The 131,481-nt window shown below is 34.2% G+C and overlaps 12 protein-coding genes across 17 annotated transcripts; 7 read left to right on the plus strand and 5 right to left on the minus strand.

The window, feature by feature from the left end:
- Positions 1-7,178: 7,178 nt before the first annotated feature.
- On the minus strand, positions 7,179-8,965 carry LOC113780721 (beta-amyrin 28-monooxygenase-like). Its single transcript, XM_027326500.1, has 2 exons — positions 8,843-8,965; positions 7,179-7,472 (listed from the first exon to the last, which is right to left on the minus strand). Exons 1-2 carry the CDS (start codon positions 8,963-8,965, stop codon positions 7,179-7,181), a joined length of 417 nt encoding a protein of 138 aa, XP_027182301.1.
- Positions 8,966-18,542: 9,577 nt separating this feature from the next.
- Positions 18,543-24,637, plus strand: LOC113781317 (pentatricopeptide repeat-containing protein At5g25630). Of its 2 annotated transcripts, XM_027327234.1 has the most exons (4): positions 18,543-18,657; positions 20,240-20,394; positions 21,331-22,221; positions 23,454-24,637. In XM_027327234.1, exons 2-4 carry the CDS (start codon positions 20,329-20,331, stop codon positions 24,342-24,344), a joined length of 1,848 nt encoding a protein of 615 aa, XP_027183035.1. In that variant the 5' UTR covers positions 18,543-18,657; positions 20,240-20,328; the 3' UTR covers positions 24,345-24,637. The 2 variants fall into 2 exon arrangements, with proteins under 2 accessions (XP_027183035.1, XP_027183036.1); XM_027327235.1 differs by lacking the exon at positions 18,543-18,657 and having other exon boundaries at positions 20,221-20,394.
- Positions 24,638-25,153: 516 nt separating this feature from the next.
- Positions 25,154-30,651, minus strand: LOC113781319 (rhomboid-like protein 11, chloroplastic). The gene is made up of 7 exons (XM_027327236.1): positions 30,283-30,651; positions 27,825-27,949; positions 27,426-27,511; positions 27,225-27,265; positions 26,960-27,126; positions 26,761-26,823; positions 25,154-25,496 (listed from the first exon to the last, which is right to left on the minus strand). Exons 1-7 carry the CDS (start codon positions 30,506-30,508, stop codon positions 25,305-25,307), a joined length of 900 nt encoding a protein of 299 aa, XP_027183037.1. The 5' UTR covers positions 30,509-30,651; the 3' UTR covers positions 25,154-25,304.
- A 19,183-nt stretch (positions 30,652-49,834) lies between these two features.
- On the plus strand, positions 49,835-54,919 carry LOC113779058 (sulfite exporter TauE/SafE family protein 3). Its single transcript, XM_027324475.1, has 12 exons — positions 49,835-50,622; positions 51,071-51,230; positions 51,755-51,955; positions 52,035-52,099; positions 52,343-52,370; positions 52,497-52,585; positions 52,654-52,740; positions 52,899-52,949; positions 53,088-53,309; positions 54,045-54,138; positions 54,271-54,411; positions 54,519-54,919. The coding sequence occupies exons 1-12, from the start codon at positions 50,398-50,400 to the stop codon at positions 54,602-54,604; spliced, it is 1,449 nt and encodes a 482-aa protein (XP_027180276.1). The 5' UTR covers positions 49,835-50,397; the 3' UTR covers positions 54,605-54,919.
- Positions 54,920-58,627: 3,708 nt separating this feature from the next.
- Positions 58,628-59,170, plus strand: LOC113780722. The gene has a single exon (XM_027326501.1). The coding sequence runs from the start codon at positions 58,628-58,630 to the stop codon at positions 59,168-59,170; it is 543 nt and encodes a 180-aa protein (XP_027182302.1).
- Positions 59,171-72,658: 13,488 nt separating this feature from the next.
- On the plus strand, positions 72,659-76,267 carry LOC113781744 (pentatricopeptide repeat-containing protein At4g38150). 3 transcript variants are annotated; one of them, XM_027327734.1, is made up of 3 exons: positions 72,805-72,925; positions 73,646-73,700; positions 74,192-76,267. In XM_027327734.1, the coding sequence occupies exons 1-3, from the start codon at positions 72,898-72,900 to the stop codon at positions 75,324-75,326; spliced, it is 1,218 nt and encodes a 405-aa protein (XP_027183535.1). In that variant the 5' UTR covers positions 72,805-72,897; the 3' UTR covers positions 75,327-76,267. The 3 variants fall into 3 exon arrangements, with proteins under 3 accessions (XP_027183534.1, XP_027183535.1, XP_027183533.1); XM_027327733.1 differs by lacking the exon at positions 73,646-73,700 and having other exon boundaries at positions 72,659-72,925; XM_027327732.1 differs by lacking the exon at positions 72,805-72,925 and having other exon boundaries at positions 72,950-73,700.
- A 1,830-nt stretch (positions 76,268-78,097) lies between these two features.
- On the plus strand, positions 78,098-81,316 carry LOC113779647 (coiled-coil domain-containing protein 25). Its single transcript, XM_027325312.1, has 6 exons — positions 78,098-78,372; positions 79,460-79,587; positions 79,819-79,922; positions 80,052-80,139; positions 80,255-80,316; positions 80,856-81,316. Exons 1-6 carry the CDS (start codon positions 78,260-78,262, stop codon positions 81,006-81,008), a joined length of 648 nt encoding a protein of 215 aa, XP_027181113.1. The 5' UTR covers positions 78,098-78,259; the 3' UTR covers positions 81,009-81,316.
- Positions 81,317-83,143: 1,827 nt separating this feature from the next.
- Positions 83,144-89,206, plus strand: LOC113779208 (la protein 1). The gene is made up of 10 exons (XM_027324723.1): positions 83,144-83,293; positions 83,399-83,477; positions 83,939-84,088; positions 84,196-84,338; positions 85,304-85,452; positions 86,637-86,735; positions 86,814-87,207; positions 88,115-88,262; positions 88,680-88,761; positions 88,878-89,206. The coding sequence occupies exons 1-10, from the start codon at positions 83,240-83,242 to the stop codon at positions 88,972-88,974; spliced, it is 1,395 nt and encodes a 464-aa protein (XP_027180524.1). The 5' UTR covers positions 83,144-83,239; the 3' UTR covers positions 88,975-89,206.
- Positions 89,207-90,398: 1,192 nt separating this feature from the next.
- On the plus strand, positions 90,399-98,852 carry LOC113779207 (transcription factor MYB3R-1-like). 3 transcript variants are annotated; one of them, XM_027324722.1, is made up of 13 exons: positions 90,399-90,638; positions 91,302-91,498; positions 91,982-92,036; positions 93,076-93,133; positions 93,501-93,595; positions 93,725-93,828; positions 94,561-94,689; positions 94,900-95,747; positions 95,823-96,532; positions 97,006-97,343; positions 97,460-97,574; positions 97,683-97,916; positions 98,242-98,852. In XM_027324722.1, exons 2-13 carry the CDS (start codon positions 91,422-91,424, stop codon positions 98,365-98,367), a joined length of 2,889 nt encoding a protein of 962 aa, XP_027180523.1. In that variant the 5' UTR covers positions 90,399-90,638; positions 91,302-91,421; the 3' UTR covers positions 98,368-98,852. The 3 variants fall into 3 exon arrangements, with proteins under 3 accessions (XP_027180523.1, XP_027180521.1, XP_027180522.1); XM_027324720.1 differs by having other exon boundaries at positions 94,900-96,532; XM_027324721.1 differs by having other exon boundaries at positions 90,399-90,614; positions 94,900-96,532.
- Positions 98,853-100,814: 1,962 nt separating this feature from the next.
- On the minus strand, positions 100,815-106,850 carry LOC113779533 (aspartate aminotransferase, cytoplasmic). The gene is made up of 12 exons (XM_027325126.1): positions 106,561-106,850; positions 105,641-105,712; positions 105,231-105,292; positions 105,070-105,153; positions 104,225-104,324; positions 104,009-104,129; positions 102,908-103,071; positions 102,639-102,776; positions 102,345-102,466; positions 101,929-102,023; positions 101,528-101,648; positions 100,815-101,124 (listed from the first exon to the last, which is right to left on the minus strand). The coding sequence occupies exons 1-12, from the start codon at positions 106,759-106,761 to the stop codon at positions 101,040-101,042; spliced, it is 1,365 nt and encodes a 454-aa protein (XP_027180927.1). The 5' UTR covers positions 106,762-106,850; the 3' UTR covers positions 100,815-101,039.
- A 7,979-nt stretch (positions 106,851-114,829) lies between these two features.
- LOC113780723 (B3 domain-containing protein Os01g0234100-like) lies at positions 114,830-116,598 on the minus strand. The gene is made up of 6 exons (XM_027326502.1): positions 116,456-116,598; positions 116,245-116,328; positions 115,970-116,141; positions 115,664-115,876; positions 115,475-115,571; positions 114,830-115,359 (listed from the first exon to the last, which is right to left on the minus strand). The coding sequence occupies exons 1-6, from the start codon at positions 116,596-116,598 to the stop codon at positions 114,830-114,832; spliced, it is 1,239 nt and encodes a 412-aa protein (XP_027182303.1).
- A 2,759-nt stretch (positions 116,599-119,357) lies between these two features.
- On the minus strand, positions 119,358-122,015 carry LOC113779788 (alcohol dehydrogenase class-3-like). Its single transcript, XM_027325506.1, has 7 exons — positions 121,864-122,015; positions 121,537-121,679; positions 121,396-121,433; positions 120,772-121,174; positions 120,314-120,550; positions 120,046-120,204; positions 119,358-119,799 (listed from the first exon to the last, which is right to left on the minus strand). The coding sequence occupies exons 1-7, from the start codon at positions 121,898-121,900 to the stop codon at positions 119,689-119,691; spliced, it is 1,128 nt and encodes a 375-aa protein (XP_027181307.1). The 5' UTR covers positions 121,901-122,015; the 3' UTR covers positions 119,358-119,688.
- Positions 122,016-131,481: the final 9,466 nt, after the last annotated feature.

A 131,481-nucleotide genomic window follows, 5' to 3' on the forward strand; every position in this document is an offset into this window, starting at 1 on the left:
AATTGCTCAAACTAAAAAAAACTAAAAATTTTTGAAAAACAAATATACAGTTAAACACATAAAAAATTAATTGCTACTAAACATTACTAATTAACATGTTATATTAAATTCAATGATCCTATACCATTAATTAATTTAAATTCAATTATCAATAGCTTCGATTATGTGCCAACTACCATATTTTTGACCAGCCCAATGTTATTATTTGTAATTCCTACCCAATTCCTACACGGATGTGCACTACTTTTGCAAAAATTTCATCCTTAATTAATCGAATAAAAATAAAACAAAAATGAGGGAAACATATGAAAATTGAGGGGAAAAAGAAGAAAATGCAAAAAATCAACTAAAGATAATAATATAGAAAAAAAAACCTTGAAAAGAAAAAAATTAAACTTACTAAGATGTTGGAAAACAAGAAAAGTTGAAATTTTCAACTTGTTTACAATTTGCTAAAGATAATAACCTGATAATAATGGTGAAGACTTGAGAAAATCTTGTTGTGGATATTTGGGTTAAAAATGGTTAAGAAGAAAAAATTGAAAAAAAAATAAGAGAAGAACTTGATGTTTTAATATATTTTTTAGTCAAGTAGAATTCTCAACAAACTTAACTATAGTCTAACGGTGAGATTGTCATATCCAAACTTGGAGACCCAGGTTCGAATCGTAGCTACACCATTCTTGATATTTTGTTGAAAAATTTAAAAAATCGCCGGTTCACGGTTCTTAACGGTTCGTCCGGTTCGTCCGAGTTTCAACGGTTCTCCATGAACTTCCGGCTTTAGCATTAGACCGGACCGGTGACATGGCCGGTTCGCGGTCCAACCGGTCGAACCGGCCGGTCCGGCCCGATTCTGAAAACATTGATTGATAGTAGGACTCCAAGTATGAGTCTTCTCTTTATCAGCAAAAAGGTATGAAATTAGTTTTATTATCTTCTTGTGGGCCACATTGACGGAGCATTTTAGCAGTCTCCCACGTGTGAAGTAATTTGCTCCAAAAAGTACCTCATTTTTATAGTTTTCTGTTTCATTCCCTGAAATTAAGTTCAAATACCAAATATAAGTAAATATTAATAATTAAAACAATATTTGGCAAGAACAAAGGAAAAATTAATAATAAAATAATCAATAATTAACACCCTATCAGATTTATTTAATTTTTTAAGACCACTTTAATTCATTTAATGTAGTTGTTGGCAGAGGGTAATCCACGTCATCCATTTATATCCGTATTGAGTAAGTAAAACTTAAAAAAAAAAGAAAAAAGAAAAAGAAACACACATAAACAGAACTAGGGTCTCTGTGATAGCAAATGCAACTATAGACGGCTGTTCATAGTCCGAATCAAACCAGCATAACTCTTTAAATCAACGGCCAAGATCAGGCCAATTTGAGTTGGCCTAATCTAAGTCATGAATAGCTTGGTGTGGTTGCACCTGCACCATCCCTTCATTCACTTATAAACCCTAGCAATCTGAGCTATTATGTAGTAATAGGATTGTAAATGAGCCGAAGCCTTAACGAACAATTTGGCCTCGACTTGTTAAGGCTTCAATTCGAGTTTGATTTGCGACGAACTCGAATTTGAATTCGAATAAAATTTAGAATTCATTTATAGTATCGGATCAAGTTTGAATTTGTAGATATTCTGCTCGTTAAGATTTGATTCAATTCAATTAATTTTTAATTTTTTTGTTTAAAATATTTGTTAATATTTTAGATAAAATTATATTTTTATTATTTTATTAAATATATTATATGCACTAGTAATAATTTAATATTAAAATGAAAGGATTAAATAAATTTTAGAGCTCTTGAATCGAGCTTGAACTCATTGAATATGAAATCGAATCAAGCTCAAGTTTAGATTTTGAGTTCATATAAGATTTGAGTTCAAATTCAAGTTCGAGTCCAAAACTTTAAATTGAGATTTGATTCATTTATAGCCCTATAATTTAGGCACTAGATATGAAAGTTTCTGTGACGCATCTTTTTCTTGTTTGTAATTTGTATCCAATATTACTTGTCAGCTAATCCAGGTCTATATTTTAAACTTGCAACTTTATACACAGATAGGCATTATGTTCCTTTTTTTGGAGGATGTACGCTGATTGAAATAAAAAAATACTAGTACGAACTTATTAAGAACATGAAATTCTTGTTTAAAATAACAAAAGGAAAAAGGAATAGAATCCACATTTCCAAAAATAGATAAAGCTCAAGAAAACTAAATATAAAGAAGGATTTGTTAATTGAATGTCGTTACATTTTCGCAACTAGTCTTTTTTTCCGCGGATAATCTTGTCTATGGCCAGTAATTGGATATAGGCCAGACTAAAATTTATTTTAGCTCTGGTATGTACCATGTAGCCCCAACTTTATAAACTTAAAAATTAAATTCTCTTTTGTTCATGGTTTAATTCAATATTTTTTTATTAGAATTTTCTTGCCAAGAATTGGTAAATAAGTATTATCATGCTGCCAATGAGGCCTTCATCAAGTAGTTAAGGTTGAGGTTTAGGAGTTTTTTAAGTTAAATCTCACCAAGTTCTGAATCTTATTGTCCAAATTCAATCAATTGTAATCTTATTGAATTACATATACGTCGATGTGTAATATATTTTAATTCTCATTCATGCTTTTGAGAAATTGCATATTCAGTTTCATGAGACTTGTGTCTTTCATTCTTGTATTTATTTTTAATTTGGAAGCAATCATTTTTTAGTGAGGACATCATTAATTGAAATTTATCACTCTCAATCTAAATTATGTTTTAATACTTGAACAGGAAAGTGGCTCGATCTAGTTAGACCAATAATAAAAATTGCATGATGTCATAGATTTAGTAATTATTATCAAATAACTAAATAACATGCAAAAAAAAGTACAAAAAATAGTATTCAAAAAACAAAGAAATTAGAAAACACATTTTTTTTTCCAAAATTTTTTGATCAAACTGTTATGCCAAGTTCTCTGCGTCAATGAATGTTCGATTTTTGTCAACTCGAACTGAATAACCATCCAATTTTTTTCAACCAGTTGAATTAGCCGGTCTGATCCCATTCTAGTTTAGAAATACTGGATTTAAAAAGAACATATATAATATGATGTTTATAGCTATCCAACTTCGTTATACAAGTTGCATCTGCTTTACATTAGCGAATTTTACAAACTCGGCCTTCACTTAATAGTTGTTACTAATTAGCGGCGGATATCGTATAATAGTGACCTTTGTTTCAAGCTAGTTAACAAATAACCAAAATTTTCTTTCCTATTGGTTCCTTAAATTGCCATGGAACCTATTCTCTTTTCTTCATGGAACCATTATGTTTCATTTTATTGCTCCAATTTCTTTAAGAACTAAAGGAAATTTTGAATGTGTTTGTGAAGTAATTTATATTAGTAATAAAAAGGGATAATTAAATACTAGAAATAAAAGATCTGCAATTTCTTCACATATGTTTTGCTCATCATAATTTTCTTATTGAAGAAGAGGAAATATTTACGTTACCAATACTTCATTTTTGTCAATCTATCTAGAGATGGATTCGTTACACTAGCAAAAGAGAAACCATCTCCTTTGACTGACCAATAACATGTGTTAGTTAGTCTTATAGTTACTACCACAGTGAGTATAAGCTGTCTTTATTAAAACCCTCGAAACCAGTACTCTTCGGCGGCCATGAAAATCCACAATTGTACAAAGTGGTTTCCCACAAATTCATGTGAAATTTGAAATGGAACCCATTATTCATACCAACTCACCAAGCTGATGAATTCCAGGACCATCATTTTTCGATTTACAATGGACGGTTAAGAGGACTAGTATCACTGGGAAGGTTATTGACTATATAAAACTCTATATGGTTCTAAACCCGCAAATACATGCATGGTTTGAACCAAGTAAATAGTTAGGACAAATAAGGAAAAAGGGATTTTAATTGAAAGAAAACTCATTTTATTTGCTATGATCTTGCTTTTGAAATGCTTAATTTGCCATAAGTTATACATATATACATATATATATATATATATGCACACATATGTGTGTGTACGCGCGCACGTGCTGAGGGGGGATATTGTTCCCTTTTTTTTATTGAGGAAAGACCACGATTGAGATAAGATGAACACGAAACTTCATGCATTAGAATAACAAAAGGAAAAAGGAATAGCATCCACTATTCCAAAATGTAGATGGTGAAAAGCTTTTCTTTTTTTTTGACTTATTTATTTGTTTTTTTGGGAAAAAATTATGTTTAGAAACATAACAAATTACTCTCATCTTAAGAAATCCTCTTGCCAGCAGGCTTTCGCAAGATCCTTCTTTCAAACCCTGTTTATGCAATGTTTTTGTGTCTCCAAGGATAATACCGGTATCTAGGCTGTCTTAACCTTCAAACTTGGATTGAAAATAAAATAAGACCCTTGATGTAGTAGAATTCTAGGTAGATACAAAATAAAAACTGTTTACGAAAAGATTTTCTACCTTGTTTAGGATTAAAAATTGATCAAAAGGAACTAGAAATAGAAACAACCTGCCTAAATTGTTGCTATAGAATAGAAAATTAACTTGATTAGAGTTTCTGATGAATGTGCTTGTCCTTTCTCAGTTCATTCTCCTTTCCTTTGTGCAGAAAATACCAAAAACTCCAATTGAAACTCTACCTCTTGTGATAAAATTTCCATCTCAACCCATCCCATCTTTGATCTTCCTTTCATACAACTTCCTCCCTTAAGCTTTGTTTTCTTGCTGATAAACTATTGGGCTCATTTCCTTTGAACCTCTCATCTAAAATACATATTTTTAGGGCCCAACAAAAACAATCAAGGAAAAAAAAAAAGCATACGATTTCTTTAATATATGTGAACATGGAGTAGTTATATATTCTACATCAGATTATGCAGTTCATCTATCCTTTAGAGAGAATAAATTGGATGGTGATTGAGAAATTTTATGTCGGTTCGAAACAATTATTTTACATGCCTAATAGTCAAATTATTAAGCGATCGTTAAAATATGAACTATCAAAATATATGACAAACGAATTATGCATACATCCATCGAGGTTGTATTTTTCCTGGTCTTAAGAAAACACAAATTTTACAAAATATTGGCATGAATTTGTTAGCTTCCCTTAATGCTTATGGTACTACCAAAGATCTTGATAAAGGATGGCCTCCTATCATCACCATATATTGGACCAAGAATGCAAAGAAACAAAACTGATACAAATTCCAAAAAAAGAAAAAAAAAAAGCCCAACAAAGAAGAAAAGTAAAGAATGAAAGAGATTTTACTTATTAACAGCATTGAATGACAATTTTCTCACTTATCACCAAGTCTGCTTTTTCTTCAAACTACCTGCAGGTGGATTAAGTATATTAGCAATATAAAAACCATCACTTTGTACTGACCAATAGCATATGTTGTCCTTAGCCTTGCGACCACATTCATGATCAGCCAAGCCTGAATCAAAAACTGTGAAAGTAATATTCTTCTGAGCCCACAAAAAACCACAATAGTACAAAGTGCTGTCCCAGAAATTCATGCGAAAATGCCAATGGAAACCGCCATTCTGAAAAAGATGTTGAATTGCCAGGTCATTATTCTTTGATTTGCAATGAATGATTAAAGGGCTAGTATTATCAGGAAGATTGTTAACTACATAGACATCATATGGTTCCAAAGTTGCGGAAACATATATCACTGGGGAAATATAAAGTGTCAGAATTACGAAGGAGAAATGGGTTTTTGCTGAAATATAACACATTTTACCAGCTGGTGATCTTGCTTTCGATATGCTAAATTGCCACAAATTATAGACGCCAATGTTTCAGCATAATAAAGTTGGAGGTATTAATAATGAAGAATATCTGTCTTAATAAAGAAAAAAAAATCGCGATTATTGTGCAGTAAATATATGTTACCAGTAATGAATGTTACCCTTAACCATTGTGACCACATCCATCATATATAAGGCAAGCCATCATATATGGAACAATTATCTACTTTTATCATTTCCTTTTCAAACAAATTTGTTTCTTTCCGTAACATTTTGACAGTCAATTGACATCTTGCGGTTACAAGTTATGAGAAATTAGACATATCGTAATTGATATTATTACTGAACCAACATTTAGACTTTTAAATTGTCAGCTTAAAGAGCAAAAAATTCCCATTTCTTCCATATGCCAGCTTAATATTTTTCTCATCCATCTCAGCATTTTAGAATAAGGTGCCAATATTATATAGGAAATACCGTTTATTACCAGAAAACTCCAAGTTACCACCTCCCAAAAAAGACAAAGAAAGGGAAAAAAAATCTCAGCATTAGACTGTGATCGTTGAATTTTAGTGACTTTATATGCGGATTAAATGCCAATTTTTCACCTCGGATTAGTAACAAAATAATTAAAACCTCTTCTCTGTTGGGTGATTTCCACGAAATCCATTAGCTTCTTCATGGAATTTCATCATTTTTTTTCATTATCTTTCAATTTTTTGTCCCTGCATTTTGATTCATAAACTGGTGGAAAACTTCTTACCAATGTACTCTCTTGAAGTAATTTAGTATTTGAAGTATGATCTCGTGTGTTTAGCATATGTATGAATATAAGTGGAAGAACGCAATCGCAAAAAAGCAATCAAAAGTCAAAAGACAAGCCCATAAATCAATCACGTTTAAAAATAAATAATTGGCGAAGGAAGCTAAAGAAATCATTCTTCCCAACCCATATCTTGTTCAAACTAGCAGAAGCTGGTGGGTTCTTTAGTTGGCAAAATAAAAACCATCTTTTCCTAGTCCTAACAGAAGATTAGTTTTATCAATTGTGATTCTCAACCCAAAAATGAAAACAAAGCGAAGAGTGCAACAAATTTCAGCAAGACTAGTGAATTCAAAGAGATCCGATTGTGGTTATAATGCATAAGCATTTACATTCTCAGTTTTATCAAGACGTCTCAAATCACCAGATTATTTACAATTTTTAATGTTAAGTGGACAACAATATGCATTGGCATGTTGCAACAATTTTCCTTCTTCTCATGTCTAATTGCATGATAAACCTTTGTAATCTCTTTAATTATGATAGAAAAAATAAATAAAACAACCCTCTCTCCTTGTACAATTGTGCATTACTTCCATTGCCATTATAGACTCAATGGGAATTCAAGTTCAATGGGGATAGAGGCGAATGGGAAGTCCTTTCGCAGGCAAAGGGACAGGTACCACCACAGTATTCTCATCAGGAATGGGTTTTTCCCATCTAAACTTCCCCACTACATTGTAAATAAAGACCAGTATAACCAATCGAGCAATATCTTTTCCGGGACATATCCGAGGTCCTCCGCCAAAAGGGACATATGCATAAGGTATTGATCCAGTTCCTTCAGACCTGGAGGGATCAAACTTTTCTGGTTGAGGGAAATACTCCGGGTTCTTGTGCGTTGTATTGGGGGTCCAATATATCTGTACAAAATACCAGGGAGTTAGATACAAAGAGAATTTGAGGGTATCACATTTGTACACTACATGACCATTGCAAAGTAAGAGTAACCGTTTTTTCAAAGGATTTCAGTAGCATAACAGATACTGCATGTAAAATAGAAAATGAATACCTCTACAGAAGGGTTTTGTTTGGCTTGAGAAATTTGAATAAAGATTTAAAATCCATCTAAATCGCTCTAGTTGTTTGGATTACTTAAAAAGTATCTAGATTTGTAATTTATTACTTATTTAAATACATTTTCAACACTAAATTAATTGTTAGTTTATAAATCCAAATATCTCTTGAGTAATTTGAACAATTAAAAAGATTTGAAAGGATTCAAATTCTTCATCAAATCTCTCAATCTAAACACAACTTGGAAAGTTATTACTTGTCATTACTTGAGATTTTCAAGATTCGTGAGTGTCTAGAAAATAGGGATGGGCATACTTATAATTTAAGGATATGGAAATAGATTAGCAATACGTTTGAGAGAAATAATTTGTGAGTTTCTCAATTTTTAAGAGTGAGTTTTTCATACGTACACTGTCAGTGTACAAAATTTTTTATTCTAACAAATTTAGATTATACCACATAAGATAAAGTCAAATTTAAAATTTAACTCAGCCACATGTGATAGTCATTCATTATTGCTAACATAAAAATATCACTACATTGTCAGTACATAAATCGTCTCTTCTTCTAAAATTCTTTTCCTTTTCTAACTCAATCAAAATCTCCTTCATCTCTCTTCCACATTAGAGGAAGTGCTCTCTCTGGTTCTTAGCTTCTCTTGTTTGAATAAATTCTTTTCTAGGATTTCCCAATGAGAGATTCTTCTCTCTTAAGATTTCTTAGTGAGAGTTTTTCTTTTCTCTCCTAAATTGTTCTAGCGCAGTTTCCTGAGTTTTTCTTTGTAAAAGTTATTTTTGTTTATCTTTTTTGTAAAATTTGAGATTTTGTAGATTTAAGATCTATTTTTTCAGATATGCAATTTTTCTATTATTGTCAAATTTAAAATTTTCTTTGGACTTAAATCAGTTTTAATCAAGTGTGACTATCAAAAGACATACACAAATATGTTAAGCTACAATGATTCATTCGAATGGAAGATGTGTAAAAATATCAATATTATCTTTATTTGTATTGATTTATTAAATATGTTATATCTATAGATTTCATATCTATATGTATATGGATCATGTTTGATATATTTCTGCCATTATTGCAAATTTATTAAATAAAATGATCTTTTTTATCAAAAAGAATATTTAATTCATTTTATAAACTGCTTAAAGAAATTTACCATGCTCTCAAATAAAGGTTAACTCAAGATCAAAAGGTTCCATACCTTCCATCCTTTCGGAATGAAGAAGGTGGAAAATGTGAAGTCAGTTAAGGCCTCGCGGAAGTTCCCTTGAATTGGAGGTACAAGTCTCAGTGCTTCACAAGCCACATTCCAGGCATACTTCATGTTCTGTAGGTCTTTCCAATTTAGCGGCTCCCCAGGAATTTTCTTTCCAATAGATATCGGGAAATTCAGCAAGATATTTCATAACAAAAGTGATGGCTGTGGTAGTTGAGTCTTGGCTACCGATAATCAAGCCCCATATTTTATCAGCAGTTTCCAGCTCAGACATGAATTTGCCTCCATCATCTGGCACGGTTAGCAGATATGATGAAAGATCATCAGCATGACATGATTTCTTTTCCACGAGATCCATTTTTCTTTGCCTTATAATTCCTAATAATTTCTTTCTTATAGAATGTGCGGCTTTGAATATTCCACGATAAAATGAAGTCCCTGGTAAGTTTATAGGAAGGGAGAAAATCCCAGCAGCCATTACATCAAATGGCTCGGGAAAATGTTGGATTTGGTTAGGATCATCAATGCTCAAAAAAACTCTACAGGCTTCCGTGAAGGCAAACTTCTTGACAAGTGATAAAACATTGACTTCTTTTTGGAAATCCCAGTGAGTTTGAAAGTGTTTCTTCGCGACAGAATCGACAACCTCAACAAGATTATGCAGAACATCAGGTTTGAAAAATCCTAACAGCATGACACGGAGTTCAAGGAAGAATCAGCTATTGTTGTTGTTGTTGGCGTTGCAGAATATGGGAAGATTTTCCTGATATTTCTTGGACAAGCAAGAGAAACAAGCTTATTCTCATTTGAGAACAGAAATTTGTTTGCTGCAGCCCCACAAAAAACAGCAGTTGGTTCTGAAAGTAGTGAGGTTTTGAACACTTCCTTGGAGTATTTTTTCATTCTATCCATGAAAAATTTTTCAGGGATTCCCTTCTGCACCATGTTGAATAATTGGAAGGTTTCTCCAACAATTGGCCAAAACCAGTTGTGCCAGGGGGGAGTTGAGAATTGAATATGGCTTTGGATTTTGGTGGGAAAAAGATTACTGTTAGGCAAGAAATAGAAGCAAGAGCTCCATATATAATATCTCTTGGCTGCCTAGTAGCTACTTTTGGTAAGTGGGACTTGGATAAATTCATCTCTCAAATAGGCTCTTATGTATGAGAAGGAGGTATGTAGCTTACATCAGTTTTCCATTCATGGCCTCCACTCCAGCATCGCCACATGGGCATTTGTAAAATATGGCCACGATTCCTGAAATCAATTGCTCAACCTTATTTCTTAGGCCAAATCTAATGTCAGCAATTCTGGATTTTTTAAACTTTTCTAAAGCGATAGACCTGGCCAAAATCATTGATGAATCTTCTAAGCACTTGAAGAAAACATTTATGAAGGTTGTAAATTTCTCATTTGAAAAAAAAATTAATCGGAATAAGTATTTCAGATTTTTCTCCTTATCATTTTAGAGACATTCAAACTTATTCCTCCAAATTAACTTATGTTTTTCTCCAAAGAAAAAGGAAAGAAACAACAAATAGTTGGACAATCTCTTTGTTCTGAAGGTGGTTCAATTTATATTCACTGGTTGTACAATTTATTTCAAAGGCTTATTACCGTTAATTGTCAGCCCAAGTTATCAATATGGGATTGGTGAATTTCAAACAGATCCTAAGTAATTGATGAGCATGTGGACATCGATGAAGTTGGAATACTAAATTTTTAAGACCCAATCAATGACTCTTTGGGCTGTTAGCCATCACTAAAGACTTTAAATCTTGATGAGGGGAGATGTCAATGGTTCAAATCTTACCTCCAATCACTGTGTCACTATATGTTGTCTTTCCTCCATACGAGTACGTTACGCATTCGGTTAATTCGACGGTGGTTCAGTTCCGTAGGTTAAATAGGAGTAAAGTAGATGTTGTTCTCTGACAAAACAAAAAAAAAAAAAAAGAATTCTTAAGGTGCACTCCGATGTTCCGAATTCTGACTTCTTTGACCATTATATTTTAGTAATAGAAAGTTCTGCTAGCCTGGGGGTGGCAGCATTTGACGCGGCCACTACCCCACAATGTTGGTAACAAAATTGCTCTTGAAAAATATAGTTGTTCTTTTTTAGTGGGAAATATAGTTCTGAATGCCATTGGAGAAATAAAAACTCGTAAATGTTTGTGACAATGATATTCATGAAATGGCCAACACCCTTCTACGCAAGTTTTGTATAGCAGTGTATTTGCAGCTTTAAATCATTGTTACTGGTTAGCATGTTGATATATTTTCAAAAGGTCTACCAAGCTTGGATTTCAAATGAAAAGCACAAATATTAATTTTCTTATATGCTAATTTGCCTACATATCAAAATCAAAAGCCAAAGATTATAAAATATTAGCTTAACATTTTGTCCGGCATGGTGTTTTATATGAGTTGCAGTCAATTGCTGCAAAGACTGAATCTTGGTACATAGAAAACTGCAGTTGCACTTGACTTCTGTGTTGCTGCTGGTGAAGAACTAAATTTGTGCAGATTAAGTCAATGTGATATGATCTGCAGAGGAAGAGTTTCCTGGTCCATTCTCAGAGAGGATGAATTCTCGTTTGATGCTTGGCTCTGCCGGAGCGGCATTTGATTTCACTAAGTTCGTGCTTTGTGAAATGATATCCCGGAATCACCTGGACTAATCCCCCAGGTTGGGCAGAACTAGCCCCAAAGATGCCCTAGCAACGGTAGCAAGTGGATATTGAACTTGGGACCTTACTATAAAGACAGATGACCGGAACCAACCGAACTACCCATTGGGGGTATTCCATAGTTTATTAGGTGTTTTATTTCATTCGTTTAGTTAAGTTACTTGTGTGCTACTAGGAAGTTTGTGCCACATCTTTGTGTGTGATTTTAGCTTTAATAGTCGGTTGACTCCTAGTAATTTTAGTTAGATTAGAATGTGTCTTCAATAACTTATTCATACATGGGATTTTTTAGATCGGTTTCTCCCAACTCCAAAGTTTGTCGATCCAAATTCCTCCGTGTATATGTACTACTGTTTGTGTCACCTAGAGGTGTGGTATAGTAATAATAGAACTATTGTTTTGCCTCCCAAATTAAAGGCTCCACCCTTATTTTTTTTGTTCCATGATTTATAGTACGTATGTTTGGATTGGCATGACTTGCAAAAAATTATTTAGTTGCATCTTAAATTACGTTTTTTAATCACTTTTTATCTTTTCAAATATCTTTTTATCTCATATACATCGTGTGTTAAAAATTGATAAAACGATTATTTTAAATAATTATCTTTCCAAACACAACCAGTGTTAGCTCCAATATTATGTGAATTTAAAAATTTCCCAAGTGATGTTGGATGATATACGCTTCCATTTTGTGCTTTTTTAGAGCCAACATTTGGGGTTGTCATTGCTCACTTAAATAGGTAAAGCAGCAACTAAAAATCACTAATTGAGTATCAAAAGAAGCAACTGATAGTGACTAAGGAATCCACAAATCCAAATTAATAGCTAACAAAACCCTTTGATCATGTTTTAATCAAAAACAGATTCTCCTCTCCTTTTAAACTCGTTCTCTCCTCCTCTGTAAAAGTCTTCTATTTGGTCTCTTATCTGCAAAATTTTTTATGTATGTCTGAAGTAACTACTACTTAACATGCGTAGTAGTTGTTCCAAAACTAATAAAAAAGTTTCACATGGATATATAAAAATCCCATTTGTTAATTCACATGCCAATTAAACCCCACTTAGTATGTGAATTAGCATAAAATGTATGGATGCTCCCTCTAGTTTTTCTCCGACAATATCCTAACAAGACTCTTAGGATTCCCTAGTGAAATTTCTTCTCAACTTTTCCAGTGAGATCTTTATTTATTTTCTTGTGAGAGTCTTTTTTTGTCATTTTTTTAGTGAGATTTGAGAGATTTCGTAAATATGTCATATTTAAATTTCTCTCTGGGTTTGAAGCGGTTTTTAGAGTTTCAATCATTCTCATGTCCATTGATTTTTTTTTTTGGGACTTTTTCACTAGCTTCTCAATGATGTAGAAGAGCAGAACAATTTGCCTAGTGCCAAGTGACAATCCTCTATATGAGAATTATTAATGTGGAACGATTGACCTGTAGCCTTTGAGTACACCTAAGTAAAATCGACCTCTAAGTGCAAAATGTAACCAAAATTTTATAAAACAATATAAATTATCTAGTTGTTAACTTTTGGCATCTTATCTGTTTCAAGATTTAAATTTATCCCTCAATATTGTAAAGTGTCCAAATTTAATCCTTTAATGCATTTTTTGCCCCTCATGTATTTCAAGATTACAAACCCAAGATGCTAATTTTTTGTTTAAGAAACGATGAAAGGAAAAAAAGATTTGAATCAAACAAACTAATGTTTTGTTCTACATTTTAGATAAAATAGAACTCTATTAATGGAACAAAATCTTCATCTTGCACATTATAAAGCACTCTATTACTTGTGGTAGAAACTCGCGACGTACTAGATGTTCACTTACACAACCAAAATTAGCAACATAGGATTGCTAAATTGAAAATAATAGTTCACCAAAAAAATTTGATTTTTTCTACATTGGCGATATGATTTCTAACTATATCAAAGTGATGTTTGTGAGATAAAAAGGTGATTGAAAAATGTGCTAAAACAATATTTGTTTGTTATATAAAAACTCACAATCCAAATAAGGCTAGAAAAATTGATCCATTAAAAGATAGTTCTTGCACAATGGTTTTTGTTTTTAAAAACAAATTCCCTCCTCACTAATCATGAAGAATTACCCATACCCAGATGTTTTAAGAGTACCAAGAGGAGGATTCTTTGGCCGCCACACTTTTTTCTTTTCACTCAGCCTCTTTTGTCGCAAGTCCTTCCGGCAACAAATTGATCATTTCCCTGGGTTGTCTGATCGGTGCTACTCGTCAGTCGGCCGCGCTGCTGCTCAAACCACTCCCTGAATCGCTTAGTTATCTCGGCCTTCTTCGTGGGACGTCGTTCATTTTGCCCCGACTCCACCTCCGCCGCGGGCTCCTTGGTTTTCTTCCCAAGCATATTTGTAAAGCAAGACATGGCGGAGAAAGCTTTCTTTCTTCTTCTTCTTCTCTTTCTTTTTTTTTTCCCCGTGTTGGGGTGGTGGTCTTTTTTATGGTTATATAAAGGCTTGAGAAAAAAATATGATATTTCTATTAGGAAACAAAACTATGGAAGATATCCTATTTAACTTAGGTAATTCAATTAAGAGTCAAATTAAAATGGAGATTAATAAGTTTCCTTGCAAAAAAAAAAAAAAAATAGAAAGCTCAGTTTAAATCAAAGGGAAATGCAAAATTCACACCCCTAAATCATTCCTGTTTTCAACTTTCTTTTCTTTGTTTCTAACTTTCCCAAAAGCTAACGCTTTTACTTTGGAAAAATTTTCTTTTGTACAAATGGTAGGAGATATATTGAAGGTTACTGATTTCTCGTTCAATCGGAAAGATTGGATGAGACAAGGAAATTTTGGAGCATACGATTTGCAATCTCTTGCACATAATCGAAATCTTTACTCTTCTTTGTCATATTATAGTCCATGCCCTAGTTTCTAAGTTGCTAGCTAGGGACATGCAAGCGCACGATTTAAGTGCCAGTTTCTTCCATTTTAAGTCACTTCACTATGTACACATTCTTACTGCAAAAGCTTTGCGTACATGCTACATGCATGCATCATTATTATTGGAGTTTTTTAACGGATACTCAATGGGCAATCGTTAACATTTTGTAAATTCCGTTGGGTATCTATTAGACAGACTCTTGTTATTATATAGACCAATAAGGTGTGTTTTGCTCAAAAATATTTTAAAGGTTTAATGTGCATTAGTAATTTCTGATTGGTTGATTGATTGAAAGAGCAGTTTTGGGAACAAAAGAAATCAAACCGTGGAATTTGATGTGCACGATTTACTCTAATGTAGTTGTTAAAAATATTCTATACAGAATCAAACCGGATTCTCCATTTGAACGGTACTGTTTTGAGTACCATGTTTTAAGATACAGCTCTGAAAATAATCTACCTATGTCTTCCTAGGACATCATGTAGCTTCAGAAACAAAAGAAAAATCAAGGAAAGAAAGAGAGAAAAACTACCTTGGCTCTTACTGACTTTTGTCTGTGAGCATGAAAAATGAGGTTGTTTCTATTATCAAAAGACTGAATGTACTCCATTTTCTTGATGAACTTTTGTAGAAAAATAAAAAATAAAATAAATAAAATGAGGTTGTGTCATTAAAAATGTTCTTGTCCCGAATAAATATGATTTCTTTTATCAAAACACTTATTTGAACAAGTAATAGAGCGGCATATACACTGTATATGACTTCTCCTAAGCACTAGTCTTTTGTAGCAAATACATATTTAATAGTCTAACATTAGCAAAACTAAAGATTAAAACTGTTTATCACATGTTGTGCAAGTGATTTCGAAAAATATCATTGTTCCGCTATTCTTTAATTTGAGGTGAATGCTTCAAGAATTTTAATTGTTTTAATTAAACAAAATAGAAATCGTGAAAATAAGTTTCTTTTCCAAATATACGGTAAATTTATGCTAGTCAAAAGGTAAATACTACTAGAAGTCAAACCGTTTCAATTGGACCGTAGCGATCCTCTCAAAAAAGAAAAAAAGGGACCGTAACAATGTGCAATAGTCTAGTCTAATACAATTTTTTTTTTTGTCAAATACGATATTTCGGTCGTTATATTTCGGCTCTAATTTTTTTTTTCCATTAACGTTAAACGTGCATTAGAATTAATCTAAAATTTTTCTTATTTTTGGGGAATCTAAAATTTGCATAGTTTCAATTCCGGTCACCATCTAGTGGCAGTCTAAAAAATAGGGGTGCTCGTTAGTGTATATAATTTACACTAAATGTAACACCCCTATCTACAGGTCATTCAAGTAACTTTTTATTTCAAAATGATTAACTCAAATTAGTAGTCCGTGGAACCAAACAAGTTTATAAATCATTCCTTTCATTTTCCCATAATATGGGTCTCACATTCACCGCCACTTAGGACTGTCAATGGGTTGGGCCAGCCCGAGCTCGGCTCGTTCAGCCCGACAGAAAGCCCGATGAGCCCGATCATTTAGTGAGCCGGTCTGAGTTTGAGCCTAAAAATTAGGTCCGAATTAAATATGAGCCGAGTTTGGGCCTTATTAGGCTCAAACCCGATATAGGCCCGGCCCTTTAATTACCTATATATATAATATTTATATTTTGATATTATATATAATTATATATCCAAATATATTATTACTAAATACTAAATATATATATAAATTACAAAACACAAAAATACATCTAAAGACTCTTTCATGAGTTTTCTTGAGAGCCAATATTAGTAATGCATAACTAAATCTCTAATTTTTCTTATTGGTTGAGTAAATTTTTGTATTGGCATAATATTGGTTGATTTTTTTTTTGGTCTACAAACACAAAAATCATCAAGCATATTTGGATTTAAATCACAAGATTATAAAAAAACTTTCAACTTTTAAAGATGTATTGGCTTATGATCGCATGTTTTATTACTATTTTTGCATTTTGCAACCGGATTAAATATAAATATTGTTGAAAAAATTGTTTGGTTTATATACTTTTTAAGAACTATTATTTGTTCATGTTTAGTTTTAATATTATAGTCTTGTAAATGTTAAATTAGTTTTACAACTTAATAGTTATACTAATTATATTAAGAAAATTAAGGAGTAATAAGTGAGATTGAGCTAACCTGATTAAGGCTCACAAATCCGAATATTATGTGAGCTGAGTATGAACTTCACATTTACGAACCCGAACTCATAACCCGAAGCTCGAAAATGTTTCAAATTAAATGAGCTGAACTTGAGCTCATCAAAGCCCGGTTCATTAGGCCCGATTGACAGGCCTACCGCCACTTAAGGATTATGCGCCTTCCCTTGTGTAGTTATGGCCCAATGCGATAGGGGCTTTACACTCACCCAACTTAACTTAAGGATTTTGAGTCCATCTCATCTGTAGCTGTGGCCTAATAGGATAAAGGCCTCGCATTGAACCCCACTCCTTAGTATAGTCGTGGCCCAGTTTCCTCCTCTCTTGTGTCGTCGTGGTCTAAAACTACTGCTCTAGTCTCACCCTGTGTACTATGTAAAGAAGAGAGGTTCACAACTTGGTCCAAGCAACTATTGAGCAAAATTATAAATTCAAAATGATTAATTCATGTCATTAAATGGCCCAAGTTTGTAAGTCATTCTTTTCCTTCCTCGCTTCCATAGTGGCATAGGTCTCACATCAAAATTATCTTGTGAATGCACGTATTCACATGTATTGTCCTTTATTCCCTTTGTTCCATAAAATTTATCATTTTTGAAAAAATATACAATTTATATACAGTGATATTAGTACGAAAGAGAATTTTTCTTTTCTTTTATATCTTTAGTAGCGAGTCATCTTTTATTTAATATATTGATAATTGTGAGCAATAAGTGTAGGCCACATAAAGGGTAAGAAAAAATTTCATTGAAAAAAGTGGCTTGACTTATCTAAGATGACAATTAATTTGAAACAAGAAAAAATGACAAACATGACAAATTTTTTGGGACGGAGGGAGTATTACATTTAAGCATTTTTCTATTTAACTTTATTTTTTTTTTTTAAAAAAAAAAAGAAACACTCGAAACCTCTTTAAACAAACCCAAGAAGATAGATGTCAAAAGGCAAAATTTTGTATAAGAATAATTTTCATTCTGCACATTTTTCCAAAATAAATATAGTAAGAAAAAATTCAAAATCAATTCAACCCATTAACAGAGAAATTTAGTTTAAGCAATACTACCAAGAAAATATTAAAAAAAGATCAAAACTTAAAACACAAAATGCCAATTCAATCTTTCGCTTAATCTTCATCCGCTAATCATAATATTATGAACCCAATTTTCTTTCTAGTTCAAATCATAATGTTATGAACCGTTTATAGATTTTTTTTTTTTTAAAAAGATCTATCTAATAATTGAGCCAACATTTTCAAGCGCTTTTGCTTCTTTAGTTGAGGTATTTTATCCCTTTAAATAATTGGGTTTCGGCTTGAATTTATATAATTAATTACTATTAAAAAAAGTACAAATCAACTCATGTATTGGAGACTAATATTAATTATGCACTCACAAACAGAGCTTTTTGCATCTTGTTAGAAATTATGTGGCACAAGTTTAAAACGAGCTAATATTGATAATACTTTAAATCTAGGAAAATATTATTTGCATTCTCATTTTTGTTAATCACTTTTCCACTGTCATTTTAATTATATAATTTTCATTTATCAGACTATATGATAAAACAAATAATAAAAATGTAAATAATAAAAAATAGACTGCAAATAATATTTTTCTAAATTCTATAAGTGCATTTTTTTTTGGGTATATTTAAATAGCACCATATTATATCCTTCTTCGTTGGCACATCATAAAACCACAATAAATTATTTTGAAAATTTTATATATCCAAATTATTTTCCAGCCTCACTCGAGTCGGCCTCCCCACTTCCCCCTTATCCCCGTCCACTAGGGAAAAAAGTAATAATAAAAGCCAAACAATCCAATGAAAATAAGTGGATAAGATTTCCAAAGATGTCGCCACCCGACCCCATATGTGCTAAATTCTTGCCCGGTGTCAGTCTCAACACTTACATGCAAGAGAAAATTGCTTTCTTGCCCAATTCTTCTTCTCTTTGCTCTGCAAGAACAGCAGGGCTAAGCATTCACCCATTGCTGGTAAACTCTTTTAAGATGCTCATTTTTCTCTTTGATTATTAGGTTTAATTATCCAAGACTTGAGAAGGTTTCGCTTTGCTTGTATTGTAATGCTAGGACGAAATTGCAGCAGAAAGTTTCAACCTTTGTCTTGAAATTGATGATCAGGGGCCTAATGAGTTGATGGGTTCTTGATTTCTTGGTCTATGTGTGCTTTGTTTAGCTTTATTTTCGAGGGATTTCTTGAACTTGAGAAATGCTTGTGGAATAGCTTAGGATTTTGTTCATGTGTCTGTTCTTTAAGGTGTTCTTGATGTTTGTATTTACTGCATAAAGGGGCAAATTTCCCTTTTTGGTCGGAGATGTTAACTTTTTCATTAATAATCCAGAACCATGGGGGTGGAGATTGAGGGATAGATTGATAGAGAATATGGAAAATATGTTTTTCCACTTTAGTAAGAACTAAGAAATGTACTAATTTTATCTTTGTGGTGTAAAAAGTAAATATCTTAGCAGCATAAGAACAATATGCTTTCCAGCAAATCAGGGCTTTTCCATGATTTTGGCAACCAAAGTATTCTCACGGTGAACAAATTGATTATCATGCATTTGGGTGGAGAGGCCTTGGTTTACTGTCTCTTTTGGATGCTATAAAGACATGGGGTTTGTTTGGATTGAGGATTATTTTCCCAATTTTATTTGCTTACATCATCATTACAATTTCCAATACACCTTTTTATCTTTCCAATTACCTTTTTATCTCACATACATCACATCACAAAAAGTGCTACAGTAGAAATATCCTTGCGTTCTTGGTGAAATTTATCTCTGACGTTTGGACACCTGTTCGAATTTAATTTCCTCACGAAAAAATGCATATTGATTGGATGAGTCTTGTTACTGGCGGTTTTAATTATGCACATGTTGTTCGATGGATTTGAGTGTTGGAGGTGAACATGTACATTGCCAGGATTTAGTGTAGCTAGTACTTTTCCTGTTGAAACGTTACCCCTTTTTTATGCAATTTCAAGTAGATTGATATGTGCAAAACTTAATCAAGGTAGCTCAGTTTGTTTGTAACTAGGATCAGTTAGTTAATATCAATGTTCAGTTTGTTACTGGTTAATTCAGGTTGTGAGAAAACCCTTTCTACACTCATGCTCTTATGCTGCTCCATCTTGACTGCAGTCCTCCATCTGATATTTTTATGTGCTTTAGTGTTAAAATATTCTTGTACTTTGGGTATCCACTTATTTGCTCGGCAGCAATCATGGATCAGCTTTAACTAATTATTTAGGCAAATTAGAATTTAATTGTCTGCTTTCTTGTCTTTATTTTTTTTTCTTGTTACTAGGGTGAAACAGTGGTGTGTGATTCTGTCTTGTTAACCTTTTTCTTAATTTTGTTTAACCTCTAATTGCTTACATTTTACTTGCACGTATAAACATGCCTAGCATTATTTGGATTCGCTTCCTATTTGTGCACCTGTTCAACCAGTGTTTATTTAGATGGCATAGTTTTCCTTCACTCAATATTAAATTGGTTGGCAGGTTTCCTAAGAACTAACTGAATCAGCTTCATGTTTTTGTTGGTTAATGTGCAGAAGTGGGAAAGAGATTCAAATTTTGATATTATACTGGTTCAGAAGTACAAATGGTGGAATTTTTTGAATAGAGGACTCACTCTGATACAATGAAAGAAACTCAAGGGCGTTCTAAAGTTATCAAAAAGGAATTGGCACAACAAGTACCTATAGAGGTACAATGCAATCTACTCTATAACTTCTGCTGAGCTTTGGAATTTGCAAAAAGTTCTAAAATAAAAAAGTAAATTTTATTATTAGCACATAATGCTTTCAAATCATAGGTTTCTCTACAGTCATAAAAATTGTCTCATGAAAAACCAAAAGGCAAGATTCTTTATATTTCTTTAGACATTTATACCAAGGGAATGTGAGGCATCTATCTAAATTCATTGTTCTCAAACTATCTTTATAATCCAGGCATCAACCTCTTTGTCTTTTGTGTTTCACTAACCAAGTTTGAATACTATATTACAGTAGTTATATTTTCCATGAGAGTTTTCTTCAAAGATATGTCTTTACTGCAAATTTCATGCTAATATACACAATGTCTTTGTCCTATTAAGTACATTGTAGATTCCTCTTTAAGTTTAGCATTGGAGAGTATACCATGCCACTGTCCTGTCATATAGCATACAGAGTGGACAAGATGCAATAATGTCTAGTTAATTGAAATCTCCAGTTGACTTAGTAAACAACTAGTCTTGTTAAGTAGACATGGAATTGCTCTATTCTGCAAAACTAAAAGTGATTACTTAGCAAACAGGAGAACAATCTCTAGTACACTTTGAGAAGATAATATAAGGCATCATTACTTACTGTAGAATTGAATTTGTTTAAAATAGATGCTGTATTCTTGATCATAGGTGGAATCACAAATTGGAACCTATGCTTATGTGGATGCTTCCAAGGTGTTCTTTGGTGAAGCAAAGCTTTCATATAAAGAATCGCAATAACAAAAAACAGTTTAGATGTGCATATCATAATTAATCTAACATGTGTCATTTCTTAATTTTCCAGAAGTTGCACAAGGTTGACCGCAATCACTTCTGTGGACATTAAGCTTATAGATATTTGACATTCAGGTACTGACTACTTGTTCTATTTTCCAGGAGAAATCTATAGATAATATGATTCAGTTACATCCAATACCAGAGTCAACTCTCTGTACATTTTGCATGAGTGGCAATATTTGTCGAACAGTTCAGTCTAGAACAAAACTAATGAACATACTTTTGGAAAGAGGGAAGCCTCAGGAAGCTCAATCTATTTTCAACAATTTAATTGAAGGAGGGCATAAACCATCTCTAGTGACATATACAACCTTATTAGCTGCACTGACTGTCCAGAAGCGCTTCAACCACATACATTCAATCATCTCTCATGTGCAAGAAAATGGAATGAGGGCAGATTCAGTTTTTTACAATGCTGTTGTCAATGCATTTGCTGAATCTGGCAATATGGAGGAAGCCATGGAAACTTTGTTGAAGATGAAGGAGAGTGGGATGAAACCCACAACTAGCACTTTCAACACTTTGATTAAAGGATATGGGCTCATTGGGAAGCCTGAAGAATCTTTGAAGGTACTTGAGTTGATGTCTGAGGAAAGCATAAAGCCCAATTTGAGGACGTACAATGTACTCATTAGGGCATGGTGTAATAGAAAGAACTTGAAAGAGGCTTGGAACGTGATTTCTAAGATGGTAACTTCTGGTTTGCGACCTGATGCTGTAACTTACAACACCATTGCAACAGCATATGCTCAAAATGGCCAACCGGAAAAGGCTGAATGTTTGATACATGAGATGCAGAAGAATGAAGTGCATCCAAATGAAAGAACCTGTGGCATCATCATAGCTGGGTACTACAAAGAAGGCAAAGTAAGGGATGCCTTAAGGTTTGCATACAGAATGGTGGATCTTGGAGTGCATCCCAATCTTGTTGTTTTCAATTCCCTGATCAAAGGATTCCTGAAATTGTCAGACAGAGATGGTGTTGACGAGGTTCGTTTAACTTGTAACATTTTAGATCGATATTCATTTCTTCAGTAATTGTTTTTCATGTCTAATAAATAATCCATCTCTCTCACTCTCTCTCCAATTTATCAAATGATTCATCACCTAATATACCATGCATGAAACAGTTTTTTGGGTGCTTGGTAAGAAAGCAAAACAATGTCACAGTATCTGATTTAATGATTGTATGATGATAATCAATTTATCAAATGATTCATCACCTAATATACCATGCATGAAACAGTTTTTTGGGTGCTTGGTAAGAAAGCAAAACAATGTCACAGTATCTGATTTAATGATTGTATGATGATAATCAAATTTACAAGCTGCTTGTGTTTTTTAAGTGGATATCTTCCCTAAAGACAAATTAGCCTGAGAATTGCCTATCAAGTGGTACTTCACCATTCTCATAATATTGTGGTGCATATGTGTCATAAATGTAGAACCGTTGCCAGAGTTGTATGCATAGACAATGAAATTGGAACCATTGATCAAAAGCAGCATTAAATGCAGAAGCAACTTACTCAAGTGAAAGGAAAGCAGCTACTTTTCTTTGCATGATGATGTCAGTGCTCACTCATTTGTTTTACGATGTAGATCAGTTAGCATAATTTAAATAAATAAAAGATTTACATTGGTTGTGTGCAGTAAGTACTACTTGCTGTAAATGGGAGCTTGACCGATGGGGATAATTCAAATTTTCTCATTGGAGTGTTAATTCACATTTTAGAACAGAAAAAAATCAAGTCTTCAAGCATGTAGTTGATGACAAGGGGAGTGGATTTGAGATGGGGAAAACGCAAGAACAAGAGTCTCACATAGGTGATTACAGGTTGTAAGGATTTTGTATTTTTCATGTATTTTAATCTTGTTAACATGGTGTTTGAAAAAATCACACACATTGAAATGGCATAAAAAGTCTTTGTAGTTTCTGAGGTAATGCTGGGATCTACAAGTATGTTTTCTCTCACTGCAAAGTAAAAATGTAACTGCTGGAATGTGATTTATATGAAACAAGGTATCTTATTCAACACAGTAGAATATGAATATAACTGTAAGTTGGATAGGTTTTCTCATTATCTGCTTGCTTACAAATACAATTTAACTGCTGGAATTTGATTTCGGTATAAAATATCTGATTTAACAGCATAAAAATGAATATAGCTGTATTTTGTTCATTGGGAGCAAAATGCTGACAATAGTTGAAACTTATTTGATAGGTTCTCTCCTTGATGGAAGAATGTGGTATCAAACCAGATGTGATAACTTTTAGCACCCTCATGAATGCCTGGAGTGCCGCAGGATATATGGTAAAGTGCAGGGAAATCTTTGACGATATGATAAAAGCTGGTATTGAACCTGATGTCCATGCATACAGTATTCTTGCTAAAGGTTTTGTGCGTGCACTGGAACCAGAAAAGGCAGATGAACTTCTGAATACCATGGTTGATTCTGGTATTCGCCCAAATGTAGTGATCTTCACCACTGTCATTAGTGGATGGTGCAGTGCCGGTTCAATGGAATGTGCAATGAGGGTTTTCCAAAAGATGTGTAACTGCGGTATATCTCCAAATTTGAGGACTTTTGAAACCCTAATTTCAGGCTATGCAGAAGCAAAAAAGCCATGGAAAGCAGAAGAAATTATCAAATTCATGAAGGAGTTCAATATTCTGCCTCAGAAAACAACCTTTCTGCTAATTGCAGAGGCCTGGCGTGCCGCTGGACTAAGTAAAGAGGCAAATCGGATAATGGACTCCATAGAAAAGCAAAGCGTGAATTACCAGCTAGATACGGACAATGAGACAGCAGTGCAAAGCTTAGAGAAAATTTATCAGAAGGATGCAGTTGATTTTTCACGTCCCAAGCTGCTACAGATCCCAGGTGAGCTTGTGAATGATCATAAGAGCTTAGCTGCTGCAACTAAAAAAGGCCGGGCAGTTTTAGGAGAAGCTGAACTTTCCTCTGAGACCCTATGCACTGCTACCAGATCCATGTATCTTGCTTGTAGGTTTGGACCAAGAAGTCCATTTGTTTGCCCGAGGCAATATCAAAGGCAGCTTTATATCGCTGGTCAGCTGCCACACTCCTGTACAGTGGGGTTCTTGAACTGAATTGAAGGGGAAGTGCAATGAGCTTACACCTAAACAGTGGAAGAACTGATGAGAATGGCAACTGATCTCAACGACAAGCTGTGGTACATAGACAAGGGACTATGTATAAAATCCCAAGCTTCCTGTACAGCTTTTCTAAGGTTTTACTTATCTTGTAGATCAATCTTTTGTTCATCATATTGATCTGCTACATGGCTGTATAGAATTGACAAAAGTTTACCCGTGCATATTACAAGGCTGCTCTAATATTCCAGCTAATGCAGAAATTAGACTTGCTCTTTGTTTAAATTTTATATCTCTACTACCCGGAAAGCTGCAGGCATATGTAATTGGCCAAGTTAAACCCTGCACCAAACAGCCCCGGGGTTTCTATCTCCCTCCAGAACAGAAGAGAAGTAGAAAGGACACGTCTCACTTTAAAAAGAGATTTATGAGTTTCCTCTTGGAAACTTAATGGCAAATGGAAGAATTTTGTGCCCGATAAACAAGAATATGCAAAGTTGCATCTGCCATGAGTACAAGCTTCAATTCAGATATCAATTTTAATGTTCCACCAATTAATGCAAATTAGGAGCAAAATATTGTCGATGGCAAAGGTTAATATTAGACCATATGACACGGCAACAGGCATGCAATAACTTTCAAAAAACAAAAACAGTCCCATACGTGCCACTACTTGCAGCTGCAGCAACCAGCGTTTGACAGTAAGTCCCAAATTCAGACTGAAACATCATTGGCACTCTTCTTCTTCTTTTTTTTTTTTTCTTTTCACCCTTGATGTTCTTGTGAAGTAGATTGGCAATAGAGAAGAAATGCTTAACCCAGAACATTGCTAGGTAATTGCTTAAACCTTAATCGTGTTGATTTCTGTTTCAGTCTACTTACAAATACAGGGTGAAATTTTGATTGACACACAAAGGCATCAATCAAACTTCTAAAAGCTAGATTGTTTAATATCAGTCAGTCTTTTCTCCTCTGCATGTTTGAGGTACTCGTATTTGATGGTTGTGAGGGAAATCTGCTGAGAAGCCATATCAGAGCTACACCAAATAGGGCACCAGAGAGATGTGCTATGTGATTGACATTCTGTAAGGCAAAGCCTCCTCGAAAACCACCCGCTAACCCTGTTGAAGCTTGTGCTGCTTCCATCACCTGGTGTTACACATTCAAAGAAACTTGAACATAGTATCTGCACAAAACATTCCAATTTGCACATTTTGCTAATTGAAAGGACAAAGAAGTTTAATATTTTGCTCAATTTCACTTCAATTTGCCAAACTGTTAATAAACTTCTATAATGCCCCCTTTCAATCAATAAACAATTTCAGTTTATTATTCTCCCTTTGCAACTTTTGTGCATTGCTGGTATTTTTGGTTTTGCCAGTTTTCATCACCTGCATCTGTCCTCATGTTTCATTCTCTCTATTTGGTTGAGAAAATACCATGTAGAGCACAAGTTGATGACTGGGTAGAACAATCAATAAGGATGGTGTGATAGCTAAGTTCATGACAGCCAAGCAACCAGATGGTTATTGCATGTGAAAAATTCACCGTCTCTCTAGGTTTTATCTGATATAACCCAGCTGAGCAACCATATTGAAATAGCATCTTTTATCTGATTAGGCAGTTTGCTGTCAATGAGCAGGACAGTTCGCAACAAAAAAAAAAAAAAAATCTTCTCCTCAAGCAAGTACATGGACTTGACGTGCATGCATATTTGATTGCTAACAAACTTGTGTATGCACTCAAAAGACAAACTGGAACATTGACACTATCTACCACAAAAATTGTACTCTCAAAATTTGTGATCAGTAGTAAATGTGGCAAATGCTAAGTAATACTTAATAATCAGCTATGATAAAACAAATGATGACAGAAATTGAATTTGCATCCATGATAATTAGAAGCCAATCTCATTTATTAGGTATATCACCAAAGCCTTCCTTAAGAAACAGATCCTTTGTTGACAGAAACTGGCTCTGGAGCCAAACACTCTGAAGCTAACCTCATTTAGTATGTATACAACCAAAGCCTTGCCTAAGAAACAGATCATTTGTTGCCAATCTGTAAAGTATGTGCTCTACAATGGTATAACTTCAAGCTATGAAAGATCATAGACCAATATATGAAAACGACTGATGTTATAAAGATTGCAAATAAGAGGACATATTTTGCAATTTCTGTCCATACACTTCCATTGAAATAATATTTGAATTCACTATAATTTGGAAAGGGATATGAGATGGTTAGGTTCATTAATGTAATCTATTCTTAAAGTAGCAAGACCAATCTGCTATGATAAGAAAATAAAATGCAATGTAATGCAAGTTAAAGAGTTCCCTGAGTCTGCAAAATATGTGCAGTGTGCACCACAATAATTGTTCGCTGAATTAAGGGGGAAAGGAGTATTATGTACCTTTTCAATTACAAATTGGCCCAATATAAGTACCTCAAGAATCTTCCTCCAGTCCAAAGACATCTAGAGAATAACCAAATAAGTTAGTTAACATGTTTCCAGGGAAAGAAAAAAGAAGAAACTACCATCTTATGGCACAAGTATCTCATTTTCCTCGTTGATCTCCTACTGATGCATAGAAACAGAAGAGTATACTCACCTTCACAAGGACACTAATTGCAAAGAGTCCGAAAACTGCACCAGATGCTCCAACAGAGACAGCATTTCTTGGGAGAACCAGCCATGAAACAAGATTTGCTCCAGCACCTGTTATGATGTATGAAAGCCATAACCCAAAGTTTCCTTCTTCCTCTTCAACAAGTTTACCTGGGTGGCAAATATATCCAAACTATAGCTTATACTTGAACATGAGGCAAATAATATCTTCGTTAAACTAACATCAGGTTACTTTAAATTTGACTTACCAAATATATACAAGAAGAACAGGTTACTTGAAAGATGCTTCCTGGTAAAGAATTACAAAAAGTACTGTAAATATCAAAAGCCACAGGCACATGTAGAAGTATTTTCAATGAGTGAAACTGAACTGGAATTGCATCGATATAAAATAAGAGATTAGTCTTTTGGCCTACTTTTATGCATCCCCAGAAGCAAAGATTTCTTACCAATTAAAATGGCAGAATGTTGCAGTCAAAAATTGATACCAAGCAGGCCAGTTGTGATACAAATACAAAGCTTTAATTGCACGCACCTGATAATTAAAGAAAATTTGAATTAGCACTAATCTTAGCATGTATTGCCAATAGTCTAATAAGATAAGCCAAATAGATATTCCAGGATGATATCTTTCCTTAGGTTTCTAAATAAGATTTTTATTTAATCATAAGGTAGAAATGTATATATATATATATATATATATATAAAACCAGTTAAATTCCTTCCTGAATTTGCACAGAAACCGAGACTGAAAGGATATCAAATTAAATGCAACCCACATCAATATCATGATGTGAAATATTTCAGACAAAGTAAACAAAAGGACAAGTACACAGCCTATACACAACCTGAAATACATGATCAGCAACATATATTCCAAGATTAAGAAGTAGAATCCAGAATATCCCATTCACACGCTTCTCTGGTTTCTGCCTCCCTTCGAGCTTCCCAAGTTCCAACTGTGATACCATATCTAGTAAAAGCATCACATAATTTGTTCAAATATTTTATCTGTTTCTTTTCTTTTTTAAAAAAAAATTAAATCTCAGAATGAGTAGTACAGAAAAGAACAAAAAATGTATATAGACATATTTAAATGGCTCATAAAAGAGCAAAGGAACCCAGATTAGTACCAACAAGCACAGGAAACATGATAATTTTGCAAACTAATCACAGAAAAATGTGCTCTGATGTTTCCAATGACAACTTCAAATATTCTGTTCTTGGGAAAAGTAATCTTGCTTGTGTTAGAAAGTGAAAGATGCTTCTTTTTACATTCAAAACTAGGTAAGGGAGCAGACAAGACCAATTAAATATGTTAACATGAAATGGAAGCTAAGTTTCTAGTGATGTAATAAAGTGAAAATCACACCAGAAGAGCTGAATGAAGTAAACCAAGAGTTATTTCAGAATGTGTGTGTATGTGTGTCCATATATATATATATATATATGTATGTATGTATGTATGTATGTGTATATGTATATGTATATGTATATATCAAATCTTAGTTCTTGCAAAACTAGAAGTCTATCCCCATTAGTAAAGTACCATTTATATGAAATCAATATAACAGTTAACAGTTCATGAATAGAAGTTATACCGTACTAAATGATCAAATACTCTCCGGGAGAGCATTTAGTGGGCGTAATAGGCTTGGCACAATGTTAGGCAGGCACATGTGTGGAGGAGAAAAAAGAAAAGCAACTCTGAAATGGTAAGATCAAAATAGAACAGTTGAACAGAAGAAGCTCACTACCTGTATGCAAAGAAGCTAAAGTGCAGCAGGTAGGAAGTTTCAGATTTAGCCTATGCTCATACAATGAAAATTGAACCAAACTATATCAAGGGGTTTAGGACTATAACACAATAAAAGAACTGAGCAGTTGAAAGTGAGATAAACAATGATATATATCAGCAGAGACCTTAGCAAAGCAAGTTACAACTTCCATAAGTCAACTCCCAGTAACGTTTTATGCCGTGTCCTGTGAGAATTGATACCCTTTAATGGCCTACATTAAGTCTTGAAATGCTCGGGTCAGGACCTCAAATAGCCTGCTATGGATGTGCCAAGGCCTTCCTTAGCTAGGTCAGCAAAGAGAGGTTTAAAGAAGCACCCTCATTGCATGAAAACTCATTTAAGGCATGCCCCACTAGGTCACTAGCTATTTGTTTATAACTGGCTAAACAAAAGAAGCCATCTTCTGTGCTGCTAACTATACAGAACGTCATCCTGGGTAGTTTGTTCCTGCTAGGTAGCAAACTTGTTGATTCCAGGTGAATGAATATAGACTTTAATTTCTTACATTCTTTTTCAAATTAAAAGGGGGGAAAAATAAGAAAAAGAGCACCACAAATTTCAGAAATATCTTCACTTCATGAAATAGAAGAAACTCATAAACTTTGAAATTGGTGGGACAATCACCATAGATTTGTGGAGTCCAAAATCTTGGCATTCATGCGAGAAGAAGCAAGGGTAGCTTCTCTCTGAAACTAGTCTCTACTATTATGCACATCAGTGTTAACTCAAATGACTTCCCTGAGGAGTTTGTACTTCTTTTCATGAAGTTGTTCTCTAACCATTGAGTTGAACTCCCAATCTTCTTCAACAATTTTCACTGCCTATGTTTCAATCAAGTCGTGGATTATCTTCGGCTCTTCCACCAACTAAAACAACTAGAAGCATGATTAAGTAAAAAATTCTCTCAGCTGCTACCATTCGCATCATTTTCCTCGGTTGGATTCCGGGATGGACATTGGGCAGACAAAGGAGTAGGTTGGGCACCTCACATTCAGTTTATTAAACATCGTATTTGAGTCCTTTTGAGTGTCTGCGTTTCCTGAATAGGTCCACCGCATGGAAATCCACTTCTCTTTCTAGAGGAATTCAAGTTGTAAAGTCGATTTCTTGAACGACTAAAACATTACAAATATGTTGTTTACATTTTGATTAAAAATGACAATTTTAAGATAAATAATCACTAGCAAATCATTCAAAACCAACAGAAACACAACACTTAACACAATGCACCAATCACATTCTTTTACCTTGATTCTCAAACTATCTGTTCATCCAATTACCAACAAGAAAACATGAATTCCATGCAGCAAGTAATAGAGCATGCTTTTTTCCCCATGAAGGAAGTTACATGTTATGACAATCTCAGCAAATTCAATTACATGATCAAAGCTCATAACTTTTTCACAACAATTCAAGAAAAAGGAAACCCTTTACACCAACCAATCACAACTGACTTACATATACAAATAAACAGTAGAAAGCAGAGAAAGAGAAGCAGAGAGATAACCTGAGTTGTTATTGTCGAATTTGCAGATGAGGCGAGATGGGGTGGCGGTAAAACGCAGTGGGAGGCTGGGATTGCAAAAGGGTCGTGAAGAAAAAGAGAGTTTAGGCAGAGGAATGGACAGGTTGGAGGAAGTTAGTGGAATTGGTGAAGAGGGTATCAAGAACTTGCGTACTGGTGGTGGTGAAGCAGTAAGCAGAAGCTGCTGCTGCTGCTGCTGCTGCATCATTTTTTACTCAATTTTTCGCTTCTGCTTCGGTCGCTCGGCCAATTACATAAGAGAAGTCGCGCTTTTGATGCCAGATTTGGAGCTTCGGTCTAAAACGCTCTCCAGGATTCAACGCTTTTCTTGGGTTCTGTCACATTTTCTGAACCATGTTACATTGCTTAGATCCTATTTCTGTATCTATGTATTTATGGTGGTGTGGGAATACTTTTGAGGAAGTAATTTTACTTATTTGGTTAGCAAAACTCATCTAATTTACGTGTGTGAATTTTCTTCTTTTAATGTATCCTAACATAGAGCAAGAATTTGATGCACTTTTGCATGAAATGAAATTATGTTTGACTCATGCACTTTCTTCATTCTTCAGCAATGCCACTAGAACCTTTTTTTTTTTTTTAATTTTGAACTTTAGAAGTTAGATGTTTATAGGATGTAATATAACTCATCCTCTTCTTCAACAAAAAAAAAATGGTTAAATATCAACTACTAAGTAATATCAAAAATCAAGAAATGAGTACCTAAAATTGTAATGTTATATCTTCTGTAAGTAAAATTAGTATTTTATAATGGAAAGTGCTTAAATGACTAGTAGCAATTGATTACCGGACATTACTAGTCAATATGGAGAAAAGTTGCAAAATGCAAACTAAACCTTGTTTGAATTGATATTTTTAGGACTTTTTGTAGGAAAATATACGTAATGATTTAATGTATATGAGGTAAAAAAATAATTGGGATATGTGTTCACGGAAAACATAAAAAAAATTTTTTGCAGAAAATCACCATTCAAACAAGGCGTAATGTCCTTCTGAAACCAGAAAAGGTCTGACATCCTATAATCTCTAATACTAACAAAGGACAAGACATCTGCCTATCTAGAGGGAAAGTTGGAATGGTGGCCCAATGCATTGAATTTAACATTTTGTAAATTTGTGCTGAACATTAATTCAAACTTGAAGTTTACCTCTATGGCCTTTTCTGGAATAGCCCAAGCTTGTGTTTCGGCCCTTTAGTTGGATACTTGTCATTACCTCCAGGCCCATTTTCTTGGTTCACATCACTTCGACAAGTAAAATTCTTCAAAATTTAAGTTTAGATGTAAGCTTTCAACGAATTGAGCCGTTTGCAAATTTATTGTGTTCAGCACATTCGATTTTTCAAAGACTCGATTATTTAATAAATGAATTGAATTTGAACATAGGCGTTGTTTGGCAAGCAAGTTTTTTGCCAAATTTGTCTGCTACAAGTTTTTTAATAACTTTAGTTACAGTAACCTCAAAAAACTTTTTAAAAATTTTTAAACTATACACTTCAAAATATCTAAAAATTTACACGCTTCAAAAAATTTTTATATAACTTCTACAGTAAGTTACAGTAAAATTTTAGACAAACACCCAAAAAAATCACTTGCCAAATGGGGCCATAATATTAGGCACGTTTAATAATCTAGTCTAACACGAATCTGTTCACGAACTACTATTTGAATAGTTCGTGAACACATAGATAATCATAAAATAAATAAATACAAATATAAATAAATTTAATATTATTAAATATATAGTATATTTTACTAAAATACAATTAAACTTATTCTAAATAATGTACTTATTGAAAATATAATTAAATTACTTCCAAACTCATATTTGAGGTCGAACTCGAACTCGGATTCAACTTGTTTAGTTTAATAGGGTGAGTTTGAATTAGAACTCAAATATCTATATAAATAAATGAGTCGAATTTGAACAACACTTATAGCTCGTTTAATATTCGAATCGAACTCGAATCCTATTCATATAATATATGAATAGAACCTAAACGTCAAGTATTCTGTTCGATTCGTTTCGTTAAAAGCTCTAGATGTGAGAAGCTATATACTTATGGAAGGTGAAAATGCACTTTTCATCCTCAGTGTTTGGGGGTTAGAACAACTTCAACCCTAATGTTTCAGCAGGAACACATTTAGTCCTTTAAAGTTTCTACTTTTAACCAATTGAGTACAATTAACTATGAATGTCTCAATTTGGACAGAAAGGCTACAAGCAGAAGTTGAAAAAGTCAATGCAGTATTATCATGCATTCTTCATGTGTTGTGTTCATTGTTGACAGCTGCCTAATGCGTTCTTGTCTTGAGAGAATGAGATTTGCATCTCCTTTATGGCTTCCTTGCATCTTCGTTCTGTTTCATCGCTATCTCTTTCTTACACAAGTTGCCATACATACCAGTTGATTGATTATTCTCCTTTTGATTTTGACATCACTTTTATTCGAGTATGTCCATGGAAATAAGCATGAAGCTCGTACATCTCCTAGTAAAAGGACAAGAAGAAAAAGGAGAAGAGCAATCATTGTGCATATTCAACGTTCAAAACATGAGCATAGAAGGGTTAGCAACTTTAGCATCCTATGTAATAATTCTTGGGCATGTTAATTAGGATCTACATCTCCTAATTTTGTGCTTAAAAACGTGCTTTCGGGATCTGAGGGCTATTAAACTGTTAATATTAGTGCTGCATCTTGAAGATCATGCTAGGTGGCTACGTCATAGATGCAACCATGCATGATAATTAAGCAGACTAAATACTAGTATATATAAAGTAGTATTAAGTTCACCCATTATGATTAATTTGTTCTCTTTTCCATTTCTAATGCTTTGCGTGAGGTTTTGAAGATCGAGGAAGGTGCAACCATGAATCAGACAACTAATTAAGTACTAATCACAGCTATAATGCATGCATGCATGAATGAAGATTATCTTATTTTCTTTCTTAATGATTTGGGTGACGTTTTGAGCCAAGTGATGCATACGTCTTACCATAAGATAAAGACGTAAGGATTGGGGTTTTCACATTGAATTAGTGATGGAGCTACAAATGTATTATTGTATGTGGGTACTATATATTGCTATCTTTCTTAATATATTAGTGATGACTTTTTCTCTTTTTTTTTTTCTTTTTTTAAGAAATTTACTGAACCCTCGTGTATACATCTAATTTACATTTAACTTATCATATAAATTCATACACATACATATCCATTGTCTCATTACATTTTGAAACTTTTTCAAGTTGATCTCATTTTTTTTAAAGATCTAATAGCATAGTATTTAGAACAGTTTTAACGAGGGTACATTAGACATCCTCCTCGTTCGCAAACTTATTGTATATGAATTTTTTTTTTTTAGAACAATTTTTTTTGTCAACACAGAGGTGTCCGGATCAAGACCCGAAGGCGGCCCGACTAATCCCTGCGCCTGGAGTACAGCACCACCCCAACCTTATTGTATATGATTGATAAGCAGGATTTGAGGTTTATGCACGTGATTTTGACCGACATTGCGGCATGCGAACAACTCACCTGCTTTTGACTGATACTGTGCTAACTTTGATGAATGGGTGAAGGCTGTTCCAAGATCCCATGTATGATTGAGACATTCTTAAAACGTGTACAGCCTCGAGTTTGGACCCATTCAGACACAAGGTAGCTTGTACGGGTCTAACTTTGTAGTACTACTTAGAATTTTTTCTAGTTTTGATCTACGTTTTTTGTATTTTAAGATTACAAGAAATCCACAATGTTGAGTGTAATTTAATCAAATTTCAAGGCATTATTAGAAGAAACTCGTATAAAGCGAAATTTGAATTCAAGACCTCTGACTCTGATCCGATTAAATATTAAATTGAATAGATTGAATATGAACTTTACTGAGATTTCAATTAAGTTACTCTAGCAGAACAAAGTGTACTTTTTCACCGGCGAAAAAGTGAAATTAAAATGGATTCCTTTTCTTAATTTCGGCAAGGCATGGGAACTGGCACACTACCTGGCAGTTGGCCAAATCCAAGATTTTTATAGAATATTTTTAGGCATCAAGTTTTTCTTTTAGGTCGTTTAAAAAAATAAAAAAAAAAGTTCTCCTTGACAAATCAAACAAGGGTTTTCTTAGAACAAAGAGTTGACATCAGCAATATATAATTCATATTGTTTGTATATCTAGCAAGTGGATTGTTTCTTGTTTTCCCTTAGACAATAGCAAGTGGATTTCAGATTCAAAGTCTGATGACAATATCATATTTTTCCATCACATACCATTTTCCATTCCATTAAGTTGTCTGCACACGGAGTGCTTCTTCCTTCTTTCTAAATTAAACATTTTATACTTCAGCTAACAAGATGTTCAGTAAAATGAGAATAATTATATATTAAACGACAAACACAAATTAAAAGACGGCTCATCTCATTGATTTTTGGAATTTCTTTATTTGTATTTATCATTTAGAAATATCGTAATTTTTAGTCGCTCTGTGTGAATGGACTCGTAAAATTATACTCTGCAAAACCCTAATAAACTGTTTCTCCGAGATCGATCCATGAAAAATTCTAGTACAGTTTGAGCCAAAGTAAATGGCATGCATAACACTCTGAATAATCAGTGCTAGAACTAAACGGACTCTGAAATATGTGATCAACAGATATCTTTGCTTTGACAAAGCAACTTTGAAATTTGAAAGGGTTTTATGGTTTATAGCAGGACAAAGCCAAATGCCATAAGTTCTTCTATTTTATTCTTAGTCATCACAATAAATTCTAAGAAAAGGAAACATGATAGATCCTACGTTGTTTTCTCAAATGTCTTTTCAGAAGGAAAAAAAAAACTTTTAATTTCTCTGGCGATACCAACTGCCAACTGCTCAGACATTTAAAGCACTCCCTCCAATGATGTCCCAATATACGTACTATCTTGTAGTAAAACATTTGCAAAGAAAAAAAATTTTGATGCTTATTTCTCTTTTTCCCATACTACCAAAACGCATTTGCAAGACATAATAAATTTGCTACTAATTAAGTAGGCTAAATTGTCAATATAGATGTAGATGCTAAAATAATAAATCTACACAAAAAACAATCAAATATAAAAATCAATAGATTTTATAAAATAGTGAAGTTATTTTCAAAACCAATCTCATATTTTCAATATCAGATCAACCTCATTTGTACGTACCATAAACTATATATGCAATTACTCTGACTATTAATTGTAGAGATTATGGACCCAATGATCATCAACTACATACAATGCAATGCTTAGGGGAGGGCTTTTAAAGTTTTCTCTAATATCAAATTCATTAGGGTTTGAATCTTAGATTTGATAGTTGGGATAGAAAGGGTGCGAGGATTAATTAAACAAAAAAAAATAATTGTTATTCTTTAGCGTGACTTGCACTGTCAACAGCACAACAGATTTGAGAAATTTGTTGAACGACTAAGGACCACTATATTTATTAAAAAAAGAAAGTAGCTAGTACTGAACTTGAAGTGGTAGGGTTCTGAATTTGGTTGTTGAGTCAACAATTACTCACTGTACTTGATAAATTCATCCATTGAATACCCTATCAGATATGTGCCTAGACAGCGATCAGTACTCCTTTTTTTTTTTGGAAAGAACTGCAAGTATCATTTGGGTGCTTATGACAAGTCATCATCATTCATTGGAACAAAAACCTTGATTAGTCAATCAGAAAAAACATTTTATTGGACTAAGCTTTCTTTTTTCCATTGTTTTGGTTTAAGAATTTTGGACTAAGCTGTGACATTGATGGAACAACAAAGATCTACCCCAATCTATCTCTGGGAAGAAAATGAAAAGTCCATACTTGAATAGTATTTTTTTGTGGTTACTTCTTTCTTTAAGGAGAAAGTTAAAATGCTTCCTGTCTTCAGATGGTGTTAACAATTTACCCCGCTGATCTAACTCTCAATCCATAAAGATATGATAACAGCGACAAGAATGCCCCTTGATACTGCAATTTAGCTAGTCGTTTTCGTTATATTATATGAGAAACAGTTTACTAGATCAATGAAACTAGTGCTTAGACCAATTTCAATTTTTCAGTAAAAAAGTTTTTCTTTGTTCTTTTACTTGTTAATTAGTCAGCACATGAGTTATTAGTTCTTCGTCTTGTTATTTAAAGTTAGCTATTTTTTTAAAAAAAATAATTAATTTAACCGACACGTGACTAAATTATGTCAATAATTGCGAGCAATTCCTCAAATATCCTTAATCTACTTTAAATTCAATATAGTGAGGCCCAGATTTGTTCTTGTGAAAACTTTAACGACTAAAATTATACAATGGGGACCAGTTATTTTTACTCAAAATTTTCAGGAATAAAACTGTACAAGTGCTAACAGTGGCAGAACCAGAACTTGTGGTGAGAGAGTGCAATAGTAAACTTCGGCGTAAATCGTGCTCTTAGATTAATATATATTTATACACACACACTATATATAATTTGAATTAAAAAACCAAATCCTTTTTTTTTCTCTATTAGAGTGTCATTAATTTTTGATTTGGAATAGATCCAAAATTTTTGTTAGAGGTAATCAATAAAAAATATTATTTTTGTAGGGGATAAATATAGAATAAGGGGGGAATATATAAAAGTTCAAAGGATAATCTATATAGAGAAAGAAATTTTCTTAAATTTAAGGGGGACAATACAACAAAAATAGAGAATTTTATGAAATTCAATGGATGCAAATATGGTGCAAACTTAAAAAATTTTAAATTTTTCAAAATCATTGTATAATTTTATCAAATTTGAGTAGGGGCAATTGCCCACCCTCAATCATATGTGGCTACACCACTGAGTGCTAAATACTGTCAATTAAAGCTGTATTTTCCCTCTTTTAAAACACCAAATCCAAAATTGCAAGGGCTTTAAGATTTTATTTTGAATAACTTACGTTTAAAAGTATAAGTAGACATATTTTTAAAATGTTTCGCTTATTTAGGATTTTTTTTTTCCATTAATGAATATGTAGCATCAATTGTTAAAAAGAGTTTCAAATGTTATGAAATTAAATCAGAAAATTAGTCAAATATAATGTACCTTGAATGTGTTTGTGTACATTTATATGATAATTTTATAAATGCTAATTTTGTACTACTCTCTAAGAACTCATTAAGAATTTTTTTTTTTGTTGTTTTTCAAGTCTTGAAAGAAAGAGAAATGAAAGGGTGACAAAGAGGAGAGACTTTTTTTTTTTTTTTTTTTTGAAAAAGATAAAGAGAGGAGCTTGACAAGTGATGTCCATAATTCTCCCGTAAATGGCAATACGGCGCTAAAACAGACCGACCATCCAGGCCATCTAATCCTCTGGGTATTCAATTTGCTTGTGGTCCATTTCAATTGAAAGTGGCTCATTAGCTTCCTTTTACAGTATAAAGAAACATATCAGAAGAGCCGTGTAATCTTTATTGAGGACAGCAGTGGGAGGATGAAATTATGAGCAAAAGCCAAAAGGAAAGATGATTGTGCGGATTGTTGGGACTTCAATGTTTGGATGGTTCTATTTATTGTGCACAACTAATTCAGACCATAAAGAATTAATCCACAAAAGATTCTAAAAATGCCAGACGTATTATTTTCATTCTAGAATTTCCTTTGAGTAGCCTACAAGATAATGACGTATCAATTCTAAACTTAGAAAAAACTTGGAAAAGCAAGAAAAGGACAGAGATCCTCTTCAATATTGGAGTTAGTTTGCAAGTGTTTTGCTTTCTCACATTGTCTTTCTAAGGCCCCGTTGATAATCTAATTAAGTGGAGTTAAGTTTGGATCTTAACATGTTCAAACACGTTTAATAACAAAAAAATAGAATATCTGAATTAATTAAGTGGCACTGAATTTTTTAAACAAAACTTACTCTAAAAAATAAGTGATAAACTATTCACTTATCATTTAATGTAGTATACACTCAATGTATCAAATTAGTATTTAATAATTTAATAACTTAATGGATTCAGATTTCAAATTTCAAATTTAAGACTCAGATTTCAATTTTCAGATTTTAGTTTTATCAAACGCACCCTAACTTTTCTGAGCTTTTTTTAATGTTAAATTTAGTACTTCATTGTCTGTTGAGCCATGCAAGGGCAATTTGGAATCATAAAACTCTTCAATAACTTACACTAATTATTTATTGTATAAGTGAAATATTTAAAACGTCGGGGGTGCTAAGCAAAATAATTAGAAACCACCTTAGTTGTGGTTTTTTAAATTTTATCCCTACTTAAGCCGTAGTATCACAGCAGTCTAAAATTAATTTCAAATAATGAATAAAGAAGATTAGGTCGAAAAATTCTACTGCGACAAGGAAATGCACGATTTGATTTTCGAGAAGACGTATGATTGATAGAAAAGACAGCCATTAATGGTCCATCTTGTTTCCATTAATTATCCGATGAATGACCAATACCAGGTTAGATTGAGCACGAAGTGAAAACCTCAAAGGGAATTGAAATATTCATGAAAAGGAGAAGAAAATGGTAATGTTGAAATATTACGCGCCATTGCCATCTTGGAATGACATAGAAGAAAATAAACAAAAGAATATTCATGAATCTTATCTTTGTTGTGGGTGTGGGGTGTTTGGTGGGGGGGGGGGGGGGGGAAAGCAAGGAGATGATGATTAATAGTCCAGTTCATGTCTGTTTGAATTGTTATTTTTTGAAATTGTTGTAGAAAAATATATTGTAGCGAATTAATGTATATGAGATAAAAAAGTAATTAAAAAATACTTTCATGGAAAATGTAAAAATTTTCTAGAGAAAGGTGGCAATCCGAGTAAGGTTGTATCGAGCTCTAATATGGTAATACTGATTGTAAATTAATATGCATTTAACATATTTGTTCTAGCAAATTACTATTGTGGACTCAGGAAAGTGTTATTAGACACAATTTGCGTGGGGAAGATAAAACAATCTCAACTAGTGATTAATCATGTATCAAGAAACAACTAAAATCTACCAAATCAAGTACTTGCTATCCCAACACAAGTAGATTTAGGAAGGAAAAAAATTTACTTTCAAAAAGGTATATAAATTAATATGAATTTTCAGAAAAAAAGTATGAACTTTCAAAACTTAATGATATGCTACCATACAAGATGATGCAGTACCAATGCAGACATCATACTTCTCCTCGATGTCCATATAGTGCCAAAAGTCACTCTGAGGTTTGAGAAGTTTCAAGGGCAAAAACCAAAAAGATTTTGTTTAAGTAAATGATGAATGCTGTGGATATTTCTGCATACTTTTTATTTTATGTTGTATATTATTGCATTCACTTCATCATGATCATATTGCTCACTTCAGATACTTTGATGTCAGATCTGGTTAGAAGTGAGGGAAAAAAATCATAGTTAGACTTTGTCACTTCTTTTATCTTGTCAATAATTCTGGGTAAAATATAGCAGATTTAGATCCCCATGACCCGCAAAAAGGATTAAATCACTTGAGGACAGGTAAGACTTGATCCCATTTATGTTTCCTTATGCTTAAAATAATGATTAAAGAATGAAAGAATCTTTCAGTCACAGAAATGCAAGAAGAAAATTAAATCAAGTTATTTTAGTATTTAGTTTCTAATTCTTTTAGTTTCTTATTTTAGTGTCTTGTTTATTTAGTTTCTACATTAGATTAGGAAATCTCAAGTCAGTTTCAAATAAGTTTTGGTTTACAATTATATTTGTTTAGAAAGTTTAGCAATCTATAAATATTCCAAATTTAGTGGATTATTATTTGAAAAGTTGAGTTGAGTGTTGAAGAGTTTGTTGAGTTGAGTTGTGAAATAGAGGAAAAGCCTTTAAGTTGAGAGTTGTAATTTGTTGTAAGCGAATTGAAAGGCTATAACTTGATATTGTTATTAATGAATTTTGAGCTAATAAAATTATTGAGTAAGTATTTGTTGGTGTGTTTATTCTCCTCTTCCTGCATATTTTTATATGTATTAGTATTGTTTCTACTGTGCATATTTTTTTTAGTGCTAACAAGTGATATCAGAACTCTAGACTTTGATGGCTTGTTCGTGAAACTGAAGTGCGGATTCGTATCATTTACCATGTTGTGATATTTTTATTTTCATGGCAAAAACAATTTTGAGATTTGGAGTTGGATGATGAAGGCATTTTTCCAAGCTATTGGACTTTGGAATATTTTCCAAAAGGGGTTCAATAAACTTGCAGAATATGCAAAATTATTAAGTAGTGCAATTAAAGAATTAGAAAGAAATAAACGGTTAGATTGCACCGCATTCCATTATCTCAGTACCAAAATCCAGTTGCATATAGCAAAAAAATTCATACATACAAAGACGGCAAAAAATGTTTGAAATTTTTTGATAAATTCTTATTGTGGTCATAGTGGAAAAGAAATTTGTACCGAGGAAGCATAAACAAAATTTTTTGATGAGATAAAGAAAGAAAAAATTACAAAAGTTATGGGTGCACATGAATTTGTTCAAAAGGAAATTTCACAAATGATTGAGAAAGAAAGCAATATCATTGGTTAGATTAAAGAAGTGATTGAAAATCATAACTATGAAAAAATTCTTGATTTTGTTGGAGTTGATGAATTTTTGGAAGAGAAAAATCAAACACATAGTTGGTTGATCAATTGTAGGTGGTCAAATTAGTTAAACATTGTGATATTGCTAAAAGTGATCGAATTGTTCACGTAGACAAGCTTGGAATAGTTGAAAACATTGTAGGTGGCAACTATGATTTTTTGTTGTGAGATTTTCTTGATGATGTGAATGAATTAAATAATGGGTTACTCAATAAAGTATAGGTGGATATGTTTGAATTTTTTGACAAAAGTGATCAATCAAAGAAATTGTTCGAGAAGTACAAGTTTCATCAATTGCGACGGGTGAAAATGAAGTTGAAGACCAATCATAAGTTAGGATTGAATGTTGTGTTTGTAATTGAGTTTTTTTATGGAGATTCAAGATCAAAATGGTATTGGAGATGACCACAATGAAGAGTTTTTTTTTTTTTTTTTTTTTGAAGAACCATAATGAAGAGCTTGGTTTAAGAGAACCAATGAAGAAAATTAAACCAAACTATCTTAATATTTTGTTTTCTGATTCTTTTAGTTTCTTGTTTTGGTGTCTTGTTTATTTAGTTTACATATTAGATTAGAAAATCTCAAATCAGCTCCAAATAAGTTTCGGTTTACAATTGTGTTTATTTAGAAAGTTTAGCAATATATAAACACTACAAGTGTAGTGAATTATTACTTGAAGACTTAAGTTGAATCTTGAAAAGTTTGTTGAGTTGAGTTGTGAAATAGAGGGAAAACCTCTAAATTAAAAGTTGTGAATTGTCATAAGCGAAAATCTATGATTTATTGTTGATTTTTAAGTTAATAAAATTTTTGAATATTTGTTGGTGTGCTTATTTTTTTTTCTCACATATTTTTATATATGTTAGAACTGCTTTCGCAGTGCATGTTTTTTTCTATGCCAACACACATTAAGCCATGAATAGAACAATTACAATCAAGATTTAATAGAACAATTACCCTAAATTGAACCTTTTAGTTTAACTAAAAATAACTAACAATAAAACCATTAAATTGCAACACATGGAAGTGTGCAAAAAATTGTCCAAATTTGGGGTGATTAACTTTGTTGCATGTTACTGTCCCCACTTCGAATGGGTTGCAACTTGTGTTTGTATTCCTGTAATTTCTAAGGAGAAAAAAAAATTATCTTATATTCAATATACTCAATAACTAGTTCTTAAGCCGTTACTTGAATGGGATTGCACATAATTCATTGAAAGATTTTAAAAAGAAAAACTATAAGTTAATTGATGAAAAGATTTAGTAAGACATAATTGATACGAATATATATAAGGCAAAAATTAATAAATTAATTAAAAGTTACTATAATAAGCAAGTGAAAAATGAAGAGAACTAACTGTTACCCAAAAAAAGCAAAACAAAAATGAAAACTAAAAAAACATTAAAGAATCTACATGGTGAAAGATAGATAGTTCATTTGGCAGAATGTGAATATGTCCAACTGAATAACATACCATATGGGGAACTATTTTATTAAATATATTACTTTCTTTCCCATGTATTTGCATGGGCACTTTTTTTATGTTTTATAATTTTTATTTTTTTGATTAAACATTGTTATAAAAAATGCCATTTTATAAATTTTAATATACTAATTATAAGACAAATATTAACATTAAACATATTAAAAATGGTTAATTTATAACAACTTAATAATTAGTTTCAATCCAGTCTTATCCTGTAATGGAATTATGTTTACTCTAATTAATGGTGGCAAGTCAACATATGGGTAGTGAATGAGATATATTAGGAAATAAGTGTAATTAAAAGTTTGATTCTTTCACGACTAAAAAAAAAATTTTAAAGCAAACTAATAGATGATGAATTTATTATTTACTCAAATTATTAAAAACTAAGAAAAATAATTTGGGAGAACTTTTTATCACCCTGTGTTTGTATAAATACTACTTTGGTCTGAATTGAATTTGATAGAATATTTTAGGAAAGAATGACTATTTATAAAATTTAAATGTACTTTTCTTTAAATTCAAATGGGCTTGTATGAGTAATATGCTAAAATTATGTAATATAGATTCATTAAAAATGAAGATTGTCAAATCTTTAGAATTACAAATAAACAATTAACTATGATAATAGAAATAGAGTGAAAGTAATTGAAGAAAATTAAGAAAAGAAAAATTGTAAGTTGATTGATAAAAAAAAAAGAAGAAAAACATAAGCAATGTAAGTGTATATAAATTACAAAATTAATAGATTGAAATTTACTACAAATAAAGAAGTCTAGAAAAAGTAAAATTTTTAAGTAATATTAATAAATAATCAATGTAACCATATATAAAGTAGGGATTTAATAAATCAAAATTTACTATAAATAAGAAGTAAAGAATAATAGAAAAAATGAAAGTTTTTCCAAATTTCAGTAATGGTAATAAATTATCAATCCAATAATAGAAATAGAGAATGCGATGGTAAAAACTTAAAATTAGAAAAAGTTGACAAAAAATAAATTAAGGAGTAAAAAATTATTCTAATTTATTGTTATAGAAAATAGATAAAGAATATAATCGACCAAGAAATATAAACAAATAATTTTTTTCACATAGCAAACATTTATATATATATATATAATGAAGATATAGGGAAAAACCATCAACGTAAACATTAATGTGGCATACTTGGTCTACATTTTAGTAATTGCATTAAATAATCAAACCAATATTAGGAATAAAGAACATGATTGAAAATGATTAGAAAAAGAAAATTATGAGTTGATTGACGAAATATAAAATTAATAAAAATTTATATAAGGTATGTCATTAATAGATTTGTTGAAATTGACTATAAATAAGAAACAACGCCATAAATGAAGTAAAAAAGGAAGAGAATTAATTGTTATAAAAATAGAAAAAGAATAAAAAATAAAAAATAGAATCATTAAAGACATCCATGTGGCAAAAGAATAAATAGTCCATTTGGCAGAAGGTTAGGGTAGTTAATTCAACGGCCCATCAAAATCAGAACTTATATATTCACACTAAAAGCTTCAATTTGAAGATAGCAAAATTATTTCTAAATACGAATGGCAAGGTAAAACCAACTTTATTTGTTCAATTGGTATAGAACTAGTTGATACTATAACATTTGAGCAAACATTTTAATCTCTTGGTTTTCTTTTTTTTCTCTCTCTCTTATAATTTTTGTTTGAAAAATGAGAAAATCGTTTAAAACATTCATCACATTTTGCCAACTAAATTTTTTCATCCTTCATTTTTAAAATAATAATTTTACCTTCATTACAAAATCAAGTATGTAAAATTTGGTTCCAAGCCCCAACCTAAATTTTCGATCACGTTTTATCTTGAATCCTGACAGGTTGTCAAAGCCTGTGCAATAATAAAAACCTGCTCAAACTAAAAGTAATTTCTGTAGATAGCGGTGAGTAGGGTCGAATCCACAGGAATTGGGGATATTTGTCTCCCTTAAAGTTCAAGTTAACAATGGGGTTTTTTTATAGCAATGGCGCTAAGTAAACGATTTGAATAAAAATAAATAGCCAACAAAAGATTAAATGACAAATTACTAAAACCAAATTAACAATAGCTAAACTCTAGCCAAGAAATAACTTCAGCAATGGTTCACCTAATTGATCATCGATGCAAAGCCAATTTCAATTATTTACCAATAAATAGGTTATAACTGCCAAACAAGCGATGACAGTCAACCCCTCCTTACTATGTCGGTGATTAAAGTACGCCCGTTAATCACTACTCTAATTGAGAAATAATCCCAAGTACGCCCATAAGATTTAATTTCTCAATTGCCTTACGTATTAGAGGAGCCATATTCTAACCAAATAACACACTACCAGGGTTATTTTAGGTTAGCTCGCGTATTCCCTTGACACAAACCCAATCATGCTAGTTATCACTATTTTGAGACAATTAAACAATTACGGATTTAACGTCCCAATTAACAATAGATTATCAAATTAACTAATTATCCGGATCCAAGACAATCAATTAATTAAACAATCATACGCACTGCAACCAAGGAATATACGAATACTAATAAATAAAGAAAAAGATAAAATTAAATCGATCTCACAATTTTTTAGGCGAACCAGAGCCTCCGTTGTCTCTTGACTAGAGTGGAAAAAATTAACTCATGATTGATGAACAAAACCCACAGGAAATTGGAGAGAAAACCGCAGCCATCAATTGGAAAATGGGTAAACTTGATTCGATGGAGTGCTGACTAGAAAGAAAAGCTACAAGAAGTACTTAATTGTTTTGCCTCTCCTAACATACGAGGAAGAGACGCTACTCAAAGCTAAAGAAAAAGACAAGTCCCCAAAAAGCTAAGCTAAAAGACGAAAACCACTAAGAAGAAATATAAGTCCAGTTCTCTGCTCTCCTTGTGCGGCGGCCCAGCACCAAGAAGAAGCCCTCAAGCCGCCCTTCCTTTGCAGAATTTATCAAAATGGGCGTCACATCTTCTTTTCCAAAAATGCCTCTCGGACAAACTCTATTATTTGGATTCCTTTTCTGCCAAAGTGACACCTGTTATCATATTTTTGTTTTACTTACTGAAATAAATGTAAAATACTAAAAGTGAATAGAATCCAACAATTAATCCACATCGGATCAGGTAATAGGGGAAATTAATACTAAAATAAAGGAGAAAATTGCAACCTATCAAATCCGTCACGTGATCCACACATGATCCTTTTTTAGGGGACAAAAAATTAGGTTCCTTTTATAGTTAAAAAAATGATCCAATTTATATTTATTTTTGTACCTAAATAAGTAGAATATGATCCAAACCGTATTCATTTTATACTAAAAAAGTGGATTAGACTCCATCTATATTTTTATTTTGGTCACAAAAAAGTAGGATATGGCCTTTCTATATTTAAAAAAAGGGTTATTATCACTTTACTCTCTTAATGTTTGGTGCTACTATCAATTTCCCCCTTAACGTTATCTTTTGGTCACTTTTTCCCCAAGACTAACGGTCAAACTTAACGGAATTTGTTAATTAAAGTGAAAAGACATGTTTAACCCTTAAAATTATTATCACTTTACCCCCATAAAATATAGTTTCATTATCAATTTACCCCCTAGAGTTATTTTTTAGACAATTTATGCTACCGTTAAACCAATTTAACAAGTTAAAAAACTTTAGAAGAAAATACCCTCCTCTTTGCATAATAAAAATAATAAAAAATTTAGAATGACTCTTCTCCTTTTTAGTATCAAGAAAAAAGTCAAAGTATTAATTTCTTTCTTCTTGGCAATTTTATTAATATTGAAAAAAAAATAGAAAGATGGAGAGGGGGAGGGGGAGAGAGAGAGAGCTCAATTTTTTTTTTAAATTACAAATAAGAAATAATTAAATACTTTTATTATTTTAAAATTATTTCACTTTTTGTTTACCACCAAATTTCAATCCTAATCACGACAATCTTAAAGTAATACGATAATTTTTTGTCTCTTTCTTTCCTATCTCTTTTCATTTTCCTAGTACTAATAAATGTGAAAAAAAAGAAATTTGAGAAAATTCTTTGATTTTTACGTTTTTCGATCTCTTAAAGTGAAAAAAAATGAAGAATAACCATTCCAATTTTTTATTTTTAATTATATATAAAAAATGGTAAATATATTTAAAATTTTTTGACCATACTAGTTAGATTAACGATGAGGTAAAATGTTTAGAAAATGATGTTAGGAACTAAAGTGATTGTATCACTATAATCTAAACGAATAAAGTGATAATAACAGTGTAGCAATGCTATAAAATAAAAGGGTATTTTTGTCCAAAATTTTTTAACATGTTGAGTTGAATTACTTATGGAGGTAAAGTGACTAAAGATAATGTTAGGGGATAAAGTGATAAACTGATAGTAATGATATAGTTTAAGGAGGGTAAAGTGATAATAACCCTTTAAAAAATGACTTGTATTTATGTTATGCCGTGAATTCAAGCTACAAAGTGATCGAAAAACTTAAGTTGTGATCAAATTTTGTTAATTTGAATTTATAAGGCACGTAAAGTTAATATTTTAAAAGTGAATAATGACAAAATTTATTTGGCAAAATATAAAATTTAAAAGACATTTTGAATGATTCTTTCTTAAAAATTCAAAAAAAGAAAAAAGAATAAAAGAAGCAACGTGCGGGGCTAGGACCAGCCAGTCAGCACTCAGCACTCACGCTGAGTTGTACTGCATGAGGCATGACTATCTATACTAGAGAGGTCCGGCCGCGGGAGCATTTAAGTACCACGGAACATTATTAACTAATGGGTAAAATACACTAAACCCCCTGTGGTTTGGGTTATTATCATAAAGCCTCCTCATTGTTTGAAAACCCCCAAAGAACCTCCTCGTGGTTTGGATTAATTTGGACAATGAACGGAAATCATCCAATTTGACGGAAAGTGAATTACACACGCTTGACAAGCGAGTGTGATAACAATACATCAAGGGTAATGTGATAATTTTACGTTCTCTTTTCTTTTCTTTCTTTTCTTTTTTTCTTTGTTCTTCCTTTTTTTTTCTTTCTCCTGAACCATCTAGAGTAGAAATTTCATGAATTTAGATGAAATCTAAGACCCAATGGTGTTGAAGATGACGATGAAGGCGGTTACCATGGCAATTGAAGCAGCAAAAATTACCATTGATAGATTGATTCGTACACTTCCATCACTGTAGCAGATGAATTTAGTTGTAAACTCAGGGGCTGCTGGGCGGGACAAATCCTCCTCCTCCGGCGCTACCAGGTGGGTTTGGGATGTGGAATATGGCACTGAAACTTCACCCAAATTCTAGTGAATTTACTCTCTGCTCAGTAATATTACTCCGATACTGCCTTTAGTGAATTTACTCTCTGCTCAGTAATATAACTCCGGCGCTACCAGGTGGGTTTGAAGTTTCAGTGCCGGGCTTGGACCTGAAGGCAGCGATACATATGGACTTTATTATCATTTGGCACAAATACAGTTTCCCAATTTCCAATTTACGGTGATACAGATGGATTTTATTATCACTGAACTGAAATTTGGCACAAATACAGTTTCCCAATTTCCACCCAAATTCCAGACTGAAACTTCAAAGCTTCGTGCCTCCCTCACCTGATTTTCTCCGCCCTCCAAATTAGTAACAAACATACACTCACACGCTCCCCTATTTTCTTTGGTACGACTCCACCCTAACTCTCTTCATCCTTGTCTCTCCCATTTTTAGCTATTACGTCACGCACCTGCAATCTCCGGGCGTAAGCTCAACTCCATCAACGGCCACCTTAATTAGTGAAACCTCACCGGAAAATGTCACAATCTATTAATTTATCCATTTCCACCTCCTCACCAACTTTCCCCAATTTCGCATCCCTTTCAAGATCCTCAACTTCGTTCCTCACCGGAAGTTTCTAGTTCCCAGTCAAATTCAGACCCTACAGTCTCCGTACACCAGCACTACCGGAGCTTCTCATTGCCAAAGCCTCCTTCGATCTGGACGCACCTTCAACTTCAGCTTTTGCTTCCGCTGCAGCTGCGACTCTAGGTTCGGATAATGGTTTGGGAGGGGTGTTATCGGCTGTGACGCCAGCGGACATGGGCTCGATTGAGGTAGATGCGGTGATGGAGGCTGAGTTGAAGGAGAATGGGTTTTCAATTGAATGGTGGCTGTGGTAATTGGTGGCTGTTCTATTGTTGTCGAAGAAAAAAGTGGAGATTTGGAGAAGATGATAAGTTTTGAAATTTTCAAATGAGCCACTTGATGTTTCTTTATTCTCAAATGAAGTGAAAAAGTTTTTAAATCTTATGTGAATCTTGAACTAACTTTTAGTATAGATTGAAACAAGGTTAATATAGGAATTTCATATTTTCCGTCAAATTAGACGATTTCCGTTCATTGTCCAAATTAGTCCAAATCACAAGGGGATTCTTTGGGGGTTTTCAAACAATGAGGAGGCTTTATGATAATAACCCAAACCACAAGGGGGTTTAGTGTATTTTACCCTTAACTAATTGATGACAGACCAAAAAAATTAAAAATATAAATATGATGGGCCGCACAAATTTATTCGAAACTCTCGCCCCTTATAAAACCAAGGGATAGTTTCAAAAACCTCCCCTAAAGTTTTTAATAGTACCACTTAGTACCTTTAAACTTTAAAAAAAATTTATCGACCTCCAATAGATCTAATTTTGAGTGAAATTGTGGATGCATGTTAGAAAATAATATTAACAAACTTATTTCAGGAGAAAGAAAAAGATTTCATTCCAAACTTGTCTTTTTCTTGTGATCTCTTAATTGAAATAACAAACCAATTTAATCTTTTAAGTTTTGAAAACTTGGCCAATATGATTCGTTATTGGACCATTACAACTTGTTAATAGGTTGAAAGACCATTTAATAGATTTCATTGTCATCCGTTTGGACAAGAAATATTTAAAAATCTTATAATTTCAAATAATTTACACAGTTGTAAAAATAAGACACATTTTACAATAGAAAAAAAACTGTTATATCTTGAAAACACATAAAATTAGTTGCTAGATTATAATTTAAAGCATTTTGCCATTTTATCATTTTCAAGAAAAATTAGAAAGACTCATACAATTCTAAACAATTTATGAACTCCTTAAACTCATCGAGAAACACTTTATAATAAGGAAAAATAAAATTTGTGATGCTTAAAGCAGCTCAAAAAATTTATTTTTCAAGATTCAGGGGCATTAAATGATACTCACGAAATCTCAGGAGAGATTTCAGAAATTATCCCTCTAACCAAACTCATTTCACTAAACTCTGTCGTTTCAGCGCCCTCCATCCCCTCCCAATTCCCCAAAACCAAACTCAGGTCAACAAACTCTGTCGTTTCACCCTCCACCATCTGCTGGTGGGCCTCCTCTTTAGGCCGATTCCACTTCCGGCTTTCTTATATCAGCTAAATTTCCAGAGAGCCATAGCTCTTCTTCACCCTGCTGGTTTTACGCTTCTGGCCTTCCTTGTCTATCTCTCTTTCTCTCTCACACACAACACACATTTGCTTCTTCAGCAATTGCCTATATATTTTCTTGTCACGCAAAATTTTGTGTCCCAATAGGCTGAAACTAGCACTAGCCAAAGAGCGCCTTCTTTGATTCAGGGAAAAGGAAAGTTCGTTCCTCCTGAAAGGCTGAAATCCCATCATTTTTGGAAATAATAAAACAGTCCCTTTTCTCTGGCAGCATCCTTTTTCTGCAGGATTTAAATTTTTTCTCCTTTTTCAGCCTCATAAGTCAAGAAATAGTTAAAGCAAAAGCTTTCGCATGCACACTTGTAAATCATATTGCAAGTTGACAAAAAACTTAGAGAAACCTTTTGTTTTTTTAGCAATTGGAGATCTTAAAAAGGCATCGGAAGTGTAAAGAATAAAAGGGATTCTTTTATTTTCAAAGGAGAATTCAGAGAAACGGCAAAGTTGAAATTTTCGGAAAGGAGAAATATTGAAATTGAATGGCGGGGAGAGGAGGGAAATGGGACGTTGTTTTTCGGCCGTTGTTGCCAATTGTATGCAATTTTTTGTTAGCTTCAATCCTTGTTTCAGCTGAAAGAAGCTTTAGGAATGAAGCTTCAGCTTCTGCCCAGAATTCTACAGGGAATCCAGGTTCAGCTAATTTTTCCAAGTTGTTGAACTTCTTGTGGCAGGCCGATAAATCAGGTTACGAGCATGTTTGGCCTGTAAGTTAAGGAATCATGAAAATTTTTCCCTTCCTCTTTGAAATTGTAGAAGATGCTTGTTTGAGTTGTATTCATTCTCTTCTCTTTTAATATGACTTTCTTTATTGAATTTGATGGGAAGATAATTGATCGTTGGGACTGTAGATCAAATGAATACCGTTTTGGAATTCATTTTTTAGCAGTACTAACTGTTATCATTGATCACTTATCATATTAGTTGGCCTCGATGCGAATGATTTCCTTGTTTCTCTTTGGATTGTGTAAAGAGGGAAGAAGAGTTTATGTGTTTGTTCAATGTAGTCTTTTGTCGATCAAACGTTGGTTAATTTGTTTTCGGTTGAAAACCAACTGATGCATTAAAGTTGTATGCTGTTGACTTTTGTGTTGGTTTTTCCCGTTTTAAAAACTGATTGGAAATGTCTGCTTCTGTAATTTCTGGCGTTTACAGGAAATGAAATTTGGATGGCAAATCGTTGTCGGTACCATAATTGGATTCTTTGGAGCAGCATTTGGCAGTGTAGGTGGTGTTGGTGGCGGCGGCATATTTGTACCTATGCTTTCACTTATTATAGGATTTGATCCGAAGTCATCAACTGCTATTTCAAAATGTAAGCCACAAGTGTAAAGTTAAAATTTTTTCTGGATATATATCCACTGAATGAACAGAGTAAATGGATTTGGCTATTACTTGTTAGAGCAAGAAAATCTAGCTGTTAATTATTTTAGTTATTTTTTGCTATTGAATTATTAACGCATGGGCCCTTACCCAATAGAACTATCATGGAACCATTGAGGCTTCAAGTTTTAAGCATTTTATTAAGTGGAAAAGTGCCATGATATTGAGGTTAATTAGAGCTTCTTTCATGAGAGATGTTGACTGCTGCTTGTGGTAACTGAAGTAGGCTCACACTGTTGAGGATTTACCTCATAATATTTCCAGAGAGTTTTCAATGAAACATTCAAAGTCCACAGCATGTTCTAAATATTTACTAAGAAGCTCAAAAGAAATTGACAAAATAGATTCATAGAAACTTCTGCCATCTAAATATTTTTCACATTGATCGATCAGCAGTGGAGCTGCAATTCCCCTTGCATGGTTAAGGATGTTATTATTTGTGATTCTGTTTTTCAGGTATGATCATGGGAGCTTCAATCTCAACTGTTTATTATAACCTAAAGCTCCGACATCCTACAATTGACATGCCCATTATCGATTACGATTTAGCAGTTCTCATTCAACCAATGCTTATGCTGGGAATCAGCATAGGAGTTGCTTTTAATGTGATTTTTGCTGATTGGATGGTTACTGTTCTACTAATCATTCTCTTCATAGGTGAGGGTTGACTCTTTTGCTGTCTGTTTGTTATGCATTTTGCTCTGTTAAGGACTTTGAATTCATATTGCATTTTCAGGCACATCAACTAAGGCATTTCTCAGAGGTGTTGAAACATGGAAAAAGGAAACCATTATGAAAAAGGTTGTTCCAACTTCACACATTTTGGGGCTATAGGAATATTTTCATTTTCATTTTTCTTTTTGTTTCCTCATGTGAACTCTATTGATTCTCCTATGCATCTGTTGTGTTGCTGTTCATAATTTTGCTCTGTTTAAAAGATGGTTTTGGTTGATGTCTTTCTCAAAAATTTTGGGTTCTTTTTTTGTTCCTAGTTTCAAAAGTATCTTTATTCGCTTCTAACTGTCAATTATGATCTCATACCAGGAGGCTGATAAGCGTCTAGAGACAAATGGTGGGTGGAATCTTTTATTATTCCTTCACTTTCAAGTGGTTTTCTGCTCAATCGTTTCTGTGTGTGTGTGTGTGTGTGTCTTTTTTTCTTTTTCTGTTTCCTTAGTTACTAATGCTAATTCTCCAGGCAATGGTCAAGAAGAGGCGGAATACAAACTTCTGCCTAGTGGCCCTAGCAATGATAAAGAAAAGGATGCAAAGCCTGTTGAACAGGAGGTGAGTATCTTTTCAAAAGCTGATGCTTTTTCACAGAATGTTCAATGCTGATATATTGCTTGATCTAGGTCCCCATTCTGGAGAATGTATGTTGGAAGGAATTTGGTCTCCTTGTTTTTGTCTGGATTGCTTTTCTTGCATTGCAAATTATCAAGGTTCATTCTTCATCTTTCTTTTATTTTCTATTCCCACCCCACCACAAAAAAAAAAAATGTTTTGTTGAACACTCTTTCTGGGCTGGGCGGGGTGGGGTGGGGGTGGCTGTTACCAGTTTTTGTTGAACTTATTCAATATTGCTTCTTGTTTTGGACAGAACTATACGGATACTTGTTCGGCACTATATTGGGTGGTCAATTTGCTTCAGGTATTTTTACAAGCATTTTCTTGTTCTATTCTGAAACTCAGGACCAAGGCCATTATCATCCTCCAGTACTTGTGGACATGCTAGCTACTGACTGAGGATGGGATTTGATTGTCAACTGACATTTTAATTCGTATATAGATACCAGTTTCCTTTGGAGTATCTTCATTTGAAGCATTTAGCTTATACAAGGGATGGAGAAAAATTGCATCAAAAGGAGATGCTGGTACCAACTTTAAAGTGCACCAACTGATCACTTATTGTTTCTTTGGTGTATTGGCTGGTGTAGTTGGAGGGCTACTTGGTCTAGGTGGAGGATTTATTATGGGTCCACTATTTCTAGAGTTGGGTGTACCTCCTCAGGTGAATGATTGTTTTGTTTTATTGCTGTAAAATGGATCAACTTTCATCTTTTCTTTTTTATTTCTTTTGAGCTATTTGATATACAGTGAATAGACGTGCATCATGACTGGGCAGTTGGCTCAGTATGTTCCTACTTCCATTTCTTCATGAATAATCTGATGGTGAGAGGAAAAAAGGAGCCTCTTCCCTTAACAAAAGCCTGTCAGTTGCAGTTATTGTCTTCAATAATTTCTTCATTTTCACTATAAGATACAGTATGAGTTTTTCAACTCACTATCTTACATTAAGAGTGAATGAAATCTTGAGCATCTGACTATGATAATTGACTTCATAGTGTTTTGGACAAAGAATAGATCACGGATGTTAATGGTGTCCAGCTATAAATGGTTGCAATATTGAACTCTAGACTACTGCTCCAAACTCCTGGATGAAGTAGTGATTCAAGAAGACCTAGGAAGAGTATTTCCTTAAATTTGGTTAGACCATACGATGGACAAAGTTAAACACTAAGAAGTGACTGAATAGTTCCATATTTCTATCTAATTAGTTGCTGCCTGCATTGTCCATTTTGGGTACCTGTTGTTCTGAATCAACGACTGAGTTAAAATCACAACTTGCTCAAGGCAGTTAAGATATGGTATACCAAGAGAAGCATGATTACCTGTTGGATTTTCCATCTTATGTTAAACAGGCCCTTTGAAGATTCTAGCCTTATGTTTTTGAACTCTGCTGCAGGTTTCAAGTTCAACAGCCACCTTTGCCATGATGTTCTCATCATCGATGTCAGTTGTTGAATATTACCTTTTGAAACGTTTTCCAGTTCCTTATGGTGAGTATATTTTGTAGATCCTTATTACTACCTAAATCACGCTATGTAGTTACAGAGAAAGAAGTATTGCAATATCTTTTCCCCTACATTATGTGAACTTTAATGCTTGATCCTGTTGGATTTCCTTCACAGCGCTTTATTTTATTGCTGTTGCAACCGTTGCCGCTTTTATTGGTCAACATTTTGTGAGAAGGATAATCATCTTATTGGGAAGGGCATCCCTTATTATCTTCATTCTGGCCTTCACCATCTTTGTCAGCGCCATCTCACTAGGTAAGTCTTATCATTTGTCATTCTTGGTTTTGTTGATTATATTTTCTTGAGCACAGTACCAACTTGTGTACATGTCTCAAGGGCTTCTTCCTTTTTGTGTAAAACAGGTGGTGTTGGCATTTCAAACATGATTGGAAAGATTGAACACCATGAATACATGGGCTTTGAGAACCTCTGCAAGTATACAGGTTAACATCTTGCTTACCGCAAAGCAAATCTGTTGATTGACGTTACACCATACCTACAGTCACAACAAAGAGTATCATTGCTTCTTTTTGGTTTTGTAGTCAAAGAAAGTATTTACAATTGCAGACTAAATATTTCAGTTCATTTTTCTGTGGAGAGAATTCTCAGAGCATAGAGGTTTAGGAATGAAAAGCTGTCTTCTTTTTACTTTCTTTATGGTTCAATAGTGATCAAACTTCCCTCTCCTTTTGTTTCTAGTTGAATGGACTATGTGCCATTTAAACTTCTTTAGAATTATAAAATCTTTTCAGTGTTTTAATCTCCCCATTCTTGCCAAACTGTTGTAAAAAGTGCCCTCTCTGAAGCTTCCCACCAGATATGAGTTGCCCTTGAGCCAATATTACTGTTATCAAGGATAAATTGGATCTTACATTGCATTTAAATCCGCTCATATCTGTAGTAAGCAGTTGACTAGTATCTGCTGAGCAATCTTGCCTCAGCTTCATGCTGCTGGACTTCATGGCTTCACAATCCTAAATTTGATCAAGTGCATTTCTTTTTTGTCTCTGGTGGTGTTTTTGAACTGGAATAGGAAATTGAACTAAGTTGGTGATTAAATTTGGCCAATGATAAAATTCAGTCCAATTTTGACTACTTCCACTACTAGTAAATGGATGAGTAAATAAAAAAAGAAAGTCATGGAGATGAAAATTGGGATGAGTTTATCTCTGGCCTTGTATTATCTTCAACCTGAACTGCCCACTGATTGGCACAAGAAGTTGTACCAAACTAGGACTTTTCTAACACGCATCCCATGAGCATTTGATATACATACAGATCTAAAATCAGACCATCTTTTTCAACTTAGTGGTTAACCACTTTTGTACGCTAGTATTACTTTTTTTGCTTTTTGGGTAGGAAAATTTTATATCAAGTGACATTACGAATAAATGATAGAAACAAACTAAAAGATAATACATCTCCTTGATTTTAGCGGTTACCATAGTCAATGTTTCTGATTTAGTAATGTTGTCGTAATTTACAGTTAGTTTTTTATAGGTAGATTTTTTTACATTACTTTTCCCTCCAAGAAAAAAAAAAGAAAAGTAATGAAATGAAAGAAAGTCAACACCTTTAGTTCTAATTGTCTAGTGCTCTACAAATCCTAAAAGAAACACGGAAGGAAAAAGCAGAAAACTGGTTAAATTGGTTGATTAGATTCCAATTCTTGCTAAACCAAACCGTTTCTTGAAGCATTGAGAAGAACTCGACTCTTGCCCTTTTTTTTTTTTTTTAAGTTTGTTTCGTTTCTTTCCTTTTTCAAGTTTGTATGCAATTTAGTACAATTTATGTCTTAGACTGTAATGAAAGCGTCATCTCATTTCTGATAACCATATGAGAAAGCTTATCAATGACTTGTACGGCATAACAGTGTGAAAATTGTAAAATAGGTTGAAGGCCAGGAACCAATGATTCCATGCCAATCATTGACTGAGTCTAGCTGGGGTTTTGAGGATAATTGAGACAGAGACAAAAAAGAGTCAGATGCAGCTTTCTTGTGGAATGGTACAATGGTGGGGGCGGATTCCACGTCAGGACTGACCTATTGTATTCTTTGAACAGCAAATGTGCCTGATGATATAAATGTTTGGTGGGGTAGTGGTTTAATTGAAAAGTAGCACAAGTTATCAAATATATGCCACACAATTGTTCATCTCCATCTTGCTCAAGTGACTTGTGGTGGTCACCGCATTAATTACATTAATTATGGGATAGGAGGCAAGATTTGACCTCTCATCAATATGCCTCTATACGAGACTTGTTCTAAATTCATACGGATACATGATGTACTCGTTTGGTCTAATGGTGGTTCAGTTCTCATCAGGTTCCCCGATTCGGTTGAGTCACTCCCTAAAATAAGCTTTCTCCAGTAGGAGTAAAAGTAGGTTAGGTTGGGTTAGATGTGCCGTTACGTTAAAAAAAAAAAAAAGTGAATAGTGATGAGTAATTTGGTGATTTATGTCTTCTTCTTCTTTTTTTTTGGGATAGATAGGAGAATTTCATGCAATAAATCTACACTAACAGTAAAAAATACATCAAGTCAAATACGAGACAGATATATAAATATATATATATAAATTTGAAAATCAATAGATACAAGAGATTAAAAAATCAATACAAGTGATAATATTGATGTTTGAACTTATCTTCTATCTAGATGATGCGTCATTGTAGCCAAGAGATCTGTGCAAAGAGATACTTTCTAACCATCAATTAAATTTGATTAAAAACTAGAGTTGAAAGTTCTAAGAGAAATTTAGACCGGATTGGATTGACAATAATAAATGTCCGAAGTATGTGAAGTACGTGTGTGTACCGTGTACCTCAAGTCTGCTCAGGAGTCTCTTCCTCCTTTGACAATTACCCTTTGCCATGTGGCGGGTAATTTCATTATTTGTCTTCTTCCAAGAGTCTATTGATGGCTGGAACATAAAATTGTTTACCCTACGACTCTTGGATTCCTTGAATTATTTGCATTTTAACTCGAATTCGAAATTCTTTCCTGGACATCCTTCGGTATCATGTCCATAATATTCCATCAGATCACTACTGTTTCCAAGCTTCTGAAATGTCATATTCCAGTCCAGTCTGGCTTGAAAATCCCATTTAACTAAATCAGCTACTATTCTTTTCTGACCTTATTAATTACTCTTGGGTTAAAAACAAAAAAAACTCCCTGTGTTATATTTAATATATAAAAAAGCCTTATGTAATTTTAAAATATATAAAACGACACCTCATATTTTAAACTAAATTGTAAACTAACAGAATTCGTTAAAGTTAAAGAAAATGACGGTCTCGGCTATTTAACTTACTAGATTCCGTTAAATTTACCGGATTCCGTTAAATTTATAAAATTCCGTTAATTTTAACGAATACTATTAGTTTACAATTTAATTCAAAACATGAGGTGTCGTTTTGTATGTTTTGAAACTACGGGAGATTTTTCTGTGTATTAGATATACTACAGAGAGCTTTTTTGTTTTTAACCCATTACTCTTTGAGGATGATGAATTTGAGCCAACTTATCATTCGTTAATATTCAATAGGCTAGAATTTAGAGCAATCTGTTGAAGACATCTCAATCAGCCTTCTCAATTTACGTTACAACATCATGAGGCTTCCTATGAAGAGGTAGAACTAATATAAATTTAAAATCGAAATATTTGTGAACTTGAAAGCAGCTGTAGGTTAAAAAAAAATCAATTTATGATTAAAAATTTTCAATTTATGACTTTGTAAGGTATTCAACTAGATCAAATTTGGCGTCTCTTTAAAAGTTCTAGTAAAATCTACCATAAGAAATGTTGAGATTCTGTAGAAATTTTGAGATATAGAACTTAAAATATCGTTACTATTTTTCAGTAGATTTTATGATACTTGACAATTGCTTTTCATGTACTGCTAGATCAGTAAGACTAAAATTAGTAGCAAAAATCAGTTAGTAGGACTAAATGCGTTTAGAGATTGAAACATTTGAAACTACATTAATTACTTTTTTCAAAAAAAAAAAAAAAACTTCAAGAACTACAAGTGCGGGCGCCCCAAATATTTAGGATCAAAACTGTAATTTTCTATAAAATCAATGAACTTAGCTTATTGGCATGAGTGACTTAAAAAGAGTTTTTGATGAAAATATTGGAAATACACGTGCACCTTTAAGGGATTAAGATTAAAACCTATCAAAATATAGAGACTGTTAATCAACTAATGTACAGAAAAACAAGGGTTACTCCTATAGCACAACAGAGTCAGCTTATAATCTTGCCCAAAACTATAATTAAAAGGTCACAAGTGTTTGGAAGAAATATATATAACCGATCAAAATCGACATTTAATAGACGTCATTAATTTTGTTTTGGGATTAGACAAACAATAAATTTGTTCAATGCGCTCTTGCATATAACTCTATATATGTTGTCAACATTTTTCAACTAGAAACGCTAGAATTTAATTTCAACAAACAAAGATGAGCTGTGCTGCAAAGAAAAACCTCATGATATCCTTGCTGTTGCTACCATTTTACTTTGTTCCAACAGAAAATGGATATGTTTTTCCATTATCTCCATTTAAAGTTGTTATCCGCAGTGGCTTTGATCCAAAGGGACCAAGCTCTCTCAGCTTAAAATGTTATTCTGATGCAGATGGTCTTGAATTTCGAGTTCTTAAATCCGGAGAAGAGTTTTCATGGAAGTTTAGGATGGATTTCTTCTTTGGCACCATATTTCGTTGTAACTTTGGCTATAATAATCATTGGCAAAAAGGATTTGTAGTTTTTGACAGCAATATAGCTGAGTACCCTTGGACAGAAATTAAGGGCACTTATGTTTGCTTTTGGTACGTGAAAGAGGGTGGATTCTACATGGGCTATGAGTATCCGAGCGTTGCGCCACAAACCCTAAATTGGAAGGGCTCTGCAAGTTGGACACCTAATGAAACCAAAGTAGCAGCAGAAGAAGGGTTCACTATTGCTGGTGCTTTTCAGTTATCCCTGGCCTCCACACCCCCATGATCAATTTGCCTGAAGAACAAATTAAGCAAAGAGAAAGGGGTATCAATAAAGAAAATGCTACATATGGGATAGGCATATATTAGTGCAAAGATTAACGTTAGATTGCGTTTGCATTGAAGGATTTGACAAGAATTTGCTTCTAGGTTGTATGGATTACTTGGCACGTACTTGGATTTGTAATTTACCAATTATTTTAGTATTTATATGTATTTAAACTATTGGTGGATTACAAGCTCGAATATATTTTCAAAAGTAATTTAAACAACTTAGGGAAATTCGAGAGGATTTCAAATCATCTTGTCAAATCCGTCAATCAAAATACAGTCTTAAAGAATTGATATTTAGAAGAAGGAACATGAAATATACTGTTCCATTAGATTTTTGGTTACCTTAGTTGTTAAACAAGTAAAATATTCCATCGCAATTATGAATTGTCAAGAATCTTCATGCATATATGCTCTTTTTGTTTTTTAGATTTTAGTTGGGCCTCTTAAATGAAGAGTGATGACATTTTTATCATTTTGATTTTGTCTTTTTATCAGCATTGAACTCCACTTCGAAATTTATGGACTAAAGTATCCCTCGAGTTTGGCATTTTTCTTTCTTTCTTGCTTGTTTGCGTGCCATCTTTCCTGTAATATTTCATTTTCTTCATTGTCCATCTAATTGGAATATATGCAAGAAAATAAAGCTAATATGGTGCTAAAGTATTTATTTTTGGCCAATTTACAATGGTAGTTGCGCTAAATATGTAGAAAATGAACATATTTCCTAATCATGTTTTTACAAATATGTAGAAATATAGATTGTGATTTTATGCAGAAAAATTTCTACGTTTTCCGTAAACATATTTTCCAATCATCTTTTTATCTCATGTACATTAAATTGCTACAGTATATTTTTCTATAAAAAATTCTAAAAATAGCAATCCAAACGGACCGAAATTCTTTACGCGACAACAGCAATTCTAGTACAGCTTTTTTCCTAAAGGAAATTCACCTATTACATGTTGGTATTGGAAAAGGGCAGTTAATTAATTCATCAACCTGAAGTTCTATACTATCTCAAAACGCTTTAAATTGAAGAGTTATTTAATTAAAAAAAATGAAGAAGTAATATATTACTTCAATGCAGGTAAACGTGCCAGAAGTTCTTATATAAACCTATCATTAATAGTCGAAAGAACCATAAATACAACTACCGCCAAAAATATGACAGAATCTGTCAAAGCGCACACAAAAATCTAAGCTGAATTGGTAACTCAATAGAGAAATGGGAGCAAGGTAAATACAGGAGAAGAAAAGTACGAACAAAAAAAAGGTCCATATTTGCCAGGCACATTGGTCCATAAAGCATTTATACCTGGAGGATAAGAACAATCAATGAGAAGATGGTGCCACTGGGAAATTCTTAGTTAAGGAAGAAGATGTTTTCGTTTAGACAGGAATGAATTGGACATTTGACCACAATGGAACAATTACTAACCATTAGCTTAGTCCAGAACAGACAGAATTACGAGGAAAAGTCCTTATACGGAGTCAAGTTCTTTAAATAAGTCTGAATTATATTGAGCTATAAATGAACAAATTAACAGTGACCAGTTTGCGATTTGTCACACTTCCCAGGATTCTGGTGATGGCTCTTTCAGCTGCCTTGCTCAAGAATTACAAACTCTTTAACTCCACTGCAGCTGTTTCAAAATAATTTTACCTTGAATTTCCCTGTAATAAATTCAAGACTTACGTTTTAATTTCAATTCTTTCCTGAACACTTTGGGAACATCATGCCCAAATTTTTCATCAGACCAGTGTTTCCAAGCTTCTTAAATACAAGAATGGTCTCATCCAATCTATTTGACAACTTTGCCCGAAAAGTTCCTTCCATTTTTTTTTCTTTGACTTGATAACTACACAGAGATGATGAATTAACTCCAATTGACGTTTGATGTAATTAATACTATGATGTGTTAATCGTCCCTGGTCTAGAGTTTGGAGCAATTCAATTTGTTGAAGAAATCTCGACGAGCATTCTCATTTTCGTGGAAAGGGAAAAAAACTTACATTATAATTGACATGTTTGTGAACTTGAAAGAAAATGCAGGCAAAAAATCACTTTATCATCTAAAATGTTTTTAATGTTGTAATGTGATCTAACCCTGTAATCGTCCCCTAAATTGATTTAAAATGTGCTCGTTTAGATCAAATTTGCCAGTTCGGTCCAAATTCTGTTAAAAACTGTGGAATATTGATGAATAACTAACTTCTTTTATGTGCACAAGTTGATTATCCCTAACTTTAGAGTCTGTTGTCGAAACTTTGAGATATAGAATAAACAAACAATAAATATGGCATGTTGCTAGTTTTGAGCGAATCACTTGGTGTTTAAAAATTCTTTGATATCCATTTACTTGTATAACTTGCTTGAACCATAGAGTTTAAGACACGCTCAGTGTCATGAACCACTTTTTTTCCCCTCAATTGTCAGATTTAGATTTTGAATTCTAAATCTAATAGCGAACAATACTTTAAGAGTGCTCTTCTAGTCTCAGTGATTGTCATGAGCGATATAAAAAGAGCTATAGATGAAAATAATGAAAAATACTTGTGCAATCTTAGAGATTAAGATTGAAATCTAGCTACATAGTATTTTTGTCAACTATAGGATAAAAGGGCAATTGTTTCTCAAAAGAATCAGCTTAAAATTGAGATAATTTCAGAAACCTCCCTTGAGGTTTTCCCTAATCACACCTACTACCCCTCAATTTTTTGAAATTACACATAGCACCCTTAGAATAATAGCCTTTGTAACATGTCAATCCTTTTATGTAAAAATAGTATTAAAAATGTATTTAGGAGAGGGACTATAATATTCTTTCAATTTTGTCCTTTTGCAAGTTGATTTTCAAATTTTAGAAGATGAAGATAAAAACAAATAGGACTATAGTATTTACTTAGAAATTGAGGACGTATAACTGTGATAACTGCTACATTGTATAATGTGAGACAAAAAGGAAATAAGATTTTTATTTGAGTACTATTTTTAACCATTTTTTCAAAAAATTTTGTTTTGATAATTGAATACCATTGTAGGCACATTTAATATGCATTTTTTTTCACAATTTCAGGTACATCCCAGCTTTTTCCTTCACTAAATGAATGATTTTGGCCTATTTTTCCCTCATCTCTTCCCAATTAAACCAGATAACAAGAAAAATTGGAGTTAAAAAAAAGATATATTTTCTAAATTTAGATTGTCTGAGTACCTCAAAACCCATCTTTGGTTGTTTATGCACAAAAATGTGTGCGATTTTATGGAATTCATGTTATTTTCTTTTTACATAATCTAACTTGTTTTTTTTTCCTTTTGATTGCCTTTTCTTGCATAAAAGATATGAAAAGGGTGGAAAAAGAATCGACTTGTTTTTATTTTCATATTCTAAATTTAAAAAATCAACTTGCAAAAGGGAAAAATTGAAAGAATATTATAGTCTCTCTCCTAAATACATATTTTAATACTATTTTTACATAATGGAGCTCACATATTACAAAGGTTGTTATTCTAAGGGTGCTACGTGTGATTTCAGAAACTTGGGAGGCCGTTACGTATGATTAGGGGAAAACCTCAAGGGTGGTTTGTGATATTATCCCCTTTAAATTAACTCTGGTTCAAAATTAGAGATAAAATGTTGTAGGTCTTTGAAAGAACTATATAACCGACGAAAGATGACATTTAATACACCAAGAATTAATTAATTTCTACAGAAAGGCTCTTGTACATAGCTCTCTGTATATATTGAGATCAACTTGAAACGCTAGAGCAGTTTTCATGAAAAAGCAAGATGAGTTATGCTGCAAAGAACCACCTCATCATCTCCTTGCTTATTCTGGCATTTTACATTGTTCAAACACAACATGCAAATGCTTTATTTGAGAAATATAAAGTTGTTATCCGCAGTGGCTTCAATCCAGAAGGGCCTGGTGATTTAACCATTAATTGTTTCTCCGGAGATGATTTTTTCGGAGATCACATTCTCAAAAGTGGACAAGAGTTTTACTGGAATTTCAGGATGTATTTTCTTGATCTTACTGAGTATCGTTGTGACTTTACATATAATCATCATCTGGTAAGGAAATTTAAAGTTTTCGACAGTGGCATAGCCCAACTTCTCGATTGGCCAAAAATTCAGGGCAGGTATGTAGTATTTTGGTACGTGAAAGAGGATGGGTTTTACCAGGGGGATGACTATCCCAGTCTTGCACGAGAACATTTACTCTTTAGTACCCCCGAAAGATGGACGACTAACACTAAAACCACGGGATAGAGAGAGAGAGGAAAAATAAAAGATGAAGAGCTTCTCTTTCGTGATATCTGTTTAGGATACTGTCTGCTGGCACAACCTAATGAAATATAAGGAAATAACATTAATTTTCTTGTTCTTTGTGATTTTTGAATGAATTTCTGTAATTTTCTTTTGCTTCTTTACGTTGATAACTAGTTAATTATATAAAGTGTATACACGGTTAGTGTATATAAGAATAAGATTAACGTACACATACTCTCTCTCTCTCTCTCTGTGTACATAGGGGTGTCAACGGGTCGGATTTGGATACGGGTTTGGGTTGAAAAATAATTCCGATACCCAGATTCAGGTCTAAATTCTGAATTCGCACCTGTTTACTCTAACAAAAAAAGGGTCGGACACGGAATATACAATTCTAACTCGGACCTGAACAATATATTGATAATTATAAAATATAAATATTTCTAAATACATTCTTTTACCAAATTAACAATTTAGTAATGACTTTGTAGATTGATTTATGGTTAGTTTTGGATTGACTATTGCGAGTTATTTCTAATTTAAATTTGTAATTTGATTTGTTTAAGTTTGGATATTGGATTTATGATTGATTTTGAATTTAATTTTGGAATATTAAAATTTGGACCTTTTTTCCAGGTAGACCCGGATCCGACCCGTATAATGCACAATGAATTGTTCTACAGGACTTATTTTTTTACCAACTAAAATGAAAGTTATTGCGAGAATCTTCATACTTTTTTGTTTTTTTGCCTATAGCTTTTACTTGAGCCCCTAATTTTTTTTTTCTTTTGTCCAATTTCTTCTTTTCATCAGCATTCACTCCACTGGGAAACTTATGAATTTAAGTTTTAGAATTTTGCACTGCGAGCCATCTATCAATGTGGAGTTTTACCCTATTGACAGAATAAAGATGTGATTAGATTTCAAATTGCTAGGTAATTAAATTACAAATATTTCAGAAAGGGAAGCAGGTGCTACAAGAAGAACAGGATGATATATAATAACCGAAAACATCAATCAAATTGTTAAAAAAAAAAAAAGGAAAACTTTCTCTCTTTTTTACATGCTTAGTCCTTATAGTTTCATATATTTATATCTCAATCATCATTTCTTACAAGAAATGCATCCATTTGATCCTTATACATCCATCCTTTTTTTTTTATAGCCTATAGTACACTAGAAAAGAAAAGAATAGAAATATTCCTTCTAGATATGTATACACAAAAGATTGTGGTGACTTTTGCAGTAAATGCTCAATCGTGGGCAGTGTCTTGACTTGATCTTGGTACTACTATCTGACACGATTTACATTTATGAGTTCTCATTCTCTGATTTGTCATAAGGAAAGTTAATTATCAATTTTCAATGAAGGAATATACTCTGCATTGCATGGGGACAAAGCAGGTTGAATGAGTGTGAGATTCAAGATACAAGGAATTGCAACAACTAATGTAGCAAAAAGCCAGAAAAGGTATAAGATCTTAAGCTTCTGAAATTTACAGTGCAGTTAACCTTTTACAAGATGGAAATGTAATCTGGGAATTTAAGACATACTCAAATTGAAATGTGAAAGGGCCATGGCTATATATATATATATATATATATATATATATATATAAGGGAATCCGCAATCACTACTTCTTGAGAGTATGTAGTAGTCAAATTGGTGTATTACCCAACCATGCCCCTATTGCCATAGCCGTAGATATAGAAATTTTGAGAATACGCTTTAATGGCTAATGGTTAACGATGGCTCTTATATATGGGTATGGGCAGATGGCTACATTTATTTCTGTACATAAAGATGTATAACATTTTTTACAAGGTTAGTTAGGTTCATACTAATCTCAATAAATCTGTAGATTTAGGTAACTAGATATACAACGTCCAAAACCCCAAATAATTACTGCAATCCATTAACTATTATAAATGGAAGTTAATTATCAATTCTGAAGCCAACAATTCCCCCAAGCAAAATGAGCTACACCATGACAAAAACAAGCCTTCTCCCCATGCTGCTCATTCTCTCATTTTACTTTCTTCAAGGACATGGTTTGCTTGACAGATACACTGTCAAGGTATTCAGCGGCCTTCCCCCAGACAAATCCCCCGTTTTCGTCCATTGCCAATCCAGCGATGATGATCTTGGATTTCGCGAACTGGGACCTCAAGGAGAGTTCTCCTGGTCCTTCAAGCAGAATTTCTTCGAGACCACCCTGTACGATTGCCGCTTCCAATTTGGTAGCGACATCCTTGAATTTGATGTCTTTAACAAGCATCTGGCCAAGCAGATATGTGGAAGGGATAACATATGTTTTTGGGCAAATTACATTTTAGCCCCTTGTGGTTTTCGCAAAAATCACATAACCCCCCCATCGTTCAAAAAGCTATACATAAACCCCCTGTGGTTTGGGTTGAACTGGCAAATAGACGGAAAGCACCCACCGTAACGATTCGTGGGCAAAATGTCCAAATTACCCTAATATAAATTGATAGGTTGCAATTCATTCACTTATTTTATTATTAATTTCCCCTATTACTTGACCTGATGTGAATTAATTATTAGATTCTACTCACTTTTCGTAATTTACATTTATTTCAGGGAGTAGAACGAAAATATAATAACAGGTGCTAATTTGGCAGGAAAAGAGTCCAGATGATAGAACTTATTCTAGGGGCATTTTTGGAACAACAAACGTGAGCCCTTGTTGGGCAAATTGGGCCGAAGTCTTCACTTTCCTGCACAGGAGCCGCCGCAAGGAGTATTCCTTTATATAGGAAAATTACGCAGGAAAAAGGGAGCTTCTTCTTCTGGTGCGGCGGACGCCGCACAGGAGCAATAGGCTAATTGGAATAGGAGTTGCGCAGAGGAAGAGCAGTGACTCTCTTCTTAGTTTCTTTTGTCCTTTAGCTTAGTTTCTTTTGACTTTTCTTTCTTTTTAGCTTTTAGTAGTTCCTTGTCTTCCTTCGAATGTTAGCCAAGAGTATAAGCAATCAATCAACTCCTGTAGCTTACTTTTCTTATTGATTTGAGCGAATTGAATTTGCCTAATTCATGGATACGAAGGTCGCAGCTATTGCCGCAATTTCTGGTGGGTTTAGTTCATCAAACATGAACTAATTTCACCACTCTAGTCAAGAACAACGGGGGATTTGGTTCTACTAAATTTGTGAGATCGAATTAGTTTTTATTTATTTCCATTATTCACTGGTATTTGTCTATCTTTTGCTTTATGTTCATATGGTTGTTTTATTATTCGATTATCCAGGGCCCGGATTCTAGATTAATTCAATAACCTGAAGCCAATTAGGATAGTTAAATCCGTAATTGTTTAATTATTCTAAACTGGTGGCAACTGGCATGATTGGGTTTGTGTCAGGGGGATAGACAGGCTAACTTAAAGAGACCCTCGTAGCGTGTTGATTGGTTAGAATTAGGCTCTTCTAATTATTCATGCAATTAGGGAATTGAACTTCTATGGTCGTACCTAGGGTTATTTCCTGATTAGAGAAATAGTCAACGGTCGTACCTTGGCTATCGACAAATTGAGGAAGAGTTGGTTGTTTATCGCGTGTATGACAACTATAACTAATTTATCAGATAGTAACTGGAATAATCCTTGCATCTGTGATCGAATTAAGTGAACCATCTCCGAAGTTGTCTCTTGGCTAGAGTTCGTCCATTATTATTTTTATTGTGATAATTAGTTATTTGAGTTGTAGTTATTTTATTTTATTTATTCCAAGTAATTTAGTTACTCTCATTTTCCAAAACCCCCCATACTTTGGACTCTAAAAGAAACGAATTATCCCCAGTCCCTGTGGATTCGACCCTACTCACCGCTATATACAAAATCTGTATTTTTCTAGAGTAGGTATTTATTATTGCACAGGTTCGGCACCTGTCAATTTTTGGCGCCGTTGCCGGGGACTGGCGCTAGTTATTTGTTTCTTTTTAAGTTCATCTTGTTTTCATTTTTTTTTATATAGTTTATGGCTGCTAGCATTCCATATTTTGATGATAGACCGGACTTTGTTCCTGAATGGGGTTATGAGACTCATGTTTTTCCTAATGATCAATGGGCTGTTGCAAATTGTGGAACTTATTTTGACTCAGGTTATTCAACTGACACATGCCCCGCATTTCAAGACAATCTAAGTGCTCCAATTGATACTTTCGGAGATTTTCCACCCCAATATCAAATGCAGTATGACCCTTATTCAAACGGGTATGATCAAGGATGGTGGGATAATTCCAGTTTTGATTATGCGACCGGGCCAATGGATTTTCAACAGCAAGAGTCTCAACAACCATCGTCCTTGCCCGGGTACCAGCAGCAATACCAACCCCGACCACCTCCGCCCCCTCAATCTGGTTCATCTACGGAGGAGATGCTGAACCAAATGATGACAACCATGGCGCAAAATCAGCAAAGGACGGAGGCAGCTATTATGCAAAATCAGCAAAAGACGGACTCCGAAATGCAGGACATAAGGAATCAGATAGGTCAATTGGCCACCAGAATGAACCGTTTGGAGTCCCAGAACCAAGGGAAGCTGCCATCTCTACCGGAGTTGAATCCGAAGAACGTGAGCGCAATGACCCTAAGGAGTGGGAAAGAGATTCAAGGGCCTGAGCCTGTGATCCCTAAGGACAAGGATGAGGAGATGCAAGAATGTCAAAATGAGAAATCTACAGTTGCAGTTGAAAAAGAAGCCGAAAATGAAGAAATGGAACCCCAACCGCAACCCATTGAAGTGAAAGAATCCAGTGAAGAATCATCAAATGTGGTGACACCACCTCCACTCCCTAACCCGCATTTTCTTAACTCTTATTCCATGATTTCTGTTAAGGAGATTGATTTTGTTATACCGGAAGTTTTTGAGTCTCATGGCAGAAATAAGTTAAGAGTAGCTATGGTCAAATATCCTGAACCGTTGAGTGCTCTTGATGGAGGGGTGGAGGAAAAATTGAGATCACTGCTTGATTATTTGGCACCATCAACTAATCCATGGAAAACCGTAGCTCGTGTGCTCAAAGATTACTCCATCTATGAGGGTTATCAGGACTATGTAGAGGATGAAGCAATGAGACGAGCCACAAGATTTTATCCTCCATGAAAAATGACGGAAAGCACCCACCGTAACGATTCGTGGGCAAAATGTCCAAATTACCCTAATATAAATACAAAAAGGAAGCAGATGAGTCAGATTCTTCCTTGTTCTGTCTTTGTCGTGAGAAAAGGAGAGAAAAACATGACCACCGAATGAAGGAGAGAAATTTAACCCACAAAGATCTACCATTGAAGACCAAAAAGTAGCTGTGAAAGAGGATCACGAAAGCTGTTGTTGCATCTGGTAAGTTTTTTGACATCATTTTAGCATATAAGATGCACTTGCATGGTTTTTGAACAGAAACTATCAGGCATTGGAAAGTTAATAAATCAGTGATTATTTTGCTTAAGCGTTGATTAATTTAAAATTTTGCTGCTTTGGGACAATCTGTATTATCATATTTAAGCATAGAATATTTTATCGACTAGAATTGAATTTATGCATTAAGATTAGGGTAAAGAAAATTGCATTCGGGAGTAAAGAAAATCCCGCCTGCATAATAACGTTGAAACCCGCAAGCGGGATTCTGTGTTTTTTCTATTTCAAGGTTAGCTCGCATGCGGGTTAATGTTATATTTGAGCGCGAGAAGAAAAAATTGGTAATTAGGCTCTTTGGGAATTATAAGTAAATATTTAAATTAATGGCAGTTTTATTACACCAATATTATTGTATTATCATTATTATGATTATTGTATTATTTCTTATGCAAATATAACATTTAATTATTTAAATTTGATTTTATTTTTACAATTTATAAAATTTTTATCACTTATATAATATTTTTAAAACCCTAATACATCTAAATTTGATTTTATTTTTCAAATTTATAAGATTTTTATTTTAAAAAATGGGATATGGATAAGATATCCGGTTGGTTCGATTTGCATAGGTGCATATGAGAATATCCGAATACTCTTTAAACCCGCATGCGGGTTTAAGGAGATTATGGCAACTCTCTGACACACTAGTTACCCGTCCAACTTGTGTGTAACTAAAATATATTTAAATAATATATTTCATATTTTTGTTATTTAGAGTTTAACAAAACATTAATATTGGGTAGATTTGAGGGATATGCATAATTTTGCATATTTGTAGGAATATTAGAAAATGGAAAATTTGGGTAAATTCCCAAATTTTGGAGGTAAGGTGCAATCCAAGAACTAAAACAGTCATTTATAAAACCTTAACAGTCATTTATAAAATAGTCATTTCTAAAACCTTATCATCACTGCCTCACCAGTTGAACGAAAATTGCAGGTTTGTTCAGCTTCTATCTTCACGGCATTTCTTCTTATTTTTCTTTCGTTCTCTATCTTGGGTTCCTTCACCAACTTTCAGTGCAAAGTCAGCAACAAAGTATTTCGGAAGATGGAAAGAGATGAGGAGCACCCATCTAGGCTTTATTGGGTACGTCAAATTGGTCAGGGGTAATATGGGTATGTTTCCTACTGCTACCAGAAGAACAGGCGCGTTTTGCCCACGAATCGTTACGGTGGGTGCTTTCCGTCTATTTGCCAGTTCAACCCAAACCACAGGGGGTTTATGTATAGCTTTTTGAACGATGGGGGGGTTATGTGGTTTTTTCGAAAACCACAGGGGGCTAAAATGTAATTTTCCCTATGTTTTTGGTATGTAAAGGTGGATGGTATCTACTGGGCTAAAGACTCTAATTTGAATGATATTTACTTGTACAAAAGCTGGCAATGATTGTCAACTTCTTCTGCACCTTTTTTAGTAGTGCAATAAAAAAAAAAAATTAAACATTGATCTATCCTAGATTTAGTCGGAATTTGACTTGTGGTATTTTATTTTCCAGTACTCTTTTTTTTTTTGTCGGACACGATAGACCTACACTACTCTATATTAGGGGGAGAGGAACTTGAAGAGATCCAAGGACAACCCATAGGGGACTAAACCATCACCGCCCCAACAGCTGATGACATTCCAGGAAAGTCTGGATTCTTGGAATATAGGCAAAGGAATTTGATCTCTTGACTTATACCAAGTAGAACTTTAAAATTCTCTTGGTGGCTAACTACTCTTAGAGTCGTTGGTTTGTAGTACCACTACTCTGGGAGCTTTGTTTTCCGGTACTTACTTTGCCAAATTTGTAGCATTTGAAAAGAAAATAATCTGTATACTTATGGGTGTAAATCCTCTAGGATTCGATTTTTTTTAAGCAATTTTCCAAGCATTTTGTAAATAGTGGGACTATCAAATTCATGCAAATAATAGCTGTGATAATTAAGATTTCTCAACGTTACTACCTATCAGTGAGCATTTTTAATGAGGAGATTTATATTTAAAGAGAGAAATAAGGGAAAACTATCGAAATGGTCCCTCGCATTTGTCAATTTTCCTGTCTTAATGCCTTATATAAAAGATTATGCAATTTAGTATTTTAAGTATTCAGAATGTTGCAGCTGGGCAAAGTGTCCCATTTCAAATCCTCATTGGCTTGCACTCATGTGGTAGCAATGATACAAAATTTCTTTTAGATTGACTACAAGTATTATATCGAGGACCTTAAACTTTTTAAAAACTTCTTTTAGTCATTATAAAATTTCAAAATTGTTGTAAAAAAGTCCTTGATATAATATAGTATAATGCCCCATTTCCATAATTTTTGCCTTGCAGAGTTTTAATTACCGCATTTGTTAAGACTTGCAGAGTATTAGTTTTTAATGATTACAATTGCCCCCAACTCTCATAACTTCTTGACTCCACCAAGGCCATTATTGTAAAAGATTTTCAATATTAGCGAGTCTAAATTCATGTTACATAAATAAAAAGAGGGTTTCAAATTAAAGAAATTCTAATTGTCATGCATTCAAATTTGTTAATCTAACAATAATTGTCTCCAAGACCCCCCGTTTAATTAAACATTAACCCAGTAACCATGATGTTTCTCGTTTAACTCCCAAATCTTCCCCTTTTTTCATTTTCCGTATAAGATATGGAGTTTCTCTTTAGAGAAAAAAGAAATATCAATATTTTTATGTTAACCGCATTGGAAGTATTATTCCAAATGAAAGGATGTGCACTTTACATACTTGGATATTTTATTTATTAACAATAGCATATCGCTTAAATATGGGGAGAATAAGAGAAATGCTGTGAGAGAGAGAGAGAGAGAGCGAGAGAGAGAGAGAGAAGAAATAGAGGGAAAAGTGAAAAATGATTTTAAATAAATTATCGAGGATAATTTTATTTTTTAACATGAATTCAGAGGTAAATTAGGTATAAAATTCTTGAAGGGGACAAAGTACAACTAGAATTATAGTTCATGGGGTTCAATTGCAATTGGCAACTTCTAAGTAATTATGTAATTCCCCAAACTCTTGCCTTTGACCTTGATCAAATATCAAGGGGACAAAAATTCTTAAGAAACAACATTAAGAGACAAAGCACAAATCACCCCAATGTTAAAGGGCTTTATTGCAAATTTGCCATTAATCCAATTTTACAATTAGTATTCACCAAGAATTCATATGTAATACTAGGGCTGTCAACGGGCCGGAATTCATTATTCCGGACCCGGATCCGATCCGTTTACCCGACTGGTCTTTTATTCTATGTTCCGGATCCGGATCCGGCGGGTCCCGAATCCGGGTCGGGTCTACCCGAACAAATTTAGCAAAATTTATAATTTCTAATAAAAATGAGAAAAAAATATATTTGTAAACTAATTTCTAACTAATGCAAAGAAAAAACCAAATAAGAAAAGAAATCAAATTGACTTTATTCAAATACATTACCCTAATCAAATTATATTGATAAATATATATTTTTTAAATTATTAATTCATTTATATCCGGATTCGGGTCTAATACGGGTCGGAATACTATATTTCGTATCTGACCTGTTTTTTTATTTAACAAAACGGATCCGGAATTAAATCCCTACCCATACCCGTAATAATTTCACGGATCCGGTCCGGATCCGGGTCTAGACCCGACCCGTTGACAGGCCTATGTAATGCAATTAGTGGTCGACCCCTTCCTTTTTCTTATTTTTTGTTTTTCCCATTTCAACAGTGAAAATTCTCAACTCTGTCCTTCCAATTATTTTTCATCATTTGGTATTCTGAGAAGGGCCCACTTGCTTGAAATACTCTCTTCTTCACTGGTATTCGCTCGTCCTTGATCCTTCTTCGCTTTGGGTTTAGGGTTTATGTTTAATTCATGGCGACGTCGTTGAAGACCATCTCCGCCGGTCTCAGAGCCTCCGGCCGCCGGGCACCTTGTTGGGCTCCTCCTGCTTTATCTCTTACACCCGCCGCAGCAAATGAAAGAGCAATTGCCATTCCTCAAGGGTATTATTACTCTAACCTTCGTTCTACTTTCTTTGCATCTGTAAAGGCTAGCTACTTAGGCCATCCCTAATTTCCTTTTCTTATTTTTTTCCTTAATTTATGGTCTTAATTTGGAACTGATTGTTGAAATGGTTTTGATTGTTTCTCGGTGCAAGGGAAATTTAATGAGCAAGAGTTTGACTTTATCGTTTTTTTTAAACCTTTTTTTGTTAATATTTATATGCAGGGATGATATGATACACAGGAAATGAGTCGTATAAATTCTTTGAGGCCTTGACTAACCAAATTTATGTTTCTTGACTTCACTGGACATGTTTGTTTTGGTCCAGAGACCTTCATTTGATTGATTTTCAGTGGATATTTTGTTCCATATGGTTGTGACAGGTTTTTGATCATCAAAAGTTACTGATATACTATATTTTTAATAGCGTGTGCACCTTAAATTTTCGGCTACTTGAAGTCCAAGTGCTTCCCATTATTTAACATGTTGAGGTTTAGGTGTTGTTCTCTTGATAGGATGTGTAAATGATGCTATAAACATTTTAATTGAATTAATTTATGGCCAACCTTTTTCTGTTTGTGGTTCTGTGTAAGTTTTCTGTAAGCATACTTGTATGCTAGCTTTCTGAGTCAAAATGTGTGTCTTCTGTCTTTGGCACGAGGACTTTTATGTATTAGGTCATATCCAGCTAACTGTGGATGTATTTTTCCGAGTTCTAGATGAGCAGCCAATTTTGCATCATTGGAATCATGTATCTGTTGAGGCATTATTCTGGTATGTTTCTTTTCAGAACATGATGCACTGATTACATTACTCTAATCCTAAACCTGTTTTAAGGATCAGACCAGAAAGAAGTTCCTGTTTAGATATGGGGAGCTGCCCTCTAAGTAGATAACATTGTGCAGAGCGATAAGATAATTATGAGTACATGGAAAGGAAGTACAATGTCAGAATTTCTCTGAGTTATGTTTCTCTTGCTGTTGATGTGCATGTAAACATAATGCCAAACCACTGGAATTTGGAATTGAAACAAGCTTTTGAATTTGGTTGCAGCCTCTGCAGAGCATGATTTGAATTTAATTTGTTATTTCTCAGTATGTTAGCACACTTAGCTGCTAAGATATTGTAATAATGTTGTATCTTTTTAGCATTAGTAGTTATGCTAATTCAGTTTTGAGCTTCATGACTTGGTTATTCTCCTTAGACCACATCATTGAATTGAAAAATTAAGTGTTTTTAAAGAGACGTGCTTTATGTTTTGGCAGGTTAGCTCGGAAAGTAGTTGAAGGTGATGTAGCTTACATTACCAAAATGGATCCTGAAGTGTTGAAAAGAACTGATAGCATTTGTTCTTTAGAAAGTTCTAAAGCTATAGGATCCAACCTTAATGAATTGCGTTCAAACTCTGCTCCAGTTCTTTTATCCATGAAATTTCTGCGTTCATTCAGCACTGCTCGTGATGATGATAGTCGTCGGCCTCAACATTCGAATGCTTCAAATGCCTCTACTTCTCAACCCAACAACAACTACAATCATATTCCAGAACCCATACCAAACAGACCTTTAAGAGGAGAGAGGAGACCCACTTACCCGTCTGCTCGACAACAAAATGAACAGCACAGTCCATTTAGATTTAGTAATAATGAAAATCTACAGAGGGAGAAGCGTAGCCTTGAAGATTCTGATTTCCTTGAAAAGTTCAGGCTTGGCTTTGATCGGAAGAAAGGGGAGAATCCCAATCCTAAGCAATCCCCCGATTACAATGAGAGAGGAGGAGACAAGTCTGAGCAAGCTGCTGCTGAGTCACCTCCTCAGTCTCAGCCACCTGAAGACGCAGATGAGATATTCAGGAAGATGAAGGAGACTGGGCTGATTCCCAATGCTGTGGCGATGCTTGATGGGCTTTGCAAAGATGGCCTTGTTCAAGAGGCAATGAAACTTTTTGGACTAATGCGCGAGAAAGGTACAATCCCAGAAGTGGTTATTTACACTGCTGTGGTCGAGGGCTTTTGCAAGGCCCAGAAACTTGATGATGCTGTGAGGATTTTCAGAAAAATGCAGAACAATGGGATCACACCAAATGCTTTCAGTTATGGTGTCTTGATTCAGGGCCTGTACAGGGGAAAGAGATTGGACGATGCCAGGGACTTCTGCCTTGAGATGTTGGAAAATGGGCATTCCCCAAACCTTGCGACTTTTGCTGGTTTGGTGGATGGATTTTGTAGGGAAAAGGGTTTGGAAGAGGCGCAGACCATGATAAGTACTTTGAGGCAGAAGGGCTTCTTCCTTGATGAAAAAGCTACTAGGGAATATTTGGAAAAGAAAGGTCCATTCTTGCCTTTGGTATGGGAGGCCATCTTGGGCAGGAAACCTCCCCAGAGGTCATCATTTTTTAGTTAGGTTCCATTTTCTTGTGGACATCTGCTTTCAGAAGAATAATCCTTCCTTTTAGTTCCGTCCTTGGCAGCTCATATATTCTCTTTTTGGCATCTCGACTACATTAGGCCTTAATTTTCATTTTCTGGCAGCCAAAATTTGTTCTGTTTCCTTTTATCTGGGAATCTTTGGCAAGTGATATCAACATCGAAATAGTTGGCTTTCCAATATGTGATTCATGCCAAGAATGTTGTTGAATATAGGGCAGTGGTGGCTCATTATCCATTGCGAAGCTTGAATTCAGATTTTACTGTTGTTTGATAAGGTAACTTTTAGATCGCATAGGAGGAGGTTTAGCCTGCAGAAGTTTCGGTGAGGCATTCAGCAGGGCAGTAATCTCTCCCCATATGAGCTGTGTCCAAATTGATGTAATGGAGGAAGGGCTAGTTGATTAAGCAGGTATACTCACATGGTTAGTGATTGGGTTTATAAGGGAGGAATGCAGATTTTAACTCATCTATTAGATATGCTAGTCCCGTGGACGACTTCTTAACGTGGGAGTCGGCAGTACTGTATATAAGAGTTGATTCTTCCTGGGACGAACGACTGCATGAGCTTCGCAGCACTTTCCTTGGAAGCATGGGAATGAAAGTTTTGCGATAGGCCAGTTTGTGTCTACTCTCTCTGTCTTGGCAGATAGGATTGTTCACCTTTGAAATGAATAACAATAACCCCTTTTTCCTCTCCTTTAGTTTTGGAGATCAGTGGGTAACTTTCCCAAGGAATATTGCCAACCCAATTATGAGGCTATTAGAAACAAAGCTAGGAACATCAAAGTGCAATTGGTCCGCCAATCCCTGGTTTTCAACATTAATGCTCAAGGAAAAGCCTTGGCTTTGTGCCTGGCGGAATGTTACCCATCAATCAAATTCATTTGATTTTGTTACAATCTAGTGTTCGAGTTACTCTTCTTAGTCATTAAAATCATAATATTTTTCTCAATGTATATATTAGCGTGTCTAGATCATGGTTGCTAGGATCGTGATTCAGATCATACGATTCGACAATTGATATCATGACCAATGATCCAGATAGTAAGTAGATAGTAAGTAGGATCAAAATTTGACATTATTTAGTAAGATCGATAGAATAGTGATTCAGAATGTAAGATTTTACGATCCTATGATTTTATTGTTCTCAAAAAATTATGTAAGAATTTTAGTATTTTGATCATATTTTTGTGTAGAAAACTTGAAATTGAGGGTCATTTGTTGTGTTGAAAACTGAATTCAGAGGGTTTTAAAATCCATGTAAATACATCACCCTAATTCCTTACCTACAGACATTGGAGAATCTTCAAATTTGACCATATGTTTCACTACAGTGAAGAGATAGATCTTTGCTATAGGTTATCTCTTAGGCCTAGTGTTTGGTATGTGATAAATTGGCGTGGTTTAGAGTCATTAAAAATGAATTTACTACTTTTGCTATGTCTAGGCGGATAAGTGGGTAGGCTAAAAATTTGAACCCAAATGTTTTTTGGCATGAAATTCTATTCTGAAATTTTTTTTGATTATTTGTTTATTGTATACCAATTTTTCAATCAATAAAATTACATTTGAAACATTTCATTATATATATATAATATTTAATTATCCTCTTATATAAAAAAATGATGTAATAATCAATTAACAAATCATAATTAACTAAATGTATGGTGTTTAATTATTTTATTAATAAATATTTAGATGATTTATACACGTATAAAGTCAACTTTCTTAAGTATCTTATCCACTAATTGTACTTGGATTTAAAACAGGAAATAATAAGATTTTACTTTGATAAAATACATTTTGAATATATTACATATAGTCCCAAATACTTTATATCGCACAATTTCAACCTTAATTAACAATATCATCATTATATTGACTACACATGAATTACACTATCTGTTACTATATATGAATTGCAAGGTTAAAAATTATCAATATGACTATTGTTTACATATTTTAGTGTGATCTACCAACGGATCTTACAACAAAAAATGATCCTGATCTCGAAAACCTTAGTCTAGATACGTAATACTTAATTAAAATTAGGGTTAATTCCACTTTGTCCCCCCAAACTTTGGACGATTACCTACTTAAGTCCCTAAACTTTAAAATGGGACACTTAAGTCCCTAAATTTATAAATACCTCCCACTTAAGGAAAATTGTTAACAAATCATGAATGCCGTTGGTGGTCGAAATGACCCATTTTATGAGGGTTTAGAGATTAAAGTGTCCCTATTTATAAGTTCAGGGACTTAAGTGGGAGGTATTTATAAGTTTAAGGACTTAAGTGTCCCATTTTGAAGTTTAGGAACTTAAGTGGATAATCGTCCAAAGTTTGGGGGGACAAAGTGGAATTAACCCTTAAAATTAACTTGAATTTGATTTCTAAATTTTGTACATGTATTGTGTATCAAAAATCCATTTTATTAGCGTACACACTACCAAGAAAGATTAATCATTTTCTTTAACTCATTACTACAAACCTAAATTGATGATAAAGTTGGAATTTATGGGAGATTTTCCACTTTTGAGTAAACAAAATTGTAGTATCTAATTTTTTCCAAACGGAGGCTTTCTTCTCTCTCCTTTTTTTCCCCGGTGAAAATGCTCAAAAACTTGTGTGTTGTACCACATGCAAATATCGTTGTACGGCAGAATGGGGTTCATGAATCCACACATATCTGACGTGTCAGAGAGTCAGCAAAAACCGAAAGCCAATTTCTCCGTATAAAAACTCAACCTATACAGTGCCAATTTATACTCTCAACTCCTCAATTCTCAGCTAACCACAAAAAACCGGTAGGAAAGAAAAGGGGGAATAAATATTCGAAACCTTTCCTGAAAGGAGGAAGCAAATTTCGAAACCCTAGCCTTCTCTCTCTAGTTGCAGAAGAAGAAAAATGGTGTTCTACTTCAAAGCGAGACCTGAGGCTGGAGATTACACCATCTTCATGGGCCTCGATAAGTACGAGAACGAGGAGCTCATCAAATACGGCTTTCCTGAAGACGTTTGGTAATTCTCAAACCCTAGCTTTTTTCTAATTTAGGTAGGGTATATATTGCGTGAAATTTTAGATTTTTTTGTTTGTGTTTTTTGTTTGGATTTTGGAGTGTAAAATGGTGTTCTTGCTGATTTACGTGTTGTTTATTAGCATTTAATTCTGTTTTTTGAGATTGTATTGAGGTGAGAATTTTACTGCTCCGTTGAGTTTTTGGTTATTCGTGGAAAAGTACGCCTACTGGAAAATGTTGATTTAGATTAGTGGCTATTTAACTTTGTTCTGGAATTCTCGGACCTAAATTTAAAAGGATATTTTTACTAAATTGATGATTGGTTATATTTATGGGGTATTGCGCCTGTGCTTGTTAGTATTTGAAGAAGGATATGTAAATGCAAAAGGAGTTCGTCTAGACTGTAAAAAGGCCACCTTGATACATGAGACTCTTGTCAGCCTAGTGGTTTGAGAAAGTATTGGTGTATAGTGAAAGAAGGCAGTTCGATTTAATGGCTGAGAGGCAAACCTGAAGGAAAAGATTCTTGTTACATTCAGTTTGAGAAATTATGGCTTACAAAGAAAGAATCTTTACTGGGGATGTTCTGATAAAGAAAGAGTCTTTGGTGATTTTCTTTGAGATTGGAGCATCTTCTGGTAGAAGAAGTTGAATTTAGCTGCAAGAGGTGGATATGTGGACATACATGAGTGATAGAAATGAGTAGTAGTACTTGTGAAGAAGGAAACCATTGTATTGGTTCTTTATTTAACCACTTTAATGCTTTAAGCTGTTTGTTTCTCAACAATGTTACATTCAGGACAGTGTCTACTAGCAACTATTCTGTTACAATTTTAGAATGACATAGCCATGTGTTTTAGGAAATCATGAAATTGTAGGTAAGTTGATATGTTCTTAGGGTGGTAGGTGTAACTAGTAAGTGCAAGAACTTCCTTTCCTTTCATAATTTTATTAGACCTGTGAATCATGGTGTCATGCTATAGATTTCCCGAGGTATATATGTGCAAGGAGGTTATGTGCCGTTTGTTTCAGTGCATTGTTTTTCATACCTGTTTGCAACTAATTGAAAACTTGAAGTTGCCTTGCAGGTTCCATGTGGATAAAATGTCATCCGCCCATGTCTATCTGAGATTGCATAAGGGCCAAACATTTGATGATATACCAGAAGGCGTACTGGAAGATTGTGCACAATTAGTCAAAGCAAATTCCATCCAAGGTAAATTCTTATTTTCCTGTTCTGTACTGTTTCGAAGAGAAACTCTTTTTGTTTAATGGAATTAGTCTTCAGCTTCGAAAGCTGGTGAAATATATTTTGCCCTGGTTCTTGAGGAATAAATGAGAAAGTGTAATGTATAAAAATTTAATCGAATGGGTAGAAAATATGGAGACATCTCCATTTTTTGATCTCTTATTCAATCATAATTAGCCTGACATTGTCTTGTGGCAGGAAATAAGGTGAACAATATTGATGTTGTTTATACTCCATGGCATAATCTTAAAAAAACTGCCTCCATGGACGTTGGCCAAGTTGGTTTTCACAACTCAAAAATGGTGAGTATATTATTTTTAAATAGCTGGAGTATGATTCTCATTGTGCCTTGTGCTTCAGGATATGAAGTTCCATTCTCCGTTGATGGTGGACAAAAAATTTACCTATATCTGATCTTGGTTCTCCTTTAGGTTCGTACCGTCAAGGTGGAGAAACGAATAAATGAGATAGTTAATAGATTAAACCGGACAAAGGTGGAAAGGAAACCTGATTTGAAAGGTATGACTAGCAATTCTCCTTTAAGATATGTTCTGCTACACCAAACTGTTGTTCTTGTCTATATGCCTTTCTCATTTGGTTCTTTGCATCATGCTTTTGTTTTGTCTTTCTTCAGCTGAGCGAGAAGCAGTTAATGCAGTAGAAAGAGCTGAAAGGAAAAATCAGCTGAGGGAAAAAGTAAGTTGTATAGCTTTTTTCTTTTTTTTTTGGGGGCGGGAACAAAATATTGTGATTCACGTCATAGATTACTAGGGTGATGCAGCATAAATTATAAAGGAGATATGGACATTTTGCATCTAGTGCGAGGATAAAAGATGACAGTAATTGCATTTTCAAGAGAAAGTTTATGTTCTGTTCATTTTTCTTGCTTGCTTGCTCTACTATCTTCTGCTCTTTATCTTTATGATTGGCTGCTATGTAGATTTGTGGTTCTTTTGTTGCATCATCTCAGTATCATGCGGGCTTAGATGTTGTTGGTCTGAAGTGGTTTTGGTGTACTTTTGAAATATTAGGCTTCAAATATTACTCGGTACTCCAATTAGGAGAAGCAAGACTACATTGATCATGTGTATTATTTAGTAGACATTATGTGTGTGGCACATCTTCGATTTTTATGTACGAGTCTCAGTTCTACCTGATAGTTCCTCATATGCAGTTAAGCATTGTGCATCTTTTGCAATACTATGTTCCATGCTCTAAGCAACATGATTTTGCAGAAACGACGTGAGGAAATGGAGAGGCTTGAAAAGGACAGACAGGCAGATTTAAGGAGCTATAAGAATTTGATGGTAGCGGATAAGATGACATCTAATAAAGATATCGCATCAGGCCACAAGACCCTTCAGGAGTTGGAAGAGGACTTCATGTGATTTGTGAATGATTCAATGAATGATTCAATTTTTCTCCATTCTCCAAAATGCCAAAATTATCCATCAGTTCTTGGGGAGTGGTGGTTGAGGTGGTGGTGTTTGCCGGCAGGGATGATTTTATGTTGTGAAGCAATTTAACATAAATAAGCTCGTTGTGCAATGGGATTGTGTCTTCAGTGTGCCTCTTACACGCTGGTTGTGAAATGAGATTCGATCTCAGAGCGCGAGCTTATCTTGTATTGGTAGCTTGTGTACTTGGAAATTGTGATAATGACGAAAAACAGTGTCTTATACGTGTCTGCAGATGATGGGTGATTCTCTCTCTCTCTCTCGTACACATTGTTTAGAGCCTGCATTTATACATGTCGGATGGGTGCATTCTGAGTTAGGATACAAGGATTCACGATACAGGAGGGTTTTTGCCGTATGTAGAGGATACACGCTCCATGAATTTTATGTTAAACATGGCAGTTGCTTGTGGATATGTCAATCTTGCATAAAGATGGTGTAATGCCAGACACACAAAGTTTAGCATTGCTCATAATTTCACATTAGGAATACCGTGCGTTTGAAGCTTTGAACTGGCTCTGTCGCCTTTGAGTTTTTGTCCCTATAAAAATCCGTTCCTGTCGGGATGCAAGTACGACGTGCTAAATTTGTATGGAAAATGGTTCGCCACTTCTTGGGCCAAAAATCAAGTTGTACTTCTCATGTACATTGGTCATCGGATTACAGCGCAAGACTTCAACTTAATCGGGCTTGGTTATAGAGCAAGCTTGATACCCTAAAATCGTTTTTTTTTCAACACAGGGAATACCTCAACTTTGTCAGACTAATCTTCTTGCACCTGTGCATTCCGCCTTCCAAGAATACACAAGCGGTAGAAAGGTGATTTGAACACACGATTTTGGGACCTAATTAGGCTACTCCGAAACCATCCGAACCAATCCCAAGGGGCCTCTAAAATCGTTTTATTGTTAGAAATTATTTACTGTTGTTAGTTAGTCATATTTGTTTGTTTTGTTTTATCTAATTAGTGAAGTTAGTGGAATTAGTGGAGTTAATGGAGTTAGTGGAGTAGTTAGTGGAATAAGTGGAGTAACTAATGGAGTTATTGAGATAGTTAGTGGAGTTAGTGGGATAGTTAATGAAGTTGTTTTGAATTCTGTAAATAGAGCAATTTGATATTATGCGTTAAGTCAGTTTTACAAAGAAATAAACTCTTGTCCTTTAATTCTCTTATTATTTTTCTCAATAATTGTAACAGTTAGAACAAGTTTTCAGTACAAAATGGGGAAATCATCCCACTGAAGAACCCTTGTGATTAAGTTGAACCCAACAGGCACGGTTGGGAGAGTTTTTTGGTTATGGGATAGAATGAGCGGTCTGGAACATCACCCCGTGGTCGCGAATCGAATGTGTAGAATCAGCAAATCCCTTTGCCTCGAGTTCACTCCAAACTATGACCGCCTGCCAAGAGGCGCACTATTGAACTTGTAGAAACACTCACGCTTTTCATTTAGACTCGTGACTTGGATACAAGCATAATGTTCAACTTTTAACCATAGCACCTTTTAGTGTTTTTTTTGCCCTTTTTGTTTTGGGTCAAAAGCATCAGAAATTACATTGAACTAAACTCAGTATTTACTAGTGTAACGAGGTAAAGACCTCCAAATGACCCACTATGTAAATTAACCACAAAGGTAAGATGCCTTTCAACAGATTCTTGAGTTGGTTTTTAGATAAAAAGAATAGATTCTAATTATTGTTTCTTTTACTAAAAGGTGAAAAAAAATAAAAAAGAGATAAGTGTTTGGATACAAAAAAAAGAAAATTTAATTATTATTTGCTTGTATCACAAACATATTTTCCAACAACTTTATTATATTTTCAATTATCTTTTTAACATATATTTTACATCATAAAAATTGTTATAATAATTATTTCATGTAATATTTCAAATAATATTCTATTTAAACACACTAAGGGAAAAAAAAGAAAAAGAGATAACCACGAGATAAAGATTTACAAATTGAGAGGCCATTTGTAATTTTCGTGAAATATGCTTCCTCAAATTGAAATTTGCCTTTTATTCTAGAGGACCCCATAAACCCAGAGTCCCCAGTCTCTCTCAGAAAAAGCCCTTGAATAACAAACAGCCTCCGAAACCCTAAAAATTATACCCATTCCAGTCAACTTCCCCACTCGACTCTACACCTGAAGCAAAAGCAATGGCGAACACAGCATCTTTGGACGAGGAAACTGCAAAAAAAGTCATTCGTCAGGTTCCCTTTTCTTGGCACTCCTTTAATCTTGCAATTTCTTCGTAAAAATTGAATCTTACTTGTCAAACGAGTATAAGTTTTGATTTCTGAATTGGGAAATTTCAGGTAGAATTTTACTTCAGTGATAGTAATCTTCCAAGGGATACTTTTCTTAAGCAGACTCTCAATGACAGTGAAGATGGCTGTATCCTTTTCTTTCTCTGATGAACCTAATGTTATTGTTTTCTAGTATAGCTTGTATACCGTTCTTCTTGTTTATAATACTTATGTCTAATTGCATGGTTGGTTAGTTCTGTTGCAGAATCATGGAATTTAAGCGTCTGTAATATGTAAAATTAATCAGAGCAATGTTCTCTCTTTTTTTTCCCCTACATTTAATTTGGTGTCTTAATCCGGATTCATTTAAAAGATTTGAGAATGTGCTGAGGGAGAAAAGCCATTTGCACGCATGCAAGAGACCTCACGCAGAGTAAATATGAAAGGAAAGCATTTGCTAAGAAGTGATTCTATTTGTTTAAACAGCTTCATCCTTTTCTTTTTAAGTTGGATCTTTATTCTAGTAGGTTAGTGCAATTTAGTAGATGCAAGGGACAGTTTGTATTTGGTGCTAATTGGGGTTGCTGTTTTCCTTGACTGAGAGTATAGTGGTTAGTTTGGCTCTAATATGTTCGTTCTCTCGGATGAGAACTCATCTTGGCATTGGAGATGCAACCCCTGAAGATGTATCTGATGATACAGTACACTCTGTCGCTGAAACTCTGAGGACTTCTTGTTTCCTTAAAGTCTCTGAAGATGGTGAGATTTTATCGATTGTTTTGCAATGCTCTTTGTTGATGTTTATAACATGTAATTAACCGGATAACACAGCAGGTCCATGTTGGTCTTGGTATTTTTCTTCTTAGGTAAAAGAGTTGGTAGGGTAACTGAACTCGCAAAACCAGAGGAGGTTATGGAGCAGTTGGATGTCAGAACAATTGCAGCATCTCCGCTGGAGTATGATGTGAAGATTGAAGATGTAGAATCCTTTTTTGGCCAGTTTGCTAAGGTACTTTCCAGATGGAGTATTCAGCAGTGACCACCCTATAACTTTGCCTTAATTTCTGGAACACCCTGCTGTTTGGATTCTATTTTGATATTCATTATTACTATAGTTTGTTTGAAGTATGATTTTTTGCTGTTTACAACTTTAGCAAAGATAAAAAACTGTCTATTCTAGTTCTAGTTTCATCATGTAAATTTATAGATTAAAAAGCTTTTTTCCTGTTTGCAGTATGTATACATGTTACTTGCCTACTAGCATGTCTGCTCCACAAATAGACGCTCATGCTTGTAGAAATACCATGAAAAGAATAAAATCACACCTAGAATGCTGAATCGTGCATAATTGTTGAGGTGGAGAGGCAGGAGAGATTAGATTGATCTGCATTTTTATCTCTTGAAAATGGAGAATTTACACCTTTATGGGCAGATTTAGCTCCACCTGTCAGCAAACCATAAAGGAGATCAATGTGATTTGCCACCACAATAATACATTCCAGGAGGAAAAGGTTTATATTCTTAACCAGCCATGTTGGCTGCTTGTGTTAAAATATTGGAATTGCAGAAATTCGCTCTATTGAAGTTTGATTTCACTGTAAAACTAGACCTGAGTTGACCATTTGGAAAGGATAGAAGGCTTTTAATATAAAAATTTGCTCCCTATAAGGATCTTTCTTTCCAACTGGATTAATTCTAGTACTTCTAGCTTGGCAACCCCGAGTTGCTGGTTTTGTTTGCATTTTTGACTTTTGTCCTAAACCTAGGATGATAAGGCCATATTCTGAGTCTGAATTTGTGGTCAACTTGTTGCTTTTTGATTTTTTTAACACTGTTAGCCATTTTGGTGAGTATACAGTGAGTGTTATCTTGTTGATTCTGGAGAGTCTTAGTTTTTATGTTTATGCAGATTGTTTTCACATTCATAGTGATTTACAGATATGTTTTCTTAGATTGTATTTGTTTCTTGGTCAGGTGAATAGTGTAAGGCTGCCTCGTCATGTTACTGATAGAAGATTGTTCTGTGGCACTGCCTTGATTGAGTTGTCCTCAGAGGAAGATGCTGCAAAAGTTTTAGAGCAAAGCTTGGTTTATGCTGGGATGGAACTAGAGCTAAAGCCAAAGTAAGCCATTGATGGCTTTGAGTTTTACTGAATCATTATTTTATAACATACTTATAATGAAACCAGTTGCCAAATGTCTTTGTTTCATGTTATCCTCTTCATTTTTTTAAAAATTTGTATTCTATTTTTTTTTTTTTTTGTGTTTATAATGTGTTGAAAAGAAATGGGCTTATATTGCTTTAGAAAGGTGCGTAAACTTACTGGTTGTAATCAATGCCTTTTTTGAGGGGAAGATTATGTTATTTGCTCATCTGGAGGAGGCATGCTATGCAATGCCAGGTCTGGCTAGTGGGTATCCACATTGATTACTTTCATCTGTTTATAATGATCATCTATATTAAAGAGGGTCACATGGTTGTAGTAAATTTGGGGGTGGTGTATGAGAGGTATCCCTAAAGCTGATGTCTTGTATTGGCTGAGAATTTTTTTTCGCTAGTAATGGTGAAGTAACTGATTTTTTGATTAAGTTCTACTCCAACTCTTTATTACCTTGGGATAATCAGTACTGCTACCTGTGGTTCATCCTTTAAAGAGAAAAGTTTTGCAGAAGAATCTCTTCATATTATGTCCTTTAAAATTATAATGTTCTTATTCAATGTTATTTCAACACATTGGGATTTCTATGAATAAAATTCTTTACTTTTATGGTCAAGATTTTGACTAGATGTATACCCATTACTTTCTGCATAGAGTAGTGACATCTGCACTTGGTTTTTCATTAGAGGGACTCCGCTGGCTTCTTGTTCTTCTGCTAGAAGTACAAAAATGGTGGAATGCATTGGATAGAAACCAAGTGCTACTGTTATCACATTTGAATAAATATTCAATCAGTTGTATCTCATAATATTTGGTGCTTTTGAACTGTGCCCCGGGTGGAAAAAAAATACACACAAAAAATACCAGACTCGCAACAAACACACATACACGCGCACACAGATGCTTTTGCAGATCCAGTAATCATTGAAGCTTGTCAAATTAGTCATTTTGCATATTGTGGGAAAATAATGTTGTATTTGTACGTACACTGTTGAAGACATTATCCTTGTCTCTGGCCAGAGTATTTAGTAAACATGTTATTTGGAGATGATAATTTTTTTTTGGAGATATCTGTGCAACAACTTATATATGTATGGAACAAATGTTTTAGGCATAACTCACATGCTTTATTTCTTCACTTGATCCAGGAAGGACTTTGATGCTGAAAGAGCCAAGCAAGAAGAAGATGCAAAATCTCGTTCTCATTCTGCTTCAAAACTCAAAAACAATCCCAAAGCTGAAGAAGAGTGAGTTTTCATCAGTAATCTTTTCTGGTTTTAATAACATCAACAGTTATACTTAACTGATGGACATGGTCTTGGCAGCTATCCCAGAGGCTTAATTGTTGCGTTTAAGCTCAAAAAGATTTCAGTTGAAGGTGCCATGGAACAGAATGGTAATCATGAGTCAGCTGCTGATGATGTCAATACTTTAAACTCTGAAGAAGCCAAAGGTGATGCTGTACAGACTGCTGATACAAGAGATGAGCAAGAAAATACGGAGGAAAATGTTGAGGGCGGTAAAGAAAAGGATGAAGAGAATGATGGTCCAGAGAATGAACTCCAAGCATCTAGTGATACGGAGAAACCTGGCTCAGCCCAGAAGGACAAGCGTGATTCAAGTGAAGAAAAGTTATCTATTGCTTCTTACAGGGACAACAAGGATGTAGTTTTGCGTGAGGATCTGAAAAGTGTTTTTGGTAAATTTGGCACTGTCAAGGTACTTCTGTATTCCTTGTCCTCATTTGGCCAACTTCTTTGGGTTCCTGTGTCTCTTGCTTGTATTTAATGACTCTATCATTTAGTTGTCTTTGTAGCTTGTTTTTTTTATTAATAATCCCCCCCCCCCTCCTTTTCTTTGCTGAACTTGGCAAGACCATCATGACTTGTTATTGTGAAGTTGTTTAACAGAATTGTTAGTGAAACAGCATCCATTTTTTAGATGTCCAAAAAGTACTGGTTTCAGTATGCCTGAAAGTGAATGAAGGTAAAAGCATGTAATTTGGACTTGCATTGCTTGTTCCGTGTTGAAAATTGGATGGTGTGGAAGTGAAAAGGATGTCTGGGCAAGATTTTTTGATATAGAGCTTGATTTTGTTTACTTATACCAACTCAGTTCCTCGTGAGACCAAACATACACATATTTCTCAAAGAATGTGACACTCATACAGGACGTAATATCAGACCTGATCAGATATCTAAAGTTAGACTTCGGGTGCATCTGAAATCCCTACATTCCCCGCGTATTTATGACTAGCCGGGATGGGTTTTATTTGAACGTCTGGAATCCCTACATTCACTGTCTAATTCATCAATGAAATAGTTTTTTATTTGTAGAAAATTTCGTGTTTATGTAAGTTGACTAGTATTATGTATGTTCACATGTTCTTAAAACCTGTATTTGCAAGCTCCTGTCGACAGAGCCTCGGGGAGGGGGAGGGATTTTTTGGAAATTGGGTTCCTGTGCATTAGCTATACTGAATCCAATTTGGCATAAGTCTACTTGGGACCTAGGGATGCGACGGCATTGGTGCACAGGGAATAGTGAATTTTATTTTATCTTTTTGGTTTGGCATACATCTATTTAGAGTGTTATTCATGCATTTTCTCTTATTTCTGTTTTGTAGTTTGTCGATTTCAAGATTGGATCAGAATCAGGATACATACGGTTTGAAGATGCAGGGGCAGCTCAGAAAGCACGTTCTGCAGCTGTTCTTGTTGAGGAAGGTGGTCTGATTGTGAAGAATTACATTGCTACTTTAGATCCTGTAACTGGTAAGCATATTGATGTTTACTGGGTCTCCACCGGCTTTTGCCGGTTCAATTAGAATTTGTTACATTGTTCTATTGTGTTAACCAAGACTTGTCTTGGTAGCCGAGTCCCTCGCTTGTATATGCTGCTTGCTATGTCCAGTATCTTGCCGAACTTTATTTGTTGGCTGCGTGACCATGTGTTCCAAGTATTCCATATCCACTCCGTTTCATTTATGCTGCTGTTGTTGCACATAAATGAGTACTAGTCTTGAGCAGGGGTGCATGATTGGCTTCTTATTTTGTTCCACTGGCACTGGCAACTATACCAGTAGTTTAACCAGAATGAAAAACAAGGAAACAGTGCTTACGCTTGCTCAGAACAACATGATTTTTTTTTTTGTTTGGGCTTGTACTTATGCTGCTGTTTAACTTGAGCAGGTGATGCTGAAAAGGAGTACTGGAGTCTACTCCGCAATAACCAGGACAGATACCGGGGAAATGTCAAGGGAAACCGGGGAAGGTAGGGGAAATTGCTGGTTGCCATCCTTTTTCACTTCCTTTTTGGGACCTTTTCATCGTTGAATGGCTTCTAATCTTATCTAGAGCTCTTCATTTCAACCTTTTAATTTCGTGCAGGGGAGGGAAATTCAACAGAGGTTGGAAAAACTCTCGCGGTCGAGAAAATGATTCAGCTACTCGCCCTAACAAGTTCCAAAAAGTTGGGGCGTCGTGAGAGATGAGAGGCTGGAATATGGCCTCATGAGTTTATAACAACAGATTAGTGATTTACCAATTTTAGTTTTACTCTCTTCCATCAAGCCTTAATGTTTCTAAGAAGATTGTTTTTGTTGTTCCTTATCATTGTTTTTTGCTGTCTTATGGGAATTTTTTACAGTGGAATTATATAGAAATTAGACCATAAACTGCAGAAGCAAATGAAAATCCAAGCCACAAAATTGCCACAATTTATGGCGGTCTTAATTGACCTTCATCGATGGAGTCTATACTCACATCGAACCCCTCCCTTTTCCCTTAGACTAGGTTAGATTAGGTTATAAGACATCTATCGTTGCGACAAAAAAAAAAATGAAAATCCAAGCCGACGATGTTGTACCACCGACTTCTTTTAGAGCCACAGCTCTGTAATATTTATTGAGACATTTCCCTTAATTTACACAATTTGCTGACTTATCTTGGGTTAAATAAATAAATTCTGTAAATTCACAAAGTCCCTTAAATGTTTAACATGTTGATCAAAATTCCTTGCCAAGTTGAGATAAAACATTTGATCATTATTAGCATACATTTTCCACCATAACAATACATTGCACAGACCAATGAGAAAAAAGAAAAAAAAAGACAATCTTCAGTCCTAAGTTCCTATGAAATGGCTGTTGAGCATGGTTTTGACTCAAAACTTTTGAGTTTTCCTGCTGTTGTGAGTAAAAGGCCTTCATTTTTAATGGATTCCGTTTTAATCCCTCTCTTTTTCCTCTCTATTTGTTAAATTTCATCCCTAGAAAAATTGAAAGAAAGAAAAAAAAATCTCTGATGGACTGTTGGTAATATGCAACGAATGTCAATCGGCAGAACTTCATATTAGTTTTTGTCAATTCACAAACATCCTTGAAGATGTAATACATTGATCAAATTTCCCAGTTCCTAGGTTGAGATGAAATATTTAATCATTTTATTAGCATATGTTTTCCGGCACAAACCAAACAAAAGAAAATTAAAAAGAGAGAGAGAGAGAGAGAGAGAGAGAGAGACAATCTTCAATTCCTAAGTTCCATGATTCGTGGAAAACCAAACAAAAGAAAATAAAAAAAAAAGACATTCTTCAATTCCTTAAGTTTCCATCAATTAAACCGTATGGTAAATCACCGGTCCGTGGTCAGTCTCATGAACCAGACCAAACGTTAGTACTCCTGTCTCCTGATAAAACAAAACGGGGCAGCTCAAAAAATTGTCAAAAAGTCAAAACTTTAACGTTGGCTCTCTCAAAAATTCAAAAATATTCCTAAAATAAACCTCCCATCAACTCCACGTGGCCAAATCTCATCCGTCAAGGCAGCCATCGTCAGCCGGTCATTTAACCCATAGGGCTTAAAACTCCTCCCGTCCCGACTCCGCCCCTTCCACATTTGAATTCTCCGGACCGTTTTTTCCCCATTTTCTCTGTCTAAAACCCTTCACTCTCTCCCCTCACTTTCTCTCTTTAACCCCTTCGCCCCCCCTCATAGATCTCTTCTTCTCAATCCGTTTTTCTCCACACCTATACATACAGCTGTATGTACGTAGATAGCAACAATTTTGAGATCTGCGATGCGCGTTGATTTGATTGGATCATTCGGGATTCTGGGTTTCTGCAAGGTTCGATTTAATTTTCTGATTTCGGTAAGTTTTTGTTTTGGGAAATTTCTTTTCTTTTCTGTGGTTGCTCAATATTAGCGGGGAATTGAATTAATGGGGGGGTTTTTGAGAATTTGAATTTTTACCTTTTTTGTTTCCCTTAATGTTGCGTTTGGTTCATAGCTTTTGATTTGATGAAAATTTCTTGTTTTAGTTCATTAATTGTTTGAATTCGTAGCTGCAATCCAAAATACTGGTGATTTTAGCTAAGAATCTGAAGTAAAGCTCGAATTCTGAAAATCTGTGGTTTGAATTTCTTGTATGGTTTTTCATTTATTAAACCCTATTTTTTTTTTAAAAAATAGTTGAATGCTGTTTGGAGAAGATGAACATCTTTAATCTAATTCAAATTAATGTTTGTGAAGAGTCAAAATTTCTGAATTTTGTTTAATGGAAATTTTCATTATGATGGGATATCTAGCGAAATTTTCAGAATTGTGAAATGTTTTTAGAAAGCAACACATCTTTTTTTTTTTTTAAATGTATTTATTTGTTGATTCTGATGTAGTTTGTTTAACTGTAACTCGTGTTGTTGGCTTTTTACTGCAGTTATTAGAAGGAGGAAACTTTTAGGATATCATTTCCATACCTTTTCTTTGCCTCTTTTTTGGGTTCGGTTCTGACTTATGATTCATGAACATGATTTAGCCTCTGATTTATCCTGCAAAGTCTTTGGGTGACCTATAATGCATTGGGGGAGACAGTCTGGGGACTATTGCAGACGTGTGGGAATTGGGATATGCAGATTTGCGCCTTTGTCAATCAACTATGGAAAGTGATAGGACAAGCACCACTCGTTCAGACGGAGGAAGTGATAGTCTACCTAGAGTTCGACCTGCACATGGGTAACCTCTTTAAATTTTTTGAAACATCAGATTTTTTAATTGAATTAGATTTGGCCTTTCAAGTTTGCTAGTTAGTTTGATATAACTAAGGAGTTCATTTATGTTGACCAAAAAAAAAAAGAGGAGTTCATTTATGTTTTCTTGCCAAAGTCTGTAGTCATGTCTGGAAATTAGTGGACCTTAGATAGCAATTTTTATTGGTAGTCAAGTTTCCATATTCATATACTTGGTGTTCATGTTGGTGATTAGTTATGTCTTCATCAAAGTGCATAAGAAATTCTATACTCATTCTCTGTATTTTGCTTTTGAACTTTTGGTCTTGCACAGAATTCTAATTTTATTTCACTTCTTTTTACCACTTCTATTGTTTGCTCTTACAATGTGTTACTGCATAAGTTTGTATGATAGAGAACTATAGAATGCAGTTTCATTATGGTCTGATGCTACTGAATGGTACTTGTAACAATGTGCAACATTTTATAGGAGGACCAGTGGTCCTACAAGGCGCTCCACAAGGGGACAATGGACTCCAGAAGAGGTAAACATTCATTTTCTTTCATACATTAGTTATGTAGGATCAGTCTTGGTAACTTTCTGGACCCTTGTTTCTAGAAGATTTCTTATATTAAAGATGGCGTAAGTCCCTCATTTGCAGCTTCAAGTTGCTAGTTTAATCAATGCGATCAAAACCTTAATCATTGTGGATTACTAACAAGTTTGATGAAGTTTACCTCTTCAGTGTGCTCTATTTCTGAATATCTAATAATTGCATGCCTGGAGCATATTTTTGACAGTTTTCACTTTGTCACTGTAATTCTTCCTTCTATTCTTTGCTCATTTTTTCTGTTCTGATTGATGAATGAACACCTAGGCTGCATAATTGAAGTTATTTTTCTCCTCTGATTTCTTCAATTATGTTCTCTTTTTTCCACTATCAGAAACTGCCAAGTTTTTCTAAGGACGGTTTGATTAGTAGCTTGTTATTGAAAATATCTGAGAGCCATTTTATGTCTTAAGATTGGCTTCCTGTATGCACGATATAGCACTTAGTATACTAAAATGGGCTCCCCACCGATAAGGCAAAGCTTTTGCTCTACCTCCTGGGGATTATTAAGGGCGCCTTTTCTTGTTTGAGCTTTTGCTTTTGCTTCATTTGGTCTCTTTCTGAACCTTTGTGGGCTTAAAAAGAATATCCCAGAAAGAGTGAGGGTCTCTCGGGGAGAGGCTCAAGCGTCAGCCTTCCTTGACTTGCTCGAAAGAGAGAGCCAAAAACATTTTCTTATTTATGCTTTGAAGTGTTTAGCTTTTTCAGAGCCTCGCCACTTGTGACTTTATGTGTGGCAAGCATTGAGATTGTTGTTAAAGTCACCTGCAAGAAGCATCCCTTGCAGATTTATTATTCTTATCATTCTTGCTCCTATTTATGCGCCCACCCTTCCAACCACCCACTCTAAATGCATATTGGCATGAATAGCTTTGCTTTTTGTCAACTCTCAGTGGAAACTAGCAATGCTGTAACCATTAACCAAGTCTGGGCTTTGATTGATGTATTTTCTTAACAACATTTTTACCTGCAGGACGAGATATTGAGACAAGCTGTACAACGTTTCAAAGGGAAAAACTGGAAAAAGATAGGTACATTGTTTCCTGTAAATTATATGCGCCTAGATGCCTAGTGCCTAAAAAGCAAAAGAAGTATGTATAAGGTGTTGCATCTTTTCCTATCCGCTATCCCATTAGATTTAGTGGGTATGCATTGGGAAATATTTGATAAAGCAGGATAATCTAGGATATTGTAAAGAAAAAGAGAAATGATTATTGATCTCTTATTGACAAGTTAAAATTCTAAATTAATTTTCTATTACCTATTCCTTCATCAACACTTTTTAACCTTTTACATAATAGAATATAATCTGCACAAGGAATGTAGAAAAACCTTTTAGATAGTATTTTATCAAGGAAAGTGGGAAACATGTTAAGAATGAAGCTTTGCTTTATGCAGCGGAATGTTTCAAGGATCGGACAGATGTGCAGTGTTTGCACAGGTGGCAGAAGGTTCTCAATCCTGAACTTGTTAAAGGTCCATGGTCTAAAGAAGTAAGATGCTGTTATTTTTGCTTCCTTGGAAAGTTGGGTTTGTTAACTGTCTAAAATCCATGTTATTCATCAACATTCTGTCAGTTTTAAAAGTTTATGATTGTCAAGTAACCGTTTCTCTAAATGCAGGAAGATGAAATAATTATTGAGTTGGTGAACAAGTATGGGCCAAAAAAATGGTCCACCATTGCACAACATTTACCTGGACGAATAGGAAAGCAGTGTCGGGAAAGGTTAGCTAGCTGCAAATATATATTAGGTTACTTCTTACTTTTCCAGAATTTCTGCTTTGTGGAATGCTTTATGTCTTTCTAGAGTTAAACTAAGTTAAAAGCGAGGAAGCTGCTTTTGCCTTTTCATCTTGATTACCATGTCTCATCATGTTTCCTTCAATTTTGTATGTCTTCAAAATGGGAAAAATTTGATGTTGCTGGCTACGCATTTATGGAAGAAGCTGTATCCAGACAAATTTATGGCAGTCTTTTGGGTTCTTATGATAAAACTATTTCATTATCCTCTCCAGCCTGTGTCATTTTTTTCATTGAATTGTCCTTTTGGAGGCTATGCAAAATTTTCTCATTTCTGGTTCATTGTAACTTATTTTTACAGGCAAAATATTGACACAAGGATTCAGTTTTGTGATAACCTGAATGTTGCTTTCTCATTACATTGAAGTACTTTTTATGTGATGAATTTGGATCATCTTTCTTAGAACTGTGGATTGGCTACTTTACCACCTTTCCTGTTTGAACTACTAGTTTTGCTTTTAGTAATTTGATCAGTCTATTTAAGTCTCTAAGAAGATAATTTCGAATAATGTGGTGGCTGTCAAGTCATCTTTTCAGTTTGGGGACCATATTTACTGATAGTAATTTGATTAGTCTATATGAGTCTCTAAGAAGGTGCTTCTAATTTCTTCTATTTACATAGTTTATTCTCTTCTTTTCATTTTATTTGATAATTAGATGGCACAATCATCTTAATCCTGGGATCAATAAAGAAGCTTGGACACAAGATGAGGAACTGGCTCTTATTCGTGCTCATCAAATCTATGGAAACAAGTGGGCAGAGCTGACAAAGTTCTTGCCTGGAAGGTACTTTCTTTTACTTAGAGGGAGGGGGAGAGGGAGGGGGAGGGGGAAATATGCATTTCAGTAGCCTTTCTGGATGTTATTGCGGAATTCGATGCTTTACCTTGTATCTAATCCATCTTGGGTTTTATGATCTTGAATTTGTTTTGTTTGCATGAGTTTACATTGAGTTTGACCTTACTGATTTTGGGACTATGTCTCTATGATTATCAGGACAGACAATGCAATTAAGAATCACTGGAATAGCTCAGTGAAAAAGAAGTTGGACTCCTATTTGGCATCAGGATTGCTTGCACAGTTCCAAGGCCTGCCAAATGCCATTCATCCAAATCAATCCGCAGCTGCTGCTTCTTCAAAGACACAGCAGAGCAGTGAAGATGATAGTGTTCCCCGAGATGGTGGAGAAATGGAGGATGTTTCACAGTGTAGTCAGGGTTCTACTGCTGTTGGATGTTCAAGCTCTACAAGTGAGATGGCCAACACAAATGTCTATGCTAGAGAAGACTGCTTTGAACATAATTTGCAAGACTGGGATCCTTCCATAGGGAAAGATTGGCAACTTACCCAGAATGAATTGCCGGACATGTCTTCATTGGATTTAGGGCAGGAAGCTTCTGGACAATTTATGCTATCTTCATCCGGGCAGTTTATCCATGAATTAGTTAACTTTCCGCTCCAAAGTTCTATGGGTTTAAGTAATTCCACTTCCATGGTAAACATGGTCTTGGGTTCCGATAAACCAGATCAATTCTTAACCACTGAAGTTGGATGTTCTAGGATTGTGTACCCTGAAGTCAGAAATGATGGTTCTTTTGCCCCTGAAAGTAGTCCAGTTAATGAAGCAACAGATTCTCTGCTATACCAAACATCAAGCTATCATGTAACTTTCCCTTCTCAATCCTGCAACCCTTTGCAATCTGATGTGCTGGGAACTTCATTTGGGGAACCATTTTCAGTACCTTCACAACTGCCTTCTGACGATGGATCACTTATATTCAATATTGATCCAAATCTCTTCAATGATTCTTCAGTCGGAAACTCAGAAAAGGAGTGTGTTACAGGTAGATATGATGGCTTTATCTATTGCAATGACTCTGGTGGTTCTACTAATAATCATACTGAATTTGGGATGCTAGTTCAACCAGTGGAGGGAAAGGATTCTGCAAAACTTGTTCCTGTTAATGATTTTGGCTTAACACCACCAAAGGACATTCAGACTTCTCCACCTGTGGAAGAACACCCTGTCATATCTGATGAACAGAAGGATTCAGGCGCTTTGTTTTATGAACCCCCACGTTTTCCAAGCCTGGATGTCCCATTCTTTAGTTGTGATCTCATTCAGTCTGGTAATGATATGCAGCAGGAGTACAGCCCTCTTGGTATCCGCCAGCTCATGATGTCTTCTGTGAATTGTCTTACTCCATTTAGGTTGTGGGATTCACCATCAGGGGATGATAGTCCAGATGCTGTTCTCAGAAGTGCAGCGAAAACATTCACGTGCACACCATCCATATTGAAGAAGCGGCATCGTGATTTGGTGTCACCCTTGTCAGAAAAGAGGTGTGAGAAGAAGCTGGAAAGCGATGTAAATCAGGAGTCATTCTCTACCTTGACCAGAGACTTTTCTCGACTAGATGTTATGTTTGATGAAACCCAGAATGAAAACCAGTCGATGCTTTCTCCAACAAACCAAGGAAGCAATTGTGAAATGTTGTTAACTGAGGATAAAGAAAACTTAGTTCCTGCTACCACAGAGGGAGACAAAGAGGATGTAAAGGTTGATTCTCCATCTTCGGCAAATATAGTTTTGGAGAAACATACCAATGCTAATTTTCCCCTAGACAAGGTGAGGCAACAGACTGGTGCAATAGATAGTAAAAGTCTTAACAAAATCACATGCACTTATTGAAACTGTGAGAATTGAGTTCTTTCTAAGTTTTGTAACATTTCTTTCAGGTGAGTTGGTTCCATTAGTGTAGGCTGAAAATGACACCCACCTAATTTTGACCCTTATCTAATATAGCATTTAGCAGATTGTAAAAATTTGGATCTTTAGTTTGTTAGACAAATGATTACAGTCAAGGGGTGGTCAGTCACCATTTGTACTCTTAACCTTCAAATTAAACTCTTGTTAAAATTGGTTTCAGATGAACCCCTTCTTTTCAGGCTAGCTGGTTTTAGGAAATAGCGCATATATTCTAGTTGATGTGCCATATTCAGGAATTGACTTAATTATTCTTTATACATAACTTTTAATTTTTTCTTAATTTTATTTCCTTTGTCCTCTTTTTACCCCTTTTTTCTTTTCATGTTATTCAGATGAACCAGCCGTCTGGTGTCCTTGTTGAACATGACATGAACGATACTTTATTCTTCTCTCCTGACCGATGTGGAACAACAAGTGATAAAGCATTTGGTCTGAGTGCTAAAGCATGTGGTAACAAGTACTCTGGAAGACTAGATGCTGGATTGCACAAAGGAGCAGCTTCATCAGAGACTCGATGTTTGTCTATTGTTTGTTCACCTCGGATATCTGGAAAGAAGGATGGTCTTAATGTGGTCACCACTGCATCAATGCAATTAGCTTCCTCATCAACCCCGATGGGGAAGAAGGTTGAAACTTCAGGGAACATTTGTGGTGTTGAAAACATTAGCATGTACAGTGACTGCAGCTTTTTACTTCTGAATCACTTTAGTTTCTTTTATTAGCCTTCTGTACAATTAGCTGCACCTGATTAGTAATTTTGTTTTCTTTTTTTTTTTTTCCTTGTAGATTTGGAGAAACACCTTTTAGAAGAAGTATAGAATCTCCTTCTGCCTGGAAGTCCCCGTGGTTCTTTAATACTTTTCTGCCAGGCCCAAGAGTTGATACAGACATCACAATTGAGGTACTAAACATTCTGAGAGATAGTTGTTTTGCACCTTTGAGTGGGTGCTTTTAGCTGTTTCTTTCCCTTTTTTTTTTGAGTTTGGTCTTGATGGCTGAAGTATTACAGGATATTGAGTATCTTATGAGCCCTGGCGACAGAAGCTACGATGCTCTTGGGTTGATGAAGCAGTTGAGTGAGCATACTGCTTCAGCATTTGCAAATGCACAGGAAGTTTTGGGGGATGAAACTCCTGAAACCATACTGAAAAAAAGCAGCAAAATCCTGAATGCTGATAAACAGCAGAACGACCTTTTGAAATGTCAACAGGAGCATCATTCAACCGTGGGATCAAATGTCATGGTATGGTTAAATTCCAATATTGCTGATGAAATTATCCCTTAAAAAAAAGGTGTGGTTTAAGAAAGTTGAAAGCATCTACCAACTTTTGAGTTTTTTGTCCACTCCACCACAAAATAAAACTATCCTAAGCTGGAGCCTCTGCTCTGTATAATCCATCTTCAGATTACTGCTTCAGCTGTCTTGGTATTCTCTATTACATTTTGGTCAGATACAAGAAGCACACTTGTCTTTACTGCATGCAGCCTCTAGATTCAACAGGAGCATGGATAGTACACTGTTATTTGTCCATTTCAAAAGCTTATATTGTATACACTGGCATTTGCAGACGGAGTGCCGAACACTCGATTTTAGTGAATGTGGGACACCTGGAAAAGGAGTGGAGACTGGGAAATTGTCAACAGGCGTTAGCTTCTCAAGTCCCTCTTCGTATCTGTTGAAAGGTTGCAGGTAATGGTAGCACTTGCAGGTTCCTGCAGAAGTGTATAGTGGCATTTGCTGACAGAGTGGAGAGCTCTTGATTTTAGTGCTGTGAGACACCTGGAAAAGGAGCAGAAACTGGGAAATTGTCGATAGCCATTATATTCTCAAGTCCTCTTTGTATCTGTTGAAAGGTTGCAGGTAGCAGCAGCAGCAGCTGGCAGGTTGTTACAGCAGTGCTTGCTGGTGTATAAAGTTGAAAGATGTACACAGTCGTGATTCTACCATTCTATATAGTTCCTAGAACCATATCTTGTTAAGATTAATGTATTTTGTGAAATCAATTGTTAAAGAATGTTCTTTGGCGTCCAATAAACAATGCTTGCACTTGAGTTATATGGACAAACTTCATCTTGAATAGGGACAACAAACAGATATTGCTTTGTCTTTTCCAGTTCTATTTTGGGGCTTGTCTGCCTGTGGTAATGTCAGGTTTCAGCTACAAATTGTCTGTCCTTATATTGCCTTGTCCATTGTGTCCCTTGCCATATTTGCAGCGGTTGAAACAAATCCTAACGTGGCTGCTTGCCTCTGTCCAAGTGTTGGTTCGGTTTCTAACTCCAGTTAGAAAAGCCTAACATTGCCACGCATCAGTAAATATCACCCAGTTTTTTTTCCCCCTTTTTTTGCTAGACACAATCTTTATATTCCCTCTGTCCCATTAAAAGTGTCATATTTTTCATTTTGGTTTTTCCCAAAATGTTTGTCACTTGCCACAAATGATTGTGTACTTTATCAATAATTTCCAAAGCTTACCCCTGTCTCACTGACTAAAAAGTATCCAAAAAGTCTTCTACCAAAACTTGCAACTTTGTTGTTCAGTTGATTGAGATGCACGCACTACTAACCATTTTGAAATGATTGCCTTTTCGTGTTTTCACGCTTTAATTCTAGCTAGAATAAGTCATGTGAACCAATAAATATATGGACTCCGCTGTCATGTTTTTTCCATCTATTATCCATCTTTTTGTGTTCCAATGAAGGGCAAAATAGAAAGTGCTGATGAATTCTTAAAAAATTAGACACTATTGATAATAAGTTGTCAATTTTCGGGACGGAGGGAGTAATTAATTATAGTAACAGTTGGAGTTTAATTAAATAGCATGCTTAAAAAACAAAAAAGGAAAATGATTCTTTATAAACGGTTAATCATACGTGAATGGCAAACACCAAGATCCACAAAGGGAGGTAAAAGGATTTGCTAGAGCTTACTCTCTTTAGCAAAAGAAGTTGTGATTAAAACTGTCATTTGTATTATATTATGTTTGTCTTTAAAAATAAAAGTAATGAAAAGAAGTTTCTTATGTTGAGATGGACTTGTGTAGAAAAACAGTCAAATAACAAGCTCAATCATACTCTTTAAGAAAACAGCAGCACAAAGATCTTCGTCAACTTCTGTGATAGGAAAAAATTGGCCTCAGATGCCATTTCATTTGATTGTAATATGTAAAGTAGATAGGATTAATTAAAATTATAAATGATGAATTCAAGTTATATACTACCCTTGCGACATATAGATACTAGATGAATCTTGTAGAGACAAGTTTTTTAAAAAATAGAAAAATAATGTTAGTCATTGTTTGGCAAAATTTGACACGCAACTCATTTAAGAATGTTACGTGAAAATTAAACTATATATTATGATTAGCAAGAGAGGTACAAAATATTCCTGGAGACTCTACGCATTATTTATAAATGCTTTGTAAAGGCTAATTTTATGTCGACGGAGAAAATAGGCGAGGCTTTCACATAACACAAAAGAAAAGAGAACAAAAAAGATCCCCTTTGGCCATTGCAACATGACGTCATCCTAAGCAAGGGACCAACCTATAGAGGACTTGAAGCTGCCAACTTCAGTGGAAAGTTAATTTCTTCGAAATTGTTGGACTTTCAGTGCAATATGGTCTATGGCTATGTTGCACATTCAAGAAGATGAAAGATCTAGGAAAGCTTAATCATAGAATTTGTTTTGGGGGTTTTATTTTTGTGGGGTTGGAGGAGGGGGGGGGGGGGGGGTTCTTGTTTTCCTAAATTCTTGAACTTGAGCTGCAATCAATCCAATGGGATTTTGCTGATCTAGTAAATGTAAAAAATACTAGCTTTGATTCATGAGTTTCCCCACAAATTTTAACTTTCATCCACATGTAGCCATTCGAGATATCTGAAGATCTCTGCTTGAATTTGCTAAAAAATTTCTAGTAAATGTGAAACACCAATACTGCTAGAAAATCTAGCTGAAGTATAGGCCGCAATTTCAGTCCCCAAGAAAGGGCTTGAGACCAAATATGGAATGTGTTAAAAGACGCTACTAGTCCAGTCACTTTCCAAGCATGTACTTAATTCTCTTTGCCAGATTGTTTTCCAGGGATTTTCATCTGGTTGAAACTTTCACTGAATATGGCAAGTAAACACCACAGAAGCTGCACATCAAGAAAACAACTATGCCATTGCAATTTTATCGCCCAAAAATCGGTTTGAGTTATGAATACAGAAGACTTTTTTTTTTTTTTTTAATCAAAAACTGAGTCAGACTATTACTCTTTTAATTTCTGCCGTTCTTGGGGTTATTATTATTACAACAAAATGGGGTTTACATAGTAACTTAAGGGGAAGGATGCTCAATATAGACGGATGGTAACCACTCTTTCAGGCAACTTTTGTAACTGCAGCATGTATTGCATCTGTAAGATGTGGAACTGTTCTTGAGCTCAGACCAGCCATGCTAATTCGCCTGCACAGTCAAGAAATGCGATGTTACGAGATGAAGATCTAGACTGCATAACGAGACTAAGTCGATGTCTCAAAGATCGAAGAAGCACAAGTGAAATGTCAATGAAAAGCAAGCAATATCATTGGAGGTTGAGCAGAATGTTGCTAAAAACTATGGTTTAACCTTCAATAACTCCTTGTTTGACAAGGAATTAGCAAAATAAGAAGGGAAGCTAAAAAGATCTACCTGTCTGAATGACCTAAAACATGTTTATAAATAATGAAATGCTTACATAGAACAAAACATGCCATGGGATGGCATTGTTCTTTTCCCATGAGAGAAGTTTTGAACTTTTACTTTCACTCTTCTACTTTTTCAGGTACTAGAAGGAATATGTTTTGAGTCCTAAAAGTGAGATTGTTACCCGTCAGATGTCATGTAAATGTGGTATTCTTTCCTCATGAAGGCGACCTGCTCGGAGTTAAGTCCAGTGAAGGTGAACATTCCAATTTGCTTGATAATGTGACTCCAGTCACCAGGGGTTCCTGCGAAGCAGGGTAATGCACAGTTATGCATCTTTTCATTGAAGAATGCAAATAATCTATATCATAACTCAAACAAGTGTAAAGACAAACAAATCTCCTGGAAAATTTTATAGAATTGGAGAAAAGCCCCCAGTCTGCTAATACAGTAGGCAGCATTGTTTTTAAAGCCATTCCAAATGCACCAGACAAAAAGCTAAAATTCTTAAAAAACAGAATGCAATTGGCAGCAAGATAAAAAAGGGCAAACCAAGGCACCACCAAGCAAATATAATATATTTACCTCTAGCACGTAAAGCATCAAATAATTGCTGGCGCATGCTGATAATGCGGTCTGCCATTGCTTTCAGCTCTAGTGTCCACTCATGGAACATGTTTCTGCAATCATAAAACTGAGCCTTTGAGAAATATCTAGAGGAATTTTCATACAGAAGTAAAAACTTTCTCCAGGAAATCTTTTAAGTTGGTAAGACATGGGACTAATCAGTACCTTAATGGCCTGCATCTAACAAATGCATGCTTTCCCTAGTATAAGAGAATGCTAAATGCATATCAAACAATTACCCTACCATAATAATAATTATTTCCAAGAAATATTTCTGATTGGTGAGACATTAAATTATTAAGCACTTTTTGCTTCTAATTGATCCATATTAGCCTGTCATAGAGTAGACCAGATGCATACAAACAAAATGCTACCTGTCCTTGAGTATTGTTGCCACAATAGATGCACCATGTATTGGGGGGTTTGAATACATTGGCCTAATCACCAATTTTAACTGGCTCTCAACTCTGCCTGCCACATCGGCTGCCCGGCACACCTGTAGATTTTCATATTTTAAGCAGTCACGTACAGGAATCTAACAATACAGATGGATGATGTGCTAATTTTAGAAAAAGAATGATACTTTGAACTCGCACTAGGATCTATAGCCATTATGTTCTAGCAATCAAAGGAAATACACTTCCAATGCAAAGTCAGATCAGACTTACAATGCTCAGTGCACCAACACGTTCACCATAAAGGCCCATGTTCTTTGCATAACTTTGAGCTACCAGGCATTCACCGCCATCAGCAACAAACATACGAACAGATTGTGCATCTGCATCCAGGCTTCCACTTGCGAAACCCTGAAATGTTCAACATGTATACATTTCAGACAATTACAAATGATGCCTAACAAAACACCTTTTTTGGACACCAATGTCATGAACTTGTGTGTCTAATATGATTTTACGTTTAGGCACGAGATATAGCCAACCTGATAAGCACTATCAAAGAAAGGTAAGAGTGCTTTAGATCTCATCAATTGTCTGATTTGTTCCCATTGCTGAGGAGTAGGATCCACACCAGTTGGATTATGAGCACATGCATGCAGAAGTACAATAGCCCCTGATGGAGCAGATTGAAGGTCTTCCAACAACCCTATTAGTTAACAAAAAGGATACTTTAAACTTTTGAACAAGGAGGCAGATGCAAATACAGGTATGAAAAGTGGTACATGTTTCATGGGTTTATTATCAGCAAACTCAGCACTATGATGCTGTCCTCAGAGAATTTCAACTAGTTTACATGAATCCTAACTCTCTATCTTACATGGTTATGGCTATCCCTGCATCTAATCCAAAACAGGCTTCTTGTCCTCATGTTTTAAATCTATTTCATTGTTCCTCCTCCTTCAAACTTCAAATTAACAGGAACAATACATTATTAATTGGTCATAGTGTGTATCAACAAAGTTGGTGTTTTATCGACAAATTTCCTGTTCTTAATCGCTCAACAAAAGCCCAAAATCGAGAAAATAGAAGAACAGCATCCTGTAGCTCACTAGATTATAATCTTCTTAAATGAGATGCTTTTCCTCTGCAAATATGACAAGATGAAGAAGTAACTAGAAGCATTCTCACATAAGAAATTTTCTAAGTAGAAGAAATTATTTTAAATGTTAAACAGAAAATCTGACAGAGCTGTGAAAGTTGATTCTTTCATTCAGCAACAATGATACAACACTTCAAATAGTTTACCAAAAGCAGGGCTCTTCATGAGATGGTGTAGACCGTGGAACTTTGCCTTGAGGAATCAGTCATTTAACAGAACAAAGAAAGTAAGAGGGGAATAGTTGTTTTCTATGAAAGGTGCAGCACTGTTTATCCAAATGGTACATTTTTATTCCCCATGTGAAAACATTACCAGCAGAAAATAAATCACAATTTCCCAATACTTTCACATTTTTAACTGACAAAAGACCATTTTGAGCCAGTAAGAGTTCACTTCCCCATTAGCTATTATCTTTTGTCAGCTGTTCTAAAACATATGCCAAATCAAACTAAATCATTCAGTTACATCAAACACATATCTGAACCTTGAAAGTTGAGTCCACGGGTAGTTGGATCATAATACCGGTAACTTTTCACAGATAAACCTGCCAGAGTGAAAACTTTTGGGTGGTTTCCCCATGTTGGAACAGGAATGTATATGGTCCGCTGCAATGAAATCACAATAATGCCGGTAAAAAAGAACAGTAGAGAATAACTAGACTGTTTTTGTTATGGAAAAGTAGAAAATTTTAGCACTTTACTTCATGATAATGTCGTGCCAAAAACTCAGCTCCAACCCTCAGTGATCCTGTTCCAGACAAGCACTGGACAGTAGTAACCCTGTTATCTTGAACAGCAGGGCTGTTTTCAAGGAAGAAAAAAGTCAGAAATGATGTTCAACCACAGTATGGACTTAAATAGCAGAAATTATGCAAAATAAGATTCTATGTAGTTTGTAACATCACATACTCAACCAACTCTAAAAGGCACATTTTTTTTAAAGGTTCATCAGACACAATGCCCTTCCAACACAGGTATCAACTAAGACTAGCTCACAAGAAAAACTAAAAGTTTCTCTTCTCTCTAAACAACTTTTAACAGAACACGTCTGTTGGATTGATCATTTACAGATTTCTGTCTACCAGAAATGCATTAGTTTTCAAAGATGCCAATGCACAAATTCAAATTACTTCCTGCTTATCTGCATGAGTTCTTGGCCAATCATTGACATTAAATTTAGGCATTAAAGTTCATATACATAGTCATTGCCACAAAGCTTCATAATGAACTATAAAAGATACTACTACATGAGTTTTCCAATAATCTATAGAATGGTACAAACTACTATACTTCCAATCATTAAGACAACCAAACAGACCAACCCACCTGTCTTCACATCCACTATAAAGGAAAAGAGCCTCGACTCTAATTCACCATTTCAGAAGAATTGGATTTTCACGCAATTCTAACTTGAAATGGTGGTTAAAATTGAGAACAAATTCGAATTATTCATCCAGAAAGAACATTATGGGAGTTAAGTAGCCAAAATAGAAGATCAGAAACCCAAAGTTCAAGAGTTTATTTAATTTACTATTTGATGATTTACCTGTCAGGACCGAGAATGAGCTTGGCACTCAATTTATTGAAGTCTGCCAGCCCCACAATTGGCAGATATTCCTTAACACGAGAGCTGCACATGATTTAGTTCTCAATTACCTTCTTTAAATGAATAAACCAATTGACTTCCAGAAATATCATACATCACACCTGTCATTAACTAGTAGCTGTTCTGCCTGTCTAACAACATTCAGAACGAGAGGTTTCCCTTCCTGTTGAAGACATCAAAATAAGATTAGGATCACAGCTATGACAAGGAGATTCTACACAGCTGGCTCACAATGGCATTTTAGCAACAATAACCATTCAATTACACGCCACATCATAAAAATCTACATGGCGTCTACCCAACAAAATCTCCTAGTATGCATTTCGGGTAGTGGGTGTGTAAGTGCAAATATAATAATAATCACTATTTTGGTAGTTAAGATGAAAAATATGATTGCTAATACAAAATGCTAAAGGAGATCAGGGTCTACACTACTTGGATCCAAAGTCTTTTCAATTCCCAGTAGTACATAAGAATCAAGCAACAACAGCGTAACCAAAAGAGATCTCACCTCAGTTCGGTAAGCGCCTACACCCAAGTTCAACTTCACAGGGCTTGGATCTTTGTTGTAAGCAACAGTTACCTAATTACAAAGATATGAAAACTTTCAGATAATAATACTTCCAAAATCTAAAACTTATAGCAAGAAAACACAATTGCACCAGCAAACCATGTAGCACTGCATATAAGAATTCTTCTCTTCTTCTCTTTACCTTTCTCCAGGTTTTATTGAATCTTATAAACCAAGAACTTTTCAAAAAACAGCGGAAAATACCAAATGATAAACAGCTAGTTTGTGCTAATTTAAATAACTAGGGTGAACTAGAAAGTGTTCAACTTGCATAACCTAGAATTTATGCGCTACGAAGTTGCAAATAACCCCAAAGTTTTCTTTTTGGAGTGTTACTCCACTTTTACCAACCATGATAATATGCTAAAAGGCTTAAACACATGTTAAACTGCAGAGACTGCAGAACTGAATAGAACAGAAAAAGAGATTGAGAAAATTTCCACATCCAAGTTAAATTTTTTTTTAAACATCTGCACTTTCTAGGTTGTAATTAAACCTCTACCAGAAGTCCAAATTCAATATCAACAACTACAGAGAAATATAACAAATTCAAACACTATAACAGTGCAATCTTTTTCTTTTCCATCATTTCCCTCACAATTTTGCTGATATAAAGATAAAGAACACCCATAAAAAAAATTCCATTTCTATAACATATCAGGTAACACAAACATAACACGATCTCTATAAAGACCCTGATACAGAATTCAAAGCCACGATCTTTTCCATGTTTTCCCAACTGGGATTTCCTCAACTACCAAGAAATTTAGTAATCCCAAATAATACTACAAGTATTTTCAGTGTTTTATCCACCTATTTATTATATCACGAAAAAAAAAGAACGTAAAGAGAAAAAGTACCCCAAGAATGGGATCTTCAGGGGCCTGAACAATATGGGCAAAAACAGAGCCACCAGCAGCAGAAGTTGGTGAAGCAGAGACAACAGTATTGCTCTCCATGGCTGATGATGAAGTTGATTGGAGGTGCTTGGCAAGAATCCTCAGCCTCCGATCGGTAGAAGAAGAAGAAGAAGAGTTGTTCAATAACTGATCAGCATTCATATCAGTGAACGAAAACTTTTGCTGGGAATGCCTTTTTGTTTTGTTTTTTTTTTTTCCTTTTTTTCTTTCTTTTGCCTTTTTTGGGTATACTTTTGCGCCTTCTTTTTCTGGTTTAACTGTTGAGCAACGGTGACGGTGCCTTAGTTTAGTTGTTCAAGAAAGCAACGTCGTAGAGGTGACGTGGCAAGTGACGGTCTCCAAATTTGATTTAATCTTGTGTGATGAAATGACGTGGAGTATTTGTCTTTTGGACTGGGGACCCCACTCCGGGTTGTCAGTAGTACTCCCTCCGTCCCACTTTGATAGTTCTGGTTCTTTTTTCACACAATTTAATAAAAAGTAATTAATTTTGTTGGAACAATCAATTTATGTAACTATTTTCCTAAAATACCCTCACATTAATTAGAGTACAACTTTATGGGAACTTAAATTGATGGTAAAAAAAGAATCAACTCTCATTAAATGGGGTAGGTTTATAGTAACAACAACTTACATTAAATAAGGGTATTTTAGGAAAATTAAAATACAATTACATTCTTTAATTGGAAAGTGGATTACAATTTGAAACAAATGAAAAGGAAAAATAGGACTATCAAAGTGGAACGGAGGGAGTATTATTTTCTGGTGTAGGATTAAAGACATTGAAAGTCTTTTTTTTTTTTTTTTAAACATGATAAACCCACATCTATTCTATTCTATATTAAAAGGAGGAGAACTGAATCTGAAAAGTTCAAGAAGAACTCAGAGAAAACTCAACCACCGCTTACTTGAAAGGGGGACCTACACTTACATCGAAAGTCGAGAAGGTGATTAATTAGCTGCGTAGTCAAGCTTATCGTGTACATGTCCGTATGGAATCATTCTGTTGAGACAATGAAGAAAATGATTTTGGAGAATACATTTAATAATTTAAAGGGAATGAAACATTTTGATTTGATTTTGTTTGAGCTCTTTTGGTGAGTTTAAACCATTTTGCGAGGACATTTTTGATAGAAGAATTTTTTTCATTTTTTTTTATCAAATGATTATTAGAAAGTTATAATTGTTGACAATGAACTTGTCATTATTGTTTATGTCTAACACTTGTTTCTTTTTTTTTAAGGAGGTAAGGGGTAGAATTTATGTCTAGCACCTGCTTTTTCTTTTTTTAGTAGAGAAAGGGAAGAATTTATGACTAGCACCTTCTTATATAGGAGGAAAAAAGAAAAAGAGAGACATACGTACAATGTTAGCTATGTACGTATGACTAGCAACTTCTTAAAATAGTTTCTTCACAACTTACTTAGCAGAGGAAAAGGGAAGTCCAAACATTAAAAAATGATGCCTTGAAATATGACCTAAATTTTGCTACGAAAGACTACTTTAAATTTTTTTACTTAGCAAGTAATGCTGACATTTGATTTCTTTTGTCATTTAATTTGTTTTCCGAATCAAATAAGGGCAATATAGGATATTCATTAAACTTTTTGTGCTCACATCACCATTTGTTATCAAACATATTTTTTAGGAGAGATTTATATAATTTTTCAAATTTTAAGGAAGGTGGCTACAATCGTTACAAACCTCAGGGAAGGTTTCTAAAATTATCCCCTTAATATTAAGGGGATACCAAGGGATTTCCAAAAATCTCGGGTGGCAATTGCACCTATCCGCCCCCATGGATCTGTTATTGCACATGTATCTAAATTTATTTTAACAATATGAAATAATTATTACCAAAGAAAAAACATATCTCTTTGAGGTTTTACTTCTCAAAATTGTGATATAACTGTTTGGATTGTAAGTTATTTGAGATTATTTGGGATATTTTTACTGTAGCACTTTTTGTGATGTGATGTATGTGAGATAAAAAGATATTGGGAAGATAAAAAGGTGTGTTGGAAATTGTAATGATTATGTAAGCAAATAAATTTTGGCTAATAAGAAGCAATCCAAACAAATTTATATCACAATTTTGAGAAGTAAAACCTCAAAGAGATATGTTTTTTCTTTGGTAATAATTATTTCATATTGTTAAAATAAATTTAGATACATGTGCAATAACAGATCCATGGGGGCGGATAGGTGCAATTGCCACCCGAGATTTTTGGAAATCCCTTGGTATCCCCTTAATATTAAGGGGATAATTTTAGAAACCTTCCCTGAGGTTTGTAACGATTGTAGCCACCTTCCTTAAAATTTGAAAAATTATATAAATCTCTCCTAAAAAATATGTTTTGATAACAAATGGTGATGTGAGCACAAAAAGTTTAATGAATATCCTATATTGCCCTTATTTGATTCGGAAAACAAATTAAATGACAAAAGAAATCAAATGTCAGCATTACTTGCTAAGTAAAAAAATTTAAAGTAGTCTTTCGTAGCAAAATTTAGGTCATATTTCAAGGCATCATTTTTTAATGTTTGGACTTCCTTTTTCCTCTGCTAAGTAAGTTGTGAAGAAACTATTTTAACAAATGCATCCCTATTAGTAGGTTATTTATAAAACTAATTAAGTAAGATGTCCATTTAAATGATTTAGGAATTGAATACAATGTACTAAGTGAGATGAGGTTAGAGCTATTGGTTAAAAAAAATATTTACAAAATGCGGATTTATTTTTCCTTAACACCCACTTTTCATTTAGGATTTATAGAGTTGTCAAAACTATTTTCGTCTTTTCATAACACCAAGAGAGGTAAGTGTAATTTTTCAAACCTCAAGAGAGGTGACTACAATTGTTACAAACTCTAGGGGAGGTTTATGAAATTATCCCAATATTAAGAGTCTTCAATAATATGCTTATAAAAATTAGAGTTTGCCCCCGCCAAATATTTTAGCAAAGATCTAAAGATAACCCCCACACCCCCCCCCCTCCCCCCAACAAGTGTGTACATCTTTAATGGTCCCATTCTGTGTTCCTGCAAGTGAACATGTGGACCTTTACTTTTATGGTCATTGACATACGTTTCCAGCAATTATATCATTGTTGATAATGAGCTTGTAGATGGTGGCCGAAGGCTAGCTGATTGCATGGCACGCTTGCCGAGGAGTTGAGGAATGGCATACTATACTATACTAGGTGCTGGACCCCGCGGGTGTCGCGGGGTGCCCATATTATCTTGTTGGTGAGTGTTAACTGGTGGTTTTTTTGTAAAGAAGATGTTTGTGTAAGAGATGGATTATAAACAGGAAAGTAGAAAACCATGCGTTTTTATATATACATGATCATTGGGAATTGCAGCTTAATACAAAAGTTAGTTGTTATTTGTACAGAACAAAATTGTAGAAAGCTGCTATGATTCGTAAACAAAAAGTACAATTTTTTGTTTTACATCCAACTGGAATGTAAACTATTTAGTTTAGTTTTTGATGCTTTGTGCTTTCAGAGAAATCTGCCTCAAGATTGCGCTTGATGGAGGATGAGGTCTCTAGCAGCTTTGGATGTGGCGAGATTGTTTTGTCAGTGGTTGGGGTTGAAGATGCAGATGCTTCGGTGATGTTTGTGTCTGAAACAGTCTCCTCTGGCGTATTATTTAGGGGAGATGTTGGTCTTGTTAGCAATGTGTGTGGCGTGCTCTGTATGACTTGCTGAGATAGTGCTTCACTTGCTGATTGTTGTGGGATGAATGTTGTTAAAAAGTAGAGCGGCATATACTGTCAGACTTTAGAAATATCCGATATCTGTCTAGGTCCTGAACTTCTGTCAAGCTTCGAATAAAAGCAGAATATGGATTTTCATCAAGTATAGACCTCAGCTGTTGTACAATAGACTCTTTGAATTTGCCTGAGATAGCCATTCTATTTGCTAACTCATGTTCTGTATCATAAAAATACAGTTGCAAGTTTGATGCCTTGTCATCATCAGAAGGAAATAATGAGTTCATAAAATGGTATATCTGTCCTTGCACCCTAAAAGTATAGATACCATCATTCCTCTTGCTGAGATCTTTATCATAATGAACCCCCAGAGATGTGAAAGCAAACATGTTATTATAACTCCTAACACATTGTCTGAATTCTTTTGATTCAGGAGTGTTTGCTTTATAAAGCTGTACTAATCTATCAGGCATTTTGGTTGGTGCTAATTTAATCTCTCCAGAAGCACAGCAGAATCGAGGCAGCTCCATGTAATACCGTTTAGCATGGCAGTGAATACAATCTGGAACAAATGGCAATATACTTGGCTCTGATTGTATCTGCTCTATGAGCGGTATATTTGTTCGACCGGTATATTTGTTCGACGGCGATGATTACCTAAAAGTATACAGCATGGCCAGTATCTGGTTATGCAAGAAATAAAAGTATATTGACCAGTATAAATAGGATATAGGAGCAAGATTGAAAATTGATAAGATACCCGGTCGAAGGTTTGAAGATGTTGCTATATTAGATCCTTCGTTTATGGATGAGTTTGAGGCTGAAAATTGAAAGTTTGAAATGCAAGCTGAATATTTTATGGAGAAATTAAGTGATTGAGTGAGCTAGCATGTTTCTCTGATTTCATATTGATAGTGAGTGGATGATTTAAAGAACGATATCACTACTACCTGAATGAGGAGGAAGAGGAAATTGGTGTACATGAACATGTGACGAAACTGAATTAAAGAAACTCTGTGAAACCGAATCATCGTTTATAGCTGGACAAACTATATGAATAAAATATTAACAAGATGATCAAGCCTGCTATAGGTCAGGGGAAAAAAGGACACAAAAAAAGAGCACATAACAATAAGGGAAGAATACTACATGGATCAATGCTGGACACAGTTGAAGTTGATGGAATATCTGTGTTATCTGGAAGTGAAAACACAGGCAAATCCAAACAGAAACAGCCGACTGCATGTTTAGCTGGCAAATCATGATGAACAGGAACATCAAAAAGATTGTGCTCAGTTGTCTGAGGAGCAGTGGTCATAGGTAAAACCTGCGTTTCTGCACTCTGGGGTTCAATATCCAAAAGAGCTGCATTTTTATGTCGAACTAATTTTCTAATATATCTTCCGCGATCACGACGGCTTTTTTCTAAACGATATTCATCTTCTGAGGAAAATTTACGTTTCCGACCCATATGCAATTGTAGCCAAAATTAAGAAAATTCTGTTATCCATGACATCCAACAATCACAATCATAAATCATCTAAAGTTTCTTGGAGGAGACAAAACAAGCGTGAATGAAAGAGATGATTACCATTTAATAAGCAAAACGATAACAAACATAGAAAATAAAACACAACGAAGTAGAACAGGCTAAGCACTAAGCAGATGAGGAACAAATAAGTAAAGGAGAGATTGCTTTACCTGAACAATAAGTTTCGAATAGGATGGTTGAACTGAGCTGCATGGAATAAACCGATAAGATCACAGAAAAGATAAATATAACATGGAAGTAGCTAACATAAGAAAAGTCAGAGTCCATGCAAACTAAAAACTTGCAACAAAGAAATGGAAATGATGGGGAAGAGAAAATGATAAAAGCATAATCTGAAGCATACGAAACAAAAATAAACAAACACAGTGAAACAGCAAAAAGTTCACCGAAGGAACAACGTAATAAACAGCTATATTAGGCGCAAAAGTGGAGAAATACAGTAAAGAAAAACAGGCAGCACCTGATTGAAGCGAGCGAGAACGAGAAAACTGGAAACAAAAATCACCAAAAGCTGGCACAAGATGGAGGCTTAACAGAAAGACGCAGGACAAAAGAGAAACATCTCTAAAACATTATAATAGTTGCTGGTATGCACGTAGAGAAAGTCAAAGCAAAGAAACTGACGGTGGAAAAGCTAATGTAGATATAGCACACAGAGTGCTTAACTATACAAAGAGCCTGTGCTTTGGTAAAAGCAAGCACATGCATGCATTAAATCCACGTAATGATTGCAAGTCCACTATGATAAAAGAACCAAACGAAGCAAGCATATCTGTAATCACCGAATGAACCAAATATAGCTGTAATGCGTAAGCTGTAAGCACGTAAGATGAAATTTGACCCAGTGCAATCTGCAAGGTGTAATCTGTAACCATGCAACACGTAAGGCAAAATTTGACTGTGTAATTTGTAACCATGCAACACGTCAGGCAAAATTTGACACACTCAAAGGAGAATTGCGCCACGTAATGTGAAAGGAACAAAGAAGAACCATGTAAGATCTGATGAGTAGCTTTAATTTAATAATCGAGAGAGTTTAATTTAATGGATTTAATAAGGTAGACAACTAAGTATCATTTTGTATTGAGCACATATACGTTATATTATGATATTCAATCTTAAAGCTAACAATAGCTAACAAATATTATCAATCTTATACACAAAAGTTCTAATTAGCTTTAATTTAATAAGTCACAAAACTAATTATCACTTTGTATCGAGCACATTTATGTTATGGTATTCAATCCGAAAATGCAATAGCTTTAATTTCATAATTGAGTAGCTTTAATTGAATAATTGAGAGATCAATCTTATACACAAAAGCTCTAATTAGATTTAATTTAATAAGACACACAACTAATTATCACTTTGTATTGAGCACATTTATGCCATGCTACTCAATCTGAAAACACAATAGCTTTAATTTAATAATTGAGTAGTTTTAATTTAATACAACTAATTATCAGTCTGTATCGAGCATTTAATAATTGAGTAGCTTTAATTTAATAATTGGGAGATCAATCTTATACACAAAAGCTCTAATTAGATTTAATTTAATAAGGCACACAACTAATTATCACCGAAAATGCAATAGCTTTAATTTCATAATTGAGTAGCTTTAATTGAATAATTGAGAGATCAATCTTGTACACAAAAGCTCTAATTAGATTTAATTTAATAAGACACACAACTAATTATCACTTTGTATTGAGCACATTTATGCCATGCTACTCAATCTGAAAACACAATAGCTTTAATTTAATAATTGAGTAGTTTTAATTTAATACAACTAATTATCAGTCTGTATCGAGCATTTAATAATTGAGTAGCTTTAATTTAATAATTGAGAGATCAATCTTATACACAAAAGCTCTAATTAGATTTAATTTAATAAGGCACACAACTAATTATCACCGAAAATGCAATAGCTTTAATTTCATAATTGAGTAGCTTTAATTGAATAATTGAGAGATCAATCTTGTACACAAAAGCTCTAATTAGATTTAATTTAATAAGACACACAACTAATTATCACTTTGTATTGAGCACATTTATGCCATGCTACTCAATCTAAAAACACAATAGCTTTAATTTAATAATTGAGTAGTTTTAATTTAATACAACTAATTATCAGTCTGTATCGAGCATTTAATTTAATCGAACAAGTGAGCAGCTTTAATTTAATAATGAAGAGGGCTTAATTTAATCGAACAAAGCAGGGAGCACGGGTGATTTAATAGAACAAAGCCGGACAATTGATTTATAACTTCTAACTGGAGCTTCACACCTTCACGGGCACAGATTGAGAGCAGAGGACGTTGACGGCTACACATTGGACCACAGGACAAAGAAGGACAAATCGAACAGCCAAATTACAAAATAACCAGCGAAATCACTGTAGCAAGACCTTCGACGCCTTATGTAGTTAGAGATGTAGGTAACTTGACAAAAGGATAAGGTACATCAGACCAAGTAGAAAAATTTCTTCTTCTTTAATTGTTACTAATTTATAGAAAAATAGATAATGGGGAGGCCAGTGATTTGTAAATTTGTCCTCGGTGTTGCTGTTTTTAGGGTTTCTTGATCTGATTTTGGTTTGAGAACTATTTTAAGAGAGAGAAGAGATTTCCGGATCAAGGAGAAACGTAGGCAAACTTGTGACTTCAGGTCTCAATTCTCATGCTTTCAGCCTATATCTTATATATATGCTCTAAATTTTTCATGTAACATCCAAGACGCAATTGGCAAATTTTGAGAGCAATCTTGCTTGCTTTTTAACTTGTTATAGCAGAAGATACATTCAGTCATTAAACAGCGATTCAAATAACATATTCCAATCTCATCCAAGCTAGTCTTTTGTATCAGAACTCATGAGTCATGAGTATCAATTTTTACATCATGATAGCAAGCAAGACTAAATAACCTCAATCTACCTTGTCACCAGGGAGCAATAGCAGTTTCCTTGAATGAGTGCTCAAGCTTTTCATTTTGTGCTCTAATAACATCGATTTCATCATCCAGAACTCTGATCTTCTTTTTCACATTCACAAGTTGGGTTTCAAGATTTCTCATCTCCTTCTCAGCTTGAGCTCTTTCATTTGTCTTTCGTTTAATCTTCTCCTGTTGTTTGCGCTGGATGGAGTCCAGTATGTTCTTTATAGTTGCACGTAGAAATGCAACATTCATGCCCATTCCTTCGAAGCCCTTGAGAGTTTGATCCCATCGTTGGACATCATTGCACGAGGTGGCAGTAATCTCGGCAGCTCTAATGGCATCAGCAATCTTTACGGTTTCAGATATTATGCCAGCGGCCAACTTCTTATCTATGCATTTGACAAGACCATCATGAAGACCTGATTTTTGACTGCAGCACAATTGATAGTATTGCCTTCGAACATGCTCCGATATCTCTGAGTCTATGACTTCACCATTCCAAAGAATGTTGAAACTCTCAGTTTCCTTCACATCTTCAAATGATAAAATTACAAATGATTAGCAGTGGTCGATTCTTTATAGGTGGAAAACATAGCATCAAGCAAAAATGTACACGAAAAACAACAAAGCTTGGGACAGCACATATACCCTTAGCAATTTCTGATGTAACTTTGCCTTCTGAGTTCAAAAGGCCATTGTCCCTTTCAAGTTTTCTTGAGCCTCCTTTAGCTTTGAAAATATGAACCTATACAAGAAAATAATACCAATCAAAATGAGTAAACTGCAAATCAATCCAAAAAGAGACAATTAATACAAGTATTGGTTTGAATTTGTTACCTTAAATTTAAATTTGTTAGAGTCGACCAATTGGAAAATTAGCACATCTCCTTTAGATAATTGATGTTTAATGGAGAAACCTCTCCATCCTCCACTCAATCCACTCTTCTGTGCAAGATATTTGATGTCATATTCTTTTTCATTCTCGTCCAACAAAACAATGTATTCATCTTTCTTGGGCATGTGTTTTTGGCAGAAATCCTTAGGCCATTGCTGAAAGCAAATACTACCATTAAGTTTGAGCCAGGATGAACTTAATTCAAAGCCCAAAGAGCACTTAAATTGGGTACATATGATTAATCTTACCAACCAAAATCCGCCACTAACTTGTGATGGGAGCATCAGCTTCACAAAGTTAGGATCATCTGACGGCAACTTTGCTAGAAATTCATTTGCTCTGTCCAACAGGGCGGTGGACTTTGCTTTATCAGAACCAGCCATTGAAGAATCACTACTTGTCTCCACATTTTTGCTATAGCTAGAAAATGGTAAGGGAAGCATAATATATCATATAATAATTGAAATTTCCGTGATCACATTTATTAGCAACTAATAATATATTTTGTCAATTTACCACTAACCACATTATCTGCTTCCTGTTTTCCTTGGTTTTTTCACTATCCACATGTGAAGACTCAACATTTTTCTCCATCATTTCATCATAGCTAAAAAATTTACACAAAAAAAGAAGCATAATAAATCAGATATAATTCAGTATCTCCATGATCACAGTTAAGAACAAGTACTAGAATAATTTTTCAAGAAATGATACAAACATTTGTGACTAATTACCATGTTATCTGCATCTCGTCAACTTCAATTTTTACCTTCATAGGAGGACAACTTTCTCTTTTGGGCTTCTTGTTGATAGTATTTTCCTTCTGCATGCAAGTAATCCTTTTTCGTGTAGGCTTCACAAAAACATATTTGTCCATCAAAGGTTTAACTTTATGAGAAACAAGACAAGGAGACTAATCAAGGCCGTGAAAGTTAAAATTTACAACGTTCACATAATTCTGGATCTCAATAAGAACAAAAAAAATAAGAGTACATTTTTGCAACAAATGAAGTTTACCAATTCTCACCGCAAATTTTTTAAAAGGGTTATCGGTATAAGGCAATAATTTTCGTATCCTTCGTCTGATCAATAACAATGTTCTCAATTATTAGTAGATGATAAAAGGGTTATGGACAATTATCAGTATAAAATCATACTTTCAAGTTTTAACATCAAACCTAATTTGCTATGATTGATCAGAAATCCGAATTAGTCACAGTTGAGAAGTGATCATCGGGTAACCTTATGGAGGACTGTGGTGAGGACTTATATTCATTATGACTAATGGTTGGATGATAAATTACAACAAACTTATGAAGTTTTAAGTCTCTTTCTTATAGTTTTCCAATATATAATGTTAGTGTTCTGTCGATAATCGTGTCTAGTTTCAGCTACTAGCAATAGAAATTTACAAAGTAAACTGATCTCTCTCTCTCTCTCTCTCTCTCTCTCTCTCTCTCTCTCTCTCTCTCTTTCCTTATTATACTATAAGGAAATTCGATTTCTTGAATTAAAGGAAAAAAAAACAACCATTGGTATAAGGAAAAAAATTCGCGTACTCTTCTGACGGGCTTAAATGGATGTTGAGCAGCCACCTTCTTTTTCCGGAAAAGTTTCTTCTCCGACACAGGCAACTTCCCCTGTTTTAGATGTCAGAAAAGAAGAAAAAAGTGAGAAAGAAATTCTTGCAGCCATGAATAGACAAGCCATGATGTTTCTTTTTGTTTTTTCAAAGAGCAGAAAATTAAGCCCTTGTTCTCAAATAATTGCGATATTCTTGATTTTCAAATATGATAAAAAATCCCAATACTTGAAAATAATACAAGAAGACACTAACCATTCTCTTTGTGTTCAAACGTGTTCTTTGTTAGAAGAGATGATTTGAAGGCAGGTTCTTGACAGGGGGTTTGGATGGAGGGGATTAGGGAAGAAGATTCTTTACCGTTTGATTTGAAAATGTAGAAGAGCTGCATTGGTGGAGAAGGTAACGTGGAAATAGAGATGAACAGTGATAGTGTTGATATTTACTATGGAAAATTGAATATATCTATGGAGATGTGAACATGATCCCTAAAATATGGGAATATATTCTGGGCTTTAAATATATCTACCATTTCTGAGTTTTTCTTGTTTTTTTTGGAGCAAATACCATTTCTGAGTTAATTTAGAGGCTTTTCCAATATAATTTTCTTGATTTGGTAAATATATTTATTTCGGGGGAGTTCTTATGTTTCCACTCTTACTAGATAAAAATAATTGATTTCCCTTCTCCACGGAACATCATTGCTCTATTCATTCTTCTCTTTATTTTGTCTTGCTCCAAAAAATTCCTAAGAAAAGAATGATAGAACAACCTTTAGAATTTGTAATTTTGCGGGTGTAATCCATGTCTTTTTTTTTTTTTTTTGCCCCTTAGAGAATTGCACATAGGTTCCCAACATTTGCACTTCGTAGTTTATTAACTGCTTTTTTAGTCCATTATGTTTAAATGATGTATCTTGGTCATGAAATTATCAAGATATCGCATCTTGGTCCTCATTTTGATTTCCTGCGTAAGCTTAGTTTGGACCTGACAAAAGGGAGAGAAATAGCTCCAAAAAGAGGAGATTGGATACCATATTAGGATTAGAATCTTGTCCAGTAATTGTAATTTTAGCATGGAGACGCGATGGCTTAGAGGAATGTTCTTATTGGTCATTTTGGGGTTGTTGATTTTGATTCATAAGTTCATTGCCAATTTTGTGTTTGATTTAAATTGCATTTGCATTCCCTATGTCAAATCCATTCCCTATTTTATATCTATCAAAGTGAAAATCATTCAAAACCATTCTTACATTTTTTCGTCTCTCATTTTTAAAATATTAACTTTATGTTCCTTACAAATTCAAATTATAAAAACATGGTCTCTACCTAATTTTTTGATCATTTTTTAGTCTAAAATCATCATGTGACCTATATACAGTTATTTTTTTTTATATACAAACATGTCAGAATCCCACATTTTTAGTGACAAAAATAAATATAAATTAGATCAGATCCCATTTTTTAGGAGAAAAGTAAATATGGTTCATGTCAGATCTTACTTTTTTAGAGACAAAACTGAATATGGATTAGATCGTTTGTTTAATTACAAATAAGATCTAATCCTTTTGTTTTTAAAAAAATGACCATATCTGGGTTGCGTGATAGATTTAAAGTAAAAAGTGATGAAAAATTTAAATTGGAATCAAATTTTATCGACTTGATTTTGTAAGAAACGTAAATTTACTACTTTAAAAGTGAAAGACGAAAAAAATTATTTAACAAAATACAAGGAATATTTTGAACGATTTTCCCCTACCAAAATGATCGAATTCTATGTTATTTTGGTATGTGTACTAGAAATTAGAAGTTTTGTGATTAATGAGGCCTCTTTAGAGGTCCACATATTATAAGAGCAGAAAATTAAAGTGATTTAGACATAAAAGTTTCTTCATGCAACTAATCACGGAACCTCTTACCTTTATGACGTATGGAAAAATAACATTATTGATTCATTTAGTAACTATCTATCAGAGATTCAGAGGTGCATTTAACATTTTCTATCTCAACTCTCAATCAAGGTAAAAGAATTATTTGCCAACGGAAATTGAGCCATACCACTTGGAACTTAGATTTAGATATCCCATCCTATAATCCCAAAAAGAAAATGAAAAAAAGCAAATATTCCTTGGCCTCCCTTTTTTCTTTACATGGGCGTGTTTGGATCCATTCAACTGCTTCTGTAAACTTGAATTAGAACTCAATATAATAGATGCCTTTCATGGCTTCTAATCTTCATAAAGCAGCAAAATCCTTGATGTTTAACAGCACTGGTACATCGAGTCTTTCCCATTCTCAACATGAGGGTAACATATTCAATAATCACGATATCCACTTATTACTTGTAGAGTAGAATAATAGCAATTCCACAAGACATATAGATCACTCAGAACTTGACGACGACCTTGACACAGTCTGGGTGTTTCAGGTACTCAAATCCTCTGTTAATTTCATCCAATGTCACTTCATGTGTAATTAACTCATCCAGTGGAATTTCCTGCACAAACCATTAAAAATTTTGCTTGGTAACACAATATGATTTGGACCATATTATATAAGAAACCATAACATAATGTGGACTGTGTAAAAAACTGTTGAGAAATGTTTCATTCTTGGAGCCTTCAATTAGCCTTTTTTTGTCACATTGCCAGAGTCCCAACTAGAAGAACATAATTGAGATCTTGAGTTTTATATATATATATATATATATATATATATATTATACCCTAAGTATGAAGATTACCTTGTTTGCACATTTCTCTAGTAACAGTGGAAGATCTGACTTGGGTCTCACACCACCATAGATAGATCCTTTCAGTGTTCGACCACATATGAGTGGAATGTATTTGAAATCACCACTTGTCTCAAATCCAGCTCCAATAAGCACGGATGTTCCAAGTCCCTAATTATTTTTACATATAAAAGAAATTAGCAGAATTATAATTGATCAATTTAATTTGTAGTGTTCAGTTTATGATTATAACTTGTTACATGAATTTCTACAAACTCACAATTTTTGAGGCTTCAACAGCTTCATTGAGCAAGTCTGGCACACCAGTGCACTCAAAACAGTAGTCCACTCCCAATCCTCCGGTAACTTCTTTAATCAGATCTGAAATTGATTTGTCAGAGCCCTTGGGATTTATGAACTCAGTTATCCCAAATGCCTCCCCCTTTTCACGTTTCATCTCATTTCTGTCTACTCCAATTATTCTAGACGCCCCTTGCATCCGAGCTCCTTCTGCCACCTACAATTTCGAAATGCGATCACCTAAACATCTAAAACTTTAATTACCTACACGAGCAAGTTTAGATTCTTGTATATAATTAGCTGTCCATGAAAAACAGTTTTTGCACGTAGTATTCATCTAAGTCCAGTCCTATAACTAAGTATCGTATATTATTCAGTGTATAAAAGATTAATTCTTTAAGATTAGAAAACATTAGAGATCTTGCGAAATGCGCTTACGCCAAGCCCCACAGCACCAAGACCTAGTACAGCAACAGTTGAGCCCTTCTCAACGGTGATTTCTCTCCAGGTTGCACCGAAGCCTGTGGTGAACCCACAACAGAGGAAGCTAGCATGAGGAAGGGAGACCCTTGGATCAACCTTTACGGCATAGGGAGCCTCAATGACTATGTATTCAGACCAGGTGGAGCAGCTGAAATGGTGGTAAATAGCCTCTCCTCTAATTGACATTCTTGAAGTACCATCCAATAAAAGGCCACTGAAACCTAAAGGATACTTGTGGCATAAATTTGTCTTTCCTGATATGCAATTGAGGCATTCTCCACATTCACCCAAGTAGAGTGGCATCACTATATCCCCTTCTTTCAGGTTTGTAACATTTTCACCAACACTCTCCACCATGCTGCAATTTTTAGGCATGTGCAAAATGAAAATTCTTGATCATATTGATGACAGAAAAGCAATTCAAATGAAGATAAGGGAACACAATGAAGAAATTAGCCTCCAGAGATAATATTGGGACCCCTGCCAGCTTCTTAATGTAGCAAGTCAAAAAATCAAAACATAAATGAAAATTGACATAGACTGATAGGGAACTATATTTGAATCTTTGAGGAGACTTACCCAACTCCTTCATGTCCAGGAATTCGAGGGAATAAAGGCTGGGAAAACAAGAATCTTGAATCAGTAACTAAATTAAGGTTGTAAAATAATCTTGGATTATCAAAGAAAAAGTGGCAAAAGAATTGAATATGGAACACTAACAACTGGGAGGCCATGGCAACATAAGATATCAGTGTGGCACAAACTGGCACGAAGCATCTTGACCCTAACTTCTGATGCTTTTGGTGGATCCACTTGTATTTCTTCAATTTTGGGTGGCTCCCCTGATTTCCATACCACAGCAGCTACAACAACAACAAGATTGCAATGTTCATTTCAATTATAAGCATTGCACAAAAGGTTAGTCCAAAAGAAAATATTCTAGCCCCTTAGGACAATATGATCATGATTGCACAACCATGCTAATTATGATGAGTAGAAGATAAAAAAAGAAAACTAAAAATTAATTTGCTTTGCTCATTTGATTACCTTTGCATGTGATTACACTTGGAGTGCTCTTGGTCATGGTGGCCGGCAATAAGGTAGGAAACTGGGAATTGGTGATTGAAGATTTGTGTTTGGCAGAATTGAAAGAGGTGTATATCTTGGCTCAGTGTTATGTTGTATATATAGCATTATCTGAAGATGCTAAATTCAGATTTATTGTTTGTGGCTCAGAAGTGACAAGACGACTAAAAAGCTCATGGGCCATGCGAGGACTCCCTACAAGTTTTTTATTGACTAATATGGTAGTGCACTGCCCTCGTGCTCCATGGCCTCCATTTCTTAAGATTTGATCTTTGACATTGACCATTCACCATTGGAGTTGGGGGCCATTCCTCAATTATACAGAACAGTTGCAGAAGTGCAAGATCTGAAAGGCCAAAGGACAAATTGTTTATGCATGGACGACCATCTAAGTCTAACAGTAGATGAATACGTGGTTTCCAAATTCTGGAAATTTTTTTAGTCAATGTACAAATATCCGGATCAGATATATCAGTAGGTTCTGAAATGTTGAAAAATAGTAGAAAATATACAATTTTGACTTACACGAGGAAAAAAAGGGTGCACAATTTTGGTTGAAACTATCCAAAACATTCTCAAAAGGGGCCACATTATTACTCCCTATCATTTATCACAAAAAAATAAAAGAAAGAAAGAAAAGCCCCTCACATTATCTATTTCTAGAATTTTAAGGTGTGTTTGGATTGCAATTTTTCTTTGAAAAATTACTACGTTTTCCGTAGACACATTTTCCAATCACCTTTTTATTTTACATATATTAAATCGCTACAGTAATTTTTTTACAAAAAATCCAGAAAAATGCAATCCAAACAAAGCCTTAATTTCTCGCATACAACATGAAACAACCTAGTCTAATGTTAGGGCAATGGCCCAAACTATGTAATTATTATTCCAAGTGATATGAAATTGTTCTGTTTCAAAAAAAAAATAACATGTGACAGGTGTCGAACCTGTGCAATAATAATTACCTGCTCAAGAAAAATACAAATTTTATATATAGCAGTGAGTAGGGTCGAATCCATAAGAAATGGGGATAATTTATTTCTTTTAGAGTATAGAGATGGTGGGTTTTTATAAAAATAACTAATTAACTAATTAAAAGCAACTTACGAAAATAAACAGGAATTAATCAACAATAGATATGACTCTAACCAAAGGTGCAACTTTCAGACAGGATCCATTCAACTGATCATCGATGCAAAGATAATTCAATTACTCATTAATATATTAGTTATAGTTGCCATACACGCGATAAATAACCAACTTTTTCTTACTTTTTCGATAGTCAAGATACGACCATTAACTACTTTCCTAACTAAGAAATAACTCTAGGTACGACCGTAGGATTCAATTTGTGGCAGCCCCACCTCCCCCTAAGGCGTACCAAAGGGGTTAGCGGACTGCCTGCCCAACTCTTGCCAGGACTAACAAGGCAATTAAACACAATCCAAAACGTTCCGGAAAATAATAGCGCGCTTAAACGAATCAAAAAAAATCACGAAACGGAAAAACGGAAAATATCGGAGCCGCACATGAACATTACCAAACACGTTTATACACGTATAGTTGTCACTTTACAACTCAAAAGGAATGTTGTTTCAAATTACATGTAAGGTTTCCAACCATCGAGGAGCTATACAAAAGAATATCAAACTAACTCAACTCGGTTTCAAAATCACAGTTTCCCAAAAGTATTCGTATCCCTATAAGGAAAACAAAGGCAATAGAGTAAGCTTTCGCCCAATGAGGTACCCTCATGCAAGTCAGTAAAGTTCACATAAGTACAAAGTTGCTCAATCCAAATACGTTCAACAAGTAAGCCGAACTAACATCACATTTCAATAACAATAAAAGGATACGGACGGCTCTCAAGAGCCCTTTTCCACACTTGCCGTACTTAATCTTACCCCGTTGACTCTCCGTCAACGCTTAAAGAGGATCCAATACCGTAGACCCCACTTTTCTCCAATTTCCATCCACCTCACATACCCCTACCGGACTCGAACTCCAACCAGTTCAAAATGGTAATACTCGAGTATACCAGAATCAAGAGTCTCATACCCAATGATTCCATAGAAACAGTCCACATGGCTTGTCAATCTCCTCGACCATGCCCTTGTTGGCTCGAGTCAATCGACCGCCGATGGGGTTGAGCTCAGTGTCAACAGTAAAAGTCGTTGGATACACGTCCAAACGACACCAGTTCAAATATATTCAAGTGACATTCAATTGATACAGTAAACAGTCACATAAGCCATAGAGAACGAGAGTGATAAAGTACACCCTTGTCTCAACCAATCTTAGCAGTATACATAAGCATTCAAATCATAGATTGCAAGTATAACAAAGCCATGAAGTAACAATCATGTGAGTAATACACTCACCAATCAAGCAAAGGAAGATTTCACAAATTTCCGTCCAACAAGCGCCTTGGGTCACCGGCACGCCCTAAATCATTCAAGAAAATACAATAAGACTCGAATACAAGTCAAACCACTACAATAAACTACTAGTATAATATACCAAGAAATAACATGGGATGACAGTGGGTGCTAGGTATGACTAACCCAAACCCTTTTATTCCACTCAAAATCACTCCCAAAGTGACTCATTTCCTCTCAAAACAACCCTATACCAAGAGATCACCTAGACTTAAAAGTTGGACAGCATATCCTCTACATTTCCTTACTTTTCCATTCCTACAAGCAACACCAATTCATCTCAAATCCATCACATACCCATCCTAGACTATAATGTACACCTTTCGGCACAATAAGCACAACTGAAGCTACACTTATCGGATTGAAACGAATCTTATGGTGTTTCGAAGCCAAAACATATACCTACATTTCTTATGTAGATCTCCAAAGCCAAATCATGCATTTTCATAGTCAAAAATGGAAATCCCCACGAAAACAGAAATCTGTCTGCGAAACAGGGCTCACTGGCAGTCAAGGGTATTTTGATCATTTCACATGTTACAGTGCTCGGATCGAGCTGAAATTTTGCAGGCAGCTAGTTAACACCATTTTCTACAACTTTCATGTTTTAACCTAAGCCTAATTCGGCTTCTAACATACTCAAATAAAACCAGACAGAACAGGGCAGATTGGAACCCTAAAGCTGAAATTTGTCGTACAAAGCGGAAATTTTCCGCAATTAGCTACAATTTACACACCAAAACTTCATTCTAGACCATACTAAGCCATCATCCATGGCCAACCAACTCCAATCATATAAAATCAGAAAAATCATGAATAAAATAAAAAAATTCATCAATTTCTACCAAAAGTCATGAAATCTCTCACAAAATCACATAACTAGCCACCACAAGTCATGAATTCACCATTATTGGAAACAAACAATGAATCTTTATACACCATACCTTGATACCTCCCAAAAGGTAGTAGCTTAGGTCTCTTTCTTCCAAAACAACTCCACTAACTACCTCAATACTTAGCTAGGGGTTTTTATGGAGTAATTTCAAGTTGTAATGGTTTGATTGCAAGATTGAGGCAAGAATTGAAGACACAAGATGAAGTCACTCTATCTTTTCTCTCCTTAGATGGTTCGGCCAAGAGGGATGAAGAAAGTGATGATTTTTGGGTCAATTTTTGATATATGGTAAAGTTAGTGTAAGATGGTAAAAGTTCAAGGGTGAATAGGATAGTGACACTTGTCACCTTTTGGGTTTATAGCTACCCCTTTGTCTCTCTAATACTAATCCATATAGGTAACCTCTAATTATCTCTTAGCACCTAGTAACTTACTCCCGGTATACAAAACTTAATCTAATTGGCCGAATTTTACTTCACTTACCGCACTAGCGGATCCCACATCCGGTATACACTCTTAAAATCAATTAGATCAATTAGTACAACCCTAACCAACAAACACGCTACGAGGGTTTGTTTAAATTAGATCATACGTTTCCCTAACATGGGACTAATCAGGTTAGTCGTCACTGGTATTAACCAATTAAACAATTACGTATTTAACCAGTTAATTTGGCAATAGATTATTAGGTAATTCAAATTTCGGGCCCTTGACATTCAAGTAACAAAACAATCATAAGAAGTTAAATCAGAAAACGTATGAATACCAGTGAAGAAAAAAATAATTAAAATTAATTCGATCTCACAGATGTTTAGAGCCAGATGTTTAGAGCCATGCCTTCAAGTTGGCCTTAGACTAGAAAAGGAAATTCACTTACTCTCTATTGAGAGTAATCCACGCAATTCCATTGAAGGAAATTGCATAAACGTTCAACAAAAGAAGAAAAACAAAGACATGACAAGATGAACAGAAAAGCCAAGCGGCTCTTCTTTCCCAGGCCAAAGAGTCCATTCTAATACTTATTCGGTTTCCTATCAAGTCCTAATACTTCGCCGTCCATTGGCCAACCAAAAATAGAATTCTAATTACAAAAGGAAATTGCTCCAACTAATGCTAGTTGTTCCCTAATAAAATATCTAAGAAAAATGATAATTTCCTAATCTTCCGCCAATAATCTACGTAGACTCCATTTTGAATTGAAAAACTCTTGAAAATTATCTCTTTCATCACTTTTTGCTCCACATTCGTATGATTAGCACCAAATATCAAATATAAGTAGAATCTATCAATTAATACAATATTGGCTAGAATAAAAGGGAAAATAACCATAAATTGAATGACATTTTCACACCCTATCAACGTGAAACATTTTGGCCCCTAAAATTATTTTTAGAATTTTACTTCTATAGTAGGAAAGATTGCAAGTAGAGTCTAGGACCAAAGTATACTAATTTGAGAATATGAAGGATCAAAATGTCTTATTTCAATCTAAGAAACTAAGGCACTATTTGTTCAAAATAGAAGGAAATTTTGTAAACCCTACACATGATGTTAAAAAATAATATACAACTATGGATCTCATAAATTTTTTTTTGGCCAATCTTGGCCTTTCATCTTCGAGGACATAATACCGTTGATACCTACAACTGTCCTTGCCTCTTATTCATTGTTTCGTGGAATATTTCTAAATTATGTAAGAGTATAATGAAAATTATATCTGCAATAAATTAGAAAGGTAGGATTTACTAGATACAGGATGGAGAGAGAATATGAGAGCAAGAAATGAACCTTGTCTTATAATTGTATTATTAATATATTTTTCGATCACCTTTTTATCTCACATACATCACATTAAAAAAGTATTACATTATTTTTTTCAAAAAATTGTACCAAATAATCTCCTATCAATCGTATAATTGTAATCTCATAGTATATCATTTTTCTCCTCCATATATATAAAAATGAATAGCACATTTCGGTGAAAAAGAACAGCACATCTCCGGGAACCCATCATTGTGATGATGGTGATTCATTTCCTCTGTGGCTTCCAAGTAGTGCTCCGGAGGTAGGACAACGAACTATGCTTTGAATCCAATTCTCAAACGGAAACAAACAAAAGAAAATGAAAATGAAAAAGGGCAACAATAATACCCAGAACTTTCTTTGTCGACTTGTAACTGTTAGACATTATATATCTCCATCATGTAATAATATCATTACATTTGTTACCCTATGCTTGGCTACATTGGAATGAGGATTTTGACACATGAATTTCATGGTGTCTTTGCTCAATAATGGACCAAAAGCTATAAAAATTTCAGAAGACGAGAGTATTGTAAGTATACTCGATGATTGTAAAAATTGAAGATTAATACTTAATGATTTCAATCATAAAATCAACAAATTTAAAATCCTGACAAACCTAAAATATACAAAAAAAAAAAGAGAGAGAGATCATTTTAATATATTCAATTATGCCATCTTAATTTAACATAACAAATAAAAAAGGTTTTAAATCTTGTCCTTTTACTTCACGTTGACCTGCTTGATTTGTATTTTGTTTCATATTCAATCTACTTGATTAGTAATTTGAATTGAAAAATATATGTATTTCTATTTTTGATGCAAAATATTTATTGATTCACTTATCATATTTGATTTATTTATGGGACTTAGTTTTGGGATTTGGGCCGAATATGATTGCTCAGTTAACTGAATTAAGTAGTCTATGTCGTCCCTTCGAGGACATCCGATAAGGAGGGTTACGTCTACGGTGGAAAGTTCACTTTTCTGCCCACGGTAGAAGCAATGTAAGGAGGCCAGCTGTGTTCTGTGGGGACACACAAAGGCGGACAGATAAATGACGTACCGGGCACCGGAGAAAGCGGGTTGTGCTTGGATGAAATTATGCAATACATTTTAAAATTATAATAAAAGCCCTCTTAAAAATTTGTTCATCATCTAATACCTATTACTTATAAAATATTTTGTGAACACTCCAACCGAGATGCAGGTCCCAATGAAAAGTGAAGAGCGAAAAAGTGAATGTCAAAAAAACGTGAAAAATAAAGGTACAGAAAGGTAGACGAAATTGTTGTAACAGAAAATAGGTGAAATTTTCAATATTATTTAGTAAATTTTGTACATGTCAAAATAAATATTGTGGTAGTTTTTATACTTTAATTGAGTTTAAAATTTGAAATAATTGAAGCATAAATATAAAAGAAAAAGTTGGGATATCAAACATGATTAAAATAAAGGAAGATGTGCAATTTTGGTCCCCTAACGTTTGGTCTATGAGTTAAACTATTTCCTGATATTTTGATCAAAATAAATATGGTCCCAAATTTTTTATTTTAGGCAAATTTAGGACAACTAATAGAAAACAATAATATCTAACAGTCAAAATCAAGTTAGAATTAGTCAAAAGTTTGACTTTATATTTTTTGGTCTCTAATATTTGAAAATTTGTTCAATATGGTCCCTTATATTTTAAATAATTATATTTCAAATAAAATAAAATGTGAATTAGATTAAATGCATAAAAAGTGTGTTCTAAATCTCATTAAAATCCTTAAAAGTAATCCACATTGTCAAAACGTATCATTTAGCCTAAAGAGCATCTTTTCATTAAATTAATTACAAATCAATGATAACACATAAATCATATATAAAAGAAAATTTAGTGAAAAAAAAGAGAATTTTAATTTGAGTGTATAGTAACTTTAATTGTAAACAATATAACACAAATTGTTGTATGACTTGTGTATATGAGTTTCAATCGGTTATGGTTAGGCATTGTGATTATAATAACAAGTAAATGTGATTACCAATATAAAGGACTCACATGAATTTTTAAAAAATTTCTTGCTATTTCTTCTTGTCTTTCTTTTATATTAAATCAAATATTTCAATAATACAATTTAATGTATTTATATTTATGCTCATCTTAAATTGATAATTTAAATAATTATAAAATATTTATTTCAATTGAAACTTAATTGACAACTAGTTGAAATACAAAAAAAAAAAAGAAAAAGAAAATATCATTCAATCAACTCAATGACATATAGTTGTTTATATTATAATAGAATATTTAATTAACTATTTTAATTTATCAAATATAAGTATTGGGTATTAGATGATGAATAAATTTTTAAGAGGACTTTTATTATGATTTTAAAATGTATTACGTTTTTCATCCAGACCCAACCGGCTTTCTCCAGTGGTGCTTGGATATCCTTCTTTGTGCGTCCCCACATAGCACAGTTGGCCTCCTTGCATTGCTTCTGCCTACTATGGGCGGAAAGGTGAACTTTCCACCGTAGACGTAACTCGATAAGGAGTATGTCGGCCAAAACTCGGGTACATTCCATCTTTTAAAATCAAATGACTCAAATTGTGTCATATCATTTCACTAAATGGTGTAACACAATTTGGGTCATTAGGTTTTTAAAAACCAAGTCTACCCAAGTACGAGTCATCTATGTCAATTTGAGACTAATTAAATTTAGGGAGTGGGTTGGAAGATAAAATCAGAGATATTGTAAGTAGGAGGTCATGAGTTCAAAACTTTCTATTTATAATAATAATAATAAGTGGTGCGTTTGATAAAAACTGAAATTTGAAATTTGAAATCTGAATATGTTAAGTTATTGAATTGTTAAGTATTGAAATCTTAACATTTGAGTGTATTCTACACTATGTGATATGTCAACAACTTATCGTTTTGAGTAAGGCCCTATTTGATAATCCAGTTTAGCACTTAAATTTAATGGATTCAGATCTTAATATATTCAGACTATTTGCTAACTAAAAATTGAACATCTAAATTAATTAAGTGGCATTGAATTTTCTAAACAAAACTTTCTCCCAAAATTAAGTGATAAACTATTCACTTATCACTGAATGTGACATGCACTCAAATGTATTAAATTTAATATTTAACAATTCAATAATTTAATGGATTTAGGATTTAGATTTCAGTTTTTAGACTTCAGTTTTCAGATTTCAATTTTATCAAACGCACCCCAAGTTAGTTTTGTTTAAATAATTCAGAATCATTTAATTAATTAAAAATATTGTATTTTTTTTGTTATCAAACAGGTCTAAACATATTAAAATCTAAACTCATTAAATTTAAGTATTGAGTTAGATTACTAAACAAGACCTATTAAGTTTAAGTACTGAATTGGATTACCAAACAAGATTTTAGAACTTTAATAATTATCTAAATTGAATTGCTTCTCCAATCTTTCTTTGATGTTGTATTTTTTGTTATCAAACACATCTAAATATATTAAGATCTAAATGCATTAAATTTAAGTGATAAATTAGGTTATCAAACAAGATCTATTAAGTTTAAATGATGAATTGAGTTATCAAACATGGTCTTAGAACTTTAATAATTATCCGAATTGAATTGCTTCTCCCATCTTTCTTTCTTTCTTTGACATTGTACTTTTTGGTTTTCAAACATTTCTAAACATATTAAAACTTAAACCCATTAAACTTAAGTGATGAATTTGGTTATTAAACAAGACTTACTAAGTTTAAGAGCTGAATTGGATTATCAAAATCCGAATTGAATTACTTCTCCAATCTTTCTTTTTTTTCTTAGACATTGTATTTTGGTTATCAAACATGTTTAAACTTATTAAAATTTAAATCTATTAAACTTAAGTGATGAATTGGGTTATCAAATAGGATCTATTAAACTTAAGTGTTGAATTATGTTATCAAACAGACCTTAAAACTTTAATAGTTATCCGAATTGAATTGATTCACCAATCTTTCTTTTTTTGTTTTTAAATTTTTTCTGAACCACTTAATTAATTAAGACGTTGTATTTTTTTTTTATCAAATACGTCCTTGTTTAATAATCCAACGTAGCATTTAAAGTTAATGGATTCAGATTTTAACATGTTTAAACGTGTTTGACAATGAAAAATTAAACATATGAATTAATTAAGTGGTACCGAGTTTTGTAGGCAAAATTTACTCCCAAAAATAAGTGATAAACTATTCATTTCTCACTTAATGTGATATACACTCAAATTGTAGCAGATTTAGTATTTAACAATTTAATAACTTAATAGATTCAGATTTCAGATTTCAGTTTTATCAAACGCACCCTAAGTGTTAAATTAGGTTATCAAATATAATTCATTAAATTTAAATGCTGAATTAGATTATCAAACAGATCTCTAAACTATACTCCATTCGTTCCATTTCTTTAGTTAC

Source organism: Coffea eugenioides, chromosome 8 (genome assembly GCF_003713205.1).
Source record: "Coffea eugenioides isolate CCC68of chromosome 8, Ceug_1.0, whole genome shotgun sequence".
Classification (NCBI taxonomy): Eukaryota; Viridiplantae; Streptophyta; class Magnoliopsida; order Gentianales; family Rubiaceae; genus Coffea; species Coffea eugenioides.

What these genes read in the sequence shown, in the direction of transcription:
- LOC113779207 (XM_027324720.1), top strand. Translation starts at nt 91,422, where the DNA reads ATGGAAAGTGATAGGACAAGCACCACTCGTTCAGACGGAGGAAGTGAT. An exon ending in GACAATGGACTCCAGAAGAG is followed by an intron (nt 92,037 to 93,075) that starts GTAAACATTCAT and finishes TTTTACCTGCAG; the next exon opens with GACGAGATATTGAGACAAGC. An exon ending in ACAAAGTTCTTGCCTGGAAG is followed by an intron (nt 94,690 to 94,899) that starts GTACTTTCTTTT and finishes TATGATTATCAG; the next exon opens with GACAGACAATGCAATTAAGA.
- LOC113779533 (XM_027325126.1), bottom strand. Translation starts at nt 106,761, where the DNA reads ATGAATGCTGATCAGTTATTGAACAACTCTTCTTCTTCTTCTTCTACC. An exon ending in CTGAAGATCCCATTCTTGGG is followed by an intron (nt 105,713 to 106,560) that starts GTACTTTTTCTC and finishes CTTTGTAATTAG; the next exon opens with GTAACTGTTGCTTACAACAA. An exon ending in CAGCTACTAGTTAATGACAG is followed by an intron (nt 105,154 to 105,230) that starts GTGTGATGTATG and finishes AATCATGTGCAG; the next exon opens with CTCTCGTGTTAAGGAATATC.
- LOC113781319 (XM_027327236.1), bottom strand. Translation starts at nt 30,508, where the DNA reads ATGATGCAGCAGCAGCAGCAGCAGCAGCTTCTGCTTACTGCTTCACCA. An exon ending in ACATTCTGCCATTTTAATTG is followed by an intron (nt 27,266 to 27,425) that starts GTAAGAAATCTT and finishes ATTCTTTACCAG; the next exon opens with GAAGCATCTTTCAAGTAACC. An exon ending in GCCAATTTGTAATTGAAAAG is followed by an intron (nt 25,497 to 26,760) that starts GTACATAATACT and finishes GTGTAACACCAG; the next exon opens with GTGATGGAAGCAGCACAAGC.
- LOC113779208 (XM_027324723.1), top strand. Translation starts at nt 83,240, where the DNA reads ATGGCGAACACAGCATCTTTGGACGAGGAAACTGCAAAAAAAGTCATT. An exon ending in TTTTTGGCCAGTTTGCTAAG is followed by an intron (nt 84,339 to 85,303) that starts GTACTTTCCAGA and finishes TTTCTTGGTCAG; the next exon opens with GTGAATAGTGTAAGGCTGCC. An exon ending in GAACTAGAGCTAAAGCCAAA is followed by an intron (nt 85,453 to 86,636) that starts GTAAGCCATTGA and finishes CACTTGATCCAG; the next exon opens with GAAGGACTTTGATGCTGAAA.
- LOC113779647 (XM_027325312.1), top strand. Translation starts at nt 78,260, where the DNA reads ATGGTGTTCTACTTCAAAGCGAGACCTGAGGCTGGAGATTACACCATC. An exon ending in CAAAGCAAATTCCATCCAAG is followed by an intron (nt 79,588 to 79,818) that starts GTAAATTCTTAT and finishes GTCTTGTGGCAG; the next exon opens with GAAATAAGGTGAACAATATT. An exon ending in AAGGAAACCTGATTTGAAAG is followed by an intron (nt 80,140 to 80,254) that starts GTATGACTAGCA and finishes GTCTTTCTTCAG; the next exon opens with CTGAGCGAGAAGCAGTTAAT.
- LOC113781317 (XM_027327234.1), top strand. Translation starts at nt 20,329, where the DNA reads ATGAAAGAAACTCAAGGGCGTTCTAAAGTTATCAAAAAGGAATTGGCA. An exon ending in CACAACAAGTACCTATAGAG is followed by an intron (nt 20,395 to 21,330) that starts GTACAATGCAAT and finishes TCTATTTTCCAG; the next exon opens with GAGAAATCTATAGATAATAT. An exon ending in ACAGAGATGGTGTTGACGAG is followed by an intron (nt 22,222 to 23,453) that starts GTTCGTTTAACT and finishes CTTATTTGATAG; the next exon opens with GTTCTCTCCTTGATGGAAGA.
- LOC113781744 (XM_027327732.1), top strand. Translation starts at nt 73,561, where the DNA reads ATGTGTGTCTTCTGTCTTTGGCACGAGGACTTTTATGTATTAGGTCAT. An exon ending in TCTGTTGAGGCATTATTCTG is followed by an intron (nt 73,701 to 74,191) that starts GTATGTTTCTTT and finishes ATGTTTTGGCAG; the next exon opens with GTTAGCTCGGAAAGTAGTTG.
- LOC113779788 (XM_027325506.1), bottom strand. Translation starts at nt 121,900, where the DNA reads ATGACCAAGAGCACTCCAAGTGTAATCACATGCAAAG. An exon ending in AAGTGTAATCACATGCAAAG is followed by an intron (nt 121,680 to 121,863) that starts GTAATCAAATGA and finishes TTGTTGTTGTAG; the next exon opens with CTGCTGTGGTATGGAAATCA. An exon ending in TTGGTGCTGTGGGGCTTGGC is followed by an intron (nt 120,551 to 120,771) that starts GTAAGCGCATTT and finishes TCGAAATTGTAG; the next exon opens with GTGGCAGAAGGAGCTCGGAT.
- LOC113780721 (XM_027326500.1), bottom strand. Translation starts at nt 8,965, where the DNA reads ATGAAGTATGCCTGGAATGTGGCTTGTGAAGCACTGAGACTTGTACCT. An exon ending in TCATTCCGAAAGGATGGAAG is followed by an intron (nt 7,473 to 8,842) that starts GTATGGAACCTT and finishes TATTTTGTACAG; the next exon opens with ATATATTGGACCCCCAATAC.
- LOC113779058 (XM_027324475.1), top strand. Translation starts at nt 50,398, where the DNA reads ATGGCGGGGAGAGGAGGGAAATGGGACGTTGTTTTTCGGCCGTTGTTG. An exon ending in ATCAACTGCTATTTCAAAAT is followed by an intron (nt 51,231 to 51,754) that starts GTAAGCCACAAG and finishes TCTGTTTTTCAG; the next exon opens with GTATGATCATGGGAGCTTCA. An exon ending in ACTAATCATTCTCTTCATAG is followed by an intron (nt 51,956 to 52,034) that starts GTGAGGGTTGAC and finishes TTGCATTTTCAG; the next exon opens with GCACATCAACTAAGGCATTT.
- LOC113780723 (XM_027326502.1), bottom strand. Translation starts at nt 116,598, where the DNA reads ATGGACAAATATGTTTTTGTGAAGCCTACACGAAAAAGGATTACTTGC. An exon ending in AACAGGAAGCAGATAATGTG is followed by an intron (nt 116,142 to 116,244) that starts GTTAGTGGTAAA and finishes ACCATTTTCTAG; the next exon opens with CTATAGCAAAAATGTGGAGA. An exon ending in CTAACAAATTTAAATTTAAG is followed by an intron (nt 115,572 to 115,663) that starts GTAACAAATTCA and finishes TTTCTTGTATAG; the next exon opens with GTTCATATTTTCAAAGCTAA.
- LOC113780722 (XM_027326501.1), top strand. Translation starts at nt 58,628, where the DNA reads ATGAGCTGTGCTGCAAAGAAAAACCTCATGATATCCTTGCTGTTGCTA.